Source organism: Xenopus laevis, chromosome 2L (genome assembly GCF_017654675.1).
Source record: "Xenopus laevis strain J_2021 chromosome 2L, Xenopus_laevis_v10.1, whole genome shotgun sequence".
In the NCBI taxonomy this organism is placed as follows: Eukaryota; Metazoa; Chordata; class Amphibia; order Anura; family Pipidae; genus Xenopus; species Xenopus laevis.
The window spans coordinates 158,702,006-158,809,890 of NC_054373.1; the positions used below are offsets into that span (position 1 = coordinate 158,702,006).

The following is a 107,885-nucleotide window of genomic DNA, read 5'->3' on the forward strand; positions in this document are numbered from 1 at the left end:
GATCCCAATGTTATTAATAGGGAAAATTATAAATACATAGGAAGGCCGGTATTTTTTTCCAGAAAAGGTGGCAACCCTATTTACATGGCATCTTAGCATGACTCTACTGTGGGTCCAGGTACATTATATTAGGGCTACTGGGTAAATAAATGACTGAAGTGATTACCCCCCCCCCCCCGTTTTGTTTTGCAATTTCCTGTGGACACCCCCATTGTCATTACCTGAGCAAAATGCTAATGATTTGTGGCAACAATAAGACCACCACACTCGATTGCACAAAGAAGGGAGTGACCTCATGTCTATGGGAAACAAAATAAGACACAATGCTGTCACAGAATGGGTAGCCAATTAGCAATATAAAGGTAATAAAGGTAGACAGAAAGGCAGTCACAACAAGCTTTGAAGTTAAAGGAACATTGTTGCACATAAGAACTTTGCACCAGTCTTTGGTGAGCTCCAGGGATGTAACTGGCCCCTGGAATCGAACGCCAAAAATTTCCCCTGCTCTTTCGTCTATGAAATGCATTATCACAGCTCCTGTCCCACTGCCAGGGCCAGAACTAGGGGTAGGCAGAAGAGGCACATGCCTAGGGTGCAGATGTGGAGGGGCGCCAGGCACCGTACATCTTTTGCCACCTTACCCCTAGTTCAGACGCTTCTTTCCCCGCCTGTGAGAGCAATTGGCACTTCCTGGACACGTGCTCTCTTCTGCACATGCGCACGCGGATGCTCGACTTGTGCGATTCAGCTCCCTAGTGCACGCGCGCCTGTGCGTGCACTTCAGAAGGGGTGATGTAGTTGTCAGGGGCGCCCGGCTGACTTGGCCCGGCACTGCCCACTGCGACACATTCAGTTACAATGAGTAGGAGAAACAACAGCATCCCAGAAAGCAGTTCCATCCTAAAGTGCTGGCTCTTTCAGAAAGCACATGACCAGGCAAAATTACCTAAGATGGCTGCCTAGACACCAATATTATAAGTTTAAAAAAATACACCTCAGGAATGAAATTTTATTTTGTAGAGTGAATTATTTGCAATGTAAACAATGTAATTTAGAACTAAAAACACCCTAAAAATCATGACAGAATCCCTTTAAAGGAGAAGGAAAGTCGTTAACCACTTGGGGGTGGCAAATGTTAGACACCCCCAAGTGATTGTATTTACTTACCTGAAACCCCAGGCAGGTGCTCCTATCAGCAGAAAACTGCACTGGCCCGGGATTTTTCCAGTGAGCACCATGGATCGCTTCTCTTCAGAAGGGGTTTGCAATGCCCATTTGAAAGCTGGAGAGAGTCAGAAGGAAAAGTAAAATAACTATAAAAAATAAATAATGAAGACCAATTGAAAAGTTGCTTAGAATTGACCATTCTATAACAAACTTAAAGTTACCTTAAAGGTGAACCACCCCTTTAACTGCTGACCATTATGCTCCAGGAACTTTGATGTTTTGGACGTATAACCTATTAATGCATGCCAAATGTAATTAAAAGGAAATACATGGATAAGGAGTAAAAAAGGGGGTCCTTATGGTTAATATTGGGGTTTTGTGTATTTATCACATTTGGGTTGCGTCATAGAAATCATATGATTTAAACAGTTGTTTAAAAATTTGGTGCAGAAGCAGCTTGGTCTACCATATTGCAATATATTATCATACCAGTAATGGACTAGCCTGCCAGGTAACCAGTATTTTAACTGGCTGGCACTTTGCCCTATCTTGAGCACAGATCATTAATACTTTTTTACCTTTTCCATATTCTGCTTGTTTTTATTTATTCTCAACAGGAATAAAGAAAAGTGTTAATTTACAAGAGAAGGTAATTGTTTGCCACAGATAAGCAAACCAATCAAGGGAGGCTGTTAAAGGGATTCTATCATGGGAAAACTTGTTTTTTTTTTTTTTTCCAAAACTCATCGGTTAATAGTGCTGCTGCAGCAGTATTCTGCACTCAAATCCATTTTTCAACAGATTTTTTAGATTTCATTTTGAAATCTGACATGGGGCTAGACATGTTAGTTTCAGTAAAGAAAATATAGTATGGCTGACGATCCTAAAATTTTGTGTTAGAGAGATTCTTGTTGCAACTATTCAGGATATCATCCTCCTCCCTTCCCAGCCCCCCACCTGGCAGCCTATCAACAGAACAATGGGAAGGAAACAAGATAACAACTCCCTGACACCTGCATTGCTAGGTGTGTAGATATGAGAATGGTACATTAAGCCAAGGGCAGAATGTTGGCTCCACAGCTCCCAGCCTGTATATTTTTTTCAGGCTGAAAGTAGTGGATCTGCTCCATGCACCATCTCCATTGAATGGAATAAGGTCTGCTTGCGTGCAGTCACGCATTAGAGCAGAGGTCAGACCAAACACGTAAAAGCAAGCAAATTACTGCAGTGGCAAATTTACTAAATGTGCCTTATATGTCTTGTAATAGCTGTCCTTCGAGTTACACAAGTGAAAGAATTAACATCATTATTCCTTTTGAACTGGGTTTTTTAGTAAGAAGCAATGGTGTTCTAAATTGCATAAAAAAATGGCCCAAGGATTCCGCATAACAAGTCCCATACTTCTACTCAGGGGCGTAACTATAGAGGAAGCAGACCCTGCGACTGCAGGGGGGCCCAGGAGGTATAGGGGCCCCATGAGGCCCTAATTCATATACAATTTCAATAAATATTGGTAAAACAAGTCAACTTCTAGACATATTGGGGGCCTGAAAAATAATTTGCTGTGGGGCCCAGTAATATCTAGTTATGCCACTGCTTCTACTAGAATATTTTGCAATCTTTGAATGACTTTCTGGTGGAGACATAATACTTTTACAGTCTCCAGCTTGTGAATTTAGAATTGTCTGCACCAAAAACTCTTATTAAAGGAGCACCAAGTGTTGCCCTGCACTGATAAAACTGGTGTTTCTGTTTCAGAAACACATCTATATAAACAAGCTGCTGTATTCATGAGCAGCTTGTATTAATGTAACATTGATTAAAGGTTACGTTTTAGCAACATTGTTGCAACCGTTATCTGAACTGGTTTGCTTGTAGCAAGAGGAGGGAGTATCTAGTATACAGTTTATCCTAGTTTGTATCAATTTTGAAAGAAGCATTTATACTATTTTTAGCTTTCTTGCGGATAAATGGTTATTATAGCAATTATTAGCTCATCTTATTTGAGTATCTCAAGCAAACACACCAGTTTTACTGTACATTATTTTGTCATTCCTTCAAAACACTAATTTTTTGGTGTTACTGTTCCTTTAACCTTAACGTTTAGTCATTTTTGAGGGGTTGTTTCACCTGTTACTTTTGAGTTATATTGGGGCCTATTTATCAAGGATCGAATCATCGAATTTGAGTACTTCGATAGTCGAAGTATTTTATCCAGCTAAAACAGCCGTATTCGATTGAAGTACGAAAATTAGAAAATGCTTGTAGAAGGTTAACATAGCACTAACATAGCACTTCGGCAGGTTTAATTTGGCGAAGTATTGAAGTCAAAGTTTTTTTTAAAGAGAGTACTTAGATTATCGAATGGTCGACTATTCGAACTATTTTTATAGTTCGAAGTAAATTATTCTAAGTAAATTCGAAGTCGTAGTATCCAATTCGATGGTCGAAGTATCGCAAAAATTACTTTGAATTTTTTTACTTCGAAAATTCCCTCAAATTCACTTCGACCCTTGTTTTTTAAAGGGACAGTACTTCGATTTTCGAGTGGTCGAATTTTCGAAGGTTTTTCAATTCGAATCGAGGGCGAATTTGGCCTATTCGATGACTTTGAAATTTGAAGTTTTTTAATTCAAAAATTCACTTCAAATGCCCCTTTGTGTATGTGTCATGTTTTAGAATAAACCAGTGCATTTTAATAAAATAATTTGAAGTGACTGAATGGGAGCTTTATTTCATCCGGTGGTGAAGGGAGATTCCTCAGCCCAAAGCATCGGGCAGGATCTGCCAACACAGGAATATATCGTGTTATCAAAGTCCCATTGCGTTCTTTTTCTTGCTACTTCTAAGTAAGCTTTTTCTCCCGCTTGCTGATTCAAATTGCAGCAGGCAGGGAAACATCGCGAGAGGAGGATACCGCAGGACCCTGTGACGACACAGTGACGTCTGCAGAACAGGAAGTAGCTTGGTGAAGCGTCAGTGCGTTCCACGGTGCTTAAGGGGTGCTTCCCCTAGAATTATGGATCGCTTCTCATGGTGCACCGGGCTGCTGGATATAGATGAGACTCTGGTGATCCAGCAGCGCGGGGTGCGACTGTCAGACGGAGAAGAGAAGGTCGGTACTCAAGTAATATACTGTAGTTGTAATAGTAGCAGCCAACAAGCAGTTGCTTCCTACTCACAGTATTGCCCTGCATTGTAGGTCTGGAACTACATTTCCCAGTGTCCCACGGGATAGAGTCTGATGAATAGCCACAGGACATGAACTGCAGTTCCATGGGCTACTAGTACAAGTTTTCTTTGCTTTATTTACTGTCAGAGCTGTCTGCAGAAAGTAGTGATATAGTGTGTCTCACCTCTGTGGAGCCTGTAAGCCACAGCCATTCCACTCCCATGATTCACCTCTTCCTGGATCTCCACTGACAGGCACTTTGTGGGGTTGTGTTTAGACACAAGTTGCCAATATCAGAACAGAATAATGTATAAATGCAGGCAGAGAAACAGCCAATTTCTTTCTATCCACTCCTTGTGTGCAGGGGCAAGATGCCAACTAACCCCATGGCATTAGAGTGATAATGATCCAGGCTACAATTAATTAAACCTAAATCCTTTATACACTACGTGCTAATGTGAAATAAGAGAACAACAAAATCTGAATAAGCAGACACTGAATCTGGATCACATAAGTTTAAAAAAAAAGTGCAAATAAAATAGGCTAAAATGACATGTCACTAAAAGAAAGCAAATATATGTTTCTCTCCAGCCGCCAAGGCTTAGAGGGGGAAGGGGGGCGAAGCAACTGCATATACATGTATGTCCAAGTGCAACAAGCATAGTCAAATTTCAAGTGCAATCACCACGTTTTTTCCTCATAATGCAGCATTTCCCCCCCCAGGGTTCCAGCGTTATTGCAAGAGGGTGATGCGTTTTACGCTATTGTGCTGAGCCTCCTGCATTTGTGTCCCATTTGCCAAAATGAAGGCAATAGCGCGAGTGTTTTGTCACAAGCCAGATACCGCCCACTCCACACCACAGTTAAAAGACCACACAGACATCAGCGCTAAAAAAGCTAACCCCCCCCACACACAAGTTATAAAAAGCTATTGATAGTCAGGGCCCCCTTAAAAGTTACAAAAAAACAAAAAACGGTGGCGCCAGGGCCCCCATAAAAGTTTTTTTAAATAAAATTTGTGGTCAGGGCCCCCTATAAGTTAAAAACAAACAAAAAAAACATTGGCGGCAGGGCCCCCCCATAAAAGTAAAAATTGGATCCTCAGAGCCCCTATAGATTATTAAAATACTACATTGGTGGCCAGGGGATTAAAAAAAAATAGAAATAATACACATTGGTGATCAGTAGAATTGAACTCGTGGCTTCAGGACTTCAACTTCACCTCCTTTCATAACTTTATGTCTTTTCGCTGCTTTAGGACTTCAATTTTGGCTCCTTTTGTGAATTCATGCCTTTTTGCCGCTTCGGTACTTCAGCTGTTCGGCACTTCGGCTTTTCGGGGCTTTGGCGCTGTCAAGGGGGGCCCGGCTATTTTGAAAAGTGCAGCACAGCCGGCCCCCCTTAAGGCCCGGGCCCGGTACAGCAGTACCCCCTCTGTCCCCCTGGTGGCGGCCCTGTCTACACATATAATAATAAAAATAAGCTTACCAAGATATAGAAAGAGCATCACGTTGGTGCACAACACAGGTTGGTACTTAACCAACCCAACACAGAGAAGAAAGGCTATCTGTTTATCAGCTTGCCCACTTAAAAACACCAGTGACCACCACTAGTTACACACATTAGCTGGGAAACTGCTTGTGTACAAGTGGGTACAGACACAACAAACAGAAATATCAATCAATATAAACTATTTTTTACAGTATGGTATGGGGGGTGCATCTGATTGACCATTGGACTTCACTTCTCCTACTGGGCTGGTCCTAGACACCTGGAAGGTCTACCCAAATTCTTTACACCAGATAGCCTTGCCCCACATTTTAACCTTTCCAGTAGGATTCTAGCCAGCAGCCTTCAGAGCTACTGCCTGTATAGTTATACCATGGAAAAGGCACATACATTTCTACAGAGCAACGACAAAAGGGAAAAAGGCTCGTTCTTTTGTAAAAGATCCCCAAGTTTGCCACCAGATGGAGCTATATTATTGCATTAGAGATTGCATAGCCTATTGATACCTATCAAACTACTATTCTACTTCTCAGATCAGTAAATGACTGTAAGCGGCAGTGTCTTTCCTAAGTAAATATCTAACAGGGCATTGTGCAATTATTATTCAATGCATAAATCCATAGGTTACATCTAAGCTAAATTCTCCCATGTACACTTAAACATGCCTTGCCACACACGCAGACAAACAGTAGTTCACAAAAGAAATGGCCACCCTGGGTATTTATTTTCTAAAGTTATTTCATAGTAAGCGGACATCTCATACAATACATGGTTAAAAATTCATGGGTAAATTACTAATTGTATTATTTCTCTTTAGACCAAGTTTGATTCAGGGACGCTTCTTTTAACGACTCACAGACTAATCTGGCGAGATCAAAAAAATCATGTAAGTAGAATAAAATACAATTTCGGTTGCACTAGCCACTTTACTAGGGGTATGCAGAATTGGCATGTGCCTGTGGCCCCTAGGCATATACCTTTTTTTGTATTTTCTTTACTGGCCCTGGGAATCAGATTAAAGGAGAGCTAAAGCTAACTAAAGAAGTAGACTAGAAATGTTGTGCATTATGTTTTGGGGTTCTGTTCTAGCCCAAGGCAACCACAGCCCTTTAGCAGTAAATATCTGTGTCTCCAAAAATGCCCCAGTAACTCCCCATCTTCTTTTCTGCTGATTCACTGCACATTCTCTGTGCTGCTGTCACTTACTGAGCTTAGGGACCCACTCACAATATACAGTACACATAGAATAGAAATGTCACAATATAAGGCTGACTACTAATTAATACATATAATTACTACATTGCAGCACAGAAACCAGTACTACTAGCATCAGAATTTAATAATCAGCCCTGTAGCATCAGCTTATATTAAAGGCCAATCTCATTTTCTCCTTGATAAATTGCAACAACCCCTAAGCTGAGAGTGTCGCAGACACTTTCCAAGATGGTGACCCCTTGTAACAAGTTTGAAGTCCTGGATCATTGCTGCTATTGAGATGCTGACACTTTAGGTTGGTGCAATAAGCCCAGTATATACAATATGGCATTTTTAATCATATTCAGTTCTAGGTTTAGTTCTCCTTTAACAGCAGCTGCTGTCAAGGTGGGGAAAATATTTGCTCAGAGGGAAGCAATGGTGGGGGGGGGGTGGCGGCTCTAGGGCTTGGGATAAGTCCTGGGGTTTTCCTTGGGTGCCCTCCTGTCTTCGCCAGATCTGCCATGAAAATAATTTCTCCTTCACCTAAAATATTGTCTTGGACCAAACTATTCTTATTTAACACAATTTACATATACACAAAGATTGCTCATAATTTTGTTAACCATCAGAGTTTTTACAGCAATGCTAAATATATGTGACTTAAAATGCTAATATTGAACTTGTATATTTTTTAGGATTTCTGCATTGCATTTCCTCTGTCCCAGATCGTTTTCACTGAAGAACAGGCGGGAGGTATTGGAAAAAGGTATCTTGAATTTAGCAAATCAAAATCAATTTCCATCCCTCAGTTTCTGCAAATCTTACTTGGTATCATAGTATTTACTCACCAGGGTTCATTTCCATAGACCCTGAATCACAAGAGTGCTGTTGCCCATGCCAACCAAACAGAAATTTGCTTTGATCAGTCTACTACCAGTTAGAAAAATTATAGCAGAGATCTTATTGGCTACTATAATCAGCTGCACTCCTTTGCAAATCAGACAATTATGCCAGAATCACATTATTTATAATGAAATGGGTGTATGTGTATGCTAAATAATATTTGACAGGGTTCTGTCATTTTTGCTTATTTGTATTTTGTTAGAATTATTAATTGCATAAAAGTAATTTATTTTGAAACCTGTTGTTCTCCTGTTGCCTGACTATTTTTCTTTTGCACTAGTGCTAAAATAGTTGTTCATCTCCATCCTGCAACTCCTAACAAGGAGCCTGGGCCTTACCAAACTAGTCGCTACTCCTACGTCAAGCTGTCCTTCAGAGAGCATGGTCAGATAGAGGTGAGTAATATATATATATATATATATATATATATATATATATATATATATATATATATATATATATATATATATATATATATATATATATATATATATATATATATATATATATATATATATATATATATATATAGTTTGTAATCTCCTGACGAAGATCCCTGTGTGGGATCGAAACGTTGAGTGGAATAAATACACGAATATTTTGCATCAAAAAACTTCCTGTGAGTGTTGCTTTCTTCTGCAAATATCCATTTACTTTGGCTGGCACCCAGGTTTCGACGCAGTTAACGGAGTGCACCTTTGGATTTCGTATATATATATATATATATATATATATATATATATATATATATATATATATATATATATATATATATATATATATATATATATATATATATATATATATATATATATATAAAAGCCTGTGTGTAAGGCGTGCGTGGCCTCTATGATTGCTCATTAAAACATTTATACGTATGTTGGCATAGACTTATGGTATCTCTGTACAGTCTCAGAGAAAACTGTGTTCAGCTGACCACGCACCCTGTGACGTCATTCTGCACCCTGTGACATCATTCTGCACCCCCTTGACATCAGACCACACTCCTTTTTCACACTGCAATTCCTTTTAAAGCGGTCCTCTACCCAAAAATATTTTTGTCACAATGAAAGAAAATATAATACAAAGTAACTTTCCAATATACATTTATTATAAATGTTTTACAGGTATTTGTAAAAGTAAATGTTATTAAAAGCAGCATCTGTTTAAATTCTCTGCACGCCTGGTTCTGACTCCTGATGCAACATTGCAAGTGGCTGATTAACAGACCTACAGGAGACCTGACTCTTGTCTCCTTTTTCCATTGTTGCACCGAGAGAACAGTTAAACAAATGTTCAGCGCTAAAACGTGATCTTCACAATCAAATGTCCAATATCCAAGTAGTGAATTGCAGTTTCCGGTAACATCCCCTTTATGAGTCCCAAATCTGATATAGAAGTAGTAGAACTACAAGGAAGCTCAAATTTGTGTGTGTTTACAAAAAGATGTGTGAAAAATGACCAATAAAATCCACTTAAAGTGATTTGTGCACTTGTGTAATCTCTCCTTTAGCACACACCCAGTGAGTCAACTGACTCACCAGAAATAGACCAGTATTAAGCCAAATGGAAAGGAATCTTCAAACGGCCCAGCAGTGAAAAAATGTTCTAATGCTCCACAGGATGGACATAAAACATAGAAGCCAGTATATAGTGTAGGAAATTTTAATAAAAGAATAAAACACATGGAAAAACAGATGAAAACAATTCAGTCCAACGTGTTTCAGGTGGTTAGCTGTCACACAGGATTCATAAACTCATTTAAGATGCGTATAAAAAAATCTAGACATATTAATGTCTGATATACAAAAACATACCATGCATTTAAAAAAACAACATGTAGAGGCCTATTTATTAAACCTCAATTTTTTTATGGTCACGTTTTTCAGGGGGAAAATGAAAACACTGAATCCGAAAATACTCCATCTAAAACCTGTTGAGGTCATGGAAAAGATCTTTCCAGGAAAGATCATTCCTTTCAATATACACATGTAGAGCTGAATCATCAGATAAACAGATAGAAACAGTAGAATTCTACCTGTATCTGACGATTCAGCACTTACAACGGGTGATGTTCGGGTGCCTCCAAAGGCGTCCAATCAAAATGTTTCAGCCAGCCTGATCAATGAGCCAACTGATATCCAAGCCTTCTACCAATATCGATTGGCTCATCTCCCACTATACACTCACCGAATATCGTACGAAAATTTTTTTGTATGATATTATCTGTGCGTCTATGGCCATTTTAAGGGGGGTTGTCTGTCTATCATGATTTCTTCTTTTTGTATAAACTGTTTTATTATTCAAAAGAATAACAAGAAACAAAACAGACAAATATTACAGAAGTGATACATCAAATGATTTCTTCTTAATCTGATGAATCAGGTATGCCTGTATAAAAAAGAAATATTATATGGCCAACTGAAAGAAATCAGGTCAGAATGCTTTAATTCCCAGACAAGGCTAAAACTGCAGGCTGAGCTAGTAAGACCTTTTTAGGCACTTGGTGAATATTAATGGTGTCGTGTCTTTAAATGACCAGTGGCAAAACATTTATATATAAAGGAAACATCCTAAACTGCTAGTAGAGACCAGATAGATTGATTAGTTCCATTAGTGTTCAGTACCTCAAGGTAGTTTGGTGAAACAGCAATAAAGACACTATACTTTATTCAGATAATGCACATTGTTACTTTGTGTTTTGTGCTTAGTTCCAACGACGATTGGCAGAGGAGCTAACACAAAGAAGATGGGAGCGTTTATCAGCATCAGCATCACCATCTATGCAAATGAACAAAGGCCCACAGGTAAACCGAGAATGTATTTTATAGAAGCCATACTAAACAGTAGTGTTGTTTTTGAACAAAGTAAAGAATATTGACATGCTAGGGGTCATTGAAATAACACAATAACACAGTATGCAAACTGCAATCAGAGCACAGAGACCTGCAGCTAGCCCCTTAAATAGAATGCTGTCTATGATAGACATCACTCTGTCCTAGGGATGAGTAGTGGGAGGCACCTAGGCTTTCCTCCTTCAGCATACTACCCATCTACTATGGCAGGTGTTAAGAACAAAGCTTGCCTTTGCTTTCTCAGGCTGAGGAATGCTCTTTGAGCCAGACTTTCAGTCTGTTGCAGGCAGGGAAGCAGGTGCTTGTTAGATGAGCACTATGTGGAGCGTTCTTGTGTTCCTTAGTCTCCAGCGCTTGTGCCAAAGGAAATATGACAGACCCCTGCTGTCTTCAGCCATACGTTTTGCCTCTTCTGCTATGAAACAACGCCTTCAAGTGCTCATCAATAAGTAATGCAGTTATCAAAGGAGAACTAACCCCAAAAAATTAATATGGCTTAAAATGTCATGCTTTATATATTGAACTTATTGCACCAGCTGAAAGTCAATAGCAGCAATGATCTAGGTCTTCAAACTTATCAAAGGGGGGTCACCATCTTGGAAAGTGTCTGTGACATTCACATGCTCAGTGGTCTCTGAGCAGCTGTTGAGAAGCTAATCTTAGGGGTTGTCACAAATTATCAAGCAGAAAATGAGGTTGGCCTGTAATAAAAGCTGACAGAGGCATGCATATTCCATTTAGATATTGCACAATTAGAATAGCAAACTTTGTATATGCATTAATGCAAATTACAGCTTGGCTCATAATTAGTTTAATGCTTGTGGTACCAGTAGCAGCTGGACCAATAAGGCAAGCTCTGACAAGTCTTTATGCAGTCAGTTGTCAGCGCTATGCAGCTATGACTTGGCTGTGAACAGTTGTGTTGCCACTTGAGACTGTATATGATTCACAATTAAAGTAACTTCCCACAAATAAAGAAGTCTGTGTTTGTTCCTAGATACAACGTGTCATATTTTGTAATGAAGTTTAGTGCTTGATCTTCAACAAATGACCTTGCTTAGCAAGTTAGAGATTTCATGGGGGTCGGGGGGGGGGGGGGTTGCAAGATGAGCTGAGCAACCTTATGTAACTTGCATGCCCAGCTTTTGGCTGATATCACATGTATCACTTCTTTACCTGCTGCTCGCATGGGGGAATGTGTAAACTGATAATCTAGTATACTGATTTTAATTCTTTATTAATTGTGGTTTTTGAGTTATTTAACTTTTTATTCAGCAGCTCTCCAGTATGCAGTTTCAATGATCTAGTTGCTAGGGTCCAAATTACCCTAGCAACCATGCATTGATTTGAATAAAAGACTGGAATATGAATAATAAATGAATGAATTGAAAGATAAGCAATATAAAGGAGCAATAACAATACATTTGTAGCCTTACAGAGCATTTGATTTTAGATGGGGTCAGTGACCCCCATTTATGAGTTGGAAACCGTTAGAAGAAGACAAAAGAATTGAAAAACTATAAAAAAAATAAATAATGAAGACCAACTGAAAAGTTGCTAAGAATTGGACATTCTATAGCATACTAAAAGTTAACTAAAAGTTGAACCACCACTTTAAGTTTAAATCTGTTGTCTTAGATTTATTTTATAAATTTAAAAACTGTTAATATCGTAAAATGTAGACAAAAAATGTAAATTACAGAAGTGCTTAGAAGAGCGCTTAGAGCATTTTTACATTAACTTGTTTTGAGGGTCTTACATATCCTTTTAAGATACAGTAAAGGGAAGAAAATCCCCAGTTATAAAGGTAATTTATTTATCTTAACATTCTCTAAAAACATAAAACCATCTCTTAAAAACAGCAGTTGCTTTCTTGCAGAAAACAACTTGTAGTAGCAGAAAATCATTGTGTGCAGAGGATGATGATGTAAGTTTTGATTGGCAGCCAATTTTATTGCCCATGTTTGGTACAGTAGAATAAAGACTGAAAGCAATGTTTTCTGTATTAAGATGAAATAAACAATGGATTCACATGCCTGCATCCTGCAAGGTATCATTCATTCTTTCTGACATCTCTGGGAGAAATATTTGTTTTTGTTTCCTTCCTTTTTCCTTTCTTCCTGTGCAGACTGGGAGAATCAAGGCAGTGGGAATTGTTGGCATAGAGAGGAAACTGGAAGAAAAAAGAAAGGAGACTGACAAAAACATTTCCGAGGTAAGTGCCTAATCATTTTTATACAGGGTCAAAGGCTGCAGGAGCTGCCATGTGTTGTGCACAATCACAGTTGTGCTGTGGGGAAACAATGAAATGGGACCTAAGGACAAGCACAAGATTTTTAGGATAGTTCACTTTTACAACTGTCTCCCGCAGCCAAGCACAGAGGTTTATGGGAGATGTAGTCCAGCAGCAATTGCATCAACCAATACAAGCAACATCCTTTCATCTGTCAAGCAGCAATTCCTCAGCTGCTCCTGAAACATAAATGGCAGTTACCAAAATGAGTACAGAAATCTCTGTGATGGAAATGATGAAGCTGCCATATTACTTGCTTCAGCTGTAATATGATACCCATAAATCTCAGTATCTGAGTATGAATGACAGCCTCAGGGTTTATGCTAAGACACCCTGCAACTTGCTAGTTCTATGTAACAAAATGATGTAGATTTGATAAGATTGGTCATTAAGTGGAGGGAAGTTGTGCTTGGTTTATAATCTCATCTTTTCCATTGATATCAATGAGTAAAAAGTAAGATCCTCTAGCTTCCTGTGTATGCTGCTTGCTGCTGATAAGGACATGCTGCTGCTGCACTGTGTTTATAGTAGGAAATTCCTGTTAGGTGTGTGCCCCTTCCCTTGTGTCCTCCATGCACTCAGCGATGAGCTGAGGCTTTGCTGTAAAGCTTCAGACCCGATAACAGCATGCAGTTTGCTAAACTGGCATATTCTGGGAAATATATCTGTGACCTATTCCTTGGCGGCAACCATGATTACATTTTTTTCTCTCTTTCTAGTTGCCTAGTGTTACATTGCATGGCTTTATTACAGTATGATCGAGATAAATGAAATAAGGATAGTGCCGTATCAGATGCCATATCAGACGTGGTTCATTCTAAAGCAACAGTTTGCTAAGGCTCAGTCGGTATGTCACAGCTAAGCTACTGACCTGATGATAAATGACATATCAAATTAGCTACACTCCTCCTAGAATGTAATGGCCACTGTATTCTTAAAAGAGTTTCCCTATGGATTTGTCTAATGGAGAATTGATTTTATTGGTACTAAAACACGGTGTGATTAAAATAATCTATGCATTTGGCCGGCCGGTCGGCCTATCTTATTTCATTTACCAATTTCAAATTACAGATAAAAATTCTTAAATAGCTGCAGTTCATAATTCGTTAAAAAACTTAAAAAGACTTTAAAAAGCCAACTCACTGAGGATTTTAATTGGCTTCAATCACAGTTCATAGTGATCTATATTTTATAAATGAGGGTTAAAACCCAGATATTGTTATAGTTCAACAATCCATTCAGATAGTATTAGGGATGTTACTTTGTTGCCAATTCAAATCAGGTTAGTATTGCGATTGTGCGAGCTGCTATTGCGGTGTATTTAATTGATTTTTGCTTTCCACAGGGCAATTTCCTCCCGGCTAGTTACTAACTTAAGCCGAAAAAATGCCTCTAATAATGTTCAATAGCGCCAGCGACTCATGCGTGGCGTTCCCCCCCCCTCCCCCGTCGCTATATCTGCTCAAAGGGGAGAGAGAAAAAAAGGGGAGCAAGGCTATTGCTTATAAGTACAATAACCGGTACAATCTCACCCACAAGCGCGGCATCTTTCCAAACTTCCTTTCCACCGCCTTACAGATTCCACAGTCTTTCTCCTGTTGATACTGTGTTTCGCAGCTCCACACTCTCAATCCTAAATCCGGGAACCCTCCTCTTTCAATTAGCGTTGAATTAATTCAGCATAAATTCCACCATGAACCGATCTGTATTGAAAACTGCAGCCAAGGTTCAATTGATATTAAGCTGTTGTAGTATAGTTGTGCTACGCGTTTCACTCAATAAGAGCTTCCTCAGGCACTTTAAAGGACAAGTAAACCTTTAAAATAAGTCAATGTAGAATGTATATGGGGGCTATTCTAATCACTTTTGTCATTTACATTCATTATTTATTTTCTATTTATTCCAAGATATTAAGAGATACATGTGCTGTTAATATGAATGACTTTTGTTCCAACAGCGCCACCTGCTGGTCAGTTTCTGACCAGTCTGACCACCAAGTAGTCAAGGAAGTTGTCAAGAGGAAAAAAGAAAGAGGCTGATGTTCTTCTGCTTAGGAAAACAATTAGAAATCTTTCTCACATCTTTCCTAAGCAGAAGATCAGCCCAAAAATAGTCTTGTAAGCACTATAATGTCCTAATTTTGGCCAGCAAAATGCCCTAGGTTGAGAGGCGCAACGTGTGCCACAGCCCTTGTTCTCTACATATAGGTTACTGGTTCAGCTTGCCTTTGTGTATGGTTTTGATATAGTTTCTGTAGGCCCTGGGATTGCAAGGCACTTGCAGGAACAAGCTGAAATAATGTTTTCTTGTAAACTGGGAATAACAATGTAGTACAACAATAACCCTTTGGCTACACTTTCTCTTTCCCAGGCCTTTGAAGACCTCAGCAAGTTGATGGAAAAGGTAAACTGCACTGTTATTTGGAAGGGGAACAGAAGGTAGCAATTTCCTACCCACGCTGCACTGACATCTGCCTTTTATTTCTGCAGGCAAAGGAAATGGTGGAGCTGTCTAAATCAATAGCTACCAAGATTAAAGATAAACAAGGGGACATTTCAGAGGACGAGGTAAATATATTTGTGCAATAAGTGGAATCGTTGCTAGACTTGTATCAGCTGGATCCTGTAACAATATTTTTTGTGGGCAAAATCCAGAAATCACATTTGTATGAAGCAAATATCATACTAACACCCCAAAAGTTATGTTTATTGCTTGGACAAAAGCAGGATAGCTTTATATATTTAGGGTTTCCAGTTTAGCTGTATTTACTGTAATAAGTGAGCTATTGCGTTGCATGGATAAATACATTTGCTCCAGGTTTGCAGAGGGAATTATTTTTCATAATCAGCTATGCTGTCTGACGATCAGACCACATGCCGAGCAGGCGTTGATGTCCGATTATTTAAAGGAGAGCTAAAGCTTAACTAAAGAAGTAGCTAGAAATGTTGTACATTATGTTTGGGCTTCTGTGCCAGCCCAAGGCAACCAGAGCCCTTTAGCAGGGAAGATCTGTGTCTCTGAAGATGCCCCATCTTCTTTTCTGCTGATTCACTGCACATGCTCTGTGCTGCTGTCACTTACTGAGCTTATGGACCCACTCAAAATATACAGTACACATAGAATATAGATGTCACAATATAAGGCTGATTAGTAATTAATACAGATAATTACTACATGGCAGCACAGAAACCAGTGCAATTAGCATCAGGATTTAATAATCAGCCCTGTAGCATCAGCTTATACTACAGACAAACCTCATTTTCTGATGGATAATTTGTGACAACCCCTAAGCTTAGCTTCTCAACAGCTGCTCAGAGCCCACTGAGCATGTCCCTGTCACAGACCCTTTCCAAGATGGTGACCCCCTGTGACAAGTTTGAAGTCCTGGATCATTGCTGCTATCAAGAAGCTGAAACTTTAGGCTGGTGCAATAAGTTCAATATATTTTTAGCCATATTTATTTCTAGGGTTTAGTTCTGCTTTAAGAGGTAAAACCATTGAAGGCAATATGCTGCCAACCCCTATGCATGCAATCACCCTAGCGATACAATCTACATGATTCTGTGTAGTGCAAAAATATATATCCCTTTGTCTTGTTTGTTCTTCTCATTCTAATGTGCAATTCCTTTCTTGAAGACAATTCGGTTTAAGTCGTATTTGCTGAGCATGGGAATAGCCAATCCAGTCACACGGGAAACTCATGGATCTGGCACGCACTATCATATGCAACTGGCAAAGCAGCTGGCGACAATGTTACAGGCTCCATTGGAGGTAAAGTGATAATAATAATTCTTGCTATTCATTTATCATTAAATGTATATTTTTACTGCCTTGCTCTATAGATTCTGACAATTACAACAGTCTGACAAGCCTTAAGGAATAGACTACGCAGTCTTTAACTTGCACATTAATAGCAGTTGGAAGAGTTTAGAAATGTGATTGATGTGCTGAGTACCAGCAGGTCATCTCTTTAGCCATGGGGGGAGTCGCTATGAGGGAAAGCCATACAAAGCGTGAATAGGTAGAAAGACTATGGAGTATTTTTAGGGATGCGCCGAATCCACTTTTTTGGATTCGCCCCATCCCCAAATACTTTGTGGAAGATTCGTCTGAATACTGAACCGAATCCTAATTTGCATATGCGGGAAAGGAAATGTGGGAAAAAATTGGTTTACTTCCTTGTTTTGTGCCAGAAAGGCACATGAAATCCTGCCCTGCCCACAATTTGCATATGGAAATTACTTTTCGGATTTTGTTTGGCCAGGCACAAGGATTCGCCTGAATGCCCTGGACCTGGGGGTTTCCGGATAACTGATCTTTCTGTAATTTTTATCTTCATACATAGAAAAACCACAAAACGACTTGATTATTAATAGATGACAGTTATTTTTGTTGGAGCATTAGTGTTGAGACTCATTTGTCCCCTTTTTCTGCACAGGAGCGAGGGGGCATAATGTCCCTAACAGAAGTTTACTGCTTAGTTAATCGCGCCAGAGGAATGGAGGTAAGTGTGTGGGAATCAACTCATTCCTTCACTGATATTGGGGAGTATTAGAAAAATATTTAAAGAGCTTTTTCTAACAGTGATGGTTGAGTCCAAGGCAAAAATCTGTCTGTGCTCCCTTACAGAACCCCAATAAAAATACTAGGATTTTAATAAAGTCACTGGGGAGCACTCACTCTGATGAAGCCATTCACCTCTCTTTCATTCCTGTTCAGATGCCATCTAGCGATACATTTTTCCTCATCCTTTTGATTAATAGTATTATCTACTTTATGTCAGTACCGTAACTAGAGGGGGGCGGGCCCTGGTGCGGGACGTGCAGCCGGGCCCTGCCCCCCTCCGTACAGCCGCAATTACTAAAGAACTGAGTGGCGCGTGAGCTGCCGGGGGTCGTGAGGGGGTGCAGACCCTGGCCCAATCGCACCCCCTGCTCCCCCGGTAGTTACGCCACTGCTTTATGTACTAAAATTATATGTCACATTAAACCTCCTTTTATTTTACATTCATCTGACAATCATTATGCAATTCATATATATTTGAAGGAAAACTAAAACTCAGCTAAAAAAAACCCAAGTCCAACAGAGCCCTTTATTAGGGAAGATCTGTGCCTCTCAAGATTCTTCCCATTTTTTCTGCTTATTCACAACACATGCTCTGTGCTGATGTAGTTACCTGAGCTTAGGGACTGACACAGAATTTTATCAGAATTTTTTGTTTCAGTTTTTTTAAACTGTAATAAATTCGATTTACCTTGAAATTCGATTGGGGGGTTATTTATTAAAAAAACGAATATCTTAAACTCGGACAAATTTTACCGACTTGAAAACTCGATTCAAATTCGACCAAACTCAAATCAAGTTATTTCTCTGTAACAAACTCGAATGTCAGGAAGGCTACAACAACTCCAAATTGACCCCTGGACCTCTATCATTGACTTATACAGGAATTTGGCAGGTTTTAGGTGGCAAATAGTCGAATTTAAATTCTTAAAGGGCCAGAGTTTGATAAATCTTGAAAATCGAATTCTAACCGAGTTTGGATAATTCACTAGTCGAATTTGAAAGTTTTGACCATAAAAAATGCAAAGATTCGACCCTTAATAAATCTGCCCCTTATTATTTATTCATGTATTATTATTCATGTAATCAGGCCTATAGCATAACAGATGCAACTTATCTTTCTGCTAAGAAATTTGATGATTTCCCATGAGCTCTAAGCTTTTCAACAGCAGCCCAGAGCACACTGAGCCTGTTCAGTGCCACTGATGTTGTAACAAGATCCAAGTTGGGGAGCTGCTGTGGACAGTTTTGAATGCCTGGATTCTTACAGTTATAGGGACGTTGGGCTGGAACAATAAGTTCCATAGATAACATGCAACATTTCTATTTTAAACTTTAGTTCTTCTTTAGTGGCAAATAGGTTTATAAATGAGGAATTCTACATCACTTGTTTTTATCTTACCAGTTGCTGTCACCAGAGGATTTGGTCAATGCCTGCAAAATGCTGGAATCTCTTAAACTCCCAATAAGGTATAAAAGTACTGAGTGAATGTTTGTGGGACTGTGCGTGTGTTTGTGCAGTGTGCAGTGTGCTTTTGTCCCAGCTTCCAGACACAAGGACTTGGCAGCCGGCTCTATGAAATGGAAAATGAGGGCCTATTCTCTGTCCACTTCCTGCACCATTTCCTGCTTGAGGCCTATGCTTGTCCCAAACAATATAACAGACCAAGAATACTTAGTCTCACGTTTGTATTACATTCCTTGCCAAACATGTTGCCCGTTGCTGTTGTTTGCTGGGCAATTAATTACTTTTTTTGGAGTCCAACAGGAATCCGTGATGTGACAGACATTCTGTGAAAAGTATTTATGATTGACTTATAAATCCAAGTTATGGAAAGATCTGTTATCTGAAAAACCCTAGGTCCCAAGCTTTCTGGATAACAGGTCCTGTACCTGTACAATAATATGTCTACATTTTAATTCTGTAATGCCAGAGTGTCAAATTTAACTCGCATATTCTTGTTTAATGTACTGCAAGGATACAAACTCCCCCCATATTGTTATAAGTTAAAACTCTTTTCCCCACCCCAGCTCTAGATTCAGTAACAAAAGGAAAACATCAGAGACAGAATTGCTTCAAATTCAGTACTGTATATGAAATGTAATAACTATCTTTACTGTATGCAAGCTATGACTATCGTATGAAATATATCCATATAAATGCTGCTTAGTGCTGTTATTTGTCACATAACTCACGAAAACATGTATATTATGAAGTATAATGTACTTCCTTTTGGAAAATATGAAGCTCTTAGAAGTCACGTTAAAGTCCCATTGCCTTGTGCCTTTATATGGTCATGGAACTTGCTATATCTTTATAGTTTATTCCCTATATACATTAAACCTGTTACATTTCTGAAATAACACGGGATAATTAAAGAGGTAATGATACATTCCTATGAAAATTCCATAGGAACATGTCAATATTACTTAAGGCACCAATGTCTTTATCTTTCTGGTCTAAAGTCCTTCCAAGCCTAGCGGTACTTAATCTTAGGCAGTTTACCAGAAAAAAAATACTATTTTATATGTATGACTGTTTTTCTAATATAGAAGTTAAAAGTGTGATTTTTCACCTTCTAAAGCAGCTCCGGGAGGGGGAGGTCGCCGACCCTCTAAACTGTACTAAGTTAATACATTTAGTTGATACATTTGTCCCTGCAGAGCAGAATCCCTGAGTTTCATTACAGGCAGCTGTTAGAATTGATACAATAGTTGCTAATACTCCAGAGATGCTGCTGAGAAATGTATCAACTAAATGTTACAAAATTATAACCGTTTAGAGCAGGGGTGTCCAACCTTTTGGCTTCCCTGGGCCACATTTGAAGAAGAAAAATTTTCTGGGGCCGCACATGAAATACACAACACTTTTGATTTATAAAAATAAAGGAAATACACAGAAATTAACTACAATACCAGCTAGATAACCAGATTGAGCTATACACTGGAATATGGGACAAATATAGAGCAACCTTCTCAGGGCTGCCAGGTCTAATTTTCAAAATCAGCCCAAAACTAGCCAAGTGGCACTTCAAAGGTAGCCCAAAAATAGTTCAATATTTGCAGTAAAAAAAAGTCTTAAAAATAAATGAATGTATGTGAAAATATGCCTTTTTAAAATTTTCACTGTTTTGCTAATTTTCCAACAAAGCAAAATGGTAGGTACAGACTTGACCATCACCAGGGGCGTAACTAAAAGAGGCCCAATTTGTAACTGGCGTATTTTCATAAATTTTTTTTTATTTCACTGCACATATTGTGCTATGTTTGGGCTACTTTTGAAGTTGAATAAACAATTTATTTATAATTCAGTTTTCATTTCAGTTACAAAATTTATTCTCTATTTTTGATACTATGAACTGTGAATTTAATTAAGAAGTGATTATTCATTGCAATGCACTTATTAGCTATTAAGTACATTTACATCATAATTAATTATCTTAAAAAACAAATCAATTGATTATTGGGAATCACAGGGGGCTTGGGAATTCATTTCTTTTTAATTCATTTTTGTATTAATTCTAATTTATTGCACTGCTCTTTAATTAACATGATTGAATAAATAAGTTGAGTGAACAAATTGGTTGTCAAATAGATTTAATAGTGAATTAATGCCTTATCCTACAGACCTACACACAGTGAATTTAGTAAAAATAATAATTCCAGAAAATTATGGAATAGGTATATGGCCCAGGGGGTGTTATTACACAAATCCCTACTTCCAAATTTATCATATCAAATGCAAAGCACTAAGACAGACTAAAAGAGTAAAAAATTCTGTACCTGTAAAAATACTGTGCAGGTGTATTGTGCTGAACCAGGGGAGCTGAGGTAATCATAATTGGTTGCTGTGGAGTGCAAGAGTGCCAGACTTGCCATTAAGCTGCAGGCTGAAGCTAGCCTTTCATTAGGCAGGAGATGAGCCACATAGTTTTGCCAGACAAGAGGGGGCAGGGCCCAGCAAAGCCAGGAAATTGGCGCCAAACAGTAGCTGCTAGCTAGCAGCAGCTAGCAGCCGTTGGGGAGACTGGTGCGGAGAACACAGGCGGTGACGTCATACGCAGAGCGCCGGCGCTGACGTCACACGCAGAGCGCCGGCGGTGATGTCACACGCACCGCGCGCACAGTAGAGAGGCTGCAGCCAGTCCAGCAAAGCTGTGGGGAGAGGAGGCGTGCCTTTGCTCTGACGCGCAACATGGCAAACAGATTGCTTGATGCTGGGCCGCACGGATCTCCATTCCGGGCCGCATGCGGCCCACGGGCCGCGGGTTGGACACCCCTGGTTTAGAGTCTGCACCTGAATTTCTGAGCTGTCAGACTGAATCACCAGACAGGGGCATTACATTTTAAACTTAGATTTTGAAAAAATTTTAAAAAATGAAAAAAGACTTTATTTTTGGTGAATAATCTGAAAACAGTTGAACTGAAAAAAGTGTTTGGAAGGCTCCTGTGCAGTTGTCTCACTCATTATGGGTGGGGAGCACAACCCTTCCATATGCAGGAGTACTACTCTATGTGTAACTAGCCTATGGAAGGATTGGGCCACCCCCTGTCTGGTGTGAGAGAAATACAACTGCATAGGTTTTTCTACTTTCTGTCCCCTTCCAGAAGAGCAGGTACTGCTGGGCTGAGGGCAGCTTTGGGGTCAGAAAAAAGTTGATGCCTCAAATATTTAGTACTGGCACATTCCTATGGATTTTCACAAGAATGTGTGTGGATTGCTAGAATGTGTGTGGATGGTTTTAAGGGTGTACAGTTATCTTAAAATTAAAATCTTGTGAATTATAAGAATTTATTTTCTTCTTCTATAAAAGTCAAGGATGGTAGATAATATAACCTTGAAGCTGACCTGAACAAAAAGGCAGAACAGGAGACACTTTGATTAAAAAGGTGCATGGTGTCTTATACAGTATGTGGTACAAAATAACATCTCTCCTATGATGTGGAGCCCTCTCAAGTAAAGCCATAGAAGCAGTAATTTTTTTTTAACTAAAGATATAAGTGTAATGGCTCTGGGAAAACTTGGCCACTCCATGTACAGTCATCCCTAGAAATGCTTATGTTAATGCTATTTTTGTCACTTGGATTACATTTCTTTTTATCTTCTGTTTCCTTTTTTTTTTTTTAAATAATATTCTTTGTGATTCAGGCTTCGTGTGTTTGATAGCGGAGTTATGGTGATCGAACACCAGTCCCATAATGAAGAGGAAATGGTGGCTTCTGCTTTAGAAACGGTTTGTATATTTCTCAATAGACAATGGCCATTGTTCTAGGAAAAGCCCAGAATATCTCTCGCTTATTAGCTGATTAAAGCAAGGAGTCAGTTTTCCTGGCAGAGAGAAAAAGTAGCTTTGGTTGCTTTATAGCTTGCAGTACCACTTGTCACCAGTGGTGAAATTTCTCTAGTAAGAAGCAATTGAATAGTCCCAACGTTTGGATTTGTGCTACAGTTTGTAATAAATAATATCTGAAATTGCAGTAATTATACTAATGTACAGTCAGCCTGGAGATATGCAAGTAATTTATCATCTACTGTTACCCAATCACTTGGCATTGATTATGAGTATTACCACTACATTTGGGTCTGAGACTCATGTCATATATCTCTGAATATTTATAGTTTAAAGTGACACTAATACCAAACCAGAATAAGTGTTGGGGCACACAGGCAGATTCGGGGAGATTATTTTCCAGCCGACAAATCTCCTCTTCTTTGCAGCAACTAATCTCCCCGATCTGCCTTCCGCCGGCTAAAATGAAAATCACCTGGGGGCAGGCACTCTGAGCGCGTTGTTTTCCGAAGTCACTCATAATTGTCTCACGAGGAAACGATTTTCATTATAGCTGGCAGAAGGCAGATCGGGGAGATTAGTCGCCCAGACCCTAAGGTTTATTAAGTGATTTTAGGGATATTAACTAACCATAGCCAGCTCCTGAGCTCCTGCATAGTAGGTTACGCTGTATTCCACCAGCCATGTTTTCATTGGCTAACGAGGGGCAATAAACTCTTGGTGTATCAATTTGATCAATTAATAGTCTAATTTGAATGATAAGATACCAATTTATTCAAAGAAAGAACACATTCTTGTCGAATTTTACTATATCTGTCCTTTCAAGTCTATGCGAGGCTCCCCATTATGATCACAATTTGGCGTAATTAAAGAATTTTGCATAAAGTGCATTTCATTGTGACTAATACAAGATCACTGTCATCACCAGGTTTCAGAAAAAGGCTCACTTACCTCTGAAGAATTTGCCAAGATTGTTGGAATGTCAGTTCTTCTGGCCAAAGAGAGGTATGAGTGTCTTGTTTATTGCACCGCACTTCTTTTGTAGTGCTTGTTATTGGATTACTAATATGTTCATCCTATTGTTTCTTTTGCAGGCTGCTTCTTGCAGAAAACATGGGACACCTTTGTAGAGATGACTCGGTAGAAGGCTTGCGCTTTTATCCAAACCTGTTTTTGACACAGAGTTAGTTCTTTTCACTTGCTGTTCCCAGTGGTTTTTACTTTATATTATTAACCAACACCATTGGCACAGCTGTATTTATACCTCCCAACACTCAAAATAGTCTTAAGAAAATTGTGGCCCTCAAAACCATCAGTATCACTTTGACTTTTTTTTGGCTGGAAATTGAAACTGTTATCTGGTTGCTATGGTCATTGGTTTGAATGCCAGCCTGGTAGTTTGAATGGGAGAGGGCCTGACTGATAATATAAGTAAAAACAACAGTAAAATCTACTGTTTTCTTGTTGGACTTTCATCCCAGGCAACCAGATGGCGAATGAAAAGCATCAATAATGAATATCAATGTACGTATCATCATAAAATTTAAAGAGGTGATTCACCTTTAAATTAACTTTTAGTATGTTATAGAATGCCCATTTCTAAGCAACTTTTCAATTGGTCTTCATTTTTTTCCTTCTTTATATTTGCCTTCTTCTTCTGACTCTTCCCAGCTATCAAAAAGGGGTCACTGACCCCATCTAAAAAACAAATGCTCTGTAAGGCTATAAGTGTTATTGTTATTGCTACTTTTTATTACTCATCTTTCTATTCAGGCCTCTCCTATTCATATTCCAGTCTCTTATACAAATCAGTGCATGATTGCTAGGGGAATTTGGACACTAACAACAAGATTGCTGAAATTGCAAACTGGAGAACTGCTGAATAAAAAGCTAAATAACTCAAAAGCCACAAATAATAAAAAATGAAAGCCAATTGTCTCAGAATATCACTCTCTACATCATACTAAAAGTTGATTTAAAGGTGGACAATCCCTTTAACTCTAGAATGACCTTCCTTTTTAATAGTGCTATGGATGTAGTGGGTAAAAGACAAAATGTATTTCATAATATTGGATTGATGAGTGGTGTATTTTTCTGAGATATTAAATAATACAATTGATATGAAAATGTAAAATTTGTGTACTTGCTGTTTATTGTGTAACTGGGTAGATTCTAAGATAATACTTCTACACAGTATATTACAGCAAGGCTATTAAATGCAGTGTGCTCTATTATTTTTGCATTCACGTATTGACAGTAGTGGTGTTATGGTGAGGCTGGGAGGCTATTTGTGAAAATTCCATGGAATTTTTAATGGCGGATTCTGTATTTAGAATCGTTTACTTTAATAGGCAAAAGTATCCATCTTTAAAAAGAGTGCAACGAGTGCAACGAAAAAAGCCAAGGCAGTGGATGGAGGTAGCTTTAAAATCAATCAATGAATGTAAAGTTCTAAGGTAAATGCTTTTGCTGATTTATGTACAGGGACTATATTAGAGTTACTGATTATATTACTGGATACCTGCATCTGTGTTTTGAACAAAAAGACCAGCAGATTAGTGACGTGCAGGCCAACATGGGACCTGTGGGTCTGCCAGGTTTGGGCCATTCAATCAATCTCTACTGGGATACAAGTAGGGGCGCCACCTGGCCGCTAAAAATGTTGCTTGATGCCAATGTTATTTATAGGGAAAAACCATAAAAATATAGGAAGGCCGGTATTTTTTTCCAGAAAAGGTGGCAACCCTAGGCACAAGAAGGTGTTGAGCTGAACTTCCTCCCCACCTGCAACATCAGCGTGCACCTACTGTAAGAGACGGGTGTGCAGGTATCGGTATAAAGAACAACGTCTGACTTGGTCGGGTAGAGTATGGGTTGGGAGGGGACAGGTTAGGGTAAGGTTAGTCACATCATATACCCAGGTTAATGTTGGATAACATGCAAGAAAGATCAGAATGCATTTTTGCTGCAAGTCAGTGATGTAGACAGCTGCACATAGCTGTCCATGGGATCGCAGAAGCCAAGAAGTAAAAAGAAAAAACTATATGTGAAGATTTTTCCAATGGAGATACAGACACATCTCCACACTAACCAACTACATTTAGGGTTGCCACCTTTTCTGGAAAAAAATACCAGCCTTACTATATATTTATAATTTTTCCCTATTTATTACATTGGGATGCCACCAGGCCAGTAAAATACCAGCCAGGTGGCAACCCCAACTACATTACTTACATAGCTTACAGGGTAAAAAGTATTCTATGTTTGGTATATAATTAGCATATAAGGGCAGGAGAGTAGTGACCATAGGCAAAAATTCCTTTTGTAACTTGGCTGCTTCTGACTGTGACACTATAGTTCCCAGAAAACATCCCCCAGAAGCAAATGGAGCCATTCAGTGTCATATGGGTCTCAGCCAAGGACAGCATTCCCATCAGCCCTTATTAAACCTACATCTATATACATTTACTTGCTGATACTTATTTGCATATGTAAATTTAAGGCCAGAAGGGAAATAACGTGGCTTTTCATCACAAAACAAGGAAGTAAATTTTTTTTGCCCATTTTTTCCTTTCCATACCCTAATTTGCATATGCAGATTCGGGATTCATCTGAACCTTTCTCGAAGGATTCGGAGATTCAGCCAAATATCAAATAGTGGATTTGGTGCATCCCTAATTTGCAGTGATGAAGTCCTTCGATGTAACTATGTTGAACGTGGGACAGTGCCACGTGATAAAGAACTGATCTGTAAAATTATGCTCCATTCAGAACTATGAATGGAATATTTTCGCCCTCATAGTTCAACCACTGGAAAGGGTGGTCTTTAACCCTGGATCTCTGGCATTTCAGTTGATTTATGTGTTGAAAATCAATCAGTGAATCGTGGCAAGATGCATCAGTACAAAATTAGAATTTCCAGGTGTCTTAAATTTGTGTTTTGAAATAGAAATGGACTTGGCACTGGAGATTCTTTTTGTATCTCTTGGGGGGAAGCCAGTGCTTGCACCATTCACTGGTAACATTCCAGGGGTCACTGGCAGAACAGGATAGTAAGTTGCCCTTTTCTGGTTGAGCAGTGGTTAGTAATACCGGGACTGTGCCCGTTGTGTTGCTTGCTGAAAGCTAAAGACATTTTTTTTGCTTCCACATTTCCAGTACATAACAATGGTGATTAGTGTGTTTCCTTCCTAAATTTCCTTAGATAAAAGGAATCATTGCAGGGCAGTGTGGGAAAATGTGACAGGCTGATACATCATTACTCTCTTGGCATCTCTGCTTCACTTTCTTTCTCTCCTACCTTTTTCCCTTCGCCTACTTTGTGTTACAAGCAGAGTGGGGAGTTGGCCATCCTTTTCCCTCTCCACCCTTCCTTCAGGGAGGGGATTGTATTAGCAGCAGCTTGTCTCCCTCAGCCAGTTTACCAATATCTTCCTACCCACGGCTGGCTTATTAGGTAAAGAATCATAGAAATGTCTGTATCCCTGGCGTGTTCCCTGAAGATCGCTTGGCAAGTACACGCGAGGAGCAAGGGTCAATTGCACCTCAGTACAGGCACGAGGCAGACTGAGATGTAGATCTGATTGGCTGAAATGGATTGCTTCAAGGTAAGTTTTCGGATTCTACAACATATCTGGTCTGGCAAGCAAAGACTTGCTTAATCTTCCGTACAAGTTGCTATTAAAAGTTATTGTGGTTTTTCCAAGTTTGATAAGATTATTCCTTATATAAATATCTCCTGTCATCAAAAAGCATTTATAGGATTTAATTTTGTCTTGCTGGCCGCATGAAATCTACTTAGTAAGCATGATTACCTTATTTAGTAAAGGTGGCACGAAGAGCATGTTTCACAAACAATTCAAACTCAAGGAATGAAGATATGAATGGGGGGGGCTCTACAATAATATAAAGAATAACAAAAAAAGATGAAAGAGCTATGGTACAGTAATGTATTTGCCTAGATGAACAATATCTCGTATGCATTGGGGATCAGTGGGACACTAAATAGGTAGATTAGATGGGCTGCATGGCATATCTGAAGACTTGGGTCGCTAAATCTCCTCAAAACAATATCAATGAACAAACAGGATGGAGGTCTTCATACATGAAGTTGGCACTGCATTTATCCTGCCACATGTTCTGCATTATTATGCATGAAATTGGCACTACACTTGTCCTGACATGAATTCTGAGTTTGTTGTATGTGAAAATAGCAATTTATTTACTGTACCATGTGTTCTGGAGGCATTATTATGGGATTGACACTATCCTACGAAATGTTTTGGGGTGTATGAAACTTATGCTGTATTTGATATATGTTTTGATATATTCTGGGTGTTATACATTAAATTGGCACTGCATTTAAACCTGCCATGTGTTTTTGGGTATTGGTGAAATTTGGCTGTGGGATGAAATTAAGGAGTCGGTTTAAACAATAAAATTAATTAGCCCCTCCAAACACAAAACTCACTCTTCACCTATGGCGAGCTGATTTGTCTTTGTCTGTCATCAGCCATTATGTTATACCGTATGGATATGATATGAATGTTCACAAGAAATGTTAGGGATTTAGGCAATATTTCCATCTATACAAGCAGTGTCTAATCCTGGAGATTGCTATTATTGTTATCATTATCTGTCTGGCACAAAACACATCCTGCATCTCTGTACAGTGGGGGATAATACAGAAAAAGACTTGCTAACTAAAACAAATGTTTAGAGGAGGATCTCCTGGAGGGATTTGGAAGAAAATGGAAAACATGGACAAGGTTTGATGGCAACTGGGAAGAACTCGGTTCATAAAGTTGAGCACGTTGTACAATATTTGCAGTATACCTGGAGAGTTTTTTTTTTTAACTAATTTACTCAGATTTGGGATGTGGAAGAAGGGTGTTCACAAAGCAAGGGCAGTGCCGAAGTCTATTAAACCATAAATGATTTATTGTCTTTAGTTTGAGAAGGAAAAGTTCAACTGTGAATGCTTAGCTAACATTTTACATGTTGCTTAATAACCCACTTAAAACATAGGACATACTTATCTTCATGGATAAAATGAATTTAAAGACAGATGTTCATTTATTAAGCGGTACACCGGTACATCTGTGGGTTCTGGTAAATGCCAGAGGGGCGGCTGTAAGATGCCATAGTCACTATTTAGTGGACTGGCGGGGAGCTGTTTGGGCCTCTTTGTACTTGAAATGCCTGGGCCTATTTTGACTCCCAGTCCAGACCTGCCGATGTTTTGCTGCTGCAACATCGTGCCTCTTTAGTAAATCTGTGCTTGATGTGGACCCACATTAATATAGTGCCAGCAATGGCCCTGCTACTGGTGGTACTTTGAGGATTTGGGAGAAGAACATATAGCCAAGATATTTGCCAATTGTGCAAGATAATCTGTCCTGGCAGTGTGATGCGGATAAAGTGACTCACATTCTTGTGATAAATGAGTCTCAGTGTCTTCTATCATGATGCAGTTCTCATTGTGCTTTGTTTACTATGCGCATGCTAGCTCTTGAGCCTCAAAAGCGCCCTCTGTTGTGAACCAAGAGAGCTGTGGCAGACACCAAAATCACTGTCTTGTTTCTATAGAAGTAAACCAAACTGGATTGTTCACAATGATAGATCTCTTTGAAACACATGAAAGGGCTGAAGAAAGTTCCAGAAATGAGTGGGCGCTAAAACTGCCACTGGACAAGAGGCTGTGCCATGAAGGCTTAGGGTGGGAAGCTTAGGAGTAATGTAGGGAAGTCTGTCATGATTTTTATGGTGTCGTTATTATTTCTGAATTACACTGTTTACACTGCAAATAATTCACTCTACAATATAAAGTTTCATTCCTAACCCAACAAGTGTATTATTTTTAGTTGTAATATTGGTGTGTATGTGAATTTCAGGTAATTTGGCCTGGTCATGTGCTTTCAGAAAAAGCCAGTGCTGCTGCTTTCTGACAGGCTGTTGTTTCTCCTACTCAATGTAACTGAAGGAGTAGCAGTGGGACATGGATTTTTACTATTGAGTGCTGTTCTTATATCTACCAGGGAGCTGTTATCTGGTTACCTTCCTATTTTTCTACTGATAGGCTGTTGGGGGGGGGGATATCACTTAGGGATGCACCGAATAGAGTATTCGGTTTGGGATTCTGCCTTTTTTCAACAGGATCCGGATTCGGCCAAATCTTTCTGCCAGGCCAAACCGAATCCTTATTTGCAAATTAGGGGGAAAATCGCTTGACTTTTTGACAAAAAACAAGGAAGTAAAACATGTTTTCCTCTTCCCACTCCTAATTTGCATATGCAAATTAGGATTTGGTTCCGTAATCGGCCAAATCTTTCGCGGGGGGTTCTGCCATCCCTAATATCACTCCAACTTGCAGGACAGCAGTAAAGAATGACTGAAGTTTATCACATGACTGGGGGCACCTGGGAAACTGACAATTTGTCAAGAGCCATCTCAGATTTAAAAATTAAATATTAAAAAATCCGTTCTCTTGAAAATCCTGCTCTTTTGAAAACGAATTTCAGTGCAAAAGTCTGCTGGAGCAGCACTATTAACTGATACTATTTTCCCATGACAGCATCCCTTTAATTAGTAGTAAGTGCTTAGTCTACGTTCCATTGAAGAAATATAATCTGCAGTATATAATCCCCAATATATATATATATATATATATATATATATATATATATATATATATATATATATATATATATATATATATTGCTCCATAATGCTCTGCATACCCACAATAATATGTATCAGACACCATCTTTTGTAGGCCAGAGTGCTTTCAATCCTATTGCTTGATACTGAATATACCTAGGGCCGCCATCAGGGGGTACGAGTGTACCGGGCCCGGGCTTGAAGGGGGGCCCGGCAGTGCTGAACTTTTCAAAAGAGCCGGGCCCCCCTTGACAGCGCCGCCTACTTCCGAAGTCCTGAATACGTAAGTGCAAAACAGCCAAAGTCCCGAAGCGGTGAAAAGACCCGAAGTCTCAAAAACAGCCGAGATTGAAGTCCTGAAGCGGCGAAAAGACCTGAAGTCGCAAAAACAGCCGAAATTAAAGTCCTGAAGCCATGAGTTCAATTATTTTTTTAATCCCCTGGCCACCAATGTATTATTTTAATGCTCTATAGGCCCCTGCCACCAATGTTTTTTTAAAAAAATATACTTTGGGGCCCCAATTTTATTTAACTTGTAAGGGGGGCCCTGGCGCCAATGTTTTTTTTAAAAAAAATATTTTTTGGGCCCCAATTTTTTTTTATCTTCTAAGGGGGGCCCTGACACCAATGTTTTTTTTTTTAACTTATAGGTTAGAGAGAGTTTTTGTAACTGTGATGTAGAGTGGGCGGAATCTGAGGTGGGGCTTGGGGGCCGGGGTGGGCGGGAAAATTTTGTTGTGCCGTGATTATTAATGGCGGCCCTGAATATATCTTTTCCTCCTCCTGGCACCCCTGCTCTGTCTGTCAACCTGTTTTATGTAAAATACAAGATTTCCTTCATCAAAAATCAAACTGGCTGTTATGTCCTAACTGCAAATTCTAAACTGATCTCTCCTAGATGCAGGTGTTTGTGAGATACACGTGTATAGACCAGGCAGAGGTCAATGACTTAGTTTTTATTTGAGTAATGAAGCCAAAATATGATGGTTCAGATCCAGAAAATGAATGATATGAAACCTAATATACACAAACATTTACATGAGACTTGTAATAGCATGTGAATTTTCTGTATTTCATTTCTTTGGCAATGGCATCATCTAAAAATGTGCCCACTAGGTAGACAGTTCTAATTTAGATGATATTTAATAACTATTGCATGTAACTAAAGAATGCTTTTCCTCCTAAGCTTGCCTGTGAGTTAATATGTCAGTGCTATGCAATATGTTGGTGCTATATAAATACATGTTAATAATAATAATAATAATAATAATAATGTCACATTCTATCTGCAGGAACACTTGGGTCACAGCTGCGATGTATAAATGAGAGTAAAGTGAGAGACCCCAGATACCTGCAATCAGCAGAATGAAACACATACAGAATGGCCTTACCTGCGTATTGCTGATGATTCTCTACGGATTTGGTAGGGGCCCATGTATGAACCAAGAGGTCTGATGCGTACATTCTGCCCTTTTATAATTCTAGGACGAAAGAACTCTGGTAGCAAAATATATTTATTTTCTGGCAAAGAGAAAGGGACAATGGCACTATATTTACCAGTAGGACTTTCCAGCTGACGCAAGGTCACCCATTCCGATTAGAAGAAAAGAGGTTCCGCCTAAATATTCAGAAGGGTTTTTTTACAGTGAGAGCTGTGAAGTTGTGGAATTCTCTCCCTGAATCAGTGGTACAGGCTGATAAATTAGATAGCTTTAAGAAGGGGTTGGATGGTGTTAAGCAAGTGAGGGAATACAGGGTTATGGGAGATAGCTCATAGTACAACTTGATCCAGGGACCGGATCCAGCAGCCAATTGAATTTTTCCCCCTCTGAGGCAAATTGGAGAGGCTTCAGATGGTTTTTTTTGCCTTCCTCTGGATCAACTGGCAGTTAAGCAGATTAAAATAAGGTTGAACTTGATGGACGTGTGTCTTTTTTTTAACCTACCTTACTATGTCACTATGTTACTAGAAGGGGATATTAACTGTTACTTTTATATACCATACATGAATATGGTTGGGAGTAGTGATGTGCAGGCCAGCCCAATACCTGTGGGACCCGCGGCCCGGGCGGTTTCGGGCTGACCCCGGACTCTTCTTCGCGGGTTGAGCTCTTCTCCTGCTCTCCCCGCCCGCTACAGTCAAATGCTGGCTTCCATCTTCCGGGTTCGTCTTTTATAGATGCTGCGCTGGCTTGCCCCTCCCTTTTGTGATGTCATCGGCTGGGGCGGGTCGGCACGGGTCTATAAAAGCAAGAGTGATGCTGGCCTGGGCCTTTTCCCAGAATTCCTTCTGCTTTGCAGATAAATAATGATGGTGTCTTCTCAACCAAAAAATATAACATCTAAAGTATGTAGAAACTGGGTGTTGGTATCTGTTGTAGCCCAGATATTAGGATAATTCATGCACACAAGAAAAGGAGGTACAAGCACAATAGCATATGATCACAATAGTAAAAAACAATCAGTTGGCTTTAGCAGGCTAGTGCAGAGATGTGCAAAACTGCCTTGCAGAAAGTGCTTGTGTCTATTAAATGAGGCCCAGTATGTCACAATAACTTTGCACAATAGCAGGGGGAGTTTCTGGGAATTATGCCAGGGTAACAGACTGGTAGAATGATTGTTAAAATGCTAAAATTGTTTCCACTCTATAGTACGTCAGGTACAGAGCAAGGTTGAGGGGAAGATACAGTGAAAAGTGCCTTTCAGAGCAAGGAAACTCATGAAGCAGGGGTCAAGCATATAAGGTAAAAATACATTCAGAGAAGGGTGGAGGGAATTTGTAGAATTAAAAAAAGCAATTTATGGTAAAGACTAAATAAAAAAAAGAGTGATCACCCCTGTAGTTCAATATTTAGTTCATTGCTAGAGGCCAGTTAAGGGGGTTCATTAAAGGAAGTGGAGAACCAAAATAACTGGTGACATGGTTGCCAATATAGTATCCATATCAGGGCATAGGAAATACATGCATGAAATGTCCTTATTTCTGGGCTAGTTACATGTGCATATACTGTAGCTAAAGCTCAAATAGTAAATTCTAAGTATTGCTAGAAAATGATTCCTGACTATATGACCAATTTCTAACCATATTTTGTGTTTGTATTTAGTTTTTAGTGACCCTGGCTATCTTCTCCTGCGAGAAACTCATCACGTAGCCCTAAGCAGGGAATCTGTATTTGTGGAATATTTTCTTTCAGGCAATAAAAATAATACAGAGACATATAACGTGTCCATCACTCTGTTGGATATAGGCAATAATCAGACAATAACAAGCAAAGACATTTTTGTTGACCAATCACACGGTAGTTTAGAATTTGATTGTTCCCATTTTATCGCTGCTGGACTTTATCAGTTCCAAATAATTTTTCCTGACGAGAATCGGAGCAACGTTGACTGGAGGAGCAGCATATTGAACGTCACTTGGCCCCAGTTTCACATTAATTTGAACAGGACCTCGAATATAAGGTCGTTTCAAATTGGAGTCTTCTCTAACGAGCAATTTTGTCTCACGTTTCCAGACAAGCACCCTACAGTTTTATTAGAGGTTGAACATACGCACAGTTTTCAAGACCTGGAAGGAATAAGCAGTGACAGATTTATGTTGTACAAAACCTACAAGGAAATCCCTTTGTCTCCGTCCCAGTGGGTAGAATTTGAATGTGCATCAGTACGACCTGAAGCTTTCATCACCGTGTCCCTCAAACCCATGTTTTCAGAATCACTCATGGCATTCATGGGCCCTGTTGATCTAGTAAAAACGTTCAGGTATAAGCTTGTTACATTAGCAGAACAGAAGTGTGATGCCTCAGTGAACGTAAACGTGATACCTCCCCCGTGTAATTATGCAGATGGGAAAGTTGTTGTGTACAAGGAAGTGCTGCGGGGCTCAGCTGAAACCAGCACCACTCTGGCAGAGAATGTTCTACAAACAGGAGACAAGGTTGCTCAATTCAACTGCACTTTATTTGATATTGGAAGGAACAAGTACTGTTTTGAGTTCTTCATTGCTTCTGGCAAGATTTACTCGTTTCTTGGAGCCAAAGAATGTGTGGGGATAAGAAGAGAAATAGGTGTGTATCAAAACAAACGGCAGTAACTGAACTATATATATAAGCAATATATATATATATATATATATATATATATATATATATATATATAGACAAACGCTCGCACTCTGATCCAGTCTTGAAGTTACTGTGGGTGCTGGGTCAAAGCTTTAGCATACAGTAATTGGATAAGGACCCGCACTCCAATATAATATATATATATATATATATATATATATATATATATATATATATATATATATATATATATATATATATATATATATATATATATATATATATATATATATATATATATATATATATATATATATATATATATATGTCTGCTGAGGATGTCACTAATTGTGTTAAAATACCAGAAGTATTTTCACATTCTTATTAAAGGGATACTGTCATGGGAAAAAAAATGTTTTCAAAACGAATCCGTTAATAGTGCTGTTCCAGCAAAATTCTGCACTAAAATCCATTTCTCCAAAGTGCAAACAGATTTTTTTATATTCAATTTTGAAATCTGACATGGGGCTAGACATATTGTCAATTTCCCAGCTGCCCCAAGTCATGTGACTTGTGCTCTGATAAACTTCAATCACTCTTTACTGCTGTCCTGCAATTTGGAGTGATATCACCCCCCTCCCTTCCCCCCCCCAGCAGCCAAAACAAAAGAACAATGGGAAGGTAACCAGATAACAGCTCCCTAACACAAGATAACAGCTGCCTGGTAGATCTAAGAACAACACTCAATTGTAAAAACCCATGTCTCACTGAGATACATTCAGTTACATTGAGAAGGAAAAACAGCAGCCTGCCAGAAAGCATTTCTCTCCTAAAGTGCAGGCACAAGTCACATGACCAGGGGCAGCTGGGAAATTGACAAAATGTCTAGCCCCATGTCAGATATCTAAATTGAAGATAAAAAAATCTGTTTGCTCTTTTGAGAAATGGATTTCAGTGCAGAAGTCTGCTGGAGTAGCACTATTAACTGGTGCGTTTTTGAAAAAAACATGTTTTCCGATGACAGGATCCCTTTAAGGACCCAACTCAAATACTTCTGTTGACCTTATTAGTGATGTATTAAGTGTAATAGATGTGCCAACTTCTCTTAGATCTTGTGATGCCCGAAAAAATGTGACACAGCATAGCTCAAAACCCATAGATTCAACTTTGTTTGTGAATGATAAGCTTTATAAATTTGTTACTACAATATATTTTCTTATAATATTTAGAGTCATGGGGTCTGTGGCAATCGTGGAGTCCGTGCAGCGTCACGTGTGGAGATGGCGAGAGGGAGAGATTTAGGGAATGCCTTACAACCTCATCTGAAAAGCCTGCCTGCAAGGGACGGCCAAAGGAAACCTCACTCTGCTCCTTAGAGGAATGCACAAGTATGACATTATTATTGCAGAGCATTGTATGGGCTTTTTATTTCTAATAACACCTGTTTATCAGTTTCCAGTGAGTGTCCAATTCGTTTCTTCCCAGCACATGGAATATTCTCGTTGTAGGAGGTGGGATATAGATACTTTGGGGTATAGATACTGAAAAGAAACTGCATGCATGTGTTTTTTTTTTACTTGTAAGTACATATAAATTTGCATATACAGTACATATCGGCGATCCTTCCAGAGGATATATTATGTATTTGAAAAGAAATGATCTTATTTTACAAAGTTTATGTTGATATGTAAATGAGACAGTTTGAGTACTAAGCTTTGGCATTCTTCGGTACATTGCACTGGGTGGCATCAATCCCAAGTACCATCTAGTTTCTTTATGCCCAATCACCACATCGAAATTCCATTCTTCTGGATAGTTGCAGAAAATAAGATATCTATGATACCCATTCATTTGATTTATCACATGCTACATCTGTTCATTGTTTGACATAAGAAATTGCATTAGCCAGAATGTTTTTACAGCACTGTTTATAACAGGCACTTGTGAAAAAAATTTGCTGATCCCTTCTCTTCATTAAGCTTATCAAGGTTGGAGGAAAAGACAAGCATTGCCTAATCCATTGCTGATATATTCTTATATCTCCTTTAAGGTATATCTGTGAAACCGTCAAGCAAGACAACTACGTATTCTAAGGATACTAAAACAAGCAATACTGTGACTATTGCAGGCATTTCTCTGTGCCTGACTATTATCATCATTACCATTGTAATTACTCTATGGAGGAAGTTTCACAAGACTCAGAAGTGCAGCTCGACAGTGAAACACAACGCTACCCATTCAGGCAATGGGCGCAAGAATTCAGATGAAGAAAACATTTACCAGATGAGGGAAAGCTTCTCTGATATGGGAGAAGGTCTCCATGAGAATGTAGAGGACACCGTTGACATACCCTTGACATACAGGCAAAGTATGCGTGTTGCAGAAGAGAAAAATGTACAGGAAAATGAAAACTTGCAACCAAATGTGCAGAAAATAATTCCTCCAATTTTTAGTTACCGCCTTGCTCAGCAGCAACTAAAAGAGATGAAACAAAGGGGTTTAACCGAAGGCACAAAGCTGTACCATGTTTCTCCGAATCCAATGTCAGATACAGCTGTAGATGGCGCCTTGGCTCCTCCATTAGTCACAGACAATTGCGAAGATAACATTGCCAACAAATTCCGGATCCAGTCTCCATTTATAGAGCAGAGGAATTTGAACCCCCAGTGTCACGGAGAAAGATCAAATCCCTTATCTCCTTACCAAGGCACAAGCCCATGCCAGACACTACCCCGTTTATCCCAATTTATGAATGAAGACCCCAAGATACGGTCTGTTGAGAGGGCATATCACAAAAATAATAACTTTAGGAGAACCTCTAGTTTCCATGAAACAAAGCACAACAAACCCTTCAGAGAAAGAAGCCTATCAACACTTTCCCCGAGGCAGACAATGGCATATAATCCTAGGACCAGAACATGGCAGTATCCCACAGCTGAACGAGCTAAACATAAATCTATAAGAGCTGACAAAAATCCTGAAAATCTTTCAAAAAGTGCTAGTTTTGCAGCTGACCCAGTTGACCTTTCCTCTAAAAACCTGTACATGTGGCCGAGTGAAAGCAAACACGACTTAATCAGCAGCCGACATGCTGCAGCAAAAGCATCAATGCTTGAGAGACTAGAACAAAACCGGGTCAAGAAAGGTTCCTCCCCAATTGAGAAGTCTTGGAACAGAGTGCAGGATTATTCTCCAACACCTAAAGACAGTTATGAGAGGAGGAGTCCTTTCAGTCCTGCTCAATACAGGAGAGAAAAGTGCCAAAGTTTCCCCCGGGCAACAGACTATTCTTTCTATGATAATTCATCATTCAGGCTCACTGAAGCAGAGCAACAGATGATTGACCTGCCTGGGTATTTTGCCTCCAATGAAGAGGATGAAACCAGTACATTAAGTATGGAAAGGCTAGTTATTTGACTTCAACACAATCTTAGCCTATATGTATTTGTATTTTCCATTATACAAGTAGGTGAAGACACATGTAACTGGGTCACTGGAACAGGTGCAGTGCACATATTGTATGAGAAGTATTTAGAAAAAAAAGAAACAGTATTTTGTATCAAGTTGTAAAGTGCCACGTTTTAGAAGATTTTTTTTTTATTGCAAAAAATTGTCAACTACATTAAAGGGGCTGATTTACTAACAATTGAATTTATATTTTTTTCCAGGAATCTCTAAACATTTGTGGTTTTCCTATTTTTTGTAAAACCTCTATTATGATTTATTATGTGTAAAAACCACAAAAACCTCTAATACAAAGCTTTGGCAGGTAAAGGTTGTCACGGTCTTATAGAAGTCAAATGGAGCTGCGCGAATCCTACTAGACCATTTATAATCAATTTGGACTTTTAGAGGGTTTTTTTCACTAGAAAAACTCAAATTTTTAGAGGTATTCCTAATTTTTTTCAGAAGGTTCAGCCTTATTTTTCTGATTATTTATACTTTTTTATTTGGATCTGTTAATTAAATTTCATGACATTCGTGGTTTTAAAGACAGTGAGTTTAGCAATGGTTTCAAAAACCTCTAAAATCACTAAAATGAGACTGTTGATAAATAGGCCACTGCATGCAGCAAAAATAAAGACGTATGACATCGCTAGCCTGCATCCAAAACCATTACAATGTTCCTAAGTAGTGATGGGCGAATCTATTCGCCGCGGGCGAATAAATTTGTGAAACCGCTGCAAAAATTCGTCGGCATCAAAAAAAAATGGACACTGGCATCCGGTTTTTTGGACGCCGGCGCATTTTCGCCAGCGGAAAAACGGACACCGGAATCAAAAATATGGACACCTGCGCCGTTTCGCCAAATTTTCACCGTTTCACTAATTTCACAGGAAACTAAACGCGGCAAATTCAACCATCACTATTCCTAAGGTTAGTTATTGTCGATTATATATTGTAATGTACTGTTATCCAAAAGGCAATGCACAAGCATTCATATATTAGCTTTATAGAATATTAATAACCAGATCCCAGTTTTCAAATAGCCATAACAATATTGCTTTATAGAGAGGCAGAAGCCTGGGTTGGATATACTTCATTTAATTGCCTTTGTTAAAAAAGTCTCTGGTTTTTGGCCAGTAAGCATGGCTGTAATAGATCCCACACATTGAATATTTTCTGAAGAAGATTGGTGGGTATGGGTGATTCTTTACTCTTCAACAGTGTTGGGTTATGTAATAAATATATTTCAAGTCAGTTGATTATCCCTCTATGTGTGTACAATACAGTAAAATGGAATTAGACCCAATTATATCCATGATCCCTTGCTATTGACATAAAACTTTTTTTTCTGCATCTGTTTAGATGTAGGCGGTCATATTGTTTGCCTTGATTTAGCAAAAAAGTAACATCTATGTTTTTCTGCTTAAAGGGATACTGTCATGGGAAAAAATTTTTTTTTAAAACACATCGGTTAATAGTGCTGCTTCAGCAGAATTCTGCACTGAAATCCATTTTTCAAAAGAGCAAACAGATTTTGTTTTATTCAATTTTGAAATCTGACATGGGGCTAGACATATTGTCAATTTCCCAGCTGCCCCCAGTCATGTTTATTGCATGCTTTGAATACAGGAAATGATATCAATATTCATTACACATTAAGGGGTCTATTTATCAAAGGTCGAGTTTTGTTTTCTCTAATAATATGAGTTATTTTTCACTAAAGAAAACAAGCTAAAATTTTTCGAGATTTATTATGCCCCAAAGCAGCAAAAAATCCAAATCCAAAAATACTCCAGCTAAAAGCTGTCGAATTCATGTAAAAGTCAATGGCAGAGGTCCCTTTTACCATTTGAAGATTTTTTTGCCTTCACGATTTTCGTGGGGTGTTGAATGCTGGTTTTCGTTGAAAACTCAATAAATTGTAGATCTTCTAGGTTTTTAAGCCTATAAAATTGAAAAAAATCAAGATATTCATAAAACCCCATTTTTTTCTAGTTTTTTTCCACTTCAATTTTTTCAAATTAAGTTATTGGTAAATTCTACCAAATTTGTGGATGTAGGATAGGTCGAGTTGGTTTCTGGTAAAATATGGAAAAAAACAAAACAAGTTTTAGTAAATAACCCCCCTAAATTTGTAAATGTTTTTGAATTATATTGGGTCTCTGTGTTAAATGTAATGCTGCAATACTCTTCAATGTATCCCATCACTATTGTTTCTTAGACTGTTGTCAGTGCTGGACTGGGGCATCAAGGGCCCACCAACCATCTTAATTTTATATCACACAGTTGTTTAGTGGATTTTCTGCTTATTCTCTCTTACTTCTTATTTTTTTCCCCACACAGTTAATATTTTTTTAATGGTCCCCAAAACCTCTTTTGATTTGCCTTTCTCTACCCCAATCCCAAACTGTGGTCCTCCTTCTCTGCATTCTCTCATTCATTCACTTCATCCTTCACATACTCTTAGGCCAGCTTTCCTTTTCTTTCAGTGTTCTTATTTCTTTAGCTTAAATTTGGTTTGAGTCTTTCAACATTGTCCCATTGATCAATCACTCTAGCTTTCTCCTTCTGCTCAGTAAGTTGCCATCTTGGCAAATCCCAGATGGTAACTGACTGCACACGGGCCAATGAGCTGCTGACTCAGTCTGTTGGCAGCTTTTATCTGCCTGTGTATGGGGGCTTTAAAGGACAAGGAAAGCCTAAAATAGAATAAGGCTAGAAATGCTGTATTTTGTATACTAAACATAAGCATGAACTTACTGCACCATAAAGCCTAATCAAACAAATGATTTATGCTTTCAAAGTTGGCCACAGGGGGCTGTGATCTTGTAACTTTGTTAAACATCTTTGCCTGACCCTGACCCTGCACATGCTCAGTGTGGTCTGTGCTGCTTGAATTCTGCATGGCGGGTAAGTAAGGCGGGAGCTCCCCCTGCTGTTCATAAGTATGATTGTTTCCCTGCTCAGAAGTTAGGGACCACCTGACAATTCCTATCCACAGCAGTAAATGAAGAGAGAATTTCACTGCATACAGTCAGGTTTCTTATAAAAACGGTACACATTTTTTAATTAAAGTATATTGGAGGTAGGTTTCTTTTTCATTAAAGAAAGTAAAAGGATTTAATTTTTTTGCCTTTCCTTGTCCTTTAAGATCAGCAAAGCAAACCAAAAAGAAAAAATATGAGAAGAGATAATGGAGAGCATAACTGTGAGACACAGAATGAAGGAGGTCCATCTGGGACTGGGGCCCACCAGGATATTCCCTGATATCCCGGCAGGCCAATTCAACCCTGATTGTTAATGAAAAGCTGTAATGACTATTGCTTCAATGAAAATGTTACTAATTAAATGTAATATGAATTGTAGATGTTTTCTCTAATCAGGAAATTATTTTTTGGACCTCTTGTTACACTAAAACATTAAAATATGCCAATTTATTAGAATAGAGACATAACAGGAAGCTGTAGAAGATGTGCTCACTTACAAAAGGGAAAAATACACTAATGTTGGTATACAGTTATAGGATCAGTTATCCAAAAACCCGTTATCCAGAAAGTTCCGAATTATAGGAAGGCCATATCCCAGACTCAGTTTTAATCACATTTTTAGAAATGATTTCCTTTTTCTCTGTAATAATAAAACAGTACCTTGTACTTAATCCTAACTATGATATAATTTATCCTTATGGGAGGGAAAACAACCCTACTGGAATTCATTTCTGTATATGTGGCAGATTTATCCAGGGTCGAATTTCTAATTCATGGGAGTTTTATTAAAACTCTCAAACTCCCATGAACTCAACCAATCGAAATTTATTAAAAAAAAAAAAAAATCGAATTTTCTAAACTCAGCTGAATAGGATTGACCCGAAAACTCTAATTTGATTTGAGTTTTAAAAACTCGATTTGAGTTTTTTTTTCAGAAAAAAATTCGAATGTCAGGAAGGCTGCAAACATCACCAAATTGATCCCTGGACCTCTCCCATTGACTTATACATCAATTCGGTAAGTTTTAGGTGGCGAATAGTCTAATTCGAGTTCTTAAAGGGCCAGTGTATGATAAATCTCAAAAATGTAATTTTTAAAAAAATCTCGAATCAAATTTTAACAATTTCATTCTCGAATTTGACAGTTTTGGCAATGAAAAAACTCGAAATTCAAGTTTTCACTTCGACCCTTGATAAATCTGCCCATAAATGTTATTTTAGTAGACTTAAGGTATGAAGAGCCAAATTACAGATATATCCCTTATTCAGACAACTCAGAACCTTCTATATAACGGGTCTCATACTCAGCGGCATTTCAGGGGCTGCTGCCCCCTCCTGCTCTGCGCTTTCAACTTTTAATGTCAAAGCGGGTCCAGGGGGGGTGCATCGCTAGTGCAGTGAGCTCTATTGCATTCACTGCACTAGCGGAGCCGAATTTCCATATTAAAAAAATGGCTTTTAATGTTACCTGAGGTGGCTTTTTGCCGACCCTGTTAAATGGCCCTGCCATCAGATATTACGGGGCCCCACAGCAAATAATTTTTCAGGCCCCCCAAAATGTCTAGACATTGACCTGCTTTAAAAATATTTATTGAAATTGTATATGAATTGGTGCTTCATGGGGCCCCTATACCTCCTGGACTCCCCTGCAGCCGCATGGTCTGCTTCCTCTATAGTTAAGCCCTTGCTTGTATTTATAAATGTGTGTGGGGAAAAATGGCACTGAAATATGTATGGACATTATGTACTGTATATGTAAAACTGTGGCATGAAAAAAAGTGTTAGCTTGAAAAAAAAAAGCTGGTGGCCATGGGTGTCTGCAGAAGGGGGAAAGAGGGGGCAGTTACCCTACCCTGACTTCTCCAGCTAGTTCCAAGAAATTGAAAATTGAATTGCCAACAACAAAAAATGTTTTTTTTATACTCCCAACCTCAAGGCAAGTCTTAATTAGGTGATCTTCTGCACTTTCACAGGTTCATCTTCAGTGGAATGCTACCCTATGTGATATTAGCTTACTTGCCCCTTATTGGAAAATTTTCTACAAACACCCATGCTGGTGGCTACATAAATTAGTCCCATTAGTATGAATGGGTTATACAGTTTATTGAGTGCTTATAAAGATATGGTGTTAGCTTTGGCTTTAGTCTGGTGCAAAAAAAAAAAAAATCATCTTTATATATCAATTAGCTCTTTAGATGGATTGTTTTTGTGACTGCAAAGTATGACATTAATTCACAAGTAAGAATAACAACATAGCATTAAAAATATTCCTTTATTTTATATCTGCTTTTATTCCATTTATTTTGCTCTAAAATATTTCACACACCCCCAGGACAATGGAGAAGCATGTGCAGAGCTTTTATAGTCCCGTGACAGAGAAACACAGATGAGGGGATCATGAAGTCAAAACCGGTCACGTTGTCAGGCCCGGATTTGTGGAAAGGCCACCTAGGCCCGGGCCTAGGGCGGCAGGATTTTAGGGGGGCGGCATGCTTCCCAACCACACCCACATTGTTTCAAAAACACTGGGGATGTGCTTGATATACAATCGTTTTTTACATTTCCCATGCGCCAATTCCCATTGCTCCTGTCCCCCTGGAGGGACAGGGGCGACGAATGTCAGTGGGCCTAGGGGCGCCCACTATGTAAATCCTGCCCTGCACGTTGTCCCTCATCACTTGGATCAGAACAGAGGACATGATATGAAACACAACAACAAATATATCATACATTGTGCAAGGCAGTGCAGTGTATTTCTATTTTTTTAACTCAGTAAAGAAACTCTATTAATTGAATGTGTTCCTTCCAGTGTAAGATAGCAGTGTAAGTAGGTTAAAATGCATTGTATAGCCAAGTGGTTTTGTGGTTTTTTTTGTTTCAGCCTCTTTTCGCAGGTCTAGGATTTTTGTCAGAGCCCCTTTAGTTCATAATAAGGTTACAAAAACACTACATGGCCAAAAGTATATTGACATGTCTTCTAATTATTAGGTCTGGTTATTTCACCCACACCCATTTATTACTAGTGCATAAAATCAAGCATATAATGCTTGATGTAATGTCCTGAGACACTTCTTTGTTGCAGTTGGATCATTCTGTCAGTCACCTTTAATGTGGCCCTTTCGTAGGATGCCACATTTCCAACAAATCATTTTTTCTGTTAGACCTGCCCAGTTAACCTGCCCAGTTTTGTTATTGTGAAATGGAATATTCTAGGCCTAGAAAGAATAGGCCATACAAGTTCACAGAATTGGGACCATAAAGTTTTTAAAGAAGTTGTTCACCTTCCGACACTTTTTCTGTTGTTTTCAGATAGTTCACCAGAAATAAAGACTTTTTCTTAATACCCTCTATTTTCTGTTTGTGACCATTTTTCTAATATTGAAGTTTAAAATTTAATTTTTCACTTTCTTATGTCTTTCTGAAGCAACTCTGGGAAGGAAGTCACAGACTCTGTGCTAAACTGATACATACATTGATACATTTAGTTGATTCATTTCTTATCTTTGGCCCTGCTGAGCAGAATCCCCGAGTTTCATTAAAGACACCAGAAATTCGGATATTAAAGTTACCAGGAGGGCTTTTTGCGTCCCTGGTAACTTGTGGAGAGCTGCCATCTGAGGGAAGTTGAGAAACTCATCTCACTAGCGCAGCACTCCTGGAAAGGGCTTATATCTCAGCATTACAATGCCCCTGTGCACAAAGTAAGATCCACAAAGAAATAATTTATGATGTGGAAGAAATTGATTGACCTGCACAGATCCCTGACCTGAACCCCGTCCAACATCTTGGCTTTATGAAGGATAGGTCATGTCAGACATATTTGATTGGGTCCACTTTTATTTAACTTGTTCATTAATGACTTAGGGGAGGGTATTGTAAGTAATGTATCAGTGTTTGCTGATGACACAAAACTATTCCATCCAGGATGTGACATCCTTGCAACATGATCTTGACAAACTGCCAATCTGGGCAGCTAAGTGGCAAATGAGATTCAATGTTGATAAATGTAAAGTCATGCAACTGGGATGTAAACAAATCCAAGCCACTTATACCCTTAATGGGACTGCACTAGGCAAATCCATTATGGAAAAGGACCTTGGAGTCCTTGTAGATGATAAACTTGGCTGTAGCAAGCAATGGCAGCAGCATCAAGGGCAAATAAGGTCTTGAGCTGTATTAAAAGGGGCATAGATTCACGGGAAGAGGGGGTTATTCTTCCACTGTATAGAGCACTTGTAAGGCCCCATCTAGAATATGCCGTACAGTTTTGGTCTCCATCACTCAAACAGGACACTATTGTATTAGAGAGGGTACAGAGAAGGGTAAATAAGCTGGTAAAAGGAATGGAAAAATCTTAGCTATGAGGAAAGACTGGCCAAATTGGGGATGTTCACGCTGGAGAAGAGGCGCTTAAGGCGAGATATGATGACTATGTATAAATATATAAGGGGATCATATAATAATCTCTTTATTTATTTACCAGTAGGTCTTTCCAGCTGACAAGGTCATTAGAAGAAAAGAGGTTCCGCCTAAATATTCGAAAGGTTTTTTTTACAGTGAGAGCCAGTGTCAGACTGGCCCACCGGGATACCAGGAAAACTCCGGGTGGGCCCAGGTGTCAGTGGGCCTCTTGCTTATAAACATTTGGCTTATTTCATGTTCATTACCTATTTCTAATAATGTAAGAATATAGTATTGTATGTAGAGAAAAGAGACTAGGAGAATAAAGAGGTTGAGTTAGGAGAGGAGGTATAATAGTTTGGAAAGTGGGCCCCTAGAAAGTGGGCCCCTGGCATCCCAGGTTTTCTGGTGGGCACCTGGCAACCCAGTCCGACACTGGTGAGAGCTGTGAAGATGTGGAATTCTCTCCCCGAATCAGTTGTACAGGCTGATACATTAGATAGCTTTAAGAAGGGGTTGGATGGTGTTTAGCAAGTGAGGGAATACAGGGTTATGGGAGATAGCTCATAGTACAAGTTGATCCAGGAACTGGTATGATTGCCATTTTGGAGTCAGGTAGGAATTATTCCCCCTCTGAGGCAAATTGGAGAGGCTTGAGATGGGTTTTTTTGCCTTCCTCTGGATCAACTGGCAGTTAGGCAGGTTAAAAAAAAAAAAGAGTTAAAAAGTTGAACTTGATGAACATGTGTCTTTTTTCAACCTAATTTACTATGTCATCTTTTGGATAAATTGGAGCACTGACCTAACTGATGCTATTACATTGGAATAGGTGCAACGCGGCGCAACTCCGTGCAACCATGTTTGACTCTATGTTTATGCCTATGGTTTGGAAGTTAAACATTCAACAAGCACATGTTGGGTGTAATATTGATGTGCCCACTTACATTTGGCCATGTAGTATATACATATAGGAAAACATTATGGTATCAGACATTCAACAATATTTTCAAAGATAAATTCGATAGCAAATGTTGTGTACCCTAAATCTTATTCTAATGACCCTTCAAGGTGGGCTTCTGGGAGATTAAGCAGAAAAAAGGATTTTTTTCTCCAAATGTCAGCTAATCTGGCCTTCAACTGGGCTCCCCATAACACATTTCAGAACTCCCACAGCCCACAGTTTGGGAACCATTGGTATAGTCTATACATACAAGGGCACATCATTTTTAATATGAATACTTAAATGGTCTTGACTGAGTAAAGTGCTCTTATCCAGGTACATACTTGCAGTGTAACAAACTGGTGAAGCAATACATAATACATAGGTGTCCAGTAAGTGTTAGACTAGTAATCCAAACCCTGTCCACTTCCCTCACTGAGAAACGATGGACTCCTTATCTTCATTGCTGTAGATTTCAGTGAGTACCACAATCCATGCCAAGTTGACCAAACAATACCATTATCATATACTCCAGTGTAGTTTCCCTTTTTATAGTACACTCCATTTAAATTGGCAGCGTGGCATCTGCAGTGACAAAAAAACTGTTATTAATAATATGCTGAATTCATTGCACATTGTTTATTTTGCTTATATAAAAACTCTATTAAAGGGATACTGTCATGGGAATTTTTTTTCAAAATGAATCAGTTAATAGTGCTGCACTGAAAATCCATTTCTCAAAAGAGCAAACAGATTTTTTTATATTCAATTTTGAAATCTGACATGGGGCTAGACATATTGTCAATTTCCCAGCTTCCCCAAGTCATGTGCTCTGATAAATTTCAATCACTCTTTACTGCTGTACTGCAAGTTGGAGTGATATCACATCCCTCCCTTTTCCCCCCAGCAGCCAAACAAAAGAACAATGAGAAGGTAACCAGATAACAGCTCCCTAACACAAGATAACAGCTGCCTGGTAGATCTAAGAACAGCACTCAATAGAAAAGACCCATGTCCCACTGAGACACATTCAGTTACATTGAGAAGGAAAAACAGCAGCCTGCCAGAAAGCATTTCTCTCCTAAAGTGCAGGCACAAGTCACATGACCAGGGGCAGCTGGGATATTGTCAAAATGTCGAGCCACATGTCAGATTTCAAAATTGAATATAAAAAAATCTGTTTGCTCTTTTGAGAAATGGATTTCAGTGCAGAATTCTGCTGGAGTAGCACTATTAACTGATGCGTTTTGAATGACCAGGATTCCTTTAATTACTTATTTGTATTACAACAAAATCAATATAAAGGTAAACAAAAGTAAATTTATATTGTGCCACAGAGAGATCTAATTGTGTTTATAGAAAACATGATGCCTTTAGGACTTTTTGAGCTAGATGATGAAGGGACTTGGAACTAAAGTATGTGAAATAAAGAGAGAGCTGAAGAGAAAGGGGATGAGTGGATCAGGCGGAGCCAGAGGGGAGAAGGGGAGTAGGGTTGAAATAATATGAAAAGAGGGTATGAAAAAGCAAAAGAAGCAGAGAAATAAAGAGAAAAAAGATAAGAAGGGACAGAATTGCTGTGGCCTCGGGGAATGGTAAGAGAAGGAATGAGTCCTAGTGATGGGCGAATCTGAAGCGCTTCGCTGAAAATTTGCCAAGCGCATTGGTCAATGTTTTTTTTCACATAAATATTGTTATATATCTTTATATGTGACATTTCTGTATGCAGCTTAGAGACTGAAAAGGAATGGCAGGGGAGAGACATTCTAAAGGGCTAACTAATCCTACGTTTGTTTTTTATTATTTTTTACTACACATTAGAGTCTATGGACATTTTTTTTTTGCTGTGGAACAAGTGAAAATCTCCGCCCATCCCTAGGGATGACTAAATGTGAACAGTGGAGAAAAGGGGGAGAGGGATGAGAAGGGGGAGAGGGAAGAGAAGGGGCAGAAGAAAAGCAGAAGATTGGGAAAGAATATGGAGGGAAGAATGAGATGGCATAAAGTATGGACATTTGCAACTGGAAGAGAAAAGAGAAGTTTAGAAACAGAAGTGAAAAGCAGAAAGAGAAGAAAAGCAGAAGAAAAAGGCACAAGGGGAAGAACACATTGAGATATCTCTCAATGTGTTCTTCCCCTTGTGCCTTTTTCTTCTGCTTTTCTTCTCTTTCTGCTTTTGGGCAACGACAAACAAAACAGGTAAACACTTTTTTGTCTCCCGACCCTTTGAGTTGTAGTAAAATTTAGAAAGAGACTGGATTTACCAACCTGTTGAACCACCAGCCACATTTATTTTCCTTAGCGCAGTTACCCTTAATGAACCTGTCGTTGTCTATATCGGGTGTGCTGAATGGCATTCCACTGAGTGATGCCGACCACTGCTGATCAAAGTTACTTCCACCAGACAGACCATCTCCTGCATTCCCAGAGTAATAACCTATCCACAGCCGGTAATTGTCCTTCAGAAAATAAAACAATATAATACTTCATGATTTACTGAATGAAAACATTTTGGGTCTAGAACACATTTTCTGCCATTTCTTCTTGACCGTTGCTCAAATTAGATAATTACAATGCAGAGGCCAGTGACCTCCACATAGCCACTGTATATCCCCACCCCTTATTGTTACTCACCCACCTTAACCTGGGCAGTTTGCTGGAAGTGATGGATTCAGTTTATTTTAAGTACCCTGGCCCCCAGCAGGGATGATTTAGATCAAAAGAGAGGACAAACTGATGCACATGGAGCAAACTAATAGTGGCTTTTTTAATTTAACAGGCTGCTTTTTTTAAAGCCCATATTCTGCATCATGGATTTTCAAATCCAAATGTATGAACTTTTAGTATGTTATAGAAAGGCTAATTCTAAGCAATTAATCTTCATTATTTTCTTTTTTTTTTTATAATTTTTGAATTTGTCTTCTTCTTCTGACTCTTTCCAGTTTTCAAATGGGGGGCACTGACCCTATCTAAAAATAAAATGCCCAGATTTATTGTTATTGCTACTTTTATCAGTCACCTTTCTATATATTCCAGTCTCTTATTCAAATCAATGCATGGTTGCTAGGGTAGCTTTAAATTTCAAACTGGAGAGCTGCTGAATAAAAAGCTAAATAACTCAAAAATCACAAATAATAAAAAAAAAATGAAAGCCAATTGCAAATTGTCTCAGAATATCACTCTCTACATCATACTGAAAGTTAGTTTTAAGGTGACCAACCCAGTTAGTTATTTATTTATTTTTTTAATTCATTTTTATTATTGATTAATTTAATTTCATTGATGAATGCTCTGTATGTCAGATAGTTCCCATGGTATTTTGGTCAGATTGTCTCTTCCCCTGCAATGAAAAATCAGTTTGCTCTGTGCAAGTTGCTCAAGAATTGTAGAACTGCAGGTTTAACTATAATCATTGAGTCAGTTGGTTGAGATTGCTGAATTATGTTATCATTTAAGCTTCCTTCATATACCAAACCATGTGCCATTTAGAGGAAATCCATTTAAACTCCTGATACATTAGATAAAATGAACCACATATACCTGCTCATTGGTCAGCCTGAAGGTCTCATAGATTGCATGTTTTGCATTCCCTTGCCAGTCCATCAGATCAATTTTCAGTGTCATTTCTCCTAGATAAGATAACTTGCATCAGAAGCAATGGCTTTGATTTCCATAGCAGCAATATTCACTTCTTTATAAGACTTACAATTATAGATGGAGAATTACAAAGATATAGTTAGGCTTAACCACCCCAAAAGGAGACCAGTTTCCATATATTTGCCATATATTTATATAACTATGACTGATAAGAAAAATTTGCCATGGATTCACGGCAATTCTGCATTTCGTCTTTCGGGGAATGTTTTCATGAAAGCACTGCAAAAAACATTTTGACTTTAAAGGAATAGTTCAGTGTGAAAATAAAAACTGGGTAAATAGATAAGCTGTGCAAAATAAAAAATGTTTCTAATATAGTTAGTTAGCCAAAAATGTAATATATAAAGGCTGGAGTGAACAGATGTCTAATAAAACAGCCAGAATCCAACTTCCTGCTTTTCAGCTCTATAACTCTGAGTTAGTCAGCGACTTGAAGGGGGGCCACATGGGACATTTCTGTTCAGTGAGTTTGTAATTGATCCTCAGCATTCAGCTCAGATTCAAAAGCAACAGATATGACCCATGTGTCCCCCCCTCAAGTCTCTGATTGGTTACTGTCTGGTAGCCAGGGTAACCAGTCAGTGTAAACCAAGAGAGCTGAAAAGCAGGAAGTAGTGCTCTGACTGACTTGTTATACATGAAATCACTCCAGCCTTTATACATTACATTTTTGGCTAACTGACTATATTAGAAACATTTTTTATATTGCACAGCCTATTTATTTACCCAGTTTTTATTTTTACACTGAACAATTCCTTTAATGCATTTTGCTTGAAAAAATACTGTGAAATAACATTCACTGGCTTTAATGTATTTTGCGGGGACAAAAGTTTGCTCATTTTCTGGCAATTTTGCAAACAGTACAGATTTGTTCATCACTAATTCTCATCAGCACTTCATATTTTTAGGGCTTGGCTCCATAATGGTTTTTCTGCAGTCTCCAAAATATTTGTGTTTTTAGGATGAGTAGATCACATCGCTTAGAGCGAGACTTTAAATTCTGCTTGGGGACTTGACTAATTCTGGCTGCATTGATAGCTTTATTATTATTTTCACAAAGGAAATATTTGAGGGCTCATTTACAAACCCAACGCTCAAAATTTACACAAATGGCCCTGTTTTTTGGCCACAATACAACAGTTTTTCATGAGAAGCTACAACCTGAGTCAAAGTCGTGAATACCGGCACAAATTACTGACTGCTTTAGTGAATCACATTCAAGATGAGGCAAACATTTTTGAACTTTGCAGTTGTGTTTACATTGCATTAATTGCCAACTGATGTGTCTAAGTAAACAGAAAACTGCACTTACTTTTATCCAGCAGGTCATATATGTGATTGTTCCCAATCCAGTGTTCATCATTTCGACTTTTAAAAAGGCCAAAACCTTCTTTATACTCATCCCAATTCCTGGAAAGCATAAATGTTAAAGAGAATCGGAAAGGAATATATGTAATTAAATAAGAAAAGATTTGCTCACTGGGGTGGGGGTGCCAGTTTGTTGGCTGGTATTTTGCTGGCCTGTACAAATGATGCTTTATGTCAATCTTATTAAATGGAACCTGTCACCCTAAGAAATAATTCCAAATAATTTTTTATCGTGTTAGTTGAGCAATATAAACTTACACTACATTTATTATTTCAATTTTGTTTCCTTCAGTCTTGGAGTTACACAATCACAGCAAGCAGGCAGGAGCCATTTTGTGGACACTGTTATTAAAACTTGTATTTCACCCCAAAATCTTGTGGATGCGCCCGATTGGGGGACCTTATGCCCATACACATTGCCCTATACAATTATAGAGTGTGAGGAGAGAGGAGGAATTTGGAGAGAGCAGTGACATGTAGGAAGTGCTGAATGGAAAGTGAAAGTAATTGACTGCCCCAGCTCTATGCCTCAGGCATAGAGGCGGGCAGGTAATATTTGATTGACAGCTCAGCTATTTAAACGCCTTTATAACCTGTATAGATGCTTTAATGAAACTATTTGTGTTCAATGTTTAATTTGCAAAGGACTTTTGTTATACAGCTTTTTATGTGTAGGTGACAGGTCCACTTTAATGGGGAAGACAAATAAGAATTTAGAAAGGCCAGTATTAATTCCAGAAAAACTGGGAACTCTACATATCAAATTCAATGGCTTTGATTTGAGTCATGTGTGGCTACACTTTGGGATATAAAAATTCATCCCATTTCCAGTCTGCTTCTTAGTTGGGATGCACCGAATCCAGGAATAGTTTCGGGATTCGGCCAGGATTCAGCCTTTTTCAGCTGGATTCAAATTAGGGGCGGGATGAAAATCACGTGACTTTTTGTCACAAAACAAGGAAGTAAAAAATGTTTACCCCTTCCCACCCCTTATTTGCATATGCAAATTAGGATTCGGTTCGGTATTCGGCTGAATCTTTCGCAAACGATTCGGGGGTTCGGCCGAAACCAAAATAGTGGATCCGGTGCATCCCTACTTCTTAGGCACAGCTTCCTCTGGGGGTTAAATACACAGAAGATTTATGCATTACATTTTTATGTACTTTACTTCACAAGAAAGGGTGAAAGCAGTGAAATAATTAATATTTCAGGCAAGCTTGCAAATCTGGTGAGGATTTAGAGGACTCATTACCCCCATACATCATACATCAGTAGCTGCCTACATCTAAGCGATAATTTATCAAAGGTCGAGTTTGTGAGGTTTTTTCTACCTCGAATAAACACACAACTTGAATGTTTGTTTATTTATGAGAAAACCCGAATGTAAAAAAACGATTGAATGCAATCGGGTGGGAAAAACTTGAATACTTGAATTGATCGAGTTTTCGAGCTAAAACCACCGTAAAACAATGAAAATCATGAAGGAAAAAAACATCTTCAAATAGTTCAAGAGACCATTGATTTCTACATGACCTTAACAGGTTTTAGCTGAAATATTTTCAGATTTGGCTTTTAGCAGCTCGAAAAATACTCAATTTTTTTTATCCCAGAAAAGTTTTTAGTGATATTACCCTAAAAAAACTCAAATTTTTCAGGGAAAAAAACCCCCAACCTTTAATAAATAACCCCCCTAATGTGCAAAGTGCCCATTATTCAGAAAGCTCCAAAATACATTGGTGCCAGTTAGAATCTGCTCACAGCATACAGACAGAATGACAAAAAACATTACCTGCCCATCTGTGGATGTAAACTCACCTTTGATAAATTCACGCTAACGCTCCTAAATTGGTTATGATTGGTGTTTAGCGATATAATTTGTGTCACATGACTCACTGAAACTTGTGATAATAAATAATGTACCCTTGTTTTAAAAATGAGGATATGGAAAGTCCATGACCTGTGAAAAATAACTTTGCTTTGGTCCTCGTGTCTTTATATAGTCATGGAAATCAATTCTGCCTTTTGTGGAGGATATATGAATTCTGATCTACTCTCACAAATGTTTAAACATTTCTCTTTCTAAAGCTTTTTAGATATTGTACTTTATCTATAAATTGTTGTATATTTTATGACTCTGATAGTATGGCTAGATATTTGGGAATGGCTATATAAATATATAAACAGTTACACAATTATGTGTAAATCAAATCTAACAAGCCAATAACCTAGAGGAGTGTGGTTTGCATCTGCTAAAGGGTATGACCAAAAACACAGTCCAACATTGTCATGATCTATTTTCCACTTCGAGAAACTCATTCAGTGTAGTCCATGGCTGTCATTTAGTTCATTTTCCTTCAACAAGTCCTTTGTCAGCTCCCCTATTAAAGGGATACTGTCATGGGGAAATTTTTTTTTTCAAAATCAATCAGTTACTAGTGCTGCTCCAGCAGAATTCTGCAATGAAATCCATTTCTCAAAAGAGCAAACAGATTTTTTTTATATTCAATTTTGAAATCTGACATGGGGCTAGACATATTGTCAATTTCCCAGCTGCCCCAAGTCATGTGACTTGTGCTCTGATAAACTTCAATCACTCTTTACTGCTGTAATGCAAGTTGGAGTGATATCACCCCCTCCCTTTCCCCCCCCCCCCAGCAGCCAACAAAAGAACAATGGGAAGGTAACCAGATAACAGCTCCCTAACACAAGATAACAGCTACCTGGTAGATCTGAGAACAACACTCAATAGTAAAAACCCATGTCCCACTGAGACACATTCAGTTACATTGAGAAGGAAAAACAGCAGCCTGCCAGAAAGCATTTCTCTCCTAAAGTGCAGGCACAAGTCACATGACCGGGGCAGCTGGGAAATTGACAAAATGTCTAGCCCCATGTCAGATTTCAAAATTGAATATAAAAAAAATCTGTTTGCTCTTTTGAGAAATGGATTTCAGTGCAGAATTCTGCTGGAGTAGCACTATTAACTGATGCGTTTTGAAAACAACATGTTTTCTGATGACAGGATCCCTTTAAGTATGTAAATGTTCAGAGCATTCTGTCCCAAACAAGGTTAAAAAAAACCCCACAAAAACATGAAATGAAAAGAGATGGCTATTTATGGCCAGGTATATTTTCCATAAAGAAACATACCGGTTGAAGCTGACTTTGCCATTGCTCCTGCGTTGAATTACTGTCCACCCACCGCCATCAGACATGTCACAGAACACTAGGAAGGGCTCATTCTCAAACCTTGGTCGCACGCGATAATAGCCGCTCTCCTTCCTTCCACTCTCAAAGACTGAGGAACAATCTGCAAGAATGATGGTTAATTCAGAATCTTGTATCCAAACATGAATTATAGTGATCTTGTAATTACAAGCCTGTTTTCAAAAAAGTTAGGAAACTGTCTAAAATATCATTTAAAATAGGATAATTCGCAAATCATTTAAAGGAAAAAGAAAGGCTTGGTGCACTTTGGGGTGCCAAATGTTAGGCACCCCCAAGTGATTGTATTGACTTACCTGAAACCCTGAGCCAGTGCTCCTATCAGCAGAAAACTGCACCGGCCCAGTCTTTCTTCAAATTTCCCGGGGCAAACACATGCGCAGTTGAACCTAATAGCCGACTTTTAAGTTAAAGTTCAGCTTTTCGTTCTACTGCACATGCTCAGCCGTGCGAAGACAGAGGAAGACGGAAGAGGATCGATCTGTGCAGGTCCGGACTGAGAATTAAAATAGGCCCTGGCATTTCAGGTACACAGAGGCCCAAACAGCCCCCACCAGCCCACTAAATAATGACTTGCAATGGGACCTTATAGCAGCCCCTCTGGCATTTGCCAGAACTGACAGATTGCCAGTCCGGGCCTGGATCTGTGGTGCTCACTGGTATAACCCCGGGCCGGTGCAGTTTTCAGGTAAGTCAATACAATAACTTCGGGGTGCCTAACATTTGGCACTCCCAAGTGCACCAAGCTTTTCCTCCTTCTTTAAACCCTATATTTAATTGTAAATACAGGTATGAGACCAGTCAGAATGGTTGGGACCTGGGGTTTTCTGGTAAGGGGTCTTCCCGTAATTTGGAACTCCATACCATAATCTTACTAAAAATTAATAAAATATTAGTGAAACCCAGTAGGATTATTTTGCCTTAAATAAGGACTGATTACATCTTTGTTGGGATCATGTACAAGGTACAACTGTTGTTTTGTTGTTGTAGAGAAAAAGAAAATTTAAAATGTTTTAAATTATTTTATGAAAGTGAAATGTATGGGAGAAGGTCTTCTCTTATTTTGGAGCTATCTAAATAACGGGTTTCCAAATAACGGATTCCAATACCTGTAGTACAAAGAAAACATGTCAAATGTTGAAACTAATAAATCTTATTGTTTTCTGAACACTATATGGTCATTTTGAATCTGATTTCAGCAACATGTATCAAAAAAGTTGCTACAGAGGCATGTTTGCCACTATGTTGACTCATGCACCACACTTGGCCCAGTGCAGTGCTCCATCAATGCTCGTCCTGTGTGGCTGTACAAGGCACCATAAAGAAGGAGGACCCTAGACTGTCCATTTTCTTCTATATAAATACTTGAACACAAACATTGCAAGTCTGTATAGCTCCTTGACAAGGCTGCAAAGTACAATTTGAGAAGCCCATTTTTCCAATGAAGTGTTAAACTGAATCATTACCTTGGTTTGAAACTTCAGTGAGAAAAAGTTATCTCATGGTGTATCACGTGAAAACTCCTGAATGAGATTCAATTCGACGAGAAAAAAATGTTCCTCCTAATTCAAGTCCAGTTTTTTCCATGTACCTCATAGAGTTTTCATGTGATAAACCCTGAGATAAGTTTTTCTGAATTGAATTGCATCTCGAGTTTTGCATCTCAATTTTGTCTATGAGTTTTCACGCAATTAACCCTTTTCTCAGTGAATTGACTCTGGGCCTTTATGTCCTACACTAAGATACCCTTAGATACTCAAAAATAGTTACCCAAGACCTGCCCCATCACCTCCACCTATACCAGAAAAAGCCATGCGGAGAAACAAACTGATGCATATTGAGCCACTCTATTCAAACATATAGTGGTGGTTTATTTGCCCTTTTCTGCCTGTCACTGCTTTCCATAGAGATATATGCTTTTCCTGTGACAGACCTGGCTGTGACAGGTGGACCACGGTTCAGAAACCAGTCATTTTTGAGTTGTAGCCTATTTGCCACCACTTGGCCTGCCATAGATTCCCCATACATTATGGAAACGAGAAGCAGAGGCGTTTTCACCACTGAACATGAGAAGTCAAAACTCCCCTAGGGTCATTAGCTTTAATGAAGAGCAACCCCCAAATATTAACCAAAGAACCTGATGTGCAGGTCTCTCTCCCCAACTTCACCAAAGATCTACTGCCGGACATTGACAAGTCCCTACCTTTATCATATACAATAAGGTTCCCACTGGTTGTGGGAAGAGGCATGTCCTCCACTTTATTTCTGTGGAAGTTGCTTTTAAATACTTTGCTCTTCTGGGAGTGGTAGTTGTTGCCCAGTAAATCTTGGAGATGCAGGTCCCCTAAATGTAGTTGATTCTGCAGAACTTGTATTCTCTGTAGGAGTTTGAGGTTATCTAACTGGCATATTTCAAGGTCCTACACAGAAAGACAAACAAATAATAGAAATGAATCCTTTAATAACAATATCTCTTTAAAATACTTGGCATAATCCAAGGATTTTTCAGTTAAAATCCCTATTCTCTAATATTTTTGGGTCCCTGACTATTCCTATTTTTCTTTAATCTAATTCATTGATATTATTTAAACATAATTCTGTGCATTACTGCTGGAAAACAAGACAGTAAAGACGAATAAGATGGTTTTAAGAAGATGCCTGATTTGGACAAGACTGCTGGAAACTGCACGACCCAATAATTATGTATGTTTTCTGCTGGTTTCACAACATCTCGCTCACAAACTGATTGCAGTAGGAAAGTTCAAGTATTACTGCCAACAAAACACAAACAAAACATTTAGCTAGTTGTATAGCAAGAGTATACAACCCAAAGTATACATTCATTATGGCAATCTGTTCGGTACAACCCAAATATAGCTGTTTTATATTGTCCATTTCGTATAACATTCAGAAAATAGCCTTTTACTTTGGCATCTCTAATGTTATTTACATTCACCTTATAGTGTTTGTTTGTATTATACAATTCAAGGTTTTTACTTCAGTTAAAGAAGGCATAACGGACCTTAGTTACACACTAAGCAAAACCCAGCTGCATTACCATAATATAGAGCATGAACCAGTATTAACACTCCCTACTCCCCCACCGATATGAGATCTTATACATTAAAGGGGTGGTTCACTTTTAAGTTATTAATATGTTATAAAATGGCTAATTCTAAGCAACTATTTAATTTCTCTTCATTTTTTTTTTAATTATTTGCCTTCTTCTTCTGACTCTTTGCAGCTTTCAAATGGGAGGGCAGGTCACTGGCCCTATCTAAAAAATAAATGCTCTGTAAGACTACAAATTTATTGTCATTGCTGCTTTTTGTTACTCATATTTTTATACAGGCCTCTACTTTTCATATTTCAGTCTCTTAATTAAATTAATGCATGGTTGCTAGGGTAATTTGTACCCTAGCAAGCGGAGTGCTGAAATTGCAAACTGGAGTAGGGTTGCCACCTGTCTGGTTTTGACCCAGACAACCCGGTTTTCGGGAGGGCTGTCCGTGTCAAAACTGCCCGCCCGGTTTTCCTAATTTGGAAAACTGGGCAGAATTCTTTAAAGGAGAAACATACCCTTTACCAAAAAAAAACCCTACCACCCCACGTAGGCCCTACCTCCCTCCTCCCCCCAGCCTAGCTGCCCCCCCCTGGGGGGAAATGCCCCTAACTTTTTACTTACCTCGGAGTTCACCACAGCCATCTTCCGGGTCTTCGGTAAGCTGAGACAGAGATCGACGAATCGGCTCATTCGCAGTTGGAGCAATTTAACGGTTTGCGGCAACTGCGCATGTGCCAAAATGGACAGAAATTGCCGAAGCGCCAGAAGAAGACACGGAAGATGGCTGCCGTGAACTCCGATGCGATGACTCTGCTCCGAGGGATACGTAAAAATTTAGGGGCATTTCCCCTGGGGGCAGCTAGGCTGGGTAGGAGGAGGGAGGGGGGGTCTACGTGGGGGGGGAAGGGTTTGATTTGGTAATGGATTTGTTTCTCTTTTAAGATTGATGTGGCCGCAAATTCCCACGTCATAGCTCCGCCCAACAACCTGGCATCAAAGCACCATCAATGTCACCGCCCCGCCTCTGTGACATTATTGTTCCTCCCCCGCTCGAAGTTCCCAGCAGGGAAAGGTGGAAACCCTAAACTAGAGAGCTGCTGAGTAAAAAGCTAAATAACTCAAAAACCACAAATAACCAATAAAAACCAATAAATTGTCTCAGAAGATCATTCTACATGATACTTAAAGATAATTTAAAGTTGAACAATCCCTTTGAAACATTAAACTGAGTGCATGCATAGCTAATACAGTGAAACCTTAATTTTAAATCCCCTGATTTTAAGTTTCCCCACATTTTACAACTTTTGTTTTTGTAGTAATACATTTCCCCAGATTTAACAAAATTTTCATCTGGTCCCCAAAAAATCTAAAAATGGGGATTCTACTGTATATAATATAACTGTGGGCAAATCTGATTCAGCATGGAAAAATTAAGTAAGCCCCATACACAAATTAGACAATTTGTCACCGCAAAGAACTATTGTTTCACATTTATTTTACTTCTAGTGCAAAAAAACAAACTCACCTTAAGCCTGGGAGCTGAGAAGCCATAGTGCAGTAAAACAATGGACACAATGAGCCAGAACATCCCGGCTGATTTACCACCTACAAAGATATATAAGGATATCAGTATGTGTTATTTAATGCTTATTATTTTTATGAAGAACACATTGGCAGCTTGTAATGCCTCTGGTCTCCAAGTAAGTTATATAGCTATTGCATGAAGACAATCAAAACAAACTTGTTGTTAAAGGAAATAACTGATCATCTTAAAAAATATTATGCAAAATATAATTCCTAAGACATGTAGCTCTACATACGGTATATTACGTTTCATAAATCTGTATCTTTATACCTTACAAGTGTGGCCCTATATAACTTATATGGCTCTATAAAGCTTTGACAAACCTTTGAATTATGGCTGTATATACTTTACACAAACCCAGAAATTGTGATTCCTCATGCCTAAAATGAACAGAACTGTTCTACAAACCTTACAACTGTGGCTCTTTATACATTGCATTAATGATGGCTATATATTCCTTATACAAATATTGGAATTATGGCTCTTATTTAAACCTTTGGAATTGGGCCCCTGTCTACCATAAATACAATTTTATTAACCTATCTCATGTAAAAACCTGCAAATATGGCACCATTTAGCTTAAATAAAACATTACCTCCATCAGCACATAGCTTATATTAAACATTAGAAACTTGGCTATACACGCTACATAATAAACGTTACAAAACTTTATTTTTACCTACCTTAGTAAATCTGTGCTGTTGCAGTCTATTTTAATTTTAATGGTGATGATCATGTACAAGGAACAAAACTAAACACGCTTAATATTTTTCTTGCTTCTAATAAGTGCCGGATTGCCCAATTCTTGCTTCCAGATGGTTTATATTAAGTTGTCTTGCAGGGAAAAATATTTGGAATTTCAAGAATTTCTGTGTTAAAGCTGAAGACACCTTGCATTATAATATTATGTTAGGTAGGGATCTATTATTACAGGTATGGGACCTGTTATCCAAAATGCTTGGGACCTGGGGTTTTCTGGATAATGGATCTTTCTGTAATTTGGGTCTTTGTACCTTAAGTCTACTAGAAAATCATGTAAACATTAAATACACCTAAAAGGCTGGTGTTCTTCCAATAAAGATTAATTATATCTTAGTTGGGATCAACTAAAAGGTACTGTTTTACTATTACAGAGAAAAAGTAAATAATTGTTAAAATGTTGGATAAAATGGAGCCAATGGGAGAAGGCATTTCTGTAATTCAGAGCTTTCTGGATAACAGGTTTCCAGATAACCGATTCCATACCTGCAGTAGACTTGCTGTTGGGATGTTTCCATTTAACTGTAATACAGATATGGGGCCTATAATGTTAAATGCTTGGGACCTGCGGTTTTTCGGATAATGGATCATCTGCAATTTCATTCTTCATACCTTAAGTCTACTAGAAAATCATGTAAACATGAAATAAACCCAATAGGCTGGTTTTGCTTCCAATAAAAATTAATTATATCATAGTTTGGATCAAGTAAAAGCTACTGTTTTATTATTATAGAGAAAAGGGAAATCATTTTTAAAAATTTAGATTATTTGGATAAAATGGAGTCTATGGTAAACAGTCTTTCCATAATTCAGAGCTTTCTGGATAACGGGTTTCTGAATAACAGATCCCATACCTGTATTAGAAAATATACTCACATTATACTTTTTTTCTTTACCCTTGGCAAATGAGAATTTATACAATCTTTATAAAGATTTCAAACGTATGAATTTTGGAGCTTTTTTCAATTCAGAAAAACGTGAAACTCTATTTGCTTATTAAAAAAAATCTAATCTGAATTAAATCTGAATTAAACTCAAAAAACACAAATACATCAAATTCGTATTCTGACCATCATTTTCAATGGGTCTAAAAACTCAGATTTTGAAAAAAAAAATCAAAAAACTCGTATTAAAAAATCAATGCATAACATATGCCTAGGACTACTCCCATTGACTACTACATGAACTTGCAAGCTTTCAGATGGCGAAATTTTAAATTACAGTTTTTTCAGATTTTTTTTCTTCATAAATATCAAGTTTTGGAAACCATAATTCAAACTTGGGAGTTTTTGCGCCACAAAAAATTTGGATCGCAGAAAACACTCCCTACAGCTGACCTATTGTTTATGTTAATTAAAGAATCCCTCTAAAGCCATGATTGATATTCCAAGGCAATTTGCAACTGATTTTTTTGTTGTGTGAAAAGAAGCACAAGAAATTGTTTCATACTTCATTCTTTTATAAATAAGCCCCTTAAAGCACGATAACTCCTTTACTGCCAACTCCTGGACGAGCTTCTAAAAACCATATTTATTGCTCAGTAAATCTAAGCAAACATTCTACCATTTTTAAGAACATTTGAGGTTTAATAATTGGAGAAATTACAGCTGCTCCCAGCAGGTATAGTAGGGAGAGATGGTGCCTATAGTAACAGTGGGATAATAGTCTCTGGGAAGGGAGTGTGACTGTGGGATAGCAGGTATAGTAGGGAGAGATGGTGTCTATAGTAACAGTGGGATAATAGTCTCTGGGAAGGGAGTGAGACTGTGGGATAGCAGGTATAGTAGGGAGAGATGGTGTCTGTAGTAACAGTGGGATAATAGTCTCTGGGAAGGGACTGTGGGATAGCAGGTATAGTAGGGAGAGATGGTGCCTATAGTAACAGTGGGATAATAGTCTCTGGGAAGGGACTGTGGGATAGCAGGTATAGTAGGGAGAGATGGTGCCTATAGTAACAGTGGGATAATAGTCTCTGAGAAGGGAGTGTGACTGTGGGATAGCAAGTATAGTAGGGAGAGATGGTGCCTATAGTAACAGTGGATAATAGTCTCTGGGAAGGGAGTGTGGCTGTGGGATAGCAGGTATAGTAGGGAGACATGGTGCCTATAGTAATAGTGGGATAATAGTCTCTGGGAAGGGAGTGTGACTGTGGGATAGCAGGTATAGTAGGGAGAGATGGTGTCTATAGTAACAGTGGGATAATAGTCTCTGGGAAGGGACTGTGGGATAGCAGGTATAGTAGGGAGAGATGGTGCCTATAGTAACAGTGGGATAATAGTCTCTGGGAAGGGACTGTGGGATAGCAGGTATAGTAGGGAGAGATGGTGCCTATAGTAACAGTGGGATAATAGTCTCTGAGAAGGGAGTGTGACTGTGGGATAGCAGGTATAGTAGGGAGAGATGGTGCCTAAAGTAACAGTGGGATAATAGTCTCTGGGAAGGGAGTGTGACTGTGGGATAGCAGGTATAGTAGGGAGAGATGGTGTCTATAGTAACAGTGGGATAATAGTCTCTGGGAAGGGAGTGTGACTGTGGGATAGCAGGTATAGTAGGGAGAGATGGTGTCTATAGTAACAGTGGGATAATAGTCTCTGGGAAGGGACTGTGGGATAGCAGGTATAGTAGGGAGAGATGGTGCCTATAGTAACAGTGGGATAATAGTCTCTGGGAAGGGACTGTGGGATAGCAGGTATAGTAGGGAGAGATGGTGCCTATAGTAACAGTGGGATAATAGTCTCTGAGAAGGGAGTGTGACTGTGGGATAGCAGGTATAGTAGGGAGAGATGGTGCCTATAGTAACAGTGGATAATAGTCTCTGGGAAGGGAGTGTGACTGTGGGATAGCAGGTATAGTAGGGAGAGATGGTGCCTATAGTAACAGTGGGATAATAGTCTCTGGGAAGGGACTGTGGGATAGCAGGTATAGTAGGGAGAGATGGTGCCTATAGTAACAGTGGGATAATAGTCTCTGAGAAGGGAGTGTGACTGTGGGATAGCAGGTATAGTAGGGAGAGATGGTGCCTATAGTAACAGTGGATAATAGTCTCTGGGAAGGGAGTGTGACTGTGGGATAGCAGGTATAGTAGGGAGAGATGGTGCCAATAGTAACAGTGGGATAATAGTCTCTGGGAAGGGACTGTGACTGTAGGATAGCAGGTATAGTAGGGAGAGATGGTGCCTATAGTAACAGTGGGATAATAGTCTCTGGGAAGGGAGTGTGACTGTGGGATAGCAGGTATAGTAGGGAGAGATGGTGCCTATAGTAACAGTGGGATAATAGTCTCTGGGAAGGGAGTGTGGCTGTGGGATTGCAGGTATAGTAGGGAGAGATGGTGTCTATAGTAATAGTGGATAATAGTCTCTGGGAAGGGAGTGTGGCTGTGGGATAGCAGGTATAGTAGGGAGAGATGGTGTCTATAGTAACAGTGGGATAATAGTCTCTGGGAAGGGACTGTGGGATAGCAGGTATAGTAGGGAGAGATGGTGCCTATAGTAACAGTGGATAATAGTCTCTGGGAAGGGAGTGTGACTGTGGGATAGCAGGTATAGTAGGGAGAGATGGTGCCTATAGTAACAGTGGGATAATAGTCTCAGGGAAGGGACTGTGACTGTGGGATAGCAGGTATAGTAGGGACAGATGGTGCCTATAGTAACAGTGGGATAATAGTCTCTGGGAAGGGAGTGTGGCTGTGGGATAGCAGGTATAGTAGGGAGAGATGGTGTCTATAGTAATAGTGGATAATAGTCTCTGGGAAGGGAGTGTGGCTGTGGGATAGCATTTATAGTAGGGAGAGATGGTGACTATAGTAATAGTGGGATAATAGTCTCTGGGAAGGGAGTGTGAATGTGGGATAGCAGGTATAGTAGGGAGAGATGGTGCCTATAGTAACAGTGGGATAATAGTCTCTGGGGAGGGAGTGTGACTGTGGGATAGCAGGTATAGTAGGGAGAGATGGTGCCTATAGTAACAGTGGATAATAGTCTCTGGGAAGGGAGTGTGACTGTGGGATAGCAGGTATAGTAGGGAGAGATGGTGCCTATAGTAACAGTGGATAATAGTCTCTCGGAAGGGAGTGTGACTGTGGGATAGCAGGTATAGTAGGGAGAGACGGTGTCTATAGTAACAGTGGGATAATAGTCTCTGGGAAGGGAGTGTGACTGTGGGATAGCAGGTATAGTAGGGAGAGACGGTGCCTATAGTAACAGAGGGATAATAGTCTCTGAGAAGGGACTGTGACTGTAGGATAGCAGGTATAGTAGGGAGAGATGGTGCCTATAGTAACAGTGGATAACAGTCTCTGGGAAGGGAGTGTGACTGTGGGATAGCAGGTATAGTAGGGAGAGATGGTGCCTAAAGTAACAGTGGGATAATAGTCTCTGGGAAGGGAGTGTGACTGTGGGATAGCAGGTATAGTAGGGAGAGATGGTGTCCTATAGTAACAGAGGGATAATAGTCTCTGGGAAGGGAGTGTGACTGTGGATAGCAGGTATAGTAGGGAGAGATGGTGCCAAAAGTAACAGTGGGATAATAGTCTCTGGGAAGGGAGTGTGACTGTGGGATAGCAGGTATAGTAGGGGAGAGATGGTGCCTATAGTAACAGAGGGATAATAGTCTCTGGGAAGGGAGTGTGACTGTGGGATAGCAGGTATAGTAGGGAGAGATGGTGCCTATAGTAACAGAGGTATAATAGTCTCTGGGAAGGGAGTGTGACTGTGGGATAGCAGGTATAGTAGGGAGAGATGGTGCCTAAAGTAACAGTGGGGATAATAGTCTCTGGGAAGGGAGTGTGACTGTGGGATAGCAGGTATAGTAGGGAGAGATGGTGTCTATAGTAACAGAGGGATAATAGTCTCTGGGAAGGGAGTGTGACTGTGGGATAGCAGGTATAGTAGGGAGAGATGGTGCCTATAGTAACAGAGGGATAATAGTCTCTGGGAAGGGAGTGTGACTGTGGGATAGCAGGTATAGTAGGGAGAGATGGTGCCTATAGTAACAGTGGATAACAGTCTCTGGGAAGGGAGTGTGACTGTGGATAGCAGGTATAGTAGGGAGAGATGGTGCCTAAAGTAACAGTGGGATAATAGTCCTCTGGGAAGGGAGTGTGACTGTGGGATAGCAGGTATAGTAGGGAGAGATGGTGCCTATAGTAACAGAGGGATAATAGTCTCTGGGAAGGGAGTGTGACTGTGGGATAGCAGGTATAGTAGGGAGAGATGGTGCCTAAAGTAACAGTGGGATAATAGTCTCTGGGAAGGGAGTGTGACTGTGGGATAGCAGGTATAGTAGGGAGAGATGGTGTCTATAGTTACAGTGGGATAATGGTCTATGGGAAGGGAGTGTGACTGTGGGATTGCAGGTATAGTAGGGAGAGATGGTGCCAAAAGTAACAGTGGGATAATAGTCTCTGGGAAGGGAGTGTGACTGTGGGATAGCAGGTATAGTAGGGAGAGATGGTGTCTATAGTAACAGAGGGATAATAGTCTCTGGGAAGGGAGTGTGACTGTGGGATAGCAGGTATAGTAGGGAGAGATGGTGCCTAAAGTAACAGTGGGATAATAGTCTCTGGGAAGGGAGTGTGACTGTGGGATAGCAGGTATAGTAGGGAGAGATGGTGCCAAAAGTAACAGTGGGATAATAGTCTCTGGGAAGGGAGTGTGACTGTGGGATAGCAGGTATAGTAGGGAGAGATGGTGCCAAAAGTAACAGTGGGATAATAGTCTCTGGGAAGGGAGTGTGGACTGTGGGATAGCAGGTATAGTAGGGAGAGATGGTGCCTAAAGTAACAGTGGGATAATAGTCTCTGGGAAGGGAGTGTGACTGTGGGATAGCAGGTATAGTAGGGAGAGATGGTGTCTATAGTTACAGTGGGATAATGGTCTATGGGAAGGGAGTGTGACTGTGGGATTGCAGGTATAGTAGGGAGAGATGGTGCCAAAAGTAACAGTGGGATAATAGTCTCTGGGAAGGGAGTGTGACTGTGGGATAGCAGGTATAGTAGGGAGAGATGGTGTCTATAGTAACAGAGGGATAATAGTCTCTGGGAAGGGAGTGTGACTGTGGGATAGCAGGTATAGTAGGGAGAGATGGTGCCTAAAGTAACAGTGGGATAATAGTCTCTGGGAAGGGAGTGTGACTGTGGGATAGCAGGTATAGTAGGGAGAGATGGTGTCTATAGTTACAGTGGGATAATGGTCTCTGGGAAGGGAGTGTGACTGTGGGATTGCAGGTATAGTAGGGAGAGATGGTGCCAAAAGTAACAGTGGGATAATAGTCTCTGGGAAGGGAGTGTGACTGTGGGATAGCAGGTATAGTAGGGAGAGATGGTGTCTATAGTTACAGTGGGATAATAGTCTCTGGGAAGGGAGTGTGACTGTGGGATAGCAGGTATAGTAGGGAGAGATGGTGCCAAAAGTAACAGTGGGATAATAGTCTCTGGGAAGGGAGTGTGACTGTGGGATAGCAGGTATAGTAGGGAGAGATGGTGCCTATAGTAACAGAGGGATAATAGTCTCTGGGAAGGGAGTGTGACTGTGGGATAGCAGGTATAGTAGGGAGAGATGGTGCCTATAGTAACAGAGGTATAATAGTCTCTGGGAAGGGAGTGTGACTGTGGGATAGCAGGTATAGTAGGGAGAGATGGTGCCTAAAGTAACAGTGGGGATAATAGTCTCTGGGAAGGGAGTGTGACTGTGGGATAGCAGGTATAGTAGGGAGAGATGGTGTCTATAGTAACAGAGGGATAATAGTCTCTGGGAAGGGAGTGTGACTGTGGGATAGCAGGTATAGTAGGGAGAGATGGTGCCTATAGTAACAGAGGGATAATAGTCTCTGGGAAGGGAGTGTGACTGTGGGATAGCAGGTATAGTAGGGAGAGATGGTGCCTATAGTAACAGTGGATAACAGTCTCTGGGAAGGGAGTGTGACTGTGGGATAGCAGGTATAGTAGGGAGAGATGGTGCCTAAAGTAACAGTGGGATAATAGTCTCTGGGAAGGGAGTGTGACTGTGGGATAGCAGGTATAGTAGGGAGAGATGGTGTCTATAGTAACAGAGGGATAATAGTCTCTGGGAAGGGAGTGTGACTGTGGGATAGCAGGTATAGTAGGGAGAGATGGTGCCTAAAGTAACAGTGGGATAATAGTCTCTGGGAAGGGAGTGTGACTGTGGGATAGCAGGTATAGTAGGGAGAGATGGTGTCTATAGTTACAGTGGGATAATGGTCTATGGGAAGGGAGTGTGACTGTGGGATTGCAGGTATAGTAGGGAGAGATGGTGCCAAAAGTAACAGTGGGATAATAGTCTCTGGGAAGGGAGTGTGACTGTGGGATAGCAGGTAAAGTAGGGAGAGATGGTGTCTATAGTAACAGAGGGATAATAGTCTCTGGGAAGGGAGTGTGACTGTGGGATAGCAGGTATAGTAGGGAGAGATGGTGCCTAAAGTAACAGTGGGATAATAGTCTCTGGGAAGGGAGTGTGACTGTGGGATAGCAGGTATAGTAGGGAGAGATGGTGTCTATAGTAACAGTGGGATAATAGTCTCTGGGAAGGGAGTGTGACTGTGGGATAGCAGGTATAGTAGGGAGAGATGGTGCCAAAAGTAACAGTGGGATAATAGTCTCTGGGAAGGGAGTGTGACTGTGGGATAGCAGGTATAGTAGGGAGAGATGGTGCCTAAAGTAACAGTGGGATAATAGTCTCTGGGAAGGGAGTGTGACTGTGGGATAGCAGGTATAGTAGGGAGAGATGGTGTCTATAGTTACAGTGGGATAATGGTCTATGGGAAGGGAGTGTGACTGTGGGATAGCAGGTATAGTAGGGAGAGATGGTGCCTAAAGTAACAGTGGGATAATAGTCTCTGGGAAGGGAGTGTGACTGTGGGATAGCAGGTATAGTAGGGAGAGATGGTGTCTATAGTTACAGTGGGATAATGGTCTCTGGGAAGGGAGTGTGACTGTGGGATTGCAGGTATAGTAGGGAGAGATGGTGCCAAAAGTAACAGTGGGATAATAGTCTCTGGGAAGGGAGTGTGACTGTGGGATAGCAGGTATAGTAGGGAGAGATGGTGCCAAAAGTAACAGTGGGATAATAGTCTCTGGGAAGGGAGTGTGACTGTGGGATAGCAGGTATAGTAGGGAGAGATGGTGGCCAAAAGTAACAGTGGGATAATAGTCTCTGGGAAGGGAGTGTGACTGTGGGATAGCAGGTATAGTAGGGAGAGATGGTGCCTAAAGTAACAGTGGGATAATAGTCTCTGGGAAGGGAGTGTGACTGTGGGATAGCAGGTATAGTAGGGAGAGATGGTGTCTATAGTTACAGTGGGATAATGGTCTATGGGAAGGGAGTGTGACTGTGGGATTGCAGGTATAGTAGGGAGAGATGGTGCCAAAAGTAACAGTGGGATAATAGTCTCTGGGAAGGGAGTGTGACTGTGGGATAGCAGGTATAGTAGGGAGAGATGGTGTCTATAGTAACAGAGGGATAATAGTCTCTGGGAAGGGAGTGTGACTGTGGGATAGCAGGTATAGTAGGGAGAGATGGTGCCTAAAGTAACAGTGGGATAATAGTCTCTGGGAAGGGAGTGTGACTGTGGGATAGCAGGTATAGTAGGGAGAGATGGTGTCTATAGTTACAGTGGGATAATGGTCTCTGGGAAGGGAGTGTGACTGTGGGATTGCAGGTATAGTAGGGAGAGATGGTGCCAAAAGTAACAGTGGGATAATAGTCTCTGGGAAGGGAGTGTGACTGTGGGATAGCAGGTATAGTAGGGAGAGATGGTGCCAAAAGTAACAGTGGGATAATAGTCTCTGGGAAGGGAGTGTGACTGTGGGATAGCAGGTATAGTAGGGAGAGATGGTGTCTATAGTAACAGAGGGATAATAGTCTCTGGGAAGGGAGTGTGACTGTGGGATAGCAGGTATAGTAGGGAGAGATGGTGCCAAAAGTAACAGTGGGATAATAGTCTCTGGGAAGGGAGTGTGGCTGTGGGATAGCAGGTATAGTAGGGAGAGATGGTGCCTATAGTAACAGAGGGATAATAGTCTCTGGGAAGGGAGTGTGACTGTGGGATAACAGGTATAGTAGGGAGAGATGGTGCCTATAGTAACAGTGGATAATAGTCTCTGGGAAGGGAGTGTGACTGTGGGATAGCAGGTATAGTAGGGAGAGATGGTGCCTATAGTAACAGTGGGATAATAGTCTCTGGGAAGAGAGTGTGACTGCGGGATAGCAGGAATAGTAGGGACAGATGGTGCCTGTTACTGTGGATGGTTAATATTTTAAATTACATGCTGCTTATGATCCATTCCCTCTACTTATCTGCTAAGCTGGGGTTATTCAGGGTGGGTCCTACAATTTTCCTATTAGTTAGTATTTAATTGTGGCATTAGTTAATAGAGATGTAATTATTTGAAAGACAATAATGTAACAAACAATAGCAGGAGAAATATGAGTCTATACACCACAGCAACTATAACAGAAATATGGTGTTTTTCACCCAAATATCTGACAAGCTAGGTGGGATTTACTGGAACCACTGCCCCCTTAAATCTTTCCCTGTCATCTGGAAATAATTACATCTGTCATTCTCTAATAAACAATTCCTTATGTCTAACCGTAGAATCACGAGTAGTGTAGTCCACAATGAGAATTGAATATTGTAGTTTGATGTCTTATGTGGACTGCAGAGCCAATTTACTAATATTCTGATTAAATTTTGTTTGTGAATTTTAGTATAAAATGTCGTGTTTTTTGTCCTGCTGGTTGAAATGTTTCCAAAAAACGGAGTCAGTTTTTTGATTGCAGATAAGATTCTTTAAGTTGAATCTTCATACTGTCTGCTAAAAATCATTAAAACATTAAATAAACCCAATAGGATTGTTTCACCACCAATCAGGATTAATTATATCTTAGTTTGGATCAAGTGCAAGATACTGTTTTATTATTACAGAGAAAAGGAAATATATTTTAAAGGTGTTCACCTTTAAATGAACTATTAATATGATGTAGCGAGTGATATTCTGAGACAATTTGCAATTGGTTTTAACTTTTTTTATTATTTGTGATTTTTGAGTTATTTAGCTTTTTATTCAGCAGTTCTCCAGTTTGCAATCTCAGCAATCTGGTTGCTAGGGTCCAAATTACCCTAACAACCATGCATTGGTTTGAATAAGAGACTGGAATATGAATAGGAGAGGGACTGAATAGAAAGAGGAGTATTAAAAAGTAGCAATAACAATACATTTTAAAGCCTTAAAGAGCATGTGTCTTTAGATGGGGTCAGTGACCCCCATTCGAAAGCTGGAGAGTCAGAAGAAGAAGGCAAAAAATTCAAAAACTATAAAAAAAAGAAAAAATGAAGACCAATTGAAAAGTTGCTATAAACCTATAGTTAACTTAAAGGTGACCTACTCCCTTAAAACTTTGAATCATTTGATAAAAAAATAATCTATGGGAGACAACCTTCCTGTAATTCCAGGTTCTCTGGATAAAGGGTTTCCAGATAACAGCTCTTATACCTGTACATCTCAAAATCCCTAGGTATATGGGTTGTTGTATTTGTTCCTACTCTGTGGAATTCTGGAAATGTGGTTTTTGACCTCTTCTTGGTTGAGAGGAAGTTTCGTTGCACTTGGTCACACTGTGTCTGAAAACATAAAGAAGAAACAAACTTTAAAATGCATTGTAGCAGCTACAGAGTTAAAGGGGCAATTCACCTTTCAGTTAATTTTTAGTATGTTACAGAACGGCCAATTCTAAGAAACTTTACAACTGGTCTTCGTTATTTATTTATTTTTTATAGTTTATAGTTATTTTTTATAGTTTACAACCCATGTACATGTAGGGTTTTTAGATGTACAGGTATAAGAGCTGTTATCTGGAAACCCTTTATCCAGAGAACTCCAATTAACAGGAAGGTAATTCTTTTTAATCAAATGATTCAAAGTTTTAAGGGGGTAATTTACCTTAACGTTAACTATAGGTTTATAGCAACTTTTCAATTGGTCTTCATCTTTTTCTTTTTTATAGTTTTTTTTTATTATTTGCCTTCTTCTTCTGACACTTTCCAGTTTTCAAACGGGGCTCACTGACCCCATCATAAAACAAATGCTCTGTAAGGTTACACATTTATTGTTATTGCCACTTGTAATTACTCATCTTTCTATTGAGGTCCTCTCCTACTCTTAGTCCAATCTCTGCATGGCTGCTAGGACACTTGGGACCCTAGCAACCAGATTGCTAAAACTGCAAACTGAAGAGCTGCTGAATAAAAAGCCAAATAACTCAAAAACCACAAATAATAAAAAATGAAAACCAATTGTAAATTTTCTCAGAATATCATGTACTAGCCCATATTAAAAGTTAACTTAAAGGTGAACAACCCCATTTAATTGTGGCTCCAGCTAGCACTTTGCTGTATAAACAAAGGAATTTTGAAGAACGAGGACAGGATTCTGCTATGCCTTGGAATATAAAAACATTGGGCTGCCCAAGTCATGCCCACCCTCCCACAAGAAGGAATAATGCTCCATTCAAAGTCTAGAGGTGACTAAGAAAGTGGAAAGTGCTGGGTGAGCAGAGCAGCCAGAGGAAGAGGAGAGATAACTGGAAGCAGAGAGGGAGGCAAGGAAGCAGCGGAGAGGGAATATCATCTGGGAGGAAGGGAAGAAAGTGCTGGGATGGAGAAGGAAGAGACAGGTCACAAACAGAGCTAACACACAGACTGACAGTTTCATCGCTTTGTCTCCCTCCCCTTTCCCTCTCCAGTCCCAACTCTCTGATCAAGTTCATTCAAGAAATGTGAGTAGGTGACAGGGAGCAGTAAACAACCGGGCAGGGCTGCCCTGTCACTGAGCTTCACTTATTGATGAGCCGCACATCAGAGCAGCAGCAAACACGTCTGTGACAGTAAGTTCATCCTGTGGGGTAGGTACTCATATATATTTTAATATATATATATATATATATATACACATATATATATATATATATATATATATATATATATATATATATATATACATATATATATACATATATATACATATATACACACACACACACATACACACTGGCACCATCTGTGTAGCCATCACCATGCTAACAGAGCTAACTGACACCCACATTACACACAGTCAGGTACAGACTATACCCACTATATACACACACATACACACACAAATACAAGGGAATAACAGTAAAGACAGCAGACCCTTTGGCTGTTGGGTGGGAGGAGTACAGCCACACTGTAAGTAACCTTTAGTTATACCCAGGGCTGTGGGGTCGGTACATAAATCCTTCGACTCCGACTCCTCATTTCAAGAGTCAAAAGTGAGTTTATTGTCATTTCATCCATATACATTTGTACAGTGAAAAGAAACCATCCAGCTTGCGCAGGAAGTAGCTGTTGGGCTTTCTTGGCTAAGTAGCTGGTGTTGTGGGACCAGGTGAGGTTCTCCGCCAGGTGAACACCAAAGAATTTCCACATTAGAGCCGTCGATGTATAGTGGCAGGTAGAACCTCCGACTCCAACTCCTCTGTTTTAAAGGAACAGTAACACCAGAAACGGAAAGTGTATCAAAGTAATTAAACTATAATGTACTTTTGCTCTGCACTGGTAAAAGCTGTGTGTTTGCTTCAAAAACACAACTATAGTTTATATAAACAAGCTGCTGTGTAGCCCTGGGGACAGCCATTCAAGCTGCTGAAAAAAAGGAGAAAAGGCACAGTTTACATAGCACATAACAGATGAGCCCTATCCAAAACAATGATGTTTCATTCTCAGGGGCGCTACTGCCATGAGGCTAGTTGAGAAACTTGCCTCAGATGGTAGCAGCCCCCAAGTTACCAAGGGTGGCAGAAAGAGCTGAATTTCTGATTATTAAACCAGAAATTCGGCTCTACTAGTGCAGAGAGCTCAATTGCTCTATTTACATTAGCGACACGGCCCCCCTTGGACCCACTCCTGCACAAGAACGTTTAGCGCTGGGGAGCGTGGGGGGGTGGCATCACGGGAGCTGCCTCAGGTGGCAATTGGTAGAGAATCGCCCCTGTTCATCCATTATGTATTATGTAACCTGGGCCTTTTCTCCTTTTTTTCAGCAGCTTGAATGGCTGCCCCCATGGCTACACAGCAGCTTGTTTATATAAACTATAGTAGAGCTTCTGAAGCAAACACACAGCTTTTCCCAGTGCATGCTAGCAGTATATTATATGTTAATTACTTTAAAATGCTTTAATTTTTTGGTGTTATCGTTCCTTTAATATAATAATGTAATTTCCATGTTGATTGAAAGAAGTTAAGTACACAACATACAAGGCATGTTATCACTGCCAAAGCTCAAACATATAATCCACAGCCTTTGGTAATTCTAAACCAAAATCAAAGTTAAACTACATAAACTGAAAACAATGGGAAAGCCTTGACCAATTTATATATTAATTGAACCTGACAAATAGCCGTAGAATTGCTGCTAAATACAATCCAAAATGAACTAAAGTATTGTTCTTAGAAACAGCAATGCTTCTGCCATATCCTCCTTCATAGAAACACACTGTACAAAAACACATTTTCTTCTTACACGAACAATCAAATCCTCATCAACAAACACTTGCATCAGGTCCAGACTACACAAATGCAGTACAGACTGGCTATTTAGTTTGCTTCCAAAATCTATTTTGTATATATTCATCATATCTCCTCATCAACCTGACAGACAGGTACAAACTATAGACAAACATTAAGCAAGATGCAGGCAAAATTAAATACTTTTTCCTATCTTCCTATTATAGCATGCAGAACAATATACTAGTGGGCACAAGTGAAAAAAGAATATTACATACATTCCACTACATTACATATATCTGTGTTAACACATTCCATTCTGTTAATAAGACAAATGCATTGTTTGTAACAGGCAAAAGGGAGCTCAGTTCCCCAGAATGTTGTATTTCACTATAGATAAGGGTTTCTCCCTGCACTTCACTCAATGGGGCAAATTCACTAAGCAGCGAAAATGCGATAGCGACGCCTTCGCCGCACTTCGCCAGGCAAAGTTTCGCCAGGGAGCCACTAATTCACTAAAATCCGAAGTTGCGCTCAGGGAGGCGAACGGTAGCAATTTGCGCTAGCGTTAATTCGTCAAGCAAAGCGAAGTTACGCTAACAATGCCTAATTTGCATACGGTGCCAAGTTAAAGTACAATGGACGTATATGCAGGAGCCAATACATTACACTACACAAGCTGGGAAACCTTCATAAAATAAAATAGAGTTGTTATTTTGACTAGGGATGTAGCGAACGTCGGAAAAAAAGTTCGCGAACATATTCGCGAACTTGCGCAAAAACGCGAGCGGTTCGCGAACGGTTCGCGAACCCCATAGACTTCAATGGGAAGGCGAACTTTAACATCTAGAAAAGACATTTCTGGCCAGAAAAATGATTTTAAAGTTGTTTAAAGGGTGCAACGACCTGGACAGTGGCATGCCAGAGGGGGATCAAGGGCAAAAATGTATCTGAAAAATCTGCCTGTGTGTGCTTGGAAGAGATAGTGTAGGGGAGAGCTGTTAGTGATTTCAGGGACAGATGATAGTAAGTTTGCTGGCTAGTAATCTGCTTGATACTGCTCTGTATTGGAGGGACAGAAGTCTGCAGGGATTTGAGGGACATTTTAGCTTAGGTAGCTTTGCTGGCTAGTAATCTACTGTTCTCTTTAAACAACTGCCATACGTTGACCTTGTAGGCATTGTTTGGTGTTTTTTCTGGAGACGGTAATATTATGGATATTTAGACAGAATGTGAACAAGGTCACACAGCTCGATGGCGGGTTGAAGAAAACAGTGTGCAAATAATGCCTACAAGGCCAACGTATACACTACTACAGCGGTGGATACGGATTACGTAAAATATATGAATGCTGCTTGAAAAAAGTGACTCCGGTGTTTTTTCTGGAGACGGTAATATTATGGATATTTAGACAGAATGGGAACAAGGTCACACAGCTCGATGGCGGGTTGAAGAAAACAGTGTGCAAATAATGCCTACAAGGCCAACGTATACACTACTACAGCGGTGGATACGGATTACGTAAAATATATTATGGCTGCTTGAAAAAAGTGACTCCGGTGTTTTTTCTGGAGACGGTAATATTATGGATATTTAGACAGAATGTGAACAAGGTCACACAGCTCGATGGCGGGTTGAAGAAAACAGTGTGCAAATAATGCCTACAGGGCAAATAATGCCTAAAAGGTCAACTTATACACTACTACAGCGGTAGTAAAATAAAAAAAAGTAAAATAAAAAAAAATGAATATTAAAAAAAAAAATTAAAGTTGGTGCTGCTGAACTACTAGGAGCAGCAGATTAGCACACCAGTCCCACTCCCCAACACTGCTAGACTAATAGCACTGGGCTCTTATAGTAGTAGTAGTAGTAGTAGTAGTAAAACAACAAAAAAATAAATAAAAGCAGTCCTTACAAGGACTACTGTTATTGCAGCAGTCAGCAGATGAGATCAGAAGCAGGACAGCTGCCCACTGCAGCTACATACAGAGCACTGCAGTAGAAGGTAGATTACTAGCCAGCAAAGCTACCTAAGCTTAAATGTCCCTCAAACCCCTGCAGACTTCTGTCCCTCCAATAACAGAGCAGTATCAAAACGATTACTAGCCAGCAAACTTTCAACTGTCCCTGAAATCACTAACAGGCAGCAGCTCTCTCCCTACACTATCTCTTCAGCACACACAGGCAGAGTGAAAAAACGCTGCAGGGCTTCGGTTTTTATAGGGAAGGGGAGTGGTCCAGGGGAGAGCTTCCTGATTGGCTGCCATGTACCTGCTGGTCTGGGGTGAGAGGGCAAAAAAAAGCGCCAACAATGGCGAACCCAAAATGGCGAACGTCGCGCGACGTTCGCGAACTTCCGGCGAGCGCGAACACCCGATGTTCGCGCGAACAAGTTCGCCGGCGAACAGTTCGCGACATCTCTAATTTTGACCTATACATGTGCCCAATGTATAGTTTAGGTGCCATATGTTAGGAAATGTAGGAGGGAAGGAGGGTGCCCCCGAAATAATTTACGATCTTTTTCAGCCTATCACCCTTAAAAAAGGAAAAAACGCCAGCGTTTTTTGGGACTTAGAAAAAATGTAAACTATTTTTGAAGCAATCCCTATCTACTCTATTGCACTTCGCCTGGTCTGAGGTGGCGAAGGCAAGTCTGGCGCAAGAGGTAACGTTCAGTAAAATGCGCAAGTTAGTGAATTAGCTTAGTTACATTGACCCTTCGCCAAAGCGCAACTTCGCCTGGCGTAAGGGTGCGAAGTAGCGCTAGAGAAGGTCCACTTTGCTAGCGAATTTACGCCAGCCCCTGTTAGTAAATCGGCGAAGTAACGAAATGACATGACGCTGGCGGTCATGTCGAGTTGCTGACACAGTTCCTTTTCTAAATAAATATGCTATGAAAGTTAAGTAAATTAGGAAAAGCTGTTGTATATTATAATGGTTGCACACTATGCAAAATACTCATAGGGGCATGCAATGACATTTTTAAAGCAGAGTGGCACAGTGCAAAGTCCACAATCACACTGACTGTGTGCAAGTACAAAAAATACATCAGAACTTACATACTGTATATAAATTACAAGCAGGTTGTATCTAGGCACATAAAGTGAGACTGCCAGGGCCCTCAGGATAGGCAATTATTACACTGGCTGTTGGATGTGATACTCAGCTGGTATGGTCTGAATCAGGCAAAACTGATCTAATTTAGCAATGTTAACCCCTCTCCAGCGTTGGACTCCAGCCCATGGTCCACTAGGGCTGCAGCCTTGGGGCCCGCATATACCCCCTGGCCCCCGCCCCAAGCTCCCCCAGCATACTTTAAACTTGTTGGGACCTCGATTGGGCTGGAGGGAAGGTAAGGATGCAGCACCCAGGACTTCCTGGATTGAGTCTCCCCACTGGCTTTTTCTGGTGTCTTGGCGGCCCAGTCTGACCCTGCTCCTCTCCTTATTCTATAGCCTACTGCTCAAAACCATTTCCTTCCTTATTAGTATTTGATTGGAGCTCTTTAGGGGCATTTTGGAGACCTTATTCCATGCTATCATTTAGTTCAGTGATTCTCAACCAGTGACTTGTGAGCAAACCCTTGAATGTCGTTCTCAGTGGCCTCAAAACAGGTGCTTATTTTTGAATTCCTGGCTTGGAGGCAAGTTTTGGTTGCATTAAAACCAGATGTACTGCCAAACAGAGCCTCCTGTAGTCTGCCAGTCCACATAGGGCTACCAATAGCCAGTCACAGGCCATATTTGGCATCCCCAGGAATTTGTTTCATGCACATGTTGCTCCCTGTCTCTTTTTATACTTGAATGTGGCTCTTGTGTAAAAAAAAAAAAAAAAAAAAGGTTGGGGACCACTGATTTCGTTTTAAAAGTAAAGTATTAAAAAATCCAAATATAGATCACTATAATCCATCTTTTTGTCCGCTGCTGCCATCTGCAGAAACATCAACTAACCCCTTGTCATGAGGGAGATAATGATCCACTTCTGATTTTTTTTTTAAGGCCTGAATTCCCCTTTACCCTAAATCATAACATGAAATAAGGCCTCAAAAAGACCAGGACTGGTTCATTATCTCCATCATGATATGGGGTTGCTTGATGTCTCTTCTTCTGGCATAAAACCGTGGCAGACAAACAGCCTGACCTTGGCACTTGAGAAAGTATATACTTCTTACTGGGCATTTAAAGACAGGAGAAATTACATATACTTGCAACACATTAAAAAGTATACTGGTATAGGATCTGTTCTCCAGAAACCTGTTATCCAGAAAGCTCAAATTACAGGAAGGCCTTCTCCCATAGGCTCAATTATAATCAAATAATTCATATTTTTAAAAATGATTTACTTTTTCTCTGAAATAATAAAACAGTACCTTGTACTTGATCTAAACTGAGATATAATTAATCCTTATTGGAAGCAAAACAATCCTGTTGGGTTTAATTAATATTTAAATACATTTTTAGTAGACTTAAGGTATGGTGATCCAAATTACAAAAAGATCCATTATCCGGAAAACCCCAGGTCCTGAGCATTCTGGATAAAAGGTAGAATCTTAACAATATCTAGGGTAGCCATCTCACCTCTTTAAACCACACTTGTAGTGAAACCACATCCTGCAATGTTAATTAGGAATACATTTAGATGCATGCTGCATGGCTGCACAGTAATCAATGTAGTCTGCAGCATGCAACCAAATGGAATCCTAATTAGCCTTGCAGCATGTGGATTCAATATGTGTCTAGTTTGGGTGTCTAAACTATCAAAGTCTTTGCAAAAAAATGCATTCACAAGCCATATTTCAAAGTCACCCAGCAGCTGGAAGCTCATGATGAATTCAGCTTAAACCAAACCTTTGCCTCCGTGATAAACCGCACAAGCAGTGAGGCCCTGGCAGATAATGAAGAAATTATGGGTAAGACAAAAGGTCATGATAAATAGTAATATTTACATAGCATCACCCCCAAATGTGGTTTCCTTTAGCTTAGGGCCTGGATTTTGCCATGAATGTCCATAAGAATTAAATCACCAAATTACAGATCAGTATTTCCTATTGCGTAGTTTACATTAATGACTGCAGCAATCAGTTAGCGCAGCCCCAGCCCCACCATGATTTTTTCTGCAAGTATATTCTGTAGTGTTTTAAGCTCCTTGGGTTCTGTATGTTAATTTCACAGGCCGGTTTGATTTGAAAGCCCCTTTCGTATGCATGTGTAGTGCACAGTGTAGCTTGCGAATACAATATTTACAAGTATGGAATCTATTATCTGGAAATCTATTATCCAGAAAGCTCCAAGATGCAGGCCTTCTATTTCCCACACAATCCAATTTAACAAAGTCTTTGTATTATACTTTTCCTGCAATAATTAAACAGTAGCTTGTACTTGATGGTAACTAAGCTGCATGAATCCATGTTGGAATTAAAACAGCCCTAAAGATTTTTATTTGTGGTTAAATGTTGTTCCACATTACAGAAATATCCCTTATCTTGAAAACCCAGGGTCCTAGGCATTGGAGATATCAGATCCCATATCTGTATATTTAAAAACCTCTACCCTTTAATCTGACATGTTAAATCCATCCTTTTCAAACAGCAGCACAATTGCAGTTATGGTTATGTACACATGAGCCCTTAACCATAGTTCAAGATGAGTTCTATCCCTTTAAAGCGGGTCACAGGTGGGTGCATTGTAAATGAACTGTATCCAATGAAGTGCGATGGCATCTGGAACTTGTAGTGCATTCAACACCGCTTTCGAAAAACCAGTGATTGGTGCACGGTTATTGTGCATTAGAAAGCAGCTATTGTGCTTTTAAAATAATGGAAATGGTTTCTTAGGTTGTGGATAGCTGTGATTTTATTACAAGTGAAAGACACACCGTCACCCAGGTCTTAAAAAGGTAATAGTAACTATTGGATGCTATAGAAATAAAGACTTTGTTTATGAATACGATGGCTCATTGGTTAGCTTTGCCACCATCTGTTTGATCCGATCTGTGTGTGTTTCCTCCACAAACATCCAGGCAAGTTAATTGGCTTCACATGAATTGTGTGTGTGTGTGAATGTGATAAGTAAGGGCTTAACTCCATGGGAGAGTTTGTAGGATGGTATCGGAGTAAGTGTAGAACTACACGGGCGATTTTCGGTGCACATTCATCCGGTCCGATGCGAGGAAGCTCAGACGTCACATCGGATGCGAACGCTGCATGTCGCGTCTTCATCCTACAGTCGTGCCATGTCGGATGATGCTTTGTCTTCATCTTCATCCGACGAGATAAATCCGATGGTGTCTGGTTGACTTTTTTTCCTTTGAAATACACTGAATGTCGGAAATAGCTGCATGAACAAACTGCATCTTCCTACTTTATCTGATTTGACTTTACATTTTATCTAGATCCTACAAATCTCATGCTGTTGTGTGGAGTTGCGTGGCAAGATCAGATAAAAACTGATCCACAAAATCTGATGTCAGATTCGCCGGCATTGCATTGAAGACGCTCATGTAGTTGTACCCTAAATGAGAAAAAAAGTCTTTCCAAAACCATCAGTTTTTATCTTGTCGAATGAAGACACGGATTGCTGTCAGATCAGATTTTTCAGTTCCATTATATTTTGACCCATGCGACTGCTTCCAATGGTGTCAGAAACCCACAGAATTGTGTACAGGGGTCCTTTTTGACAATAGGGGATAAAAATCATATTTAAAAACTAGTGAGACCTGTTGTTTTCCGTGCATACGCAGTGGGAGGAATTTTACGGTCCCGAACAACTGCCCGTGCACCGAAAGTCACATAAATTTCTGAAAAACTGGCCATAGACTCAAAGATAAAGTCCTACAAATCTTTGTTTGGTACGATTTTTGGATCATGTGTGGATCGTTCCTACATTTTTCATGCCATGGCGATTGGCTGTTTAGTGAATTGGACCGGTTAGAAGATTTCTGTCGGCTAACGATACGATCTCTTCATGTATTGCCTATCTGACAATATCAATTGGTGACTCACTACTATTTAATAAAGAAAATTGTGTTTCTGAACTTCAATCAGGTGCAGAAAACTGCTGCAAAAGTTGTGCTGTTGATTAAACACTACAGGGCAGATTTATCAAGGGTCGAAGTGAATTCGAGGGAATTTTCGAAGTAAAATAGTTCAAAATTCAAAGTAATTTTTTGGATGCTTCGACCATCAAATAGGATACTACGACTTCGATCGTTTGAATATTCAACCATTCGCTAATCGACATACTGTCTCTTTAAAAAAACTTCGACTTCAATACTTCGCCAAATTAAACCTGCCGAAGTGCTTTGTTAGCCTATGGGGACCTTCTACAGCATTTTTCTACATTTTTTGAAGTCAAAGTTAAATCATTCGATCGTACGATAAAATCGTTCGAAACCGATAATACCAAAATTCAATGAAAAAAGTTTGAATTCGATATTCGAATTCAAAGTATTTAAATTCGATTTCGTAGTATTTTTTTACTTCGAAATCTGCCCCTTGATAAATCTGCCCCTACATGTACATAGCTCTTTGTCAAATGTAACAACATACATAAACCATACAGAAATTTAAACCTTCAACTCCACCCCTCATTAGTGAAAATTGGATTAAGGCCACTGCTAGTGGGTCATTTTTTCAGCCTGGCCAGAGAAAAGGAACGTGGAAAAAAGTCAATACTATTTGTTGGATATAACTTTCTACGATTGCTGTCTGTCACTTAATGGCCAGAACATTGTCTTAGTTGTTCGTTGTACTAATTTATTTAAACTGAATTGTTAGCGGTAGGTTTGGAGATTGCCACGAACAATTCTGCGTCGGACATAATGATATATCTGCACGTCTATGGCCAGCTTTAGACAATGTATTAGAGCTAACTGTCTGTCAAAATAAATAACTCCGTCTCAAAGCTGCAAGTGGAGACACAGATTTCTGATAAGGGAAGGTTAATCAAGGTGTTTCTCTTGATTTCAGAAAAAGGTCCAGAATTCTTAAGTGATTATATTTATTCTCATGAGAGGAAGCCTACATTAAGGGGCAGATTTATCATGGGTCGAATTGAAAATTCTAACTTGAAATTCAAATTTTTGAGTTTTTTTTTTATGGTCAAAACTGTCATTCGACTAGTGAGTTATTCAAATTCAATTCGAGTTTTTCAAAAATTCGAATTTGATTTTCAAGATTTATCACACTCTGGCCCTTCAAATTTGACTATTCGCCACCTGAAACCTGCCGAATTGCTGTTAAAGGCAATGGGAGATGTTCAGGGATCAATTTGGAGTTGTTTGCAGCCTTCCTGACATTCGAGTTTTTTTCAGAGAAGTTTTTGTCAATCCTATTCACCCGAGTTTAAAAAGTTTGATTTTTTACAATACATTTCGATTGGTCGAATTTCTAGTTTATGGGAGTTTTAAACAAACTCATTTGAATTCAAAATTTGACCCTCAATAAATGTGCCTCCACATGTTACTACTGTGTTCTTGGTAGCTCCTCTTTAAAAGATAACTAAACTCTAAAAATGAATGGCTAAAAAAGCCATATTTTATATACTGAACTTATTGCACCAGCCTAAAGTTTCAGCTTGTCAATAGCAGCAATGATCCAGGACTTCAAACTTGTCACAGGGGGTCACCATCTTGGAAAGTGTCTGTGACACTCACATGCTCAGTGGGCTCTGAGCAGCTGTTGAGAAGCTAAGTTTAGGGGTCGTCACTAATTATCAAGCAGAAAATGAGGTTGGTCTGTAATATAAGATGATGCTACAGGGCTGATTATTAAATTCTGGTGCTAGTTGTACTGGTTTCTGTGCTGCCATGTTGTAATTATCTGTATTAATTACTAATCAGCCTTATATTGTGACATTTCTATTCTATGTGTACTGTATATTGTGAGTGGGTCCCTAAGCTCAGTAAGTGACAGCAGCACAGAGCATGTGCAGTGAATCAACAGAAAAGAAGATGAGGAGCTACTGGGGCATCTTTGGAGACACAGATCTTTACTGCTAAAGGTCTGTGGTTGCCTTGGGCTGGTACAGAAGCACAAAACATCATGTACAACATTTCTACTACTTCTTAAGTTAGGCTTTAGTTCTCCTTTAAGTGAAAGCATAATAGGGCTGAAGACAGCTCTCTATGTATTTCCCGGAAGTAAAAAAGTATAATCAATTTCAGGTTTACATAAAAAACACTAAACAGAAGAACTAGTGCAGAAACAGACCTGCCTGCACATGTATGGGGTATTGAGGTTCTGCAAAATACTTTTTTTTTTTTTTTTCATGTTGACTGGGCGTATAACTGATGACCTAATTTTGCACAAGCCTTATAAGTGACTTTGTTACATAAAGATCTCTGCTTCTTGTATATTTAAGGACCCTGATCTCTAATTTATATGTGATTTCAGATAGAAAATCACATCAGACAGGTCTCAGGAGCACACACAGATATCCAGTGGCGTCTTGTTCGGCCATGAGCCACAGTGATATTGAGCTTGCATTTCCTTCGACACCACAGCCGAATTCCTTTTATGATCAGCTGAGGTTCATATTCTTCAGTTGAAGAAGCTGCTTGGGCTTGGTAACCTTCAAGTCTAAGCCACTCAAAATAGTTTATATGCTTTGGTTTGCTATTGGAGCTTTATAAAGCAGGGTGTATTTTTCCTGTGTGACTCAAACATGATAAATACTGAAGCATATTTATAATAGGTTCTTCTTAGCATCCTTAGGAATTCTATGCAACGTCTATGCAGTATTGGTTTCATTGAATTCTTTTCATATAAAAATGCTTTTCCAAGGTTCAAATATCCAGCTGCAGATACATGGTACATTTATTGATAATGGGACGCTAGGACAGAATGCTTTGCTGTGTAGGTATTAGAAGGAATACTATAGTGGAAAACCTGGACCTCTTGTATATTAGATTTGTTCTTACAACCCTCATTTGATTGTGATTCGTCTTTAGACTAGCTGGTCCAAATAATCAGATCACAGTGGTGTTAGTGGCATGTGAACAGCAAGTATCCATCAAAATTGGAGTCCTACATTGGACTGTTGGAAGACAGTTGACCATTGCAGCTTTGATCTGACCGTCCAGTTCTCATCTCATCAAAAGCATTGTGTGTGTTATCCAAACCAGACAAACCTGACTGAATCGAATCACAATTGCGTTCAAGTTGATTGTATACAAGGTCATCTGGTATTAGTCACAGGGAGCAAAAGGAGCACCAGCACAGTGCTTTCTACTACATACATTGCTTATGTTTCAATTTTGCTTCCAATTTTAACAGTGATAGCTATGGCTATACTGGAGATATATAGCATGAGCATTATACAGAAGCTGCTAGGGTGTGTGCAGGAGGAATAGGGCGTTCAATGGGGCACTCACTGATAAATATGCTTATAAAAATATCTTCTAAGGCAAATTAGATTCAGTATCTGGTAGCGTTCATATGTTATTTCCAGCATCATGGTGGGATCACTGGGTTTTTTTCTTTTCAGCTGCTGACGTTAACTCTTTAGCTTTAAGTGGACAAACATAAAGCTAATGGATAAATAGTGACTACTATCAATGTGGTTTACTGAAAAGTCCTCTCCCCTTACTCACAGTACTACATCTTCTGATATCAGCTAATTCTTTGAAGTCTATTCTCCTTTGCTCCCCATATTTAAATTGTCTTCTCCAATAAGGACTGAGAATAAAAAAAAATGTGCTCTGAGAGTTATTGATTTTATATGATGAGTTTCTGTTTCCATACTATAGGATAATTATCATATGACTGAAGTGTAAGAGTGAACCTTTAAATTTTTAAATTATTACTGTGTATCCATTGTATTAACTGTGATGGGCTGGGAAGCCAATTTTCAAGTTGAATCTATTGAACACTATTGTAGGTCTCAGTTTTTTTTGAGTTCCTGGAATCTGGATTTGTTGTCCTGTTTCTTAAGGCAGTCCTGTTTACTGTTCTTCACCTGATTTGTTTTTCTTGTCTGGTTTTGCCTGGGGATTTAGTATTTGTTTGCCGTCAGTTCTTAACTGGCCCTGCCCTTGTCTACCTATTTGTGTTTTTGGTATTAACCCATGACTTATGAATATTCTCATAATTATACCTTATCCATATTGTAATTGCTGCTCCAAGTTTGGCGTCTTCCTATTATTATTTAAGTCTGGCATCTTTGTCTGCTCTCGTGAGTGCTCAGGGAATCTGAATAAGGAAGGGTCAGACTCAGGTGACCCAAGGAGGCAGTTAATGTTTTGAGCATATGGTCCTCCAAGGTTTGGGTTGCCTTTAGTGACAGATACATCCGCTGACAAGTAATCAACATGGCCTTTCTCAGTTTCATTTGTCTATGTTACAGCTATTAAATTGATTAAACTACAATATACATTATCCTTAAGAAATGGAAAACCACTGGTTGCTTACAGCTAGCAGTTTTTAAGTTTTGATGGTTAACAAAGTAAACAGAGCTAACAATGACAAACTACTTGAGTACATCAAAAAAACTAACAATAGGACACACCAAAATGGAATAAAATGGAACCTTTCTTGAATTAAAATTACAGGTTCTAAAAGTTGGTGGGGTTTTTAGACCAGACCTAGTATTATTGTAAATGCCAGTCTTCTACTCCTATGGGGTACTGAGATTGATTATAAATGGGGAACTATCAGCAAAGAGTTTCTACCTCTTCCCTGTGTTGTATGTGTGTTTTCTTCTACACAGCAGAAACTTTGAAGCAGGTTAATTAGTTCCTGATGTAATTGACCCTAAGGGTAAGGGCAGATTTGGGGAGATTAGTCACCCCGGCGACAAATCGCCTCTTCTTCGGGGCGACAATCTCCCCGAACTGCCTTCCCCCCGGCTATAATGAAAAATCGCCAGCAGTTTGACACTCGCGGAGCTTTGTTTTCCGAAGTCGCCCAAAGTTTCCTTGTGATGCTTGAACATCATGAAGGCTATTAACATCTTCAAATGTTTCAAGGGACCTCTGCCATTGACTCCTTCATTACCTCGACAGGTTTTAGATGGTGTGTTTTTGGATTCGAGCCATTTACTGGATTAGGGTATAATAAACTCGGAAAACTAGATTTTTTTACATTTTTGACTCAAAAATAACCTTGAGAACTCGAATTTTAGATGGAAAACTCGAACCTTAATAAAGCTGCCCCATAGTGTTTTAGCAAAGCCAATTATCATTATTGTCTATTTTGTAGCCGTTACAAGTAGCTGCTACTAGAAGCTCTGTGTTTTTAGAGTGAATACTGATAACAAAAACAGCCCATTTTAAATCCTTGATTTACCACTAATTTGTGAAATCACAGAGTAGTTTTTATGTTCAACGTGCTTGACCAAAAATATGTCAGGCCAGATAGGATTTCTTGCTTCTTATCTACTTCTGTATTTACAGCTTTATCTACTAAAAGACTCATAGAAGTGATAAAATAATGTTTTAATTTATGTTCAACATTGTTTTTGCATTTTTTGTACTATTACCCTAAGCCATACACCTGTGGCCTGCCCACTCACCAGACCTTAATATGTTAGAATATTAACGGTATATTGTGACATTTAGGGTGTTTCTAGTTGTTACATGTTCCAATTAACTAAAAATGATAATGCATATCTCTATCTACAGAACAACCAAGTAACAAGAAACATGTCAAGTGTAACAGACGAGCAGAGGGAAAAACCTTCCATGGTTAATGGGTGAGGACCTGAGATCACATCAGATATTCTGCGCTAGGCATTAACTTGGGGGCTACCTGTCATTATGACTTGTTTACATATTAGGCTTACTGTTCTGCCTGCTGATTTTCATTGACAAGTAATTCCAGTTTGCATGTTTTGCAATAGAAGCAGAAGTGCCCTTTAAAGGGGATCTATCGCGAGAATGAAAATTGAATATAAGCTTAATTTTGCTCAAATAGGAAACTTTCTAAATATAATCAAAAATTCTGTACCATTTTATGAAATGAAATAAGTTACTCTCCCCTTCTAAGCAACCAGTCTCTCTTCATTCTGTCTTCATGCAGTAGGTGTAGTCAGTCTTTAAATGACAGTTAGGTTTAATACATCCTTTAGGGGGGGGGGGGTTGCACCCTTAGTCTAGGTGCTCACTCTAGGCTCTGATGGAAGTCTGTTTCTCTGCATGCAGGGTGTTTGCCAAGTCTGTTATTTTGTTACCTTTTGTTTGTGCTGGAGTTGGTTATTTGGGTTATTCTGATAAGAAAGGGAGCCCCCCTCCAAAAGACCTACCAGTCAATCAAAATCTGACCCAGTCCTCAGCATGAAGTGAGCATGAAGAGTGACAGGTTGTGGAGAGTGAGATACTAAAGAATAACCTGGTTATTTCTTAAACGCTACAGAATTTTTAATTGATTGTATTTAGAAAATGTCTTATTTCAGTGAGATGAAGCTTAGATTAAATTTTCATTTTTGCAAACTGTTCCCCCTTTAAAGGGGTTGTTCACCTTTAAATTAACTTTTAGTATGGCGTAGAGAGTGAAATTCTGAGACAATTTGCAATTGGTTTTATTTTTTTATTATTTATGGATTTGGAGTTATTTAGCTTTTTATTCAGCAGCTTATCCTAGCAACCATGCATTGCTTTAAACAAGGGACTGGAATATGAATAGGAGAGGCCTGAATAGAAATATGAGTAATACAAAGACGCACTAACAATACATTTGTAGCCTTACAGAGCATTTGTTTTTGAGATGGGGTCAGTGACTCCCATTTGAAAGCTGGAAAGAGTCAGAAGAAGAAGGCAAATAATTCAAAAACTATAAAAAAGAAAAAATGAAGACCAATTGAAAAGTTGCTTAGAATTGGCCGTTCTATAACATACTTAAAGTTAACTTGAAGGTGAACCACCCCTTTAAGGTTCCGATGTATGTTAAAGCAGTTATCTTCACTGTGATGAAGAGACTGGTAGGAAATCTTAACCATCTACGTTTGCTCAACTCTCATATTGTGAAATGCCTGCTGGTTTTTGAATGCTTAGAAGCTAAAATTTTGTCTTAGGGTGCAAGAAGAGCATTGCCTAGTACTTCAATATATATTCAATACGTATATGATTTTAACCTTTGAACTTAACAACTGACAGCGCATTAATATTGATGGGTTCCCCCCTTTTTTATTTAAAAAATAATAATGTGGTATGAAATCTATCATACGGAACTCCATTACTCAAGAGGCTCCAGGTTTTGTCTCTATAGTAATAATAGTACTATACCTTATCAAGCAAAAGTGTCCCTTTAAGAAAAACAGTTCTAGCTTTATCTGTACCTATAGTTTGGCAGCTACCGATCATATTTATTAGCACTAAATACGCCTAGATGAAAGAATAAACAGAGGAGGAGACGTCAATAACTGTTTTTAGACCTGAGGGCAAACGCTGACAATTGACAATAAACACAGAACCATGTTTATAGTCTTTTACTTTGTCAATTAGAGGGAGAAATTTCTTATTGTAGGGGGCGGAATGGTACAGTATGTTCCCTGGGGCCACACCACGTCTGTGCCCAGTGAAGAATGATTTATAATGTGTAATAACACAGTTGCTCAGATACAGTTTTTTCCTTTTGGTTTTTACATGTATTTTGTGCCATTTACCAGTATAAAGTCACATGTCTTTACCCTATATTTACTGATGGATGGGATTTGGTAAATATGGGTCACACAACGATTGGTGCATTGTATATTTCAAATGTATTTGCTGTGACTTTAGAGAGCCTATTGAAAATGGAAGCATAAAGCAATATCGTTGTCTCCATTTGTTTTTAATGTGTATATAGGTTCGGCAAGACTGAGGCGAAAGTAATAATTGATAATGGGAAGAATGAAGTGGAAGAGCCAGCGACATGGTGGAAGTAAGTGCAGGAGGCATTTAACATATGAGCCAGAGCTCCTACCATCTGTAGCATTGCAAATAATGGCCTGACAGTGGCAGATATTACCTTACTACAGTGCTGTACAACTGGAGGTCAGTGCGCCAAACACAGCTTTCAAAGGGGCGGTTCACCTTTAAGTTAACGTTTAGTATGTTACAGAATGGCCAATTCTAAGCAACTTTATCAATTGGTCTTTATTTCTTTTATAAATAATTTTTGAATTATTTGCTTTCTTCTTCTTTCCAGCTTTCAAATGGGGGTCACTAACAGCATCTGAAAAACAACTGCCCTATAAGGTCATTCAGGCCTCTCCTATTCATATTCCAGTCTCTCGTTCAAATCAGTGCTTGGTTGCTAGGGTAATTTGGACCATAGCAACCAGATTGTTGGAACTACAAACTGGAGAGCTGCGGAATAAAAAGCTAAATAACTCAAAAACTACTAATAAAAAATGAAGACCAATTGCAAACTGTCTCAGAATATCACTCTCTACATCATACTAAAAGTTAACAACCCTTTAAAGAGCAATAAGAGTCATCAGAAAGCTTTGTATGTACCAGTAAAACATTCTGATTTTACATCCTTATTTTACACTTTTTTGAGGTCCTACCAATAATGCATTTCCCTTTACATTTTCCCAGATTTTATATTTTTTGTGATCCCCTGAAAAACGTAAAATGGGGGTTCTACAGTATATAATATGTTCCACTACATGGGAAAAGTTGGACAAAACTTGCCTACAATATATTGGTGTACATGTTGAAAACAGAAGCCAACATCAATTCCAACACACACATACTGTACATAAATTAAAGTTATGATGTTATATTTTTCATTTTTTTCCTTTGTTACAGCAAACTGAGGAAAGTAATTTCTCCATTTGTGATGTCCTTTGGATTCAGGTATGAACCAAAACTGCCTAATTGTCCTGCAAAATCATAATGGTGATTTTCATGTGCAATAGGCACATTCTTTGGGATATTAGAACAGACACCTCTGAGTTTAATCTGTGTTTCTTCAGTTCATTTTCCCTGCAGGTGCCATACTGGGATATTTAATAGGATTCATGCACCCCTAGATACCAGGCAGGGTTCTTGGGCAAGAACACAGATATGGTCAACTATGCCAAATCCAGGCAAAGCCTGTCTTAATAAATCATAGGATTATTGCACAATAGCGCATTTACATCCCAGCTTGGAAAAAAACACCCCCAAGATAACATTATTTTCCTGTTAGACAGGACACACAGACCATAGGACTAGAAAGCAAATAATAAGTATGATGATATATAAACTCTTGATCCTTTATGTTAAACATCTTAGGAACATGAAATCATCTTTGTGTCCTGGGTTTTTATTTTTGTACTTGTAGGGTCTTTGGAGTTGTTCTGATCATCGTTGACTTTGTTCTGGTGATTGTGGATCTGTCTGTCATTGACAAAAGCAGAGAGGCCACCACTGCAATATCATCCATTTCTTTAGCCATTTCCTTCTTCTTTCTCATTGATGTGCTTCTACATATCTTCGTAGAAGGGTGAGTATATGGCAACGTGGATAAGCTTCACTGGGTTCTCTACAGAAAAAAAATTAGTAGTATAAAAAATGCATATCCAGCAATAAAACCAATCAGCAGGCTACCATGGGTACATGCCACATGAGAAGCAATATTACTGGGAGATAACAGTGGAGCTAACATTGCACTGAATTATTTAGATAATGTGACTCTTTCCATTTCACTTTTCACACAAAGAGCTCTCAGATTTCCTTGTTGTGTATCCCATCAAACCCCAGATATCTGTAATACTCATGATGATCTGCTAGCACTCCCTTTTGCAGTATATATTGTAAATCCTAAAACTGATCCTCTTAATTGTCAATGCATGTTTATATATGCCTGGTTAATGATGAATATGATGTCTATACTGTCCTTTTTTGCATTGTGCTCATCCTTCTTTTACCTTCTAGGTTCCGTCAGTATTTCAGTTCCAAGCTGAACATATTTGATGCGGCTATTGTTATTGTGACACTGCTTGTCACTCTGGTGTATGCATTCACAGACTTCAGCGGAGCTACTAATATTCCAAGGTAACAATGGACTGGCAATTCTAATTAAAATAAGAGCTCCAAGGTGTTGCCAACACCTAAACTTGGGTAGATGTAAGCTGTTGATATATTGACTCACAGACTTCAGAAAACACACAGTAGAAAATGTTTTGTACACAAACCCCTTACAATCTTAATGGACCCATGTCACTGGATAGGAGGATGGTGTAAGAAAACAAAATAGGCCAGGTTCAATTGATGAAGAACTCATAATTCTGTTAAGTGGATTCTCCCTGGACTCTAGTCCAAGCCACCAATTATTAATTTAGTCATCTTTTTATTTCCACTGCCCATGCCATAGATATGCAGTTGCCGAGGCAAAGCTAGAAAAGTATCGTTTTTTATCAGAATAGGATTTTTATAAATGAACCATACGGAAAAATGTAAAGGATAATTAACTGAATGTATTTTCTCTAGACTGGTAAACTTTCTTCGAGGCTTGAGAATTATCATCTTGGTGAGAATTCTCCGCCTGGCATCTCAGAAGAGGCAACTTGAGAAAGTAACAAGGAGGCTGGTGAGTCTCATTCCATTTGAATAAATATGGAGAAGGGCTTATTCCTGTGTAACAAATTATAAAGTATAATCACACTCATCCCTGGCTTCTCAAGTTATATAAACCCGGTGCTACAGGTGCATAGGAGAACGGCACACCCACAATTTCAATGATACAAAGTGACTCCAGTTGAAATGCAATCCAGGGATAACCCATGTGTTTACTTGTATCCAGCTATTATACCAGGGGTTATCCCTCCATTGCATTTCAACTCATCTGCTGGATTGTCTTTGTACTATCCATGGCTAACCCCAGGACCCAATATTAAGCAATTTGGAGGACTAAGAAACTGAGTTGAGATGGAGAGAAGTAGCTGTTCTAAAATACAAAGGAGGATCAGAGAAGAATTTGAAGGGTGGTACCTCAGTGGAGATGCCTCCTGTTTATTCAGATAACCTGGAGACAGAGCTTTTAGTCCGATAATAGTAATATAAAACACCAAAAACACTCCTGGACCCCCAAGGGTCTGCTTCCCCTGTAGTTATACAAATTTAAAAAACTCATTAGTAAGGTAGTGGAGGAAATTCGGAATTGTATGATCACATTGCCTTTGTACCAGCCATACTCCTGATCTTTACAAATATATAACCCTGAACTTTAGTAGATATTTAACTAGATGACTTCAAATTATATCATTTCCTTGAAAGTGTTTTGTATTACCATTTAAATTACACAGAATGACATTACATAGTCAAGCCCAATGGTGAGATCATGGACGCCTGAAAGTTGCATAAACTGTATGCATGCTACAATAGAGCAATCCTGTTGTGCTTTTGACTTGTGTAATGACTCACAACTTTAAACATATTCTGCACCTCTTATCTCACCGCTTCTAGTATTATTTCACTGTAAATGAACAAACCTTTACAACATTGGTCAATATAAAGGAAAGAAGTAAAACAATGATGAAATAAATAATTCCAAGGCCTTCTACTCAGATGCTATCAGTGATGTCCAACCTATCCAACCTTCTGCCCCGCTGTTTAAACTACAGTATACAGCTGAGCAGGGCCAAAATCAAAGGGCACCCAGAGTTTGATGCCACCCATCTTCCTACTCATCCCCTGTATACTCCACTTGGCAACTGCACTCACCCACCATCCAGTTTGCCACTCTTACTTGCTAATCCTGATGCACAGAGCTGGAATTAGAGAAGGCAGCAGAGGTATGTGCCTAGGGTCCTAGTGCCCACCACACTTCTGCACCCTAGGTATGTGCCTCTGCTGGCAACCCCTAGTTACAGCGCTGGTATATAACCAAAATGTGATTTTTACAGTATACTTTTTAACAGTGCATTGGGTAGCCACTAGCCAGTAAGAGGTACCAATCTGCTTCCATCCTCCTCTTATGTTCAGCCATTTAATCTGTTTACTGCTTTGGAGAACACAAGCATTTAGAGTGAAACTTTAAAAGGGTTTCACTTTAAATGCTTGTGTTCCCAAAGCAGTAGTCTGAACCTGGAAGGTTCTGTGCTACATTGATGACTTTGCCATAGTTCATCGTCATAGGACAAGAGTTTTTAGATAAGCATTTCTGGTATGCCACAGGTTTGTGCCTAAAGGCAAATCACTTGCTTTGGGTAAACCATGTTTATTTATAACAGATTTGACTGTAAATAGAGGTTGTTAAGCAACAAAGTTAATGATGATGAAAGACACACAATCATTTTTTCCACTGTTCATTATGTAAAGTTGCCGTTCCTCTTCCATAAATCCAATCTACAGGACACAAGTGGGCAACCTCCAGTTCTCTAGCTGTAGCAAGCTGGGAGTTGCATGTGAGCAAACACTTTAAAGGATTAACAGGATTGCTATGGCATTTATCAGCTGAGTAACCCCATCCTTTGGTCCAAATGTTACATTTCTAGCTGGGTTTAAGGTGGTCTTATATAGGAATACGGACCATGTTAGGTCACCTGCAGTCTACTAAATAGTGATCAACAGCAGATTTCCCCAAGCCGGTATTTGAGCAGAGCCTGAGGAAGATTATTGGGGCATTGGTTTCCCTTTGATTAGTAACATGTTGTGTGTTAAAACACAATATACTCATTGCATGTAACATGGTAACAGTAACACATTATATTTTGCAGGTCTCTGAAAACAAAAGACGATATCAAAAGGATGGGTTTGACCTGGATCTCACATATATTACTGGTTCGTAAAAGTAAATGCTTTAAAATATTAGGGGCTATACAACAGCTCCCATTAAACCTGTGTCAATATAAGACTCATCATTGAGTAAACAGGACAAAATGACAAAAATGATTGTTAGAAAATGTTGTCATCAGATGGGCCATGCACGCAAATTCATCAGTCAGATTTTGTTTTAGCAAATTATCTGGAAAGAGCATATACAGGTTTGGGATCCATTATCCAGAAACCCATTGTTCACAAAGCTCAGAATTACAGGAAGCACCCCTCCCATAGACTCTGTAATAATAAAACAGCACTTTGTACTTTATTCCAACTAATATACAATCCTACTAGGTTTAGTTAATGTTTAAATGTATTATTTAGTAGACATAAGGTATGGTGATCCAAATTACAGAAAGCCCCCTTATCTGGAAAGCCCCAGGTCCCAAGCATTCTGGATAATGGATCCCAGACCTGTACTACTGTTATGCAAGACACACATGACAACTTCTGTAACCTGCCTGATCACAGAAATGACATTCATGACATGTTAATATCTGTCCAAACCATTGTTCAATACACATAAACAGATTATACTACCAAACCTTGTATCCATGTATGAATTGCCAGCTTTAGAGCCAAGTGAAGATAGTATTTCAGCACCCAACTGGACAGGTTAACACAGGATATACATCTCTGCTAGAAAGCGCTTAGATCTACTAGATCTACAGGTAGGTGATGCACCTATTGTTCAACACAGGTAGGTGATGCTAAAGTAGTTGCAAGTAGCCATAAAAGCGTTGGGCAGCTTGACTTTTGGCCCAACCATCTGAGGGTCGTTCTTCAACAATAGATCAAGGATGCACATCTAAAGGAATTAAGATGAGCTCCTCCTTAATCCATCTTGAAACGGCCACCTTGAAATGGTCAAATAACTGTGATGATAAACATTATTTTCCCCAAATCAAACAGTTCTACATTTTATCTGTAATCATTTAAACCGTTGTTTTAATCCTTATATAATGTTATATAAACATGTTCTCCCCTTTTATTTTGAACAGATCGTATAATTGCCATGTCCTTTCCATCATCTGGGAAGCAATCGTTTTATAGGAATCCGATTGAGGTATGGCTGGAATTAGTGTTTGCTGTGAAATAAAATATATACTTGACATTGTGTTTATGATCCAACATTATTTCTTGGGGTTTCTTCCATCAATCCTGATGCCTGTCTATAAACTCCTTTATTCTCCTGCATTGCATGTACCCATTGCATCATTTTTAGTAATGGTCACACATAGGGTTACCACTTGGCCAGTAAAAATGTTGCTTGATGCCAATGTTAATAATAGAGAAAAACTATTAAAATATAGGAAAGATTGTATTTTTTTCAGAAAAGGTGGCAATCCAGTCACACAAATTGACCACAACTAGCCAAGCTGCCTGAACCCATTTCTCATGTTAGGGTAAAAATAGTCCATACAAACTCAGTGACATTCCTAGAACTGTCTGGGTCCACCTCCAAAAAAATCTTTGTGGAGGGGCCCGGCACCCACCTTAGACCTAACTTCCCCCCTTGCCTGCTTACTACCAGCCACAAAAAGCAAGTGAGCAGTGAAGTATACATTTGCAGAATGGGATAGTGAGGGGGAACTACCAATACAGCAAACCTTGCAATCCAGGCCCCTTGTCTCATAGGCACCTTTGCAGCCACAGGGTCTGCTGTATGGTAGTTATATCACTGTATTAACTGAATTTTATCATTTCTTTTTACAGGATGTAGTAAGGTTTTTAGACTCCAAGCATAAGGATCACTACAAAATCTACAACCTGTGCAGTAGGTATCACTAAAGTGCTATGTTAAATTATGGATGCACCGAATCGGGTTTTGCTCAGGATTCTGCCTTTTTTCAGCAGGATTCGGGCCGAATCCAATTGCCTGGCTTAACCAAATCCTTAAAATCAAGTGACTTTTTGTCACTCGAATAAGGAAGCTGCACTTTTTCTTCTTAACCCATCCTTGTCCTAATTTGCATATACTAATTATTAAATTAATTATTAAAGGGCCACTATACCATATTTTTTTATTTGCCCTATGGAATTGACTACTGGAAATGACTTTCAGTTTGGTTTACTTCCTCAAGTTTATATGATTGTGTTATCCAGCTTAGCATGCTGTTTTAGTCTTACGTGAGCAGCCATTGTCTCTCTATGGCAGAATAAGCTTTTTATTACCTCCCATAGTCCTCCTGTCCATAAGCTCCTTATCACCTCCCATTAACACAGGGATCCCCAACCTTTTTTACCCGTGAGTCACATTCAAATGTAAAAGGAGTTGGGGAGCAACACAAGCATGAAAAAGTCCCTTGGGTGCCAAATAAGGACTGTGATTGGCTATTTGTTAGCCCCTATGTGGTCTGACAGCCTACAGGAGCCTGTACTTGTCACTATACTTCGTTTGTATGCAATTAAAACTTGCCACCAAGCCAGGAATTCAAAAATAAGCTCCTGTTTTGAGGCCACTGAGAGCAACATACAAGGGTTTGGAGAGCAACATGTTACTCACGAGCTACTGGTTGGGGTTCACTGCATTAACAGCACCTCTACATAGCAGAGACGACTCTATGTTCGCTCACAGCCTCTACAGAACCATGTGTGAATGTAGCTGTTCCCCTGTAGTATGAACTGTTTTGCAGGATATTTTTAGGGAAATTGAGAGTACAGTGGCTTTCTGCGAACATAAAATGAAGAAACAAAATTCTGAATTTGCTTCCTTTATGACAGGTGAAAAAGGATATGATCCAAAATACTTTCACTACCGCGTGGAGCGAGTGTTTATAGATGATCATAATGTCCCAGTGCTGGCGTAAGTTATCTTTTATTATATAGCCAGAAAGATCTGTTACAATTGGTTATTATTATTAACAAGTATTTTTAAAACGCCAACATTTTCTGCAAATATGATTTACAGATTTACATACAAAAAAAAACAAACAATAGCCAGTACAAATGTTAAAGCTGAAGTCGGATTGAACTTTACTTTTTAGGGACATGCTGACTTTCACTGCGAGTGTACGTGCATGGATGGCAGAGGATCCCCAAAATGTTATTGCTATTCACTGTAAAGGAGGCAAAGGTGAGACTTAAATAGCATGATAACTGTCAGTTTTATATGCACACTGGGTGTTGTGTATGGAACTGGTTATTATATATAATAAATACAAAAACTGCAGGCTAGGTGACCCCCCCCCCGTTTAAAAAAAAACTCAAGTTTAATAAAAAATAACCCTTAGAGGTTTGGAATAGCTTATGAGCAGTAGCTGCTATAGGAACACAACAAGGTTTCTCTGTACAGTATTACAGCCAAGTGGTCTGACAACGGAACCTCTAATTTGCCCTTTTTGAACTTATTTGGGGACATCAGTAAAAGCTCCAAAGTGCAGTATATTAGCATTATATGTAAACATTATACAGAAATGATATCAGTGGTCTCAACTGGTGATGAGCGAATCTGTCCCATTTTGCCGAAACTGTGAAAAAATTAGCGAAATGGTGAAAAATTTGCAAAGCGCATTGAGGTCAATGGGCGTCAACAATTTTTCTCGATCCAAATGCATTAAGGTCAATGGGAGTTTTCTTTGTCTCTGCAACTTTTTTGTCCAAATGCATTAAAGTCAATGGGTGTTTTTCTTATGGTGACTTTATTGTCCAACTGCATTACAGTCAATGGGGGTTTTTTGTTATGGCGACGTTTTTGTCTCTGCAACTTTTCTGTCGCAGAAAAATTTTTGTGCAGTTTTGCAAAAACATTGACAGATGGCAAAATGCGGAATTTCACTCAAATCCATGTCTGGCAAAAAATCACTAGTCTCAACCTATAACTGAAGCAAGAAGCATTTTGATGGGGCATGGACAGTGTTTTGTAGACCGTGATATCATTGGTAACTGGGTGTAATGGAGCTTAGAATTGGTAGTCGTAGTGTTGAGGGAATATGCATTGTACACAGCAGTGCATCAATTCCATATTAAGGGGCAAATTAACTAACCTCCAAAAATTCGCCAGCGATGGTTTTGCTCACATTGCAACACTTCGCCAGGTGTAGATTCGCCTGGACAACGCTAATTTACTAAAATCCAAAGTTGTATCCAGGGTGCCAAACACTGCCAAAGTAGCGCTGGCGTTACTGTGGCAAGCGAATCAAAGTTGCGCTAGCATTGCCTAATTTGCATATGTTGGGAAGTTAAAGTTCAATGGACGTATACTGTATGTTGCAGCAAATACATTACATTACACAAGCCCGGGAAACCTTAATAAAATAAAAGTTATATTGCCCTACACATGAGCCCAGTGTATAGTCTATGTGCCATATTTTAGGAACTTGAAGGGGGAAGCCAGGTACCCCAGAAAAAATTTACAATCTTTTGCAGCCTATCACCCTGAAAATGAAAAGTCGCCAGCGTTTTTTCAACTATATTTTGAGGAAGTCCTATCCACTCTATTGCACTTCGCCTGGTCTGAGGTGGCAAAGGCAAGTCTGGCGCAAGAGGTAACGTTCAGTAAAATCCACATCTTAGTGAATTTGCTTAGTAACGTCCATTCGCCAGAGCGCAACTTTGCCAGGCGTGAGGGAGCGAAGTACCGCTAGAGTCTCTCTCTTTCGCTAGCGAAGGTACGCCAGTGACCATTAGTAAATCGTCGAAATAACGTCATGTTGGCGAATTTTTGCTAGCGTTAGTCACTTCGCCCTTTAGTAAATCTGCCCCTAAGGCTTTTGGTTAGGTATAGGACCTGATGTGTCCCTATCGGGTATGATGTCATACCTGTTGCTCCCTTTATGACATCAGAAGTGTCAATGGGACTCAAACTGTAGAGGAGTTACGTCTCCAATGGGGTTTGGTATCCTCCATGATGTCACACATTCCTCCATGGGCTTTTCGGTTACTTTTTTTTGTTTGTCTACTAAACTTTTTTGTTTTTGTGCATGATTTTGGATTTTTAAGATTTGTTTCCCACTGTATTTATTCATTTGAATTTTTTACTGACATAACTGTTGTGTTTAAGGACGGACGGGGACCATGGTTTGCACATACCTTGTTGACAGTGACCAGTTTGAGAGTGCTGTGGTAAGTAATAGAAATCATTACATTTGTGTGAGTGGAAAATTCTGTATGGAATGTCCTAAGCCAACTAACATAATTGTGCCTCTATAGTAGGATTCTTCATGTTGTGTGTGGTGTGCCTATAGTTTCCAAACTACAATTCGCTCCAGAAAATGTACATCTGAATGATAGACCTGAAGTAGGACAATTATTGAATGTTGTGTGCATGTAAATGCCAATGGTTCACATATACAGTCTAAATTGTTGGTCTGCTTCTACATTATGGCACATCAAGTTCTTAGTAAATTGTAAACAGTCAAACTAGTAATTTCACTAACTGTGTCATTGATATGGTATTGTCCTAAAGTGATGACTTGATATGTGAAATCATAGCTGTACAATGTTCTGGTGCATTTGGTATAATTCTCAGAAGCTCGGGATAAGGCCTGAGATGTTCCCTTACCTCAATCCTAACATTGCAACATCCCATACTCTTGTACCTCACCCTGATCCTTATCACCTTGTTTCCCAAATTAATGAGAAACTAGAATTTGACAGTAAAGCTCACCAAACTAAAGTGATAAATCCTGTTCATGATTTATTTTTTTTTTAGGAAAGTTTGGATTATTTTGGAGAAAGACGTACTGATAAAAGTGTAAGCACCAAGTTCCAGGGTGTAGAAACACCTTCTCAGGTAAATGCTGCTGTATGAGGACGCTCTCTTCACTAGTAGTTCTTAACAGGAACAATGAACTGACGGAAGAACATACTGTATATAAAGGAAAGTCACTTTACATAGAACATTGAAAAATTGTAGCAGATCGCAGTCCTATCACAGCAGTTACAATTAGACATTACTGTGGACCCTACAAAGACCTCCTGCCTCAGATTATCCAGCAACATCCACCCATCCACAAAGTGGGGTCCAAAGACAAAAAAAAACAATGAGGTCCCTTCCCCTTTATAGACTACGTAATACCCACAACACCCTTGGGTCAGTTGGAACATATCCCGACCATACTGGATTTCATACACAGCTGGGGAGATTACATTACTCCTCTATATGAATTTGACATTGAGCTAGCATTAGTGGAGGATATCTACTGTAGCGCAACAGCCAGTGGTTCTTATAACATAACCAAAGAATATATTTATAGAGCAATAACAATCCTCAATGGAGTGTACATGTAGAGCAATCGGGATCATATTTCAACAGTGGATAGGCATATACTCACAGCACCTTTTGGTCAGTAGCTGTCCCCCAAAGGGATGGGAACAATGTACACAACAGCCGCTCGGGGTACACCCAGCTTTCAGCCTTTTCCCTAAGTGGAACCTGAGGCGAATCGCTACATCCCTAGGGGGCATATTTACTAACATTGGAGATAAATATCTGGAGAGATTTCTGGAGATGTTGCTCATAGCAACCAATCAGATCTTTTATTTTGTTCTCTAAGCTATAGGTGGCTGTTTAAATCTAATTGCTGATTGGTTGCCATGGGCAACATCTCCAGAAATCTCTCCATATATTTATCTCCAGTCCCTACTTCTGGGCAATTAGTACCCGTGATCATAATCCCACTCACAATCCTCGGAGGAGCCTCAAGCTGCTCAGATAAATAGCCTGTCTATTTGTCACTCATAGGGGGAAACTTACTAAAGGGCGAAGTGGCAGGCGCTGGCGAAAATTTTGTCATTTTACTAATGGTAGCTGGCGTAATTTCACCAAGGAGATAGACTCTGGCGCCACTTCACACTCTTTTTTCACTCTGGCGAAAGAGCGTTACTACGCAAATTCACTCCGTTTTTGATTTTACTGACCATTACCTCTATCGCCAGACTTGCATTCGCCAACCTCTGACCAGGCGAAGTGCAATAGAGTAGATCGGAGTTCCTCATAAAAATTTTTAACATTTTTCTAAGTCCCAAAAAAATGCTGGCATCTTTTCCTTTTTACAGGGTGATAGGCTGAAAAAGATCAAAACATTTTTTATATATCTATTTTGTATTCATAGTATAACCCCATTTTTAGTTTTTCAGGAGACCAGAAAAAATGGTGAAAAATCTGGGAAAATGTAAAATCTGGGAAAATATATAATTTGTTATATGTTGTTAGGAGTAAAAACAATGTTAAATGTATGAAAATGTAAAATTAGGGGATGTAAAACTGAGGTTTCACTGTAATTAATATAATGCTAAATGTAATTAGTTTCATTTTATTTAGTATACATTTAGTATATCTGGATTTTATTTTGGATAAAAGGTCCAATACTTGTATTTGCTAAATTCCCAAAGATCTGCACCCCAACTAACTAACTAACTAACTCAGAGTGGGGTTCTGGTCATGTTTCAGAGCAGGTATGTTGCATACTATGAAGTTCTGAAGAACAAATTCTGCCGCCAACTTCCTCCAGAGAAACAACTCAAGATCAGAAGTATCAAAATCCACTCTATACAAGGTAACAATAGTCTGGCCAGTGTTTACTGTCTGCAACTATCCATTATATATGTGGTGCATTTAAATATTCATCATGTAGACCTGCTAAATACACTGGCAGCCGCATATATGAGTTGACACAAAGAAAACAATAATATATTATATCATTCACAGGTCAGCTAATTAGATAAGTAGGATGTAAGGCCAAAGCTAAAATGACAGTGCAAGCAGTCTTTATTCTTTAGCAAATCTCAGAACGTCATATGCTAGATAGGAAAAAAAAAAATTCTTAGTAAATTCTGGGTTAAGTAAGTCAGCATAAATATCTGGTTCTCATTATATAATATATAATACACAAACCATGAATATCCTGTAAACTAAATCCTTATAAACTGTGCTTTGTGATGTCATTGGTTCTAATCAGAGCTTATCGATTTCATTTCTGTTACATGACTCACTGAAACTTGTGTATTATAATAAAGTATCCCCTGTTGTAAAATATGAGGATATTAGTAGTCATCTCAGATTTCCTTGACCTGTATAAAATATATATATATATATATATATATATATATATATATATATATATATATATATATATATATATATATATACACATATATATATATACACATATATATATAACAAACAGGGGAAAGTTGTGCTCACCACTAGTTTTTAAAATCATTAGGCGGGGGTGCAATGAGGGTGTGACCACAAAAAGCATATAGACAAATACAAGATTCCTCTGAGTGGGTTGAGTGCAGAGGAATCTTGTATTTGTCTACAAATATATATATATATATATATATATATATATATATATATATATATATATATATATATATATATATATGGTCATGGAACTCCTCGGTAACTTATAATATCCTTATATTTTACAAGAGGGGGTACTTTATTCACTTTATATATAAATATCCTTTAGAAGAAGCTGCACACAAACGTCAGTTTTTGTCTTCAATAAATTCAATCGATTATATCGATTTTGCAGCTTCTGCTAAAGGATCTCTTTGAAACTTAATGTTAACTACAACAAGGCCCCTGAATCATTGTGTCGATATTCCATTCTGTATAAATAAATATATAAATATAAATCTCTCTCTCTCTCTCTCTCTCTCTCTCTCTCTCTCTCTCTCTCTCTCTCTCTCTCTCTCTCTCTCTCTCTCTCTATCTAGTCTTAGAAGTCTTAAAGGGCTACTAATTCTGTTGTACTACACTGCTCCAACAAACTTCACTCTGTTATTGCTGGACTACAAACCCCAGAATTATAATGTATTATAAAAGTTCAGGCATGATGGGAGCAGTAGTCCACCAACATCAGGGTTGTATTCATAAAGCAAACATGCATGCTCAATTGCACCAGGGTAGTTATTGCACAATAATTTTTTCCCCCAAACTCTCCACAGCCAAGGACTGCATTCAAATGTAAAAACTATTCCAGGTGTAAATGTGACTCCCATGTTCTTCCTACAATTAGAGTTGGGAGCAATAAACACATTATCCCAGCACTGAACAAGTCTGTCCTTTATCCCAATGTCTGATTCCTGTGCAACATCATGTAGAAAAAAATGACACAATAATCTCTGTATGTAAGATAAGAGCAAGATCCTTGGATAGAGCTGGGAATCAGTTTGGTCAATTCTTTTGCATTTGTAATGAAGTTTTTGGTCAGTAGAATTCTCATTGGTGAATTTTCTTGCATCTATTGTTACATTTTTCGCCAACGTTTATAGAAAACGGGGGGGGGGTGCAGTTGGACCATGCTATGTCTGGGTGTAGCTTTAAACCCTTTTTGGCTAATTTACTAACATACAAATTAATCTGGACCAGTCTGATTGAGCGTGCATGTTTGTAAAGTAGCCCTTCATTAATAAACATTATTATTTTGATGGAGAGTGCTACATTAACAGCTGTGCTTTGCAGGTGTAGGGAGAAGCAACGGCACAGATTTAAAAGTTCAGATAATAATGAAGAAAGAAGTAGTGTTCCAGTGCGTCTGTGAGACACAGGAAAACTGTAAGGTGAGACACATCCAGGGCTACTACTTACTACATCACTGGCTACATAACATTCATGGAAGAGGGTATAACTTGTAATCTTTTTAACCTTGCTACCCCTCCACTGACTGTTTTGTTGCATGTCTATGCTAGAAAATGTGGGTTCCTAGCCCCTATGTGGACTGGCAGCCTACATTAAGCTCTGTTTGGGAGAACTCCTGTTTTTTATGCAATCATAACTTGCCTTCAAGCCAGGAATTTAAAAACAAGCACTTGCTTTGAGGTCACTGAGAGTAAAAGTGGCCATAGACGCACAGATAATATTGTATGAAACTAATTTTCATACAATATTCGGTGCATGTATGGTGGAAAAAGAGACGACCAATATCGGCAGAAGACTTGGACGCTTGTTGATCGGGCTGGATGGAAAATATTGATCGGGTGCCTTTGAAGGGACCCAAACATTGGCCATTGTTAGTGGTGAATCTTCAGATGCAGGTAGAATTCTACTGTTTCTACCTGTATATCTACCTGTATATCTGACGATTCTGCTCTACACGTTTGTATTGAAACAAACAATCTTTCTTGGAAAGATCTTTTCTAGGAAAGATTGTAATTGTACGTCTATGGCCACCATCAAGATGTTGCTGACAAGACACTGGTTGGAGATTACTGGTCTAGAATTATGTTGAGTAATCTGGCCAATTAGCATATAGAGGGTCAAGTGTCCTTACCAAGAGTACATGGAATGGGACCTGTTATCCAGAATGCTTGGGACCTAGGGCTTTACAGAAAATCATATAAACATTAAATAAACCCAATAGACTGGTTTTGCTTCCAATAATGATTAATTATATCTTAGTTTGGATCAAGTACAAGATACTGTTTTATTAATACAGAGAAAAAGGAAATCATTTAAAAAAAATTTGGATAAAATTGAGTAAATGGGAGACAGTCTTTCCAAAATTCGGATGTTCCTGGATAACGTATCTCGTACCTGTACTGTAAAACAATAGTTGTTGCTATGCTTGTTGAAGTCAACAAAGGAATAGTTTTAAAACACAAAGAGCCATCTGTAGCATGCATTGTAGAGGAACAGTAAGGGGACACAGAGCATTAGGCAAGTGGAAGGTCAGTGGCAATATAAAAGGATTGGGCACACAGTGAATATATTGTTGTCTAAACTGGCATTGTGTAAGTGAACTTAATGGGCAAAATACAGAGTAACAATGGATTTAAAGTTCAGCTGTAGTTATTTATTGTGGTGTCACTGCTCTTATTAACTTATTTTATGTCCCTTTAGCTGTTTTTTGATGCTGGAAACAACTCCATAGTCCTAAGCCTGGAAGGTTTTCCAGTTATCTCGGGAGACATTAAAATAAGATTTGAGTTCAGCACGGTGAGTATATCTGAGATCTCAGCCAGTTAGTGTTCCAGATTTTTACCTTCACATTTCTGACCTCTGCTGTGGAGCTCAGATTTCAGCTATGTGCGCAGGTTAAGTTGGCCATAGATTCGTACAACTCTCATACCGTGTGTGGAGTGTCCCGAAATTTTTCGTACCATGGTGATCGGTCGTTCAGACAGGTTAAAAGATTTATATCGGCTACTGATAATATCTCTGCATGTATTGCCTATCTGATATTATCATTGGGAGACTGTCACTACTATTTGCCGGACATAACTTTCGTACGATTGTTATCTGCCAATAAATGACCCGAGAATTGTGTGATTTCTTCTCTTTACTACTTTAAATTATCTGAATGGTTAGTTGCAGGTCAGAAGTTTGGCACGGAAGATCGTAGGCTATAATCTGTACTAGTGATGGGCGAATCTGTGGCGTTTCGCTTTGCCGAAAAATTAGCGATACGCAATCAAGTCAATTGCCAACAATTTTGACTCGAGCAACAATTTTTATACGTTTGATTTTGTCCTAATGCATTAAAGTCAATGGGTGAATAATTTTGATGTGCAACACTTTTTATGTGCGCAACTATTCTGACGAGCAACAATTTTTTTTTGTCACAGCGGATTTTTCTCTAGTTCATTTTTGCTGCAGTTTCGCAAATTTATTTGCTGGCGGCGAAAATTTGCAGCAAATCCATGACTGGCAAATTTATTTTCCCATCACTAATCTGTACGTCTATGGCCAGCTTTAAGTCACTTAAAACAGAACCTTTGTTATACTTTTGTTGCAGTCCTCTGCAGGGGGAATACATCTCCCAGCACCAGCGACCCTTGTTCTAGTTCTTCCTCTTTTACTAGAAAACAAGTCCTTGGTAATAACTCAGAGCACACTCCCAGTTCCTGGCTTTGGCCTGGATATAGCTACTAGAGGATATTGTAGGAGGTATCTGACAAGTGCTCTTCCCCCAATTGTGTCTAACATTAGATTGCTCGCACCTGCCCTCACTGTTGGTCCCCTAGGTTCTTCGTAACCAACACCTAATAATATTAATAAATAATTAATATCTCTAACTGGCACACAGGGTCAGACTGGAGTAATGGGGGCTCACCGGGACTGTCACATGAAAGCCCCTCCAGGCAGTCACCGGGGCCCCCTCCCAGCTTCCCTCTGCGCGCTTCAGTGAACACCGGTTCAGGCGCTCCTGCACTAACGCTGGTGACCATGAGGGCCAGGGCCCACCAGGTTTTCTCCCAGTGTCCCGCCGGCCCAGTCCGACACTGCTGGCACATAATTGCCTTAGGGGTCCTATTCCACATACTAACCTCCTTGTTTGTCACGGCCCTTGTTAGTTAACCTATCTAGTTAACCTATCTACCTCTGAGGCAGGTTATTAAAGTATCTCACCTTCCCTAGCTAGCCCTAACCCAAGCTTTCCATTTTTGGATTTGGGCTAAAAATCACCTGTTATAAAGGTTCTGTTATTTAATTAGATGTTTCTTAAGCCAAAGAGGCTCTTCCTCTCCCCACCCCCATATATATATATATATATATATAAGATTCTAGGCCTATCCCACACTCATTTTGCTGCATTTTATTAACAGCGTTATGAAACAATGATTCATTGTTAATAAGTCAATGTTTTCCTTTTTGCTTAGAATCTTCCAAAAGGCTACGATGACTGTGCCATCTACTTCTGGTTCAACACATGCTTCATAGAAAACAGCAGGTAAGATATGGATATTTGGGGAAAACAAGTACTTAATAAATGACTGCAAGTTAATGGAATAAGCCTTCTTGTTGGTAGCAGTTGCAATCATATTTGCATGTGTTGTTCTTTTAGCTTACAATACAATTATGATCAACCACCAAGGTCTGTCATTCAAATTTCATGGTCACCCCAAATACATTTTAATACTACTAATATCAAAATGTGTAACAGGAGTGCTCCCTGTTCATGTATCCAGGCAGAACAGCAAACGTTTAAGTTATTGATGCAGGAAGAGTCTCCTGATGCTTCTCTGCTTAGTTTTATTTCTCAGTTGGACAGACATGAGATAAAACTGAGCAGAGTAGAATCCGGAGATGCTTCCTGCATCAGTCACTTAAGCTTTTCCATCAGGCCCCAGCCCCAGCCAGAAAATAACAAAATGCTAGTTTGTTAATGAAGATCACTAAGCAATTTTACATTAAGATGTGTGGGTAGGCATATGTCCTCTTTAACATTCAGATTTGACTTACATTATTTTTCTTATCATAGACTCTACCTTTCCAAGAATGAGCTTGACAATCCCCACAAAGAAAAATCTGGGAAGATCTACAAAGAGAACTTTGCGGTGGAGTTAAACTTTGAGTCTTGATTCACTGTTTCTTCAGCACACAGTAGTAGAAGCCAAGTATCTGAACATGGCGGAGCCAGCAGGATTCCTATTGGATTACTTCAGTATGATATATATAATATACAGTTCTGTGTTCTGACCACATACACAGCCAATGTGCCAAAGTACTGCCTTTAATGCAGGTGTCTATATGTAAATATAACATTTAATAACACAATATATACAGTATGTTTATGTTACACTTATTAATGTACTAGCACCCCTTTTATAAATAATTGTGAAACAGGATAATATTGCAGTTGTCTCATTGCATATTTTCTGGGTAAGGAACCGTCACATTGTCCACAGTCCATGGACTTCACCAAGTTGTTACTGTCGAATCATCATTCCCACTTTTGATTGAACAATGTACTACCCTTCAATGCCTTTTTTTAACTTTTAAATACGCCTTTTTGCTAGACAAACTATTAAAATAAAACACACTTTTATGTGTTTCAGACAGTGCATAGAGTCTTTCTTTAATTCATTTTAAACTCAATGGGGCAAATTTACTTGCCACCGAAATTGCGCGAGCGACGGCTTCGCTGTGACATCGCAGCACTTCGCCAGGCGTAGATTCGCCGGACATCGCTAATTCACGAAAATCCGAAGTTGCGTCCAGGGTACCGAACGCTTGTGAACTTGCACTAGCGATAATATGATAAGCAGTTCGAAGTTACGCTAGCGATGCCTTATTTGCATACGGCATGAAGTTAAAGTACAATGGACGTATATGTTGCAGCAAATACATTACACTACACAAGGCCAGGGAAACTTAATAAAACAAAAAAGAGTTGTTATATTGCCCTACACATGAGCCCAGTGTATAGTTTAGGTGCCATATGTTAGGAAATGTAGGGATGAAGGAGGGTACCCCAAAAAAAATGTACAATCTTTTTCAGCCTATCACCCTGTAAAAAGTAAAGACGCCAGCGTTTTTTGGGACTTTTGGGAAATGTTCAACTATTTTTGAATAAACTCCTATCTACTCTATTGCACTTCGGCTGGTCTGAGCTGGCGAAGTAAACTCTGGCGCAAGAGGTAATGTTCAGAAAAATCTGCATCTTAGTGAATTAGTGTAGTTACGTCCCTTCACCAGAGTGCAACTTTGCCTGGCGTTAGGGAGTGAAGTACTGATAGAGTCTATTTACTTTGTTAGTGAATTGACGCCAGGGACCCTTAGTATATCGTCGAAGTTGCAAAATGACGTTAGCCACTTA

At 39.2% G+C, this 107,885-nt stretch overlaps 4 protein-coding genes across 9 annotated transcripts; 3 read left to right on the forward strand and 1 right to left on the reverse strand.

The window, feature by feature from the left end:
* Nucleotides 1-4,067: 4,067 nt before the first annotated feature.
* On the forward strand, nt 4,068-25,084 carry vps36.L (vacuolar protein sorting 36 homolog L homeolog). Of its 2 annotated transcripts, NM_001093423.1 has the most exon segments (14): nt 4,132-4,282; nt 6,666-6,734; nt 7,741-7,811; nt 8,229-8,343; nt 10,660-10,755; nt 12,932-13,018; nt 15,467-15,499; nt 15,586-15,663; nt 16,733-16,867; nt 17,535-17,600; nt 19,065-19,129; nt 22,809-22,893; nt 23,879-23,955; nt 24,045-25,084. In NM_001093423.1, coding segments are annotated over 14 exon segments (1,167 nt in total). In that variant the 5' UTR covers nt 4,132-4,186; the 3' UTR covers nt 24,139-25,084.
* A 1,465-nt stretch (nt 25,085-26,549) lies between these two features.
* On the forward strand, nt 26,550-38,319 carry thsd1.L (thrombospondin type 1 domain containing 1 L homeolog). Its single transcript, XM_018247616.2, has 5 exons — nt 26,550-27,557; nt 31,902-32,032; nt 33,714-34,676; nt 35,903-36,061; nt 36,724-38,319. Exons 2-5 carry the CDS (start codon nt 31,975-31,977, stop codon nt 38,088-38,090), a joined length of 2,547 nt encoding a protein of 848 aa, XP_018103105.1. The 5' UTR covers nt 26,550-27,557; nt 31,902-31,974; the 3' UTR covers nt 38,091-38,319.
* Nucleotides 38,320-43,359: 5,040 nt separating this feature from the next.
* fgl1b.L (fibrinogen like 1B L homeolog) lies at nt 43,360-78,302 on the reverse strand. 3 transcript variants are annotated; one of them, XM_018244648.2, is made up of 10 exons: nt 78,243-78,301; nt 70,619-70,746; nt 60,030-60,215; nt 59,287-59,366; nt 56,901-57,117; nt 54,623-54,782; nt 51,417-51,514; nt 49,988-50,076; nt 48,716-48,906; nt 43,362-47,032 (listed from the first exon to the last, which is right to left on the reverse strand). In XM_018244648.2, exons 4-10 carry the CDS (start codon nt 59,347-59,349, stop codon nt 46,852-46,854), a joined length of 999 nt encoding a protein of 332 aa, XP_018100137.1. In that variant the 5' UTR covers nt 59,350-59,366; nt 60,030-60,215; nt 70,619-70,746; nt 78,243-78,301; the 3' UTR covers nt 43,362-46,851.
* Nucleotides 71,986-107,130, forward strand: tpte2.L (transmembrane phosphoinositide 3-phosphatase and tensin homolog 2 L homeolog). 3 transcript variants are annotated; one of them, XM_041581128.1, is made up of 19 exons: nt 71,986-72,008; nt 86,284-86,354; nt 88,445-88,519; nt 89,395-89,442; nt 89,912-90,073; nt 90,505-90,624; nt 91,060-91,159; nt 93,288-93,351; nt 94,392-94,456; nt 95,107-95,167; nt 96,115-96,196; nt 96,378-96,466; nt 98,393-98,454; nt 99,044-99,124; nt 100,784-100,889; nt 102,809-102,906; nt 104,186-104,281; nt 105,946-106,016; nt 106,548-107,130. In XM_041581128.1, exons 2-19 carry the CDS (start codon nt 86,305-86,307, stop codon nt 106,645-106,647), a joined length of 1,530 nt encoding a protein of 509 aa, XP_041437062.1. In that variant the 5' UTR covers nt 71,986-72,008; nt 86,284-86,304; the 3' UTR covers nt 106,648-107,130.
* Nucleotides 107,131-107,885: the final 755 nt, after the last annotated feature.

Coding starts and splice junctions, on each gene's coding strand:
- vps36.L (XM_041581024.1), top strand. CDS start 4,187: ATGGATCGCTTCTCATGGTGCACCGGGCTGCTGGATATAGATGAGACT. Junction 8,344..10,659: donor GAGAGCATGGTCAGATAGAG/GTGAGTAATATA, acceptor TTTTGTGCTTAG/TTCCAACGACGATTGGCAGA. Junction 13,019..15,466: donor CTGACAAAAACATTTCCGAG/GTAAGTGCCTAA, acceptor TCTCTTTCCCAG/GCCTTTGAAGACCTCAGCAA.
- fgl1b.L (XM_018244648.2), bottom strand. CDS start 59,349: ATGTTCTGGCTCATTGTGTCCATTGTTTTACTGCACTATGGCTTCTCA. Junction 50,077..51,416: donor ATATGACCTGCTGGATAAAA/GTAAGTGCAGTT, acceptor TATCTTATCTAG/GAGAAATGACACTGAAAATT. Junction 47,033..48,715: donor TGTGGCTGGTGGTTCAACAG/GTTGGTAAATCC, acceptor TTGTCACTGCAG/ATGCCACGCTGCCAATTTAA.
- tpte2.L (XM_018245357.1), top strand. Junction 90,625..91,059: donor GGAGCTACTAATATTCCAAG/GTAACAATGGAC, acceptor TATTTTCTCTAG/ACTGGTAAACTTTCTTCGAG. Junction 104,282..105,945: donor TAAGATTTGAGTTCAGCACG/GTGAGTATATCT, acceptor CTTTTTGCTTAG/AATCTTCCAAAAGGCTACGA.
- thsd1.L (XM_018247616.2), top strand. CDS start 31,975: ATGAAACACATACAGAATGGCCTTACCTGCGTATTGCTGATGATTCTC. Junction 34,677..35,902: donor GGGGATAAGAAGAGAAATAG/GTGTGTATCAAA, acceptor TATAATATTTAG/AGTCATGGGGTCTGTGGCAA. Junction 36,062..36,723: donor CTCCTTAGAGGAATGCACAA/GTATGACATTAT, acceptor ATCTCCTTTAAG/GTATATCTGTGAAACCGTCA.